General features: G+C 45.0%; 3 protein-coding genes and 1 non-coding gene across 13 annotated transcripts; 3 read left to right on the forward strand and 1 right to left on the reverse strand.

Moving 5' to 3' along the window:
• Window positions 1-20,858: 20,858 nt before the first annotated feature.
• On the forward strand, window positions 20,859-47,815 carry OVOL2 (ovo like zinc finger 2). 5 transcript variants are annotated; one of them, XM_014856078.3, is made up of 4 exons: window positions 22,034-22,557; window positions 23,224-23,453; window positions 35,458-35,647; window positions 47,162-47,815. In XM_014856078.3, the coding sequence occupies exons 1-4, from the start codon at window positions 22,458-22,460 to the stop codon at window positions 47,473-47,475; spliced, it is 834 nt and encodes a 277-aa protein (XP_014711564.1). In that variant the 5' UTR covers window positions 22,034-22,457; the 3' UTR covers window positions 47,476-47,815. The 5 variants fall into 5 exon arrangements, with proteins under 5 accessions (XP_014711574.1, XP_014711564.1, XP_014711583.1 ...); XM_014856088.3 differs by lacking the exons at window positions 22,034-22,557; window positions 23,224-23,453 and adding an exon at window positions 20,859-21,016; XM_014856097.3 differs by lacking the exons at window positions 22,034-22,557; window positions 23,224-23,453 and adding an exon at window positions 23,467-23,869.
• Window positions 47,816-65,223: 17,408 nt separating this feature from the next.
• Window positions 65,224-81,260, reverse strand: MGME1 (mitochondrial genome maintenance exonuclease 1). 4 transcript variants are annotated; one of them, XM_070485527.1, is made up of 6 exons: window positions 80,960-81,078; window positions 79,117-79,423; window positions 78,846-78,939; window positions 75,188-75,407; window positions 66,809-66,941; window positions 65,236-66,412 (listed from the first exon to the last, which is right to left on the reverse strand). In XM_070485527.1, the coding sequence occupies exons 2-6, from the start codon at window positions 79,357-79,359 to the stop codon at window positions 66,251-66,253; spliced, it is 852 nt and encodes a 283-aa protein (XP_070341628.1). In that variant the 5' UTR covers window positions 79,360-79,423; window positions 80,960-81,078; the 3' UTR covers window positions 65,236-66,250. The 4 variants fall into 4 exon arrangements, with proteins under 4 accessions (XP_044604776.1, XP_044604777.1, XP_044604778.1 ...); XM_044748841.2 differs by having other exon boundaries at window positions 65,224-66,412; window positions 78,846-79,423; window positions 80,960-81,091; XM_044748842.2 differs by lacking the exon at window positions 80,960-81,078 and adding an exon at window positions 81,122-81,260 and having other exon boundaries at window positions 65,235-66,412; window positions 78,846-79,423.
• SNX5 (sorting nexin 5) lies at window positions 81,234-106,247 on the forward strand. 3 transcript variants are annotated; one of them, XM_014838943.3, is made up of 14 exons: window positions 81,234-81,374; window positions 81,613-81,695; window positions 91,812-91,916; window positions 93,182-93,292; window positions 94,211-94,332; window positions 95,794-95,917; window positions 96,615-96,710; window positions 97,891-97,996; window positions 98,082-98,157; window positions 98,430-98,469; window positions 98,557-98,643; window positions 100,409-100,568; window positions 103,993-104,078; window positions 105,456-106,247. In XM_014838943.3, the coding sequence occupies exons 2-14, from the start codon at window positions 81,645-81,647 to the stop codon at window positions 105,504-105,506; spliced, it is 1,215 nt and encodes a 404-aa protein (XP_014694429.1). In that variant the 5' UTR covers window positions 81,234-81,374; window positions 81,613-81,644; the 3' UTR covers window positions 105,507-106,247. The 3 variants fall into 3 exon arrangements, with proteins under 3 accessions (XP_014694429.1, XP_070341626.1, XP_070341627.1); XM_070485525.1 differs by lacking the exons at window positions 81,234-81,374; window positions 81,613-81,695 and adding an exon at window positions 81,888-82,156; XM_070485526.1 differs by lacking the exons at window positions 81,234-81,374; window positions 81,613-81,695 and adding an exon at window positions 90,272-90,653.
• Window positions 86,814-87,050, forward strand: LOC123277490 (small nucleolar RNA SNORD17). Its single transcript, XR_006514441.1, has one exon. It is a non-coding gene; the product is annotated as a small nucleolar RNA SNORD17 (small nucleolar RNA).
• Window positions 106,248-142,413: the final 36,166 nt, after the last annotated feature.

Below are 142,413 nucleotides of genomic sequence, written 5' to 3' on the forward strand. Positions count from 1 at the left end.
TCTTCATTCCCGGGGCTGGGCAGGAGGAGCTGGTGGACAGCATGGGACAGAGGTGAGGCCCCAGGGTTCTAATTGTCTCTTCCTTATATGGATATCCATGTACTATGCCTCACTTTTTAACCCTGTGGCAAATTATATTTTCCAAAATGGCTGCACCAATACATGTCCCACCTACAAGCACTTTTTACAAACTGATGTTGACACATCTTCATTGAGAGGTAGGGGTCTAAGTTCCCTCCTTTTGAATCTGGGTAGAACTTTGTAACTGCCTAGACCAATAGAATGCAGCAAAGTGATGCTCTGTGACTTCCAAACTAGGTCATATAAGGTAATATGACTTCATCCTGGCCCTTCTCTCTTGGGACGCTCACCATGGAACCTAGCTGAGAGGAAGCCCAGGCAACGTGGTGATGCCACACATGGGTATTCTGCTCAACAGCCCCAGCTAAGGTCCCAGCCAACAGCCAGCTTTGACTACCAGACATGTGAATGAATGAACCTTCAGATAACTCCAGCCCCACCTTTGAGTCTTTCAGCTGAGCCTCAGACACTATGGAGCAGACTAGCTGTCCTCAAAATGCCGTGTGTGAATTCCTGACCTACAGGAACCATGAAAATAGTAATGATTATATGTGTTTTAAGCCACTAAGATTTGGCGTAAATTGTTACTCAGCCATAGATAACTAATACACTCCTCTCTTCAACAGTCTCTTATACTTCTAATTTGTGAGCTTTTTCAGTGTTCTGTTGCAAAAGTTAGCTTCCCTCTTTTTCACCCCTCTGCCTTGCCCCATAACCCTGCCCCTCATTGCAACATTTGGTTTCTCCTTTCTTTGCTCTACTAAGTCCATCCCTGCTTGTCCATCTACTTTCTATCCTTCAAAACTGTTGATATCTCTTGTCTGCATGTTGTTGCCTCTCCTGTTCTCTGTGCCCTACTAGGGTTTGCTTGTATTTTTAACCCCTATGTGATTATTTTAGTGAATTCAGGGATGAGTGGGGATAACTACATGTGTTCAATCCACATGTTTAATTCATGGTCTCCCCTTTCTAATCAGGTTGAACCCAAGATGGTTTAATTCTTTCCTGAACCCTTGGAACATCCTCTGATTTAATTTTGTGGCAAGAAAGAAATGAACTCCAGCTATATTATACAGAAATATATGAAACATTATGAAGTTTTCAAATAGTTGAAGGAAGAGTTGAATGACCAAGACAAGGGGAGGGAAGAAGGTAGAAAATCTTCCCAGAGTGTTCACAGATCTCTCTTTTGTCCAAAGTCGTGCTGGCCAAGAGACAGAACATGAGCCTCAAATGTCGTTTTATATTTTCTAGTGCCACATCAAAAAAAAGAAAAGAAAACATGTGGAATTAATTTTCATTTATTTTGTTTGACTCAGTATATCCAAAATAGTTTCCCTTCAACATGTAATCAATTTAAAAATTTATTAATGAGATATTTTACATTCTGGTTTTTGTACTAAGTCTTTAAAATCTGGTAATTTACTAGCTAGCCCTGATGGCCTAGTGGTTAAATTTCGGTGTGCTCCGCTTCAGTGGTTGAGTTCCTAAGCTCAGAACCACACCACTCATCTGTCAGCCATACTGTGGTGGTGGCTCACATAGAAGAACTAGAATGACTTACAACTAGAATATACAACTATGCACTGGGGCTTTGGGGAAGGAAAAAAATCAGGTAATTTACGCTTACAGTATATCTCAATTCAGACTAACCACATTTTAAGTGCTCAATAGCCACACGTGGCTAGTGGCTACCATATTGGACAGTCAGGTATGGAAAATAATTGTAATTTCCCTTCAAGGAACTCAGCTCCAGAAATTTTTTTGCTTGTGTCTCTATGTTTCAAGTATTAGGTTTTCAGGAGAGAGAATCTCATGGATCTATCTTGGGTCTACTCTGGACCAATCAGCCAGGGCCAGTGGCCATCAAGTAATATTGAAGACCTGGCCACTGGGGGCCATTTTGGGTATCAGAGAAGGTGGAGCTGCAAGTCAGGCATCCTCCTAAGAGGGAGAAAATACACTCTTCTCTTAATATTTAATCGTGTCACATGCAATATTGTAGGAATCATTTTTATTTTCTGTATTTCCTTATGCTTTGACATCTTAGGGCCCTGCTGAACCTAGAGATACTGTCCCCCCAACCCCCATGCTAGCCAGTTCCTAGAGATAGTAAAGGACTCATCTGCAAGTGTGCCTTTAAATGCAAACCACCAGTCCAGAATCCATACCCCAACCATCTCCTTTATGAGGCTCTCACACTCAGGCCAGGTACCAGAAAACTAGGGACAGCCCCTAAGCCCCAGAGCCCACTGAAATGATCAAACCAGTCAATCTTAAGCCTGCTTACCCTACCTTCCCCGTTCCTTCCCTTGGAAACCACCGTACAGGCTCTTGCCTACAGTTTCCTCTTCTCTCCCTCTGCCTCCTAACCAACCCTGGAGCTTCCTCAACTGGCTCTGTGTGCTGTGCCTCCTGTTTCTAGAGAACGGTGAGCTTAAATTTCTTCCTTCATGACAATCATTTCTGTGTGTCTTACCGTACCTGATTAAAACAAATCCTGGGTATATTTCAAAACAAGTATTGTACATTTCATAGGGTTTCCAAGTATGAGATGGTACTCATTGAAAACTCTCCTTCCTGTTTGCCCATTCTCCTCATGCCCCAGGATAAACTCTGTCTTAGTTTTTCATGAATCTTTCCAGAGTTTAAGTACCTGTAAGCAAATACAAATATTTTCCCTCCTCTTACCAAAAAGGCAGCATAATAAACCCATTGTGATTTCTTTTAATCATCTCATGTCTACCAGCGTCACTTCTGCTCTTGAAGTCCTTGTAGGAATTTTAAAAAATTCTTAGATAGTCATGTGTAGTTTATTTAATTTTTGTGTTATTATTATTTAGTTTGCCACATCTGTAGATCTCTTCACTCCCGTAATTTTAAACTCCTGGAGGCAAAAGCTGTGTCGCATTTATCTTTGACAGTGCTTCACCTAGCACAGTGCTTCCCACATGGTCAGTAAAAGTGAGTTAAACCGAAAAAGATGATGAACAGATCTTTCTGAAATAAATGAGTTGTATTAGGAAAATGCATGCAACACCTATCCTTTTCCAGTAGTAACTAGTTTAATAAACACTGTACATTTAGAATAATTTAAAAATATGTAGTTGTCTTGATTTCTTTCTGTTTGAAGCAACAACATGCAGACAAGAGATATCAACAGTTTTGAAGGATAGAAAGTAGATGGACAAGCAATTTTTTGCATTTTAAGGATGGGCTGATGGCATCTTGGGAGCTTGGAAAAAGACGAGTGTAAACACCATGGCAGAACGTCATTCGAACCTACCATGTGTAAATAATAACCTCCTCAAATAAACGAGTTAAAGTTTAGTATCTTTCCTACAAGGAAGAGACTTACATTTTGTTTGGAAATGTTTCGTGAGGAGCATGAAGGCATAAGACAAAGCAAGCATAATTCACACCAACAGGAGACAAGAAGAAAGAGCAATGTTCCCAGGAAGCACTATGAGAAGCTAAATGGCCCACAGCCCCCTGCTCCTCTGACCGTCCTGGTGTGAAGGCCAATCGCGCATTTTCACAGCCACGGCGAGTTTTTCCGTCAGAAGTGGTCTGTAGTAAGATCGGTCTAACCCCCTCCCAACCCCAGGGAGGTATTGCAGGGAGGTATTTAAAACCTTTTCCTCTTGAGGAAAATGGTCATTTGTTCTCATGCAGCTGCATTTCACTAAGCAGGACAAAACATAATCCTGAATTTTGTGCATTCCAGATATCATCATCCCCTTTGTTATTAACAGCAAATATTTATTGAGGGCAGGGACCATGACTTTGCTCTCGTGTCGCCAGAGCCTAACACAGTGCCCTGTTTGTGTCTGTTGAGGGGAGATAAGCCTGCTCTCAAGGCACCAGTAGTCGACAGTGACATTTAGCACCTTGTACAATGCCATCTAGACATAGACACATCAGATTAAAGTAATTTAAGTTTTTTAAGCATTGTAAAACACTGACGTATTACTACTTATACGAGTAAAGGCACAGATCCTAAGTATACAGCTTAATGAGCTTTTACACGTGAATACGTTCATGAAGCCACCACCCAGATCGAGACAGAGCACATTTCTAGCACCCCAGAAGCCTCCTTCACGTCCCCCTCCAGTCACGATCCTGATTTGTATCATCTTAGATTAATTTTGCCTGGTTTTGAACATTATATAAATGGAATCATTCAATGTGTTCTCTTTTGTGTCTGGCCTCTTTCGCTTAATACCCCGTGAGATCCGTCCATGCCGTTGCACGGACCAGTAGTTCTTTTTCAGTACTGGGTAGTGTTTTCCAGTACGAACACAGCACAATTTACACACCCATTCTCCTGAAAGGACATCTGGGAGGTCCCAGTTTAGGCTGTCATAAATGAAGTGTTATGAACACTCTTACACATATCTTTTTTTAAAAAAAATGCTTCTTATTTGTTGACTTTGTCTGGTGTAGCATTTTACGAATTTTAACATGTGTGTAGAATTACGTAACCACCAAACAATCGAGACGCAGTCCCGTCACCCCGAGGAGCTCCTTGCTCTCCCTCGCCCCTTGTCCCTGACAGCCACCGATCTAGTCTCCACCACAGCGGTTTTGTCGTTTGGAGAATGTCATAGAGATGGAATCATATAGTATGTAACCTCTGGGGACTGGCTTCTTCAGCTCAGATAATTCCTTTGATAGCCATCAATAGTACGTTCCATCTTATTGTTGACATTATTACACATCTTTTGATGGACATAAGCACTCACTTATGATATATTTGCAGGAGTGGAATTGCTTGATCATAGTTTCTTCATGTGTTTAACCTTACTAGCTATAGCCAAATATTTGTCCAAAGCAGTTGAGCCAGCAACGTAAGAGAGTTCCAATTGCTTCCTGTCTTCACCAGCGTTTGGGAAACATTCTGGTCAGTTGTGTATGTAACGTTTTAGTCATTCTTATAAATGTGTATGTAGTAGATTTTAAGGTTTGTCATAAATCGTGGAAAGAATTAGTCATCTTCTGTTGCAGATGCTGTTGGTGCCCTGCTAGATCCCCTGGGATCCCTTTTACTGTCCACAGCTGCTGCAGGTGCTGCTGCTAACGGCTCACACCTGCAACTTGATCCAGCGCTTGCCCGTGGGCCATTAGAGCTGCCACACAGTTTTCATCCCCCCTGCCCCAAACACACACACACACTGGGGTGGTCGCAGCCAATGTCTGACTATTATGGGGTACAAAAGCCCAGTTCCCTTGCCTCAAGGCAGACAGAGTCACGACGTTGCAATTTATACTTCAGAGCTCCCCATGGGATCAGGCTGAGACTGACTTCACCTGAAACCACATCCGTGTTTGGCTTTTCCACCTGCCCGGTCCTGCTCCCCTCACTCCCTTCCAAGGTTTTCCTGTGAGCACCCCTCAAAAGAACATGTGGGCAACAACCCCCATTTTCAGCACTGCTTCTAGAGAACGTGACCCAAGACAGCTTTGCAGCATCCATTTCTCCATCCTCTGCCCCCAAAGACTCAGCTCTCTGTGTATGCTGTCTACTTAGAACAACTAGACATTTGTCTGCAACTAACAGAAAAACTGATAAGCAGCTTAACCAAACAAGTGTTTGTTTTCTCAAGCAACCTTACCTCCATGTGACAAGCGCTAGTTAAGTTGCAGGCTTCCAGGCAGAACTATGAGATAAATGAAATTACCTTTGACCACCCACTTGCTCTTCAGGGCCCTTCTGCTTCTGTTGGTCCCCTTCCACTGGCTTCCCCCATGTGTCCCAGTGATCTCTGAATGCTCACTCCAGTCATTTTCACACAGTACCCCCTGGGAATTCTCAGGTTCTTGGGGTGCTTCAAAGAGTCTGCACACATGAATTGATATTTTATGCTAAATAATAAAAATCTTGAAATCTTGAGATTTTTGTCACTAGGCAAATTAATAACTAGGCAGTTAATTTCATTAAACTTTTTAAGACATCCCTCCAGTTACTTCTCATCATAGGAGGTGATCAAATAAACTCATCTGTGCTCAGGTGTTAATGACAGTCATTAATTCTTTGGTTCAATTAGTGTTTATAGAGGGCCTGACCCAGGCTCTGAATTAGGTGTAGGAGATAAAAATATAAATAATATATTAGTCTCTCTTTTAAAGCCCTCTTTGTACACATGTCATTGCATTTTTCACTCTGTCATACTTGTCAGTTTGCTGGTTTATCTTGTCTATTAGATTGTAAACTTCTTGAGATCAAGAACTATATTTTATCTCTGTGCTCCTACAACTAGAACAGTGACTGGATCATCCAATACGCGTTTGTGGAAAGCAGAATGGCGGAGAGGGACGTGGAAGGATAGAGAAAGAGACGCAGGAGGGGAAGAAAGTAGGGTAGACTAAAGATGGCCACCTTATATGCACCCCTAAGTTCATTGCAGCAATATTCCCAACAGCAAGACATGGAAGCAACCCAAATGCCCATCAACAGATGAATGAACGGGTAAAGAAGATGGGGTATATATATACAATGGAATACTACTCAGCCATAAAAAAGACAAAATTGTGCCATTTGTGGCAACATGGATGGACCTTGAGGGTACCATGCTAAGCAAAATAAGCCAGACAGAGAAAGATAAACACTGTATTATTTCACTCATATGTGGAAGACAAACAAACACAGGAGGACAGATTAGTGGCTACCAGAGGGGAAGGGGTTTGGGGGAGGGCAAAAGGGGTAAAGGGGCACGTACGTATACATATGTATGGTGATGGATAAAAACTGGACTGTTGGTAGTGAACACGACGCAGTCTATACAGAAACTGAAATATAGTGATGACACTTGAAATTTAAATAATGTTATAAGCCAATATGACCCCAATAAAATAATTAAAATTCTTTGCAGTTTTTCCTCCTGAGAGGCAGTCTATTTCTGTTCCCCTTGAATCCCTTTTCTATACAGGGTGACCTTGTGACTTGCTTTGACCAATAGAATGCAGCAGCTGTGATGCAATTCCAGGCCCAGGCCTTAAGAAGATCTGGCAGCTTCTGCTTTTGCTCCCTGGGGGAAGCCAGCCCGCTGTGAGCAGTCCAACTATCCTGAGAGATCACCTGGAGAGGCCAAGCAGAGGAGAACTGAGGAACCCAGCCAACACCAAGGACTGAAGCCTAGATATATGACCCCACTTGAATTGTTCCAACCAGACCTCAGCTTTTTGAGCCATTCCAGCTGAGGGCCCAGACATCACAGAACAGAGATGAGCTATTCCCACCATGCTCTGATCAAGTTACTGACCCACAAAGCCATGTTCCAATGAAATGCTGTTTTAAGCCACTAAGTTGTGGGATAGTTTGTTGCACAGCAAAAGATACCTGAAACAGGAGATATTCACCACGAAAATGACAATTCCTTTCATCATTCTCAGTTTTTATTCTCCTTAAAATATGCCTGTGGGAAGAAAACAACTCTTAATACAAGGTAAAAGTCGTAATAGAGGAGATATTTGGGGGCAGAGAAAATATTTCTGACACATTCCTCATATCCTACCAAGGGTATGGTATGTCTGGGTTGGTCATGTCGGATGCCTTGATCGGGACTAGGGGGATGGTGGGAATCGGGGACAGGCAACCACTAGCCCTCGACTCCGGTCAATAAGACTCACGAGGGAATATGGGCCCTGTGTTGCTAGATCTTCTGTTTTTTTCCAGAGGCAAAATAGCCAGATTTTTGTAGGAAATCTCCAGATTTTATACCTAGACTATAAAATTTGTTGGGCTGCCAATTCAGCTCTCTGTTCCAGTGAATGAGAGCACTGGACGAGCTGTCATATTCACATATTGCACAATGTGTCTCTCCGGGCACCCTGTGGCTTTTGAAAATGAAAGTTGGTCCGCCCATGTGCTTTCCAACAAAGTCCTCTAAGCATTTACCTGATTCTCTAAGGCCCACCTTAAGCCAAATCCAGCCACGCCCACTCATGTACATATAATCTACAGCCGCTTTGGCACAACAATGGTGGAGCTGAGTCATTGCCGTGGACACTATATGGCTCACAGAGCCTAAAATATTTACTATCTGACCCTTGGCAGAAAAAGTTTACTGACCCCTCTAAGCCAGTGGTTCCCAAACTTGAGTGCATTAGAATCCCTGGAGGGCTTGCTAACACACACACACACACACACACACACACACACACACTGCTAAGCCCCATCCCCCGAGTCTCTGAGTCATTCCATCCGGGGTGGGACCCAATAATTTGCATTTCTAACCAGCTCCCATGAGACTGATGCTGCGGTTCTGGGGGGCACGCTCTGAGAAGTGCTCCTCTAACCTTAGTATATCAATACTTACCATAATGCCATTTCTTTCAATGCTCCATCCTACAGTTATGGCTGCAAAGGCCCCAGACTACATGGCAATTCTGACTGACTTCAGCCCATTAGGTAATTCCACAGCTGCAGCCCATGGGCCCCAATTCCTGCTGCTCGTGGGTGTATGATGACAGCTGCGCTGTGAAACGTCTGGGAAATGGCAGAGGCTTAGCTGTTGTAGCAAAAGGACCCCAAAATATAGCAGTTTCTATAAGAGCGAGGTTTGTTTCTCTCATGCCAACATCCCAGCTGATCCAGGATGACAGGGTGATTCTGGGTCACATGGGCATTCAGGGACCTGTTTTCTTTCCATTTTGTGTCTCTGTTTTCAGTTCCCTAGGATGTTATTCTTGTCTGCATGGTCATAGACTGGTCCTTGCCACCTCCACCTTCAAGCACCTGAGAAAGGGTAAAAGCACAAGTGTGTGACAAGGGGCTCATCATCAGTTGGAGATAACCAGAAAGCCGCTCATTTCACTCACTTCTGCCTGCTGCCCATTGGCCCTATGTGAGAGGCTGGAACATGCTGCTTCTTGTTAGGCAGCCCTGGACCAGGAAGATGGAGAAGAGATTTGAGATGAAAGCAGTCTGTCCCTTGAAGATGACTTCAGGGGAACATTCTGTTTCTCAAAAATAAGAATTTGGGGCAAAATGATTTTCTTATTTTTGAGAAACAGAATGTTCCCTGAGTCTCCGTCTCCCCTCTGGTCAGTCTGAAAGTCTATGCTGGGCACTCTCAGGCTCCCAGTTCTGAGTCCTTTAGCCTCTGTGGCTGAGCCCCTCCCTCTAGGTTCCTTACCTCGCCCCCTACCCGCTCTCTACAGAATCTGCTCTCTGTGAAATTCTGTAATAAATTCCTCTCACTATGGTATTAAAATCTGATAACAGCTAATAGCGCCACCTCTCCCAGCGGCATTTGTATTTTGACTTGGGACAGTACTTGGTGGGGGGGGGGGGTATTGGAGCATTGTGTCCTAGCATTGGCACAGGGCAATCGGTGGGTGGGTGTTTTTGGAGTAAGGGAAAGCTTCCTGTTCCCCTGAAGTCACCTTCAAGGGATAGAGGGCTTTCGTGTAAATCCTGATCTATTTTGGCCTCAGATATTCTTGGAAGATAAGTAGAGATCTGCTGCCTTTTAACCCCACCTGGATTGAGATTGCGGTGTGCTCATTGGGAGCGGCTGGCAGCTGGTTCGATTCTGGATTCAGAGTGCCCTCAAGGAGTAGCCCTGGGGCACCTACTGGCATCCTCCTTCCCCTGGACTAACCCCCTGGGCTAGGGTGCCTGGCCCCTTAAGGCCCAGAGCAGCCCATGTGGGTTTTCTCCCCTATGGAAGCAGAGAACGATTCCCACCCTGGCTCTCTGCACACACCTGCTAATGGCATGGAGCCAAGGTAGGCAAATCTCTCTCTCTGTCTCTCAGAAAGGAGACCCCAGGGAAGGCCTTTTCCATTCCCATCTTGGATCCATTAGAAATCTTAGTTGCAACTCAAACTGGGTTTAAACTAAACGGGGAATTCCTGGCTCATTTACCCGAAAACTCTAGGAATAATTCCGGCTTGAAGCACAGTCTTATTCAGGGGCTCAGACACCACTGGGGGCCTGGTCTATCTCTCAACATCTAGCAGCCCTTCTCTGTTGGCTCCACTTTCAGACAGGCTGGCAAGATGGCGGCAGCAAAGCCGACCTTCATCCATGTATTAGTCAGGGTTCTCAGAGAGTCAGAACCAATACCAGTATATGGAGCGCGAGAGAGACTTATTCTGGAATTGGCTCACGTGGTTATGGTATTGGCGAATGTCCAGTGCAGGGCACTGGACAAGAAGAGCAATGGAGCCAAGAGAATCTCAAAGTGTCCCACTGTAAAAATGACCCTTCCAGAATAAAGCATTTGTCTTACTTTTTCTATAAACTGTAGCTCAGGGATAAGTTGTTGACAAGGGGAAGTTTCTCTTTATACAATATTCCAGCTAATAAAGAAGGAGTGGTAGATGAGAGCATCACCCATCTCTAAGTCCCTAATGAAGTAATGGATATTGGCAATGCTCATTAATTGCTGCTAAAACCAAAAAAAAAGGGACAAGACATTTTGTGCCTCTTGATGGAAGAACTCAACACCACCTGATGTATCCTTGCCAAAAAATCAACCCTGAGTATGATCAGGCTTCTGGATCCAACAACCAATTTACAGAACACGTTAGCACCAGGGGGAGAGAATCAGTAAAACCAGACTGTGGGAACTTCTACCAGATAAACAGCTTGGTTTCTTCAACAAATTAATTGCAAGGGAAAAAAGGAGATGGGGAGGGAACCTAGAAGAGATTTAAGAGACACATCAACAATAATGATATTGTAGTTATGTACTTTAGGTGTCCCCATAGTTTAGGAATACATACTGAAATATTAACAGGTGAAATTGCACATCTGGGATGTATTTCAAAATAATCCCAGTGGCGGGGGCATAAATGAAAGAAGAGGGGGCCATCTGATGATTAGTGTAGCTGGCGATGGGTACCTGGAGCTTCATTATACTATTCTTTCTACTTTATGAACATTTGAAATTTTGCATAATGAAAGGTTAAATAAAATAACCTTTCCTACCCTGGATACTCTTTCTGGATATGAAGCTGCCTCTCTCCTTCCTTTTATAGCCAAGCTTCTTGAAGGAATGGTCTCTGCTCTTTCTCCACATCCTTACTTTCTGCTTGTGCCTCTAACTGTGCAGTCTGGCATCCACCCATGTTCCTTTTCCACACCTGCTCAGGATAACATCCCCAGGACCTCCACAGTCAGGAACTACTTTTCTGCCCTCAACTCCCTTGACACTGTGGGCTACATCCTCCCTTCAAACTCCCTCCAAACCAGGATCACTGGAGTCAGACAACAAGGGCTCACATCCAGGCCGGCCACATCTTGGCAGGGTCTTGCTGGAGAATCGCTCTCATTCTCCATCTCCCCATCTCTAAAATGACAATAATAATAGTTTCTACCTGTCCCAGGTACTTATTACTATGTAACCATCCACCCCAAAATTGAGAAGCTTGAAACACTATTATATACTGTGGTTCTAAGGGTTGATGGTCTCAGCTGGGCGGCTGTTGCTTGGGGTCCCCCAAGAGGTTGCAGTCAGACGTGCCCAGGGTGAAGGCTGCCTTCACTCAGATGCCTGGCTCTAGACTGAGATGCTGGTTGAGCATCTCTCTCTCTCCATGTGGCCTCTCCCCACAGGTAGCTCAGGCTTCCTCTCGGGATACTTGGGCTTCTTACATGGCAGCTGGCTTCCCCCAGAGCAAGCATTCAACGAGACAGGAAGTGTAAACTTCTGATCTCCACAGCTTGGAGGCTGGCACATCACTTCCACTATATTCTATTGGTCAAAGTTGTCACAGAGCCTGCCAGGATTCCAAAGGAGGGGACTTAGTGAAGTACCAGGGAGAAAGTCTCAGTCATTCAGCCGTGAAATAAACCCTACTCTCTATTATAAAAGCAACCTCGCCACCAGTCTCTCTTTCTTCCTCCTCTACAACATCTTCTAAATCAGAATTTCTCAAGATATTAATGTGTTAGGTGCTCCTTTGACTGCAAGAAATATCAGTGACTTAAACAGTAGAGGGCATTTTTCTCTCATTACAAAGAATATGGAAATGGACGGTTGCAGGCATTGCTTTAACTGCTCAAGGGTGCCTTCAAAGGCCCACACTCCTTCTCTCTGCTCTGCCAACCTTGGCATATGGGCTTTCATCATCATTCTGGTATCCTCATGGTCACAAGATGGCAGCCACACCTCCAGACATCAAAGCTGAGCAGAGTTCTGCTTAGGACTAATTGAATGAAACTATATCACATGGCCATAACTGGCTGAAAGGGAAGCAGGGAAAGAGAGAATCGGTATATTACTATGCCACATAAAATTGGAAGTCTATTATCAAGGAAAAGGTGGGGAATCGACATTTAATAGGAAAAAACTGTTTGCCACATTATGTTAGCCACATTTATGTATGCAGCTCATTGCTCAGTACTCAGTAAGTAGTAAATATACACCTATGTTTGATAGATGGTGGCCATCGTGGATTGAGAAGTCAGGATTCCAGGTCACCTTCTGTAAGGGAGATTCCCTACCCCTCATCCTGTGACAACATCAGCCTCCCCCACTTGAAAGGCCGCCTTCCTCTAGAACAGTATCGCCCCCAAATCATTCTTTCTGACATCACCTGCAGGATTTTAGCTCTATGTATGCACCACTCATGCTACCACTTGGTGGCCATGAGAATGTGTCTCTCACGTAACTCACTGCAGGCAGCGTGATTGGCCCTGCGCCTGGGCGGCTGCCCTCTGAGGTCCATCACTGCGTTGTGGGTGAGACCTTGCTTCACATGGGTTGCTCCAGCCAGTGACTCAGCACAGCAGGGACACTGAGGCAGCCCTGCCCTGGGAGACAGGGGACTCCTCTGCCAGGTGACTTCAGCTGAGGACTCCCTGAAGGCCTTGCTGAATCTTCCTCGGAACTGCCCGGCACTCTAAGACGCTTCCACCCAACCTCCCTCCCTTCCTTCCTGCTCTGCTTCACTGGGGTCAAATGTTTATCCTGGTCGGACAGCTCTCCGAACCTCTTCCGGTTCCCCTCCATTGTCTCTCAGGCATAGCCCCTAATAAATTCCTGGCACGTTTAATCCCATTTTGGTATCTGCTTCTCGGACAATCTAGACTAACGTATATTACCTGCCTAGTACTTATCTTTAAATAAGTCGTCATTAAATAAATGCACTTAAAAAGGAAATTTTTGAGCCGGCCCTGATGGCCAAGTGGTTAAAGTTTGTCACGCTCCTCTTTGTTGGCCTGGGTTCAGTTCCAAGTTTCAGAACCACACCACTCATTTGTCAGTAGCTGTGCTGTGGTGGCGGCTCACAAAGAAGAACTAAAAGGACTTACAACTAGAATATACAGCTATGTACTGGGGCTTTGGAGAGGGGAAAAAAATTTAGCAACAGATGGTAGATCAGGGTGAATCTTTCCCAGCAAAAAAAAAGAAAAAAACCTGCTTGGATGATTCCAACAACAACAACAAAAATGAAATTTTACATTTTACATCACTACCAGAAATAGAAAGCCAACATCACTTGCCATAAGCAGAGAGAAAGCTGAAAATACAGACAGCAATATAGATCAACAAAGCGATGTTATTAAATGTTAGCCAGGTACCCATTGCTTGCCTGCCAGAGGATCAAAGTCTGAGGTTGGCTTGTTCATTAAAGAGATCCTAGCCAGTGCTAAAAAGGTATTAAAGACCTATTAGCACCAAGCTAAGACTTTCTCCTGGACTTAATCAGAAGTATCAAAAGAGAACCAAAAAGAAAATAACTTTCTCAGTTGGGGCCCTCATGCTAACATTTACCATAGGCCAGTGAATACCCCTCAGACAGTCACAGAGCCTTGGTTGTTTACAGGCAACAATGTTGAGTTCATTGTTGGGAAGGCTTTTAGCAGGAAAAGATTGAGATATTAATTTGTGTTTTGTTCTACCATAATTTTTCCTCCATCAGTACCCATCAGGTAGATGGTCCTTCATGCTTTCCAGTCTTTGGGGAGGTCTGTGTTTTGAAAAAGCAAAGTCTTTTGAAGGCATCTCTCTTGTGGTCTTTAAAGAAAGCCTAGGGGCTGGCCCCACGGCCGAGTGGTTAAGTTTGTGCACTCTGCTTTGGTGACCCAGAGTTTTGAGGGTTCAGATCCTGGGCGCCGACCTAGCACCGCTCATCAAGCCATGCTGAGGCAGCATCCCACATAGAAGAGCCAGGACCTACAACTGGAATATACAACTGTGGACTGGGGGGTTTTGATGAGAATAAGAAGGGGAAAAAAATGATTGGCAAAAAGGGAAAAAAAAGAAAGCCTAGGGGCCAGCCCTGTGGCTGAGTGGTTAAGTTCACGTGCTCTGCTTCGCCCGGTTCAGATCTCAGGCGCAGACCTATGCACCGCTCAGCAAGCCATGCTTTGGCAGCATCCCACGTAGAGGAAGTGGAATGACCTACAGCTAGGATATACAAGTATGCACTTGGGCTTTGGGGAGAAAAAAAGAGGAAGATTGGCAACACATGTTAGCTTATGGCCAATCTCCTCACCAAAAAAAAAAAAATCTATCTCTACATTAAAAAAAAAGAAAGCCTAAACTCGTGAGTGGGGAAGAGAGATGTGGACTCAAGAGTGTGGGGGGAGAGCAGGGAGGTTGCTCAGGCTGGGGAGGGGGACAGAGGCCCAGGATCCAGAAGCAGTGAGGGCGTTCATGCCCCTAACTGGGGGCAGGATCTAGAGGGGAGAGGAAAGAAGGTGGCTTCATGGCAAACCCATCACATGGGGATGGGACCACAGAGTCCGGTTAAAGAGAACAAAATTATGTGATATCCACACACCAGAGTTTGTGGATCTGGATTCATGTATACCTATAAGCATCTTAAGAAGATCAAATCAGTAACTCATAATGATAATCAACTCATTCCCAAGCCATCTACCTATTTACATTGATATTTTTATGATACCCCAAAGAATGGAGATCTGTTGTTTCACATGTAGGTCCTTAAATTACAGAACCATACCCTCTGTCTCATAGGAGTAAGCCAAAAAGTAATTGTCGTCTGGTGGCCTTTGCAGAACCAGCTTATAGTTCATTGGGAAAGGACACAGTGTCTTTTCCATGAGTCACGGGAGAGCAGAGAAGTGAGCAAGTGTCATTTTAATAGCTATTTAGTTGAAACTGTTGGTAGCAAGTGAGAAAGCACAACTCCAACTGCCTTAAGCAAGAAAGAGAGAGAGAATTTATTTGACCAATCCAGGGGTAGACGTGCTTCAGGCAGGGCTAGATGGAGTACTGTCATTAGGACTCAGTCTTGCTCTTTCTATCTCTAGGCTTTGCTCTCCTCTGTCTTGGCATCATTCTCGGGCAGCTGCTGGTGGCAAAGGTGGCTGCCTGCCCCAGGCTTGCATCACATCCTCCCTCAACAGCAGGGGAAAGGGAAACTCAGCAACAGATCCTCTCGGGTGCAGGTTCAGTTTGGATCTCACTTCTGCCCTTGAAGCAATTGCTGTGGCCAAGTTGAAGGCTCTAATTAGCCAGGTTAAATGCCCACCTCCCAGGAGGGGTGGAGTCAGCCTGTCCAGAACTGCAGGTTCAGTTACAGGAAGATGGGGGAATAGATGCCGGAGGGCAGGTGAAAACACCAGGTGTCCTCCACAGGTAGACTCTTCCCTTCCCCAGACACAGGTGCTCCCAGGAGGAGGGAGAACTTGTTAGTGTGGAGCAGACACCTAAATCTGTTCTTGGAAAATTCTGAATGCGTTTGTAGACTGAGTAACCGTCAGGCGAGGGGGTCCCCACACAGGCATCGCAGGCAGACTGGGGGCCCTGTTGAACACTGCTGGTTTCTGCTGAGGTCACGATACTCATTCTCAGCATTGTGGTGCATCCCTAATGAGGAGCTTAAGAACAGGGGTTCTTGACCTTTTTAAGCCTTAGTTTTCTTACTTGTGAAATGGGAATAAAAAGAGTATTTCTCTCCCACAAACGGTTGCTTAGTCAAACAATGTGTCTAGGGCAGCGTCCAGATCATAGAAGGCGTTTGATTAACGTTGGTCACTGTTATTTGAACATTAGGAAAATGCTTCCTACAAGCACATTCACAAAAATGATTCCATTTGATTCTTGAAGTAACCCTGTGAAGTAGATAAGAGACACATTATTGTCCCATTTTACGGTTGGAGACACAGAAGCTCAGAGAACTTAAATGATTTTGCTGTGTTCCTAGAGCTTGTAAATGGCAGAGCTGGGTTTCAAAGCCAAGTCATTGGCCTCCCGATGCCATCTCCCTGTCACCCCCCCAAATCACAATGCTGACCGTGAAAATGTTGGGATGCCTAAGGACAGTCTTGCAGAACAACACAGGCTCTTCATGTCAACCATGAATAGTCTAGACCAACACTGTCCAATAGAAATACGATGCAAACCACAAACGTAACGTTAAATTTTCCAGTAGTTGTATAAAAAAGCAAAAAAAGGGCTGGCCCCGTGGTGAAGTGGTTAAGTTCGCACGTTCTGCTTCGGTGGCCCAGGGTTTCGCCGGTTCAGATCCTGGGCGCGGACATGGCACTGCTCACCAAGCTATGCTGAGGTGGCGTCCCACATGCCACAGCCAGAAGGACTCACAACTAAAAATGCACAACTTGTACCGAGGGGCTTTGGGGAGAAAAAGGAAAAATAAAATCTTTAAAAAAGCAAAAAAAAAAAAACCCTGAAATTGATTTTAATATTATATTTTATTTAACCTAATATATCCAAAATATTATCATTTCAACATGTAAATCAATATACAAAACTAAGAAGTATTTTATAGTCTTTTTTTCATAGTAAGTCTTCCAAATCTGGTATGTATCTTACGCTTATAGCACACCTCAGTTCAGACCAGCCACCTTTCAAGTGCTCAACAGCCACGTAAGACCAACTGGCAGGCTTCTTTTGGACAGTGCAGGACTAGAGGCGGGTTAAGCATACATTTAGGGCTCCAGAAAAGCAGGAGCGTGAAATAGAGGGGCAGAGGGAAGAGAGAGAGAGAGATTTTGCTTCAATGAATTTAACCAGAACCTTGCAAATTAGTCAAGAAAGAAGAAATTTAAATTAAGTGTACATATTCTGTGGTTTAGTATTGCTTTTATTTTGAATTACAGTAGGGTGGGGATGAGACACTCTAATCTTGTCCTTGATTAGAAGACAGCTGAAGTCTTAATGCGGTCCTGGGGACAACGCCAATTGCAGAATAGATGACCTGAGATGCGGCAACAGTACCCACTCGAGCTTGTTTAATCAGAAAAGGAATTTATTAAAGGATTTTAGGGAGCTCATGGAATCTCCAGGAGACCAGAGGAGCCAGCCACCCTAAACGTTGCGCAAATTGCAGTTTTAGGCTTTCCAATAGGGGCTCTGTTGCAGCCATGTCTGGACCAGGGCACCTCCGAGACTACCATCCTGGCTGACCACAAGGACGCTGACCACTGCCTTGTTCCTAAATGGAGTGTGTGGCTATGTCCTAGCCATAGAACCTGGGTCACACAGCAGCAAGGGAGTCTAGGAGAGCAATTTTCTGGCTCCTTTGCCAGGAGGTGAGACTCACAAGGGGAAATTGCCTCAAAGTAAAGGTGTGCAAATGGGTTTCCTCAAGCATGGTACGTATCCCCTACAATAAGTTTAGTTAACATCCATCACCACACATGCTTACAGTTGTTTTGGTAATGAGAAGTTTTAAGGTTTTCCCTCTTAGCAACTTTCAATGTTTGTTTGGTTTGTATTAAACTAATTTTGAGATTATGTAGATTCATGTGTGCCATTCATCCAGTTTCCCCCATTGGTAAATTTTGCAGAACTAGAGAACAGTATCACCAGCAGGATACTGACATTGAGACAGTCCACAGGTCTCATTCAGATTTACCCAGTTTTACTTGTGCTCCATGGTGTGTGTGTCGGGGGGGGGGGGCGGTATTTAGTTCTATACAATTTTATCACATGTGTAGGTTCATGTATCAACTACTACAGTTACTGAGCAGTTCCACCACCACAAGGATTTCTCATGTTGTCCTTACAAATTCCTAAGTCCTGATAACCACTAATCTTTTCTCCGTTTTTATGATTTAGTCCTTTCAGGAACGTTACATAAATGGAATCATATAATACACAACTTTTGGGATTGCTTTTCTTACTCGGCATAGTTCTCTAGAGATTCTTCCAACTTGTTGCTTGCTTACCTAATGGTTTTAACATAAGGGTTTGCATTCTTCAAAAAAATATTACTTTTATCTGTTTTTAAAAATAATGTGAGTCTTATAGTACAATTCTTCTGTAACTTGCTTTTTGCACACAACAATAAGTTTTTGAGATTTCCCTTTGTTAATGTGTGTGGCTGTGGCACTTATCATTGTATGTTAACCCCATCAGTTATTGATGGGCATTCGGGTTGTGTTCAGGTTTTTATTTTTTGAGTATGATGAATGATGCTACTATGAATATCCTTGCCTGTGACTCTTGGTGCCAAAGTTCTAGACATTTTCTAGATTACAAAACTTGGAGCAGAATTTCTGGCTCATTTAATATGTGTATGTTCAATTTTACTAGATAAAGTCAAATTCTTTTCCAAAATGTTTGAATGAATCTACATGCCCGTTAGCAATGTACAAACAGTCTCATTGTTCCATATCTTCAACAACACTTAATATTGTCAAACTTGTAAATTTTGCTAGTCCGGTAAACATGAAATAGTATTTCATTGTCATTTTAATTTGCATTTTCCTGTTTACTAATGAGATTGAGCATCCTGTTAAGTGTTGATAGGCCATTCTTGTTTCCTCTTCTGGGAAACACCTCTTCATGTTTTTTGCCACTTTTTTTTTTGTTTCTCTTTTTCTTTTTCATTCATAAGAGTTCTTTATATATTCTGGATTCTAATCATTTGTAAGATAAATGTGTTTCAAAATGTTCTCTCAGTTTGTTGTTTGGCTCATCATTCCCCTTAACGTGTCTTTTTAATGTCTTCCAACAAAAGTTTTCTAATTTTATCTGCAAAGACTTTGAACAATATTTTAAAAAATTTATTTAAAGGCACCTTCTGTTTTGGTTGCTGTTCTGTTTTTTCATTAGACTGCTATAATTTTTCTGTTACTGATATGTAGAAACACAACTGACACACACACCCACCCACCCACTCACAGACATTTTCTACAAAACAATCTTGCTGTTTTATTAATTCTTTAATTAATCTGTAGATTCTCTTGAGTTTTCCACATAGACAATCATTCTGACTACAAATAATGATAGTTTTGTTTTTTCCTTTATAGTCCTTATACTTTTATTTCTTCTTTTTTGTCTTATGTACCCGCAAGGAAGCCTGTCTAAAGTTGAATGGAGTGTGAGAGCAGGCAGCTTTGTCTTGTTCTGGAGGGCTGTCTCCACAGGTGAATTCAGTTTGTCAGAGTTTATCTAGCTGGGTACTTATGATTTGTGCATTTGTTTCCAACACTATATTATACTTCAGTGAAAAGTACAAAAAAAAGATTTTTTAAAAGGACTATTTCCCCAACATCCTAACCTCTCCTTGTAACTATATGCTGTGAAGATGCCACTGAGCAGGTTTGTACCCGTCTATTTTCAACTGACTATACATTACTGGAGAAAAGAAGTCCTATGCGAGAACACCAATGGCTCTTTTCATGCATTTGAAGAACCACTGGGGAGAGGGGGTGCAGGCAGTGTCAGCAGCCCCAGAGGGCAGAATGTGGACGCGAGAAGGGATGCAGGGAAACAGATTTCCATAAAGCAGAAGGAAAAGCTTCCTAACATCATGGTTGTTTAACCAGAGAATAGGCAGCTTTCTGAAAAAGTGAGCTCCCCAGCACTGGAAGTAGTCAAGCAGGGCTGGGTACACACTTACCAAAGACGCAATGCAGGGCCACCCTCCCCGTAATATGGGGTGGGGTGTGGACCATATCCTGTCTTCTGTCTCTTCCGACTCTTTAAGCTTTGAGATTTTTAAAGAATTGGGGTCATTTCTTATCCTACTTTTAGAGAAGCTCTATCAACTCCTCTCATAATCCTTAGAAAATTGACCTCACAATAGAGAAAAATCAACAAAGGTAAAACTAATTCTTTGAAGTTATTAATAATATTGATAAACCTCTCTCAAGTCTGATGAAGAGAAAAAGAAACATAACAGATTAGAATTCCTTTCTCCCAAAGAAATATCCATCCAATATCACAGCAGGCGTGCATCTAACAGTCACTGAACAGCAGCGTGTCCCTTCTGGCTCTCCCCCTCCACCCCACCCCACCCCCGCCCCGAAACGGTTGCGTTGCCTTTTGCAGTTTCTAGCCATAAATCCTATCATTCTGTAACTTTTTCAGATAATCGACAAAGTGGTCCAGGCACGCACTGATTTGAAATCCAGTGAAAGAAAGAAAGAAAAAAGCTCCGTTAATGGAGTAGACTGCCTTTTTGGTAAAATAAGGAATTTTGAATGAAGTTTGAAAGAGTTTTATGAGATGGGGATAATAATTCTGTGATTTCATAGTTTGACTTTATTTTTACTTTCATTCAACCAAGCTCCTTCTCTCTGGGAAATCTCCAGTTTGTTGGGAGATAAAAATACCTTCGCAGAATCTCCCAAGAGCTGCGCCATCAGCCTCACAGATCAGAAACAAGGCTCGTTTGCCTGTGCCGCGATGAAAATGTCTTCCTCCTGCTCCTGCCCAGGCTCACTTGGCTCCAAGTCTTTTTCATTCTTACTTGGTTGTCCTCAGGGAAAATCTGGAGCCCTGACAAGGTTGAGCCCAGAGAGGGTGACCCCTTGAGGGCAGGCCGGGAGGCACTACGCGTCTGTTCCCTCCGGAGTCCCGGCAGAGCTGCGCCCCCTCTCCGTGCGCCGGGAGAGTACTCCAGCCAAGCCGCGAAATCCGTTACCAGGCTGCCGTGTCCCCAAGGGCCATTCGAAGGCGGAAGAGGACGGGGAAAACCGCTGTGTTGATTCCCCGGGCTTGTGGGCTGGGCGCGCAGCCGGTCAGGTTACAGACAGGTGAGTCTGGCTGATCAGCGAGCTGCTGAAGCCAACGCACCCCTGGCCAGACGCGGCCTCGCAGCCCCCGGAGCTGGCGCACGTCTCATCACCCCCCGAAGGCGGGTGCCCGCCGCGGCCCTGGAGCTAGTGCTGTGCGTCCCTAGGCGCAAGCGAGCAGGGGCCGTGGAGGGGCAGCGCGCCCCCCAACGCGGGCACAGCCGCTCTTAGAAATTTGGCGTCTTTCTTTTACCGTCTCCCCTTCTTTCCCTCCCTCCCTCCTCCGGGTATAAAGGTAGATAGGAAAAACCAAAACACAAATAAATACAAAGTTCTCCAGCCACCTCCCCAGCAGGGGCAGCAAGGGGATGTAGCCCATCTTCACTTTACTGGCTTCCTGGAAAGGTATTTCCCAGTCTCAGAATTTGGGGAGCGGGCGGTTAGAGGAGGCAATAATGGGAGTGGCGAGGATAAAAAATGTGTTTCGAAGCTGCGTTTGCTAACATGCGCTTGGCTTTTGTTTCCATTGTGTGTTTATTTGCGGTGAGGGTGCTCTTGGGGTGCAAGGTCTTGGGGTGGGAGCTGGTTTGGCGGAGCAAGCTGACGTTTTTCTTAGATTGTATGGCACAAATCAGTAAAATAACGTCTTCTAAAGATGCTGAATTTTTAAATTTATTATTACTATGTTTATTTGGGGGACTGTTGTAGATGATGGGGGCCCCCAAGTTCCCCTTTTCCAGAGTCCTGAAGAATCTCCCCGCCGCCTCCCCCTCCGCTCGCCGAGATTTCAACGAGCCGCGGGAATGATCCACAAGGTGCAGAGGAACTGAGCCATTTTCAGGCTTGCTTGTCGGAGACAAATCCACTGGGGGGGGGGGGAGGGCGGGGGCAGCTCTCAGGAGGCCCCAACTCTTGAGAGGGATGCCCTGGGAAGCGGTCCTGGGGTTTACCTAAAAGAGTTCGCCCTGAGGTGCCTGTGATGGGGGAATGGGGAAAGGGGGTTGATTAAAAAACGTTCTTCCCTTTTTAAAAAGGGGAGGGGGGGAGAATCAGACGTTAAATTCTTTTGCAAACATTCATGCCTAAGGAAGGGCTGGAACAGGCAGCCCCGGCCGCCGGAACCGGTCGGACAGGTAGCGAGCTTGTTGACACCGTTATGTTGCAGGGCGCATGCTCACTCCCAAGTTTCCTGGTGCCTTTTCTATTCCACCTTATGAAACTTTTTCCTCGGCGTGGTCTCACCCGCGATTTAAGGCATAGGTGTCGCCGAGCAGGGCGGCTGGGAGTCGCCGGGCGTGTGGGGGAGAGGCCTGGGCCGCGCCGCGGCGGGGGGCGGAGGGAGAGGGCAGGCGAGGCGGGAAGGTGGGCTCTGGCCGCCTGGAGCCGGAGACCGAGCCACTGCCGCCGTCCCTAGCGGGGAGCAGCCAAGAGGAGGGGGCCGAAGTCGGGGAGGGGTCCCACCATGCCCAAAGTCTTCCTGGTGAAGAGGAGGAGCCTGGGGGTCTCGGTCCGCAGCTGGGATGAGCTCCCGGATGAGGAAAGGGCAGACACCTACATCCCAGGTGAGCGCCGCGCGGGGGCCGGGCCTGGGCGCGGGGCTCCCAAGGTGGGGGCAGGGCTGGCCAGGTCCCCTCTGCTCATCGGCAGGGGCTGGACTCCCCACCCCCTTCAGCGGGGAGGAGAAGGTCTCTGAGGTGCGAGAGGATCGAGACTAAGAGGCTGGGAAACCAGGGACGCCCTGCGCCCCCTTCCCCCTAGTGGGCGCCTCTAATTGCCCGGCGGCGGGACCGTTGGCTCAGCGCGGGCCGAGGTGGCCCAGGAGGGGTTGGGGGGGATTGAAGGCCATTAGGGGCTACCAGCAGTCCCATGTCCTCACAGGGTTGCACAAGGATCCGTCAACCCCTTTGGGGTTAGGTGGATAGAGGTCAGACCCTCCTACCCCCATTCCAGGGAGAGGAAACTTGGCGCGCGTGGTCTCCCGCCGCTCATGGCCTTCGGTTCCTCGTGGCCGCGAGAACTGGGACCAAGGAGCGGCCCCCAGAACCCTGAGCTGGTTCGGGAGGCCAAGCCGGGGGCTTGCTTGCCCACCCCCGCGGCTTTGCCCACTTGGCGAAGTGCCCAGGTCCGGGGCGGGGCGGCTGCGGCACCGCCCGCAGGTCAAACTGCCGCGGGCGCCGGAGCCTGACGCCGCGTGTCTGTGTGTCGGGGCGCGGCCCCTCCCTCCGCAGTGGGCCTGGGCAGTCTGGTCCACGACCCCCCGGAGGACTGCCGCAGCGACGGCGGTAGCAGCAGCGGCGGCGGCAGCAGCAGCAGCAGCAGCGCGGGGGAGCCCGGAGGCACCGAGAGCAGCTTGTCCCCGCGCGCCCCCGAGCGCGAAACCCCCGAACCCGGCGACGCCGACGGCCCAGGTGGACACCTGGCGGCGAAGCAGCGCCCGGTCGCCAGGTCGAAAATCAAGGTACAGTGTCGACTCTGCCCTCGCCGCCACCTGCACCACGCCCTGGCGTCGGGCTCCGGGTGTCCGCGCCCCTCCCTGCCGCGCCCGCCCGCGCGCCGGGCACCAGTGCACGGAGCGCGCCCGCCGCGCAGCTCCTGCACCTGCCCCTGGGCGGCGGCCAGGGCGCCTCCGCGCGTCCTCCCGCCTGCCGGGTAGCCAGACGCCCGCGCCCCTGCGCCCCGAGGCCGGCTTCTCGAGCGGGCGTAGTCTTCCGAGGTGGCTTCAGGAACTGCCTAAAAGACTCAGGAGCAGCTTCCTCCCTCCAGCAGCTCATTCTGTGCTCAAGGCCCAAGGAATAACCAGGCCGTCGGGCTTCCCAGTTCAGAAAGGAGGGACCCAGGTTCCCAGCTTCCACCTTCGGGGTGCGTTTCCTAGCGGTATGTGAATTCTGAGAGTTTCACACCCTTCCTTGCATTCTGGAAACGGTGGTGGTAGTTAGCACACAGTAGGCCTCTCACAACAACAGCTATTCCCAGTGCCAATTATGGCGTGCGTATCCGTTAGACAGGAGGTCTGTGCTGGGCGCTTTAAATCTGTCATGTCTCTCAAGTCTTCTTGAATTAAATTGATGGACAAACGGGTTCAACTGCATATTGCCTCAGTGACCTGCCCCCAGTCGGTTGGAGTGTTTGTGCTCCTCCATCACGGCGCTTCACACGCCCACCGCCACCCCGTCTTCTAGAGCTGTAAGAGACCGATTATCGGGACGCCCATCTGCCCTGTCCTGGTAGAACTTCCATGATTGCTCAAAAGTATCCGTTGCCCGCTCAGATTGAGGAATCCCATTCCACCGACTCCCAGCCAGCTGGGACCTGGGAGTGGCGGTTTAGGAGTCACCTGACCCCAGTTGCGAGCCGGCTGGGCCACAGTGTGACGCTTTGCGGGCTCCAGGTCCTCAGTGTAGGTAATAATTCTTGGGCGCCCCGGGACGGTCCCGCAGCCCCGCTATCCAGGCCGGTGGGGGCGATGGGGAGGAGGAACCCAGCGTTTGCTGTGGAGTGGCAAAGCCCCCGTTAGTTTTCCTGGGAGAGGCCATCCCTCCCCTCTGCATATTCCTGGCTCCCGGGGCTTGGCTCGGGGGTGGGCTGAGGTGCATTTGGTTATGAATTGAGGCTGGAGGCTTGAGCTGGAATCCTTAGGAAAGATAGCTTCACTAGGGGCCGGCCTGCTGCTTGGTGTTAAGATCAGCGGCCTGGGGCCTTTCTGGGCCACAAGGGGTTAAGTGGGAGGGCAGTTTGCCTGTGACTGGTGGCTCTGCCCTTCAGGAAATTCTACAAAGTGTCTCACTTGCATATTTATCACCAGGCTGTAAAGACAATTGCAATGTTGTTTTGGGATTGACTGTAGCCAGTTTGCCCCTCTGTCCCCCAATTGCCCAGGTGACCCTGGAGAGAAAAGTGGCAGAGGAAAAATATCCAATCCCTTGACCAACATTTTAGGAGATGTCTGTTTGCTGCTCCGGGCAAAACAGTGCCATTGGAGCCCTGGATTAAGGAGATGAATAAACCAATCTTGTTTCGATGATCATTGCCTAAATACTGCCCCCAGGGGTGGGGGTGGGGCACAGAATTTGCTCCTCGACCGTTAATTTAGCTTCCAGGATGTTCAGGTTCCTTCTCTCTCTCAGCTCCTCACAGATAGGGGACATCTTGGTGTTAAGACGCTCCAGGCCTCCCGAATTATCGGCCATGGTGTTGGCCGTTTTCAAGTGGCTGGCTGAATTGTTGTGTGTGTAACTCTGGAATTTTGTGCAAAGCTGCTGAACTCTAGGAATTAGTTTCTTATCCAGAAGAAGAGGGAAGCCGCTCAAGGATGAGGCACAAACATGATGCATTGTTTTAATGACAGTTTGAATGACTTGAAGACACTCCCCAGGCAGTTGGCTTTTAGGACCAGAGGAAGGGCAGGTTTCAGCCAGTGCCCTACAGAGAGAGGCCACATCCCGTTTAACTTGTGGAGTGCCTGCCGTGGAGGAGGCAGCCAGCAAATAAAACTGTTCCCATCTTTGTTTCAGAATCATCTGATAGTCACAGTTAAGCCTCTAGGCTCCAACATTGTTAGTTCTTCCTTGTGTGACCTTGGGCAAGTTGCTTATCCCTCTGAACCTCAGTTTGCTTGTCTGTAAAATGGAGGTAATAATGATACTCACCTCATAGAATTATGAGGATAAATGCGTTAAGAGTAGGAAACAGTAGGTGCCCAGTAACTCCAGCTGTAATTATTTGGATTGGTGGACAGACACAAATATTAATTATTAACTCTATTATAGGAAAGTGAACGCTAAACCAGAAGCACAAGCAAAGATGTGATCAATTCTGGGCGGGGGAAGGTTTCTCAGTGTGGATTTGAGGGCTGTGGAGGAGGGCGAGAGGCCGGCTTTAGGGTGGTATAAGCTGAGCCCAGAGCTTCAGTGAGGAAAGGACTAGCGCTGTGGTGGCTGGAGAATGGGAAAACGGGCCTGCAGGAGTCAGGGGGAGGGGGAGATTCTGAGCTGGAATCGTAGCCGGGACAGGCGAGATGGTAAAGGGGCCAAGCCAAGAAGTGTGGATGCTCCTCGGTGGTCAGAGGAGGGGCTCTGGAAGGTTTGTGAGAAGGAAAAACCTCGATTGGGTCTGTCTGACCAGCTGTGGTTGGGGATATGTTATCTCTTCTGAGCCTCAGTTCCCTGATCTGTAAAATGGAGAAAAAATAGAACGGGCCTCTCAGAAGTGTAGATTAAATGAGATAATGATGGCAAATGGTTAGCACTTTTGTGCGCATGTAAACTGCCCGAGAGGGCATTAGTTTTGTCACCGTCCAATATTTTGTTGCCCACGGTCGGGACAAGCGATTTGCCAGCCTGCTTGTGCTGAGAAGCGGCTCTTGAAAGGAGTCAGAGGTCTGGGTTAGGAAGTGTCGCCTTTCCCAGCCTATCTGCCTTTTGACTGTGTGTCTCAGGTCTCTACTACTGAGGAGGCCAATTGATAGAACAGATCGGGCTAGGGAGATGATGTGCATCTGGGAAAGTGTTCATGCCGGAGGTCCAGGCCACTTTACCTCCCTTTGTGCTGGACCCGTTTGCAGGTCTCCAGCTGTGGGGTAGAGGTGATGTTATTCATTCCTGACTCAGTGGCTGGTATGGACTAGCAAGTGAATTTGTCTTCTCAGCTCATCTCATTCTTTTCTCTCTTCCTTTGGCCTCTCCCAAGGATTCTTCGAAAGGAATTGGGTTTAGAATTCTGTCAGATGTATTCCTGGCCTTTTACCTGGCTCTGTAGTCCGAGTCTCCAGTAGTGACAGATTTGTGAATATGGAGTAGTCTTTTTTTTCCTCATTTTTTATTATGGAGAGTTTCAAAGGCACAGCACCTGTCACCTGGCCCCAACAACCGTGAGCCCAGGACCAGTCCTGCTCATCCCTCCCCTGACACAATTTTGAGGCAGATCTTAGACATTATACTATTTCTTCTCTTTCTTTCTTTCTTTTTTTGTGAGGAAGAGTGGCCCTGAGCTAACATCTGTTTCTAATCCTCCTCTTTTTGCTTGAGGAAGATTATCCCTGACCTAACATCTGTGACAATCTTCCTCTACTTTGTATGTGGGACGCCACCTCAGCATGGCTTGATGAGCAGTCTACACCCCGGATCCAAACCTGCAAACCCCAGGCCACCGAAGTGGAGTGCTCCAACTCGACCGCCACACCACAGGGCTGGCACCTGACATTGTACTGTTTCAACCATAAATCCTTCAGAATGTGCCTCTAATAGATAAAGATAAGAATACATTGTCACACCCACGTTTACAATGGTGTTTACATTGCTAATTGTCTCATACATTCATCCTTTTTTTTCTTTCACTTTGCTGAATCGGATCCATATAATGTCCATACATTATAATTGATTGACATGTCTTTCAAATCTCTTTTAATTTATACATTTTCCCTTGATTTCTTTTTCATGTTACAAGTCAATTGTTGAAGAGCTGGGTAATGTGTTTTGTAGAGTTTCCAGCAATCTGGATTTTGCAGAATGTGTCACCATGATGTCTGATGTTCCTTTGTCCCCTGTGTTTTCTCTGAATGGGTAGGTGGATCTGCAGCTGCACTGTGGTAGCCATAGTCACATGTGACTTTAAATTTAAATTAAGAGGGGCCAGCCTGGTGGCTGAGTGGTTAAGTCCACGCACTCTGCTTCGGTAGCCCAAGGTTGCGCTGGTTTGGATCCTGGGAGCAGACATGGCACTGATCATCATGTGTCCCACAGAGCAGAACCAGAAGGACCTACAGCTAGAATATACACCTATGTACTGGGGGGCTTTGGGGAGAAGAATAAAAAAAGAAAGAAGATTGGCAGCAGATGTTAGCTCAGGCACCAATCTTTAAAAAGAAAAAATTTAAATTAAGTAAAAGTAAAAATTAATTTCCTCAGTTGCATGAGCCACATTTCAAGTGCTCAATAGCCATGTGTGACTAGGGGCTACTGTATTGGATGGGACAGATTAGAACATTTCTATCATTGTATTGTTGCAAAAAATTCCATTGGATAACATTGGCCTAGATGCTTGATCAGGTTTATTTTATATTAGCTAAAATCTGTCACAGTAAGGGTTGTCTGTTTCCATCAAGAGACGCATGACGTTTGCTTGTCTCTTTGTGATGTTAGCAGCCATTGATGCTCACGGTCTGAATACTTCAGGGTACCAGGGGTTGCAGAACAGTGATCTTCTATTTCCATCCTTCATTTATTAGCTGACATTCTTCTGTAGAGAAACTCTTCCCCTCATCTGCTATTTGGTTTCCCAGTGAGGCAGTTCATTTAGGAAAGGCAGAATGAGATTCCTGTTATTTACCAGTTTTCAAGGTAATCAATTGGCTTACCAGAATTCTCTAGTGATGGTCAGTTAGTTTATTTTTAAGTATTGTTGTGAATCATAGATTTAAGTAGTTTTAAAAAAAACCTATCCATTTGATATTTGGGAACATAGCTCCATTCCTACCTCCTTGCCTATTGTCTTCTGTCTCCTGAGACAGAATAGGATGTCCGTCTCCCCGGCCTCCATTGTAAGTCACTGACCATCTCCTTGGCCGCACCTTTGGCTAACCAGACTCCTCGACTCTAGATCGACCAGAGGCAGGGAACACTTCCTACTGGGCTTGTGTCCCCAGCACCCTGTACAGTAATGCCTGACTCATAAGAGGACATAAGTCAACATAGAACAGAGATATGGGTAGGGAAGAAGGAGTCAGCAGTCCCTAGACAGAAATGAAAGCATTTGGAGGAAAACACAGGAAGTGAGAAGAAAAGAGAGATCTAGGAAAATGCTTGGAATGGATGCTTGAAAAAGGTTAATAAGTTAATTAAAAGAGAAAAGAGAAGGAATAGGAGAACGATATAAATGTTAGCTATACCAGCTTTTAATTTGAATATAGGCTAAGTGGGATTTTATTGTTAGAAGGGACTGCATGGGTTTCCTTGCAGACAACAGAATCCACTGTAGGTAGCTTAAGCAGAGAATGGTTAACTATAGGGTACTAAATGGACTAAAGAAAGACCAGGCTGAGCTCCCAGAGCCACACTGCAGACTGGGCCACCTAGGGAGCTGCAGCTGCTGCCTCTTTGGCTCCTGCTTGTGCATCATGATACTTCTACAAATGCAGAGTGTAAAATAATTGCCGTGCATCTGCATCTGCTCAGGCCTGAGTTCAAATCTCTTGATAGTGCATGTCATTGATAGAACCCAACTCACAGCTGAAAATCTTAGCTGAAAGGGAAATGTAGTTTCTAGCATTCTAGCCTCTGCAGTACAGGAAGGCCCACCAGAAGGAGACGGAATAGATGCTGAGCATGTCCATCCGTAGGATCTACTACAGGGCCCCTAAAATATTATGTGGTCCAGTCTCCTCATTTTCAAGGGGAGAAAGGTAGACCTCAGAGAGGTTTTGTTGAATTCCTCTCGGCTGTTAGTGGCAAAGCCCAAACCAGGGATCCTTACTCTTTTAGCATTCTTGTATTGCATTGTGGAAGGTATCGTTGACACTTTAGCCATTACTCTTGACAGTCCCACGTGAAAGGAATCTGAAGCTCTTTCTCACCATGATATGAGACAAGCAACAAGGTTCATCCTCTCCGTCTCCCCCACATCACGTGCAGACCCATGGACCTGTCTGGGTGGGAGTATAGGCACAAACTTTGCAGACAACAAGCAATACTCAAAATCTCAGTGTGGGCCCCTGCAAGTCATGTGGGCATGAGCAGCTTACAGTTCTCTGAGCGTCAGTTTCTTCTGGATTATTAGGATGTATTCCCTTCATCATCCCTGCATTTGAGAAAGTTCTCCGTCCTGCCATTTAGGGGAGTTGTGAAGCCTAAGGAAATGGTACTGGGACCAAGAGGAAAATTTTTGTACCAAGGAATTAGGGGAATATGCTTAGCATGTTTTGAGCACTCAAGGATAGCAAATTTGTCAGTGGAAATCTTGTCCAAATGGCCACCAGAAGGTAGCCTGGACTCACAGTACCCACCCACAGGAACAAGGACCATTAATTTAAAGAACTTATCTGGTGGAAGCATCACAGAAAATAAAGAACTTTTTTTTTTGTCCTTCAGAAATTTGACAGGTAAGTGACCTCAGCTAGCTTTGAGGTTGATCAGAGGGCCAGCCAACATCCCTGCCTCTCTGGAGGCTCCGAAGTGTCAGCAGCACTGATACAATGATCAGTTTGTTTCTGCTGCAGAGGCCTGTTTTTCACAAGAGCTAGAGGGGAACTTTGTGTTTTTTTTTAACTTGAAAGCCGAGATCCTGCAGAAAACAGGACGGCAAGCAAGAAAGCACCAAGCTGTGGGGTTGGAGAATAACTCAAGTCTCTCTTCATCTCTCCTGCCCAGAGTTAATCTCCAGACTGAGGTCATCTCCCACCCTCCACAGTAGCTTCCTCACTTCATTAACAAGCGTTTTGCAGAGTGTTAATTTTGGATTAAGGGTGAGACTATGAAGCGTTTTCAGAAGGTAGCATGGTATAAATACCACCCCCCCCCCCAGGTCTGGAGCAGTACTCTGTAATTAAAACGTTAATAATTTCCATATCAAAACGTGAATGTTGACAGCAAACAGGGTGAAGTCTGCACAGCTTCATGCCTGCGTGGGGCGGTTCTTACTGCCAAGGGAGATAGGAGGGAACATTGGGTTTCAGAGCTTTGTGGATTTCAGAGTTGTGGAGGAAAGACTAGAGGCTGGGGGTTCACACTGAAGGTTAGTTCCCTTTTTCTTCCATCAGAAAGAGAGAAATTTTAAAGCCAAATGGAGAAACAAGGGGTTTTGACTAATTAACTTTTATTTAGGATCACGGGATTTTGGAGCTGTCAAACTCTAAGAGGTAGGACTCATTGAACACCAGCTCCTTTTTAAGTTGCTTTTCTTATTTAATTCCTTAACAATCCCAAGAGGCAAATATCGTTATTATCCCATTTTACAGGTGATGAAATTAAGGCTTGGAGAGGTTGAGTAACTAGCCTACGTCCCAAAGACGTGGAGCAGAATTTGAACTCAGGAAAAGAGAACTTCTAATACCATTTTATCGTTTACATCTGGGAAAGTGTGGCCCAGGGATGTTCGATGACATCACATAGCTGGCCAGGGCTAGGTTTTTATTTGATCCTTAGCATTTCTTGACTCTACATTCCACTTTGATTTTGTAACTAAGATGACTAAGATGTAACTAGTTGTGGTCAACTACCTGCAGAGAAGAGTAACAAGGTAAGATTGGTTAACCCTATTTTGAACTTTTAGGAGGTAGAGTGTTACATGTAAACCTGTGTGAGCGTAATAAAGATGGTCCCATGAGCAGACACGTGACCCAGGGAGGGACTGCCAGTCCTCTGGCGCGTGGGACATCATTGCAGGAAACCAGGTGTGTCTTCTGCATCGTGTGGCTCATCCTGGGAGAGAACACTGAGAAACGTGGCATATCTGGTGTTCTGAAGGGACTATGACACAACTATTACTGTTTTAGTTAATCTATTGCTGCTTCACAAATAACCACAGATTTAGGAGCTTAAAACAATTTACTGTTATGTCTTCTAGTTCTCTGGAATGACTGGGCTCAGCTGGGCGGTTCTTGCCTGGGGTTCCTCTTATAGTTGCAGTCATGTGACAGTAAGGTCCTGAGTCTTCTGTGGGCTTGACTGGGCTGCTGGACATTCTAGAAGGCTCATTCATGTGGCTGGCAGTTGACCTCTTTCCTTATTTTAGCTACTTTAATTATATGGTTCTACCATCTTTTTTTAACAAGTCTCTGTTGACGACGTGTAGGTCGTTTCCAGTCTTTTGCTATTACCAAATTTCAAAGCACATGACATGTGAAATACACTATCACGTTTAGGAATTTATCCCACAAATATCCTTTCCTTTCTGGGAAGTGGAATAGTCTGGCAGAAGCTCGCTCCATCAGCCATGGTCCTTTGCCGGTTAATTCACCTGACATCTTCTTTCAGCAAGCCTCTCTTACGGCTTCAGATATAAGCTGCTAACGTCTAGGGGCTGGATTGGTCATAGACATATATAGGTGGCAAGCAGCACTTCATGGACTGGAGGGTGCACTTTAGGAGAATTCCCTGAATGAATCAGTTTGTGCTGGCTCAGTTTTCCATGCTGGGAAATGGGAGTGTACATAAAGGTGGAGAAATGGAAAAATTGCCTTTGCTGAGGCACAGTTGGAGAACTTCTGTTTTTGCTCTAAGGAAGCAGCAGGCACCTTCCCCCTGGAAACGTGGTGCTCTAAGTATCCAATTCCTTCCCCCACTCTAATTTTCTCCCCTGTGTTAAAAAGCTTTCTGTATCTTGATCGGATGATCCATGGCCCTGTACTCCCTTAAATTGTCACTAATCTCCCTTCCCTCTGCCCTTCAAAATTTTATTCTTTTCAAACAAAATAATTCCAGTGATTTGAGATTTTCATCCTGGATTGTAATAGATCGAAGGTATCCATATTACATGCAGAACATTTTAAAAATAGGAATTTGCCAAAAGGATTAAAGTAAAGAAGATTTCGGGTATGACCTATAGTTGGCAAGTCCTTGGCACATTCTGCAGGACTTTCCTTTTCTTTTTCTTTTTTGCTGGGGAAGATTCACCCTGAGCTAACATCTGTTGCCAATCTTCCTCTTCTTTTTTTTCCTCCCCAAGCCTCAGTACATGGTTGTATATTCTAGTTGTAGGTCCTTCTAGTTCTTCTATGTGAGCCGCTGCCACAGCATGGCTACTGACAGATGAGTGGTTTGGTTCTGTAACCGGGACTGTACTCGGGCCACCGAAGTGGTGAGATCACCAAACTTTTAACCACTAGGCCATCAGGGCTGGCTCTCTGCAGGACTTTCAAAAGACAGTTCTAGCTTTCTACACAATTTTGATTGGAATTACCAGGGTCATTTGTCTATGTTCTATTTTGGTAGTCCCTCACTACCTCTCAGATGACCTTTATCCTGTGTAGACTTGGCCTTGAGAAACTCAAAGAACTCAGTTTGCCAATACTTGGGCCATATTTAGTCTTTTCTCATCCCTTCAAGGGAGGCAATGGCCAGAATGGGAACTGCTGTACAAGGAGGAGACCATGACCTGTCCTGATGGTAGGAATAGGAAAGCCTTCGGCACAGCTGAGTCTCCCTCTGCATGAGTGCCAGTCCCTAGCCTCTTTGCGGGACACAGGGCAGCGGTGGGGTCTGAGGTAGTCCGGGACCCAGGACGGCCATCCAATTGGGTCATCAAACTCACCCCCTGCGGATGTCCTCCTGTATCTTCCAACAGCCCCCCCCTTGTCCTCTGAATAGAGTTGAGATACTTTAGGGCCCCCAAGGTCGAGACTTTCTCTGCTACCACAGCTCTGCTCATTAACTGCTTTCCTGGGGCTCAGGCTGGCCATGCGGGACCACGCACAATTCCTCCATTTCCCGCCACCCTCTCCTGGAATATTCTTTGCTTTCCCCATCTCTTCCTCCTCGTCTGTGCCTGGCTGAGGAGCTCACTTCCTCTGGAAGCACCTTCCCTCACACTCCACGTCTGGGGTAGGCGCCCCTCTGAGGTGCCCATTGCACCCGGGGCTCCCCAGAGGTCAGTGGCCTCTTGACTGCTCTGCTCCCCCACTAGACTGGCAGCTTCTTGGGGGCAAGCAGTCCTTGTACCTCCTCCAGCTCTGGGCACAGGGCTTCTTCCAGATCAGGCTTGCATCACTGTCAGCTGAGGCTAATCAAGCTCCAAGCAGATGAGACCGAACCGGTGGAGGAGGCTGACTGGAAAACTCTGTTCTGGGGTCTTGCGGCTCCCTCGAGTCTTTCTGCATCCTGCCACCTGTGTTCCACTGCCCAACAACACTTTGAGACAGTGCAGTGGCCTGAGTGTGGGCTTGGGGCCTGGGGGCAGGAATGTGCACAAGCACTTCCACAGGGCATTTAGTTGAGAAAACTAGATGAACTCTGAGAAAGCATTTGTGTGTAATGAAACCCTCTGGAATGAGATGGAGTAAAGTACTGAGCTGTGTGAGGGCCACTGCTCCGCGTCACATCTCAAGGGTGGTCCATGGACCGCCTCAGTGGTGTCTCCCAGGCGCTGGTTAGAAATGCAGCATCTAGACCCCACCTGACTTTCTGAGTCAGAACCTGCATTTAACAAGACCCCCAGGGGCTTCGTGTGCACACTGGGGTTTGAGAGGTGCTGGTCTGGGGGTGCAGAGAACGGTTGAGCTGGCCTCAGTGGAGGGCAGTACCAGGGTGGATGAGAGGCGGAGGGTATTTGAGGCTAGGATGGTGTTGAGCCAGGAGAGGACCAGCTCTTCTGGCTAATTATATTTCTCTGAAAATGTTTTTTAGGACCTTTTCTGAATAGAATTTTGGCAGAGCAAGTGGATCAATCTTCTGAAAGGTCTGATTTGGTAACTAGGAAACCTTTGAGGACTGTATCAGCTCTGGTGTTTTTCCATCACATAGTTAGAGACTCCGTTGTCTCCCTTAGAGGCAGTGTTGGAAGAACACTGGTCCAGGAGGCCAGAGCCTGCGATTCGGTTATGGTTTTGCTGATAATGAAGCTGTGGGATCCTGACCAAGTCACTTTCCAAAATGATCATTTTATTTGTTCACGATTTTGTGGGTCAGGAACTAGGGCACGGCTGGGCTAGGTGGTTCTCCTCTGGCAGCGTTGGCTAGGTCACTCACTCAGCTAGTGGCACCCATGGGCTGGGATGGAAGATCTGCTGAGGCGTTATTCATATCTGGCACCTCAGTGCTCCACCATGTGGCCTCTCTCTCCCTCCACGTGGCTGCTTGAGCTTCCTTACAGCATGGTGGTCTTGGACTTCTTATGTGGCAGCTGGTTTCCAAGAGGGAGGACGTGGAAGCTGCAAGGTCTCCTAAAGATCTGGAATTGATGCAGGCCCTGCCCAAATCCAAGGGGAGAGGCAATGGTCTTCATCTCCTGATGGATGGAGCAATATGCAGGCACAGGGAGGAAGGAATTGATTGTGGCTGTCTTTGGGGACTCTGTATGATAGGCTCCATGACATCAACAGGACCTAGACTCCTCCTTTCTTTCTGCTCTTCCATTCTCAGCACTGGCTTCCCTCTCACAGAGCTGTTGAGCTCTAGCCAGCAGGAGGGAGTAAAGGAGGAAGAGGGCACCATCCTTCCCCCTTAGGGAGGGTGTATTGCATCAGCCAAGTAGTCCCATGGCTGTGACTTGCTGTAAGGCTGGGAAAGAGAGATGTTTAGCTGGGGCCGTGTGCCCAGCAAAAAATCAGAGGTCTGTTCTAAGGAGGAAGGGGAGAATGACTGTAGGAAGGAGCTGCCAGTTGTTTCACCTTCCCCAAAACCAAAACCTGCTAGAAAATTTTAGGGGCAGAAGCTGCCACCAGGCCAAGCGTAGAGACCCAGGGAGGTGCCCTCCTGGAGTAAGTGCACTGGACACGCCCACCTGCACTGGGTCCTCACGGCCTCTCTCTGTCCCAGTTCACCACAGGCACGTGCAGCGACTCGGCGGTTCACAGCTGTGACCTGTGCGGCAAGGGCTTCCGCCTGCAGCGCATGCTCAACCGGCACCTCAAGTGCCACAACCAGGTGAAGAGGCACCTGTGCACCTTCTGCGGCAAGGGCTTCAACGACACCTTCGACCTGAAGAGGCACGTCCGCACGCATACAGGTGAGGAAGGGGGCATGTGCTTCGATTTTGGTTTTGTTTTTCTGGCCAAGAGTTCTGTTCATTTCCCACCAAAGAAACAAGTCAAGAGCATGGAGCAGTGTTATATTTCTGGAAAGATCACAGGATGGGGCATTTGGGGCCAGACTGGGTTTACCTCCTTGCTCTGCCACCTGCCGACTGTGTCACCTTGGGCCAGGCAAGCCCCGTCTCTTAGCCTGTTTTCGCCCCTGTGAGATGGGGATAATGATGCACATTCTAGTACAGCTCAAGAGAAATCTGGCTGCAAGTCTCCTGAGAATGGATGCCTGACACAGTGCTGCGGGAGATCATGTTCAGCCCTCGGTCCCGGCTGACTGCTGGAATGTGGTTCCTGTGGTCCCACCGGTGGTGTTTTAAGCTCATTTCTTGGGAAGTAAGCCTGTCTCAGAATAGCATCATGTTCCTCCGGAGAGCTCAAAAAGGGACGAAGATGCTCAGCTCACTTAGAGCTCACCGAGCCTCCTACTTGAGGGTGGCAGGCAAGTGTCTTCATCCGTTGGGCCTTCCTCAGTTTCTCTCCTTATGAAGGGTACATCTGGGTCCTCACTAGCTCATTTCACACAGACTCCTGGGGGTGCCCACTGACCTCTCTTCCAGCTCTTCTGATTGGTTCCGGCCTCATTAGTTTTATCTTAGAAACATCTGGCCTCTAGGCTTTTTGAGGTCCACAGTCCACACCTTTGCCAGAGAGATCCCTCGAGGAGAATTCTAAGGATGCCACTGCCCTGCTAAAAAAGCTCCCCCAACTCTGGGCAGGGTGAAATCCAGACTCCCCAACCTGATGGGCTTCATGTACAGTTCCTCACAATCTGGGTCCCGTCTTCACCTCCCCCTCCCATCCCATCCCATCCTGTCTCTTTACATCTCACCACATTTCATCTCATTTAAATCCATCCCATCCTAACCATTTAACCCCATCCTGGTCGCCACCCACTCTTCTGACTGCCTCATAGAATATACTATATATGCTCTCCCTGATCCCTGAAGCCCTTCCAGGGTTTAGGGTTTCCCCTGGCATTTTGGTGGGGATGGCAAGATGTCCACTCCTCCCTCCAGATGGGGCTCCCAGCCCCTCATGCCCCACACAGGGCCCTCCTCAGAGCCTCTGTATTCAGATTTCTTTTATGGCCCTTATCACACTTTTTTGTTCTTAGAATCTTGGGCATGATGCCTTCCTGGGCTGCGAGGCATCCTCCTTAGAGTGGGCTGGCACACTAAAAGGTTTCTTTTCTTTTTTGCTTTTTAAAAACTTTTTCTGAAGGGAGTTTTTCATTTAAATGTAACATACATCCAGAAAAGCACACAAGACATAAATGCATAGTTCAACAAATTTAGAAATTCTTACAAAGTGAACACACCTGCATAGCTAGCACCCAGACCAAGGAACAGACTATTTCCAGCCCCTAGAAGTCACTGCCCCCTCCCTGTCACTAACTCCTTCCCTCCAACAGGAGCCACCATCTCGACTTCTAACGGCATAAATTCCTGTTGCCTGGTTTTAAACGTGGTTGAAATGGAATCCTATGGTGTGTACTCTTTTGGTCTGGCTATGTGGCTTTTTTAGTCCATAGCACCAGTGAATCAGTCAAAGGTTGAGCTCTGTGTGGCCAGGCTGGCACCTTAGGTTGGGGTGGGGAGAATGCTTAGGGAGTGGCAGAGTGGGGGAGGGTCCTGGGGAATGGTGGGGGGTCCTGTAGCTGGGGGAGGGTCCTAAGGCTCATAGACAACTGACCCAAGGGGCTGGGGGAAATTGGGGACCACTTCTTCAGTCATTTGTTGTTGGTTGTCTTGGAGAGTTTCTCAGCTTTTCATCTCGATCTGAGGATGTCCCTTGCCTGGTAGGCTCTGTGGTCACTTTCTCACCCTGGCCTTTAAGAGTACAGGGGGATCAGGGAGCATTGCTGGCTCTTGGTACCTTCAGTTGAGTAAACACTGAGCTGCTGGAGCTGCCTCGTCTGTGACTGAGTTAATTCTCCATTGACGGAGAGGGAGTGTTAGGGACTGACTTCTTCTCGGGGAAGAGTGTGCAGGTTGAGTCGGTGGTGTAGTAGTTAAGAACTCTGATCTGAGTTAGCTGACTGTGTAAGCAGTGTATCTGGGATGTGATCCCAGGAGGTAGGGGGAGGTGAGAAAGAGAGGAGAAGACGCCAGTGAGAGCGAGCTAATGAGTGGCTTACCACTGTGGGCAACTGGGCTCAACTCCACTGGGGTCCCTCTGAAGAAAGATACAGAATGCAGCCTAGAATTGCTCAGCTCCCATCTTTGCTTGCTTGGGGGTCCATCCTGGGACCCTCAACTCCTCAGCAAACCCCCCAGCCCCATTTAGGCCCATCCTATTTGCTGGGGAACCTTTCCGGGCAGGAGAGGCAGGAAGCTGCTGGCCATACGGGAACTCTCTGAGAGGACCTGGTGGTGGGCTGAGGGGATTGGGGCTGGGGCTTGATGGTGTTGGCCCCAGAGAGGAAGAGGGTTAGCAAGTGAGGGCGTGGCTCACAGAGAATGGGAGGCCCTTCAGAGAGTTAACGCAGCCTCTTCAGACGGCAGCAAGCTACAACTGGTCACTGTCCTCCATGCCAGGCCCATGGTGTTTATTCTGTTATCTCAGGCAAGCCCGAGGAGTCGGTGCTGGTGTTACCCTCGTTTAACAGAGGAGTCGGCCCAGCTCCAGAGGTCAGACAACCGAAGGTGGGGGAGCTGGGAACCACGATCGACTGCTCCTGCAGCTCGCAATCTTCTCTTTTCTCTAGAGCCCCCTTCTCTGCCCCCTTTGCCTCCTGTTGCCTCCTCAGCATTCTCCCTGAGGCTGGGGCCTCGCCAGCCTGCCCCCCTTCAGTTTCTAGAAGCCTGCTTGCTCTGCAAGGTGAGATAAAGGGAAACTCAGGCCTGGCACAAACTGCACACTCCACCCTGGGGTTTAGCAGGTTGTGGAGGAGCCTGAATGTGTGTGTTCAGTGGGGCCAAGGTGGCCTCTCACCACAGAGTGAGCAAGAAAGGGGCTGGCCTGCATCCCCCTCCCCCCCGCCGACCCCTGACCCCTGCGCTCCTCCATCTCCTGCTTCTCAAAGGTCACACTTAGAGCGACTCTTATAGGAGGGGCTGAAAATCACTGTAGTTGTGAATAAGAATGCCTTCCACCTGCGCTTGCCCAGAGTTCCCTCTGTCCGGTGGGGAGGCTCACGCTCAGGAGACGTCGGGGGAAGCCTGCGCCACTCGGGCTGCGTGTGGCTGCCGAGCCCCCGCCATGGGGCAGGTCTGATTGAGGTGTGTTGTAAGTCCACAACAGACACTGGATTTTGAAAACTTAATGCAAAAAAAGAGTAGAAAATATCTTAATTTTTAATGTTGATTTCATGTTGAAATGTTAATATTTTGAATATATTGGGTTAAAAAAACCATTAAAATTAATTTCATCTGTTTCTTTTTACTTATTTTAATGAGGCTACGAGACATTTTTACATTACAAAATGACTTGTATTTTCATTTCTATTGGACAGCACTGACTGAGATTGTTGAATCTGCAGATAACCATTTAAAATTTTTCTAATCATAATTTTGACTCCTAAAGTGATCAACAGAATTATGGAGATGTCTTGAGCCTGCTTTCCCTGCCCTGGCTATTTCCTGATGGAGACGTGCCTCCAGGAAATAATGAGCTGGGAAGAGGAGCTCAGGGCTCACTGACCCATTGGCTGCTTGCAAACTTCAGAAGGAGCCCCAGCCCTGGACACACTGCCAGGAGGCTCAGGAGCAGGCCTGGCCGCATGGCGTGAGAGGCCCCTCTCCATCTCTTGAGCTCTGTGCAAAAGGGGTAATCAGCAAAAAGAGCAAAAATGGGGGTTCTCAGACATTTGTTAAGTTCTTGTGAACAACATCACTGGCTCCAAAAGATGTCACTAGAATCCTGCAAATTCAGTCTTGCCTTTGATTGAGACGTGAGTGTTGGATTTTTGCCATTGACTATTACAAGTAAATGTTGTATTTATACCAGAAGCAAAGGTATGACACTGTTCACACAAATCCAGTAGACAGTGAATGAAGGTATGTTTGCTTACAGTCCGATTAGACCAGGCCATGACCAATTTAAAGACTCATCTGGGACCTCAGGACCCTTCTTCTGAGAGTTGTAGCCACAGTATTAATGAGGTGGACGAGGACAGTGGCCGAGAAAATCGGGATTAATCCCTTGCCCCATATCTCCTCCTGTCCTCTGCAACCTCTGAGAGAACAGGGCGTCTAAGGAAAGACTCAAAACACAAGAAAACATCTTGGAAAAGGTCCAGGGAAACGAGAGCCTGAAAATGTCTGACCGTAATATCCAAGCAGATGAAAGAAAAGATTAAGATGTCTTCTTTGGATATGACTTCGCCAAGAAAAGAGTAAATCCGAGGTGTATGTGAGATGGGGAAGGAGAATGCTAGTCAAATGACATCTGGTTCAAGATTAGAAGAGAGAAACTGGTGCAGAAGAACTCCTTAACACTTTGGGAAAATATATCAGCAAACAAGTGGCTATTTTCAATCCAAATTGTATTAGGTCAGGTTCCATAGAAGCACATTCTGAGATGGTGATTCTTACAAAATGATTTATTGAGGGAGAGCGCTCAGGAGAAACCTGTAAGGGTGGCAGGGAGCCCGACAGGGTAGAGGAAGGAGCTGACCAGGGATGTGGCCTCGGCTGGAGTCTGGCCCCAGCCTGATCCCACAGGGGCTCTGAAGTGTGAATGGCACCACTGCGTTGTCCTGTCCACAGGCAAGTGGGGGACACTTCTATGCACATGTCACTCAGACATTGGCTAAGGGCTGCCTCTCTCCTGGGCAGGGAGGTCAATTGCCCAGTGCCCATTCCTTGGAGAAGGGGACAGCCGGGAGCTGTTAGTTGCCAACACACATGCCAGCTGGGGAACGAAGCACTGGCCCAGAATAGGGGGGATCTGGATGAGGGACTGACAGCATCCACTACACACATAATAGAAGGAATGGCCCTATTTAGGTGGAGCTGACTGGATCACTGAGGCCAACATGGGAAATCATGGCTGTTGACCCACCTCAGGTCAAAATAGAGAGGTGGGGGCCTGAGCTTTAAAGAAACAAATATATATTGAGTTCACAGCCTGTGAAAAACATCACGGGCCTGTTTTTAGAGAATACTCTTTTGGGTTCATTTAAGTGTTTAGGTTGAACCAGCTGGGATGCATCCTAAGAATGGCCATCCGTGGAAGGAAATGGTTTGCTTTTGGTGGGGGGAGACCTGTGTATTGGAGTGAAAGATAATAACCAGCACTTGCATGAGCCAGACTCAGCACTAAGTGTCTCCACCCTCGCTACTCTGGACCAGCAGCAGCAGCACCTGGGAGCGTGTTGGAAATGCAGAATCCCATTTACTGGGGGCTGCAATGTGTCAGGTGTGGTCCGGGCATTGTTTACCAGGGTGACCAGATGTCCAGGCTCTTCAGGCACGCACAGCAGTTATTGCAAGTATTTTATTTTTCTCATTTGTAAAATGACTCCTTATTCTGTAAAAGACTTCAGCCAATATAAGCTCTAGAGAAGGAAGTGTAAGCCACTATAAACTGCTGAAAAGGGCACACAGGTCTGTGGGGTCCCCAGCTCAGTCTTTGTGGGCAGGTGCCAGGGGTGTAACCCCTGTTGCTTGTAACTTTACAACTCTGACTAGAATAAAGGAGTCAGTTCAAGGTGCCTGCCGTTCCTGTGGAAGCTTCTGAGTTCCACAGAGCGAAGCTGAGGAATCCAGATTTGAGGTCAGGGAAGTGGGGAGGGGGCACTGGCCGGAGCTGCAGTGTCTGCCCCGCCCCTAGGACGCCCTCCGGCTTATCTTCCATCGGGGCCACATTGAGAGGGACAGAAGGCAAACAGATCCCATCTTGAGCGAAGAAGAGGAAACAATGGTGTCTTTGTTTGGAGCCTAAAGGGAAGGATTGACTGGATTGGGGAGAATGCAGATTGGGAGAAGTTGGGAGAGGGGCGGATGGGGAAGGAATAAAGGCACCGGCGCCTGCCAAGCTGCTGCGTCTTGTGGAGTTGCCTGCTTCACTCGCCCAACTGTCTCTCCTCTGTTTTATTTTTTATTTGCATTTCGACTTACTTTTTAGCTAAACAAGTAATAGGAAGGGGAAAAAATGAAAGAAAGAAAAACAAAGTGAGCCTCCCTCTCCGCGCCAAGCCTCCGGTCCTGTCCTGGAAGCCAACCACCATTTAATTTTCTTTCCCCGATGTTGTTAATAGACATTGCTTGTTTCGTGTGATAGGTATCTTAGAGATGGTTTCCTATTTGCACAGGTAGACGCCCCTCACCCTTTTTAACATTTGTTAGAGTATTTCTTAATATGGAGTTGTGACATAATTTCAAATATGGAGGCATCATCATTTTCCTTTGCCCCAGTTGATGACACTCATTTCTATTTTCAGGGTTTTTTTCTTTTGTTTAACATTTCAGACAGTACTACCATGAATATTCTTGTATCACTTTGCCTACCTTTCTGAAGATGATTTCCCTGAGGTGAGCCCGAGGGCAGACACGTGATGACTTTTTATGCGCTTTGCCGCATGGCCTTCCAAGGGAGTTGCTCTAAATATCTGCTCCCACAAGGAGGCCTGTCAAAAGCTTGTTGAAGTTCACGTTTGGATAAAGTTCAATAAAGGAGCACTTAGCGACAGCAAGGAGCGCAAGCAGAAAGCACCAAGAGGGAAGAATTTTCTTCAGGAAGGTGTCATATGAAGCTTGATTTTGGGAGAAGGAACAGAAAGTTGAAAAGAAGAAACCCTTTTTGATAACCCAACACACAATATTTTTGGACTAGGTAATGCTGGCCTGGGCAGGACATTCGGAAGGGCGGACCGTGCAGAAGTCTCTTCCCTCCTTCCTCCACCAGACACCTAGTGACCACGTTTTTAAAAATGAACCTTTTTTAATTGTAAAATAAGTAATACATCCAAAAGTGCATACAGATACAAAAAGTGTACCCAGAGGCACAGTTTAAAGACAAATACTAAATACGCTTCCACCAGCCAGCTTCCGAGTGGAGTATCTGCACTCTGCTGGGCTGGAGTGCAGCTCTGGAAGCTGGGTCCCTGGGCACTCAGTGTGTGCTGGGCCCTGTGCCTGTGAAGCCTTGGTTAGTCCTCAGCAGCCTTACATGGGGGTATGAATATCATCCCCACTGTACAGGTGAGGAAACTGAGGCTGGAGGGGTTCAGCAGTCAGACCGCAGACTCAGTTAATGAGTGGCAGATGTGTGATGCCTGGGTTTTCAGTGGCCTTGGACTGTTTCAGTGTTGGTGTCAGTGGGTTAATGATGTCTGCAGGGATGGCGTTTTCGGTTCCGGTATCCCACTCCACACGCGGACAAGACTGGCCTTTGCTCGAGAGCACTGAGGCGGGTGAGGCCCTGGTGTCGGGGAGGACTTGGCATGAGTCTCCCTCGTCTAGGGCTCCTCTCTGGCCACCTTCATCCCCCCAGTGCGTGGGGGATGGGGGACTCCAGGAGGGAGGGACTTGTTTCCAAGCCCAGAAAGGGTCACCAAGGGGCTGCTGGTGACAATGCTGCCTGCACCCATAGGTGAGGGATGAATGTGGTGTTTACAAAGTGAGGAGGGGAGCAGGTTTGCAACAGTCAGTATTGCCATCACCAGGGCTCTCAGGGCCTGCTGTCTTCTCCTTTCCATCTCTGTGAGCGCAGGTCACCCATCCTCCAAGCCAGGCTCAAATCCCACCCCTCCCTGGGGGTAAAAAAAGACCCATGTAGGGGTCATCCCCATTCTCTCCATCGTGCATACGATGCAGGGCTCTGAAATTCTGGCCTTTGCTGTCTAGGCCTTGCTGGGTGCTCTGCTCGTGGAAGAGGCCCAGCTGACCTGCTAAAGGAAGAGACGAAGGAGACGCGGTCCTGGGCATCCTGGACTCGGTCCTGACACGCTCGCCTCTCCCAGGGGCAGGGATCCCAGGGCAAAGCAGTGCATCCACTTCCAGATCACCTTTCAGGTCACCGCTGGGGGTGGGGACCTCCATGAGTAGGACATCCAGGAGTTCGCTGCATCCAAGTTAAAGCCTGGTCTAAGTGCTGGTTTCCCCACAGGTTTAGTTCGGATGTTTTAAAATAGTAGCGGGCTATTTCCAATAACTGTTGAAAGGAGCAACAGGTCTCTGGGTGAATTTCTGTTCTTATCAGCCATGGGTTTGAAATCACGTGTGTTGCTTGATCTGCTGGAGAGGTGGGGAGCCAGCCAGAGCCCAGAAGGCCTGGAGAAACACAAAGCCCACTATGGTGCACACGTGACACATAAGTGAGCATATTCCTTAAATTTGTAGAAAACTAGCCCCAAAGATGTGGCCTCTCTCCCCAGGCCAGTAGGGTTCATTCATTCATTCATTTAAAAACTATTTATTAAACACCTATTGTGTGCCAAGTGCTGAGGATTATAGAGGAGTTTCTTAACTTTTGGCAGTTTTTCTAGAATGTGTGAATATAACGTAGGCCCACGTTCTGCTTGAGTAGGCTGGAGTAACATCTCACCAAAACACTGATCCTGCAGTTTTTTCCCCTGAGTGATACAGGAGATGATGTGTGCCCTGGATTGGACCAGAAAAAAAGTGAAAGTGATTTGATTTGTTCAGGTGGTTGGATGAAGTGGGAAGGATATTTTCTTTCCATTTTGACTTCTTTATCATCTTTGTACTTAAAAAAGCTTCATGAACAGAGTGGCTCTCCTGGCCCCCCTCCACGAGCCACCATTAAGGAACTGGGGACATTTAACCTTGAGGAGAAGACATGGCCACCTTCAGATACCTGGAGAGCTGTCCTGACTCTTAATTTGGCATTGCTGTAGACCTGTGACTCTCAAAGAGGTCCTGGTGCAAGCTGCCTCAGCGTCACCTGGGAACTTGTTAGAAATGCAGAGTCTCAGCCCCAGCCCAGAACCTGAACTGCCAAGGGGTGGGGCCAGGACTCTGTGTTGGCAACTCAGATTGCATCCCCTGGGAGCCTGTTGGAAATGCAGAGTCTCAGGCCCAACCCCAGACCTACAGAATCGAATATGGAAGCAGTGGTTCTCAAACCTAGGGGGCTTGCCAACACAGAGTCCTGGCCCCACCCCTTGGCGGTTCAGGTTCTGGGCTGGGGCTGAGACTCTGCACGGAGTTTTAATACACCTACTTTTCAAATTTTCAATATTTTTTAAACAACTAGAACATTCTGGGGGAAAAAAAATAACGCTTAAAAAAATACATGAGGGGCTGGCCCGGTGGCTCAGCAGTTAAGTGGGCACGTTGCACTTCTCGGTGGCCTGGGGTTCGCCGGTTCGGAGCCCAAGTGCAGACATGGCGCCGCTTGGCACGCCATGCTGTGGTAGGCGTCCCACGCATAAAGTGGAGGAAGATGGGCACAGATGTTAGCTCAGGGCCAGGCTTCCTCAGGAAAAAGAGGAGGATTGGCAGCAAATGTTAGCTCAGGGCTAATCTTCCTCAAAAAAAAAAAAATACATGAAGGGGCGAGCCTGGTGGTGTAGTGGTTAAGTTTGTGCACTCCACTTCAGTGGCCTTGGGTTCGTGGGTTTGGATCTTGGGCGCAGACCCACCCACCCGCTCATCAAGCCATGCTGTGGCAGCATCCCATATATAAAATAGAGGAAGATTGGCAAAGATGTTAGCTCAGGGACAATCTTCCTCACACACACACACACAAAATTTTGATAACTTGTTCATCATGGATTTTTTTTTGTATTTATTTCCACTTTTAAAATATTATTTTTCTTGATTTGATGAGTTTTTGGCATACCGTTAAATTTTGTGCCTGAGGCTTTGGGGATTCCAGGCGGTGGCCCTCCTGGCCTCTGGGCTCTGAGATGGTCTGACTGTGGTCGCAGCCCCCTCTCTGCTCCACGTACTCCCAACATGATACTCACCCTCTCCCAGGTTTCCAGGCTTCTGTGACACTGTGCTTCCTTCACAGCCAGGATCCCCTCCTTTAGAGCCTAAGGTAGACCTTACTTATATCTCTTTATTGACATTCTGACCTTACACAGTTGAGATGAGTACTGATGGTGGAAATAGGAATCACTGTGCTTTGATAAGGTTGAGCTCCCTGGTACATATGGCACATGTGAACTCTCCATTTAGAAGGCCAGCCCCACCAATATCAGTCCAGTTCTAAAGCCAGCACGAAATCTAGTTTGGATATGCACTATATATGCTGATATAACTGTAGCAGATGCCGTCAGTGTCCTGCCCACACCCCCAACCCCTGCCATTGCTGGGTACATCCATCCACATTACACCTGCCCACACCTGCAACCCTGCCTGAGGGTGTCCCTGTCTCACTTCTTCACTGCCCTCCAGGGCTTCCTGGGTCACCTCCCAGATAACTCCTCGTACTGGAATCTTTGTTGCAGGGTCTGTTTCCAGGGAAACCCAAACCAAAATAAAAACATGGTTTACTTTGCCCACTATAAAATCAAAACATAAAGACATACAGGTGGGAAGAATAAAGCTCCTCCTCCCAAAGCCAGGTGGTGTGTTTTGGCTATGTTTGCATCCATTTTTGTTATGTTTGTTTGTGTGGATGTTGTGAACCTTTGTGAGCAGTTTCGTCTCCTGCCTTAATCATTTTCCTCAATTTGAACCTTTGGTGGTGATGATTTTTTCACCCTATATTCCCTACCTCTCAGCCCCTGGTAACCATTTCTCTACTCTATGTCTGTGAGCTTGACGTTTCCACATGTAAGTGATACCATGCAGTGTTTGTCTTTCTGTGTCTGATTTATTTCACTTAGCACAATGCCCTTGAGGTCCATCCGTATTGTCGTAAATGGAAGGATTTCCTTCTTTCTCGTGGCTGAATAATATTCCATTGTGTATATATCCATATATCACATCTTTTTTATCCATTCATTCGTTGATGGACACGTAGGTTGTTTCCATGTCTTGGCTATTGTGAATAATGCTGCAATGAACATGGGAGTGCAAATATCTCTTTGAGATCCTGTTTTCATTTCCTTTGGATATGAAATACATATCCTAGATGTGGGATCGCTGGATCATGTGGTAGTCCCATTTTTAACTTTTTGAGAAACCTCCATACTGGTTTCTATAATGGCTATATCAATTTACATTCCCACCAACAGTGCACAAGCGATCTCTTTCTCCACTTCCTCTCCAACACTTGTTCTCTCTTATCTTTTTGATGCTAGTCATTCTAACAGGTGTGACTCATTGCAGTCTCATTGCAGCTGTGACTTGCATTTTCCCGATGATTAGTGGTGTTGAGCACCTTTTCATAGACCTGTTGGCCATCTGTATGTCTTCTTTGGAAAAATGTCTATCCAGTTCCTCTGCCCGTTTTTGGGTCTGGTGGTTTGTTTTTTGCTATTGGGTTGTGCATGATGATTTTTAATGGCTTCGTAGTTGAGAGGCTCTGGCTTGGCTGTGACCGACTGGTGATGTGTCTGCCCCTCGCCCTTGCAGGCATTCGTCCCTACAAGTGTGATGTCTGCAACAAGGCCTTCACCCAGCGCTGCTCCTTGGAGTCCCACCTGAAGAAAATCCACGGGGTGCAGCAGCAGTACGCCTACAAGCAACGCCGGGACAAGCTGTACGTCTGCGAGGACTGCGGCTACACCGGCCCCACCCAGGAGGACCTGTACCTGCACGTGAACAGTGCCCACCCGGGCAGCGCGTTTCTCAAAAAGACCTCCAAAAAATTGGCGGCCCTTTTGCAAAACAAGCTGACGTCCACACTCCAGGGGAATGCCAACCTGAGCGAGGAGGAGGAGAAGTGAGGAGGGGGTGGGGAGAGACGCCAGCACTGCCACGTTTACACAGATTTGGGGTTTCGAGGCTATCCCGCCCCACTGGCTCTTTCTAATTACAAGTGTTCTGTTCATCTCTCTGTCCTTTTGGGGCCTCAGCAAGAGGATCTGTTCCAACGCTGTCAGTTATAATAGTGGCGTCAGGCCCCTGTACCCCATGTCCTATTGAACAGTCACAGTTAACGAGTTTGTGGATGGCCGTGATGACCGTGGGGGATTTTTTTTAGGGTTTTCACACATGGAGGCAGAGGTGTTCTTAGAGAGACTACCATTTTATGGTGCCTTGAAATAAAAGTACTTCCACTTGAAATGCTGCTCAAGCAAGGAAAATGAATTTTATTTTTCAGAAAGAGTTTATGGGAATTACTTTAATAAATGAAATGTTCTCGTGAAACTTTCCTTATGAAAACAACACAGGAGAGCATTGAGCCATCTACCTCCCTGGTTAGAGCTTATTGTGTGCCTTTCGCCGTCAGGTTATTTGGAGGTTGAGTATTTGTGTTGGTGGGTGGGTTTGAAGAAGCAGATCTTGAGCGTTAGGAGGAGGACAGATGGCTGATGAAAAGACAGCACTGAACAACCGGCCCCGCGGCTGATGGGCAGGGACGCCTGGAGTTGACTCAGCAGGGGACTAGGGAACACTGTGGTCCTTTTTTGTGGCCGTGGGGTGACTGCAGAGATGCCTCTGGCTTTCTGGGCCTGGGACTCGCTGGCGGAAGGCACTTCTCCCTCCCTTGAGGCTGGCACTGGGGCCAACGTGTGGCAAACGCCGGAGCCTGAGCGTGAGGAATGCTCGCCGGCGCAGAGAGCAGTTGCAGGAGGAACAGCAGTGTCAGCAGCGTCCTTCAGGCATGTGACTGCCTAGCGCAGTGACCTTTGGCCACCCGCATCTCCTTACCTGGGAGGCCTGGGAGGTTAACAATAAAGCCGACTTGAGACCGAGATAGGGCAAAAGGGAGGCAGTGGGCCATGGGAGAGGGGGTGGTGAGGTGGTTTCCAGGGTCCTTCCATGATGGACCGCGATGGACATGAGGGGCAGCAGAAAGGGCCCAGAGCCTTCAGGGAACCATGGTGCCAGGAGAGAGGGTTCCCCTGGTCCCGTGATGCTCCCTGAACTGAGTGAAGTGCTGACCCTGTACCACACTGTCCCTTCGCTGCCTGCCCCTTGTGTCCTGGGCATTACCTGGGCTGCATGTCTCAGGTTCATTTCCACCTGGAAGATCAAGATAATCTTGCTTTGGGACTGGGCCACTCCTTGGTGTAGGGAAACGTGGATGGTGAGGCCATTTTCTTATTTCCTCCCTCTTCCATCATCCACCCCCCACCTCCACCCCGCCCCGCCTTCCGTCTTCTCTCCCACACTGTGGGCCAGGCATTATGGCAAGATCTGGGCCGTTTAAGTGGCAAATCCTGTAACTTGAGTTAACATTTCTCTCCTCACTCAGCGCCTTTCTTTCAGAAGGAAGGAAACAAACCCTTTTGTTGAGTACCTGTGACATTTGGGGCACTGAGCGAGGCCCCCGTCTCTGCACAGCCGTCTCTGGAACAACCCTCAGAGCATTCCTGGGGAGGAATTCCTGGGACTGCAGAGGCTGGCGGCTGGCGGCAGAGAAAGCAGCCAGGAATCCTAAACCTGCTCACAACCCCCTTTCTCTCTCCCCTCTCTCTTCAAAAAGGAAAGGAAAGACTTTAAGCTCGGCTTGGACACACAAGAGGCAGCCGTGAGGCTGGGGCAGGCGTGGGGGTCCTCACCCTTCTGGCTTCTCTGACTGGCAAGACTGCCTCATCTGAAGCTCTGGGTGCTTGGGCTAAGGCTGCGGCACCACATGGCCTGAGTTATGGTCACATTCGAGCATCAGCAGTGGTGAGAGTTGTACTTGGGACCCACAGTGGGATGTTGTGGCTGCATGGTGCAGCCTCCTGGGACAGAGCCAGCGCTGAGGACCTGGCCCTGGCTCCAGTGGGCTAATTGCTGATGTCTGTTGTGTCTCCTAGCACTTGATACAGAGGAGAGAGAGTCTAGAAGACAGCTGATTTGCTTTCCTCAGTTACTTGGGTAATTCAGACAGAAACAAACATTCCTATAAGAGAATATCTAAATGACTGGCCGGGGCAGCTGGCCTGTTGCCTGTTTTGCATTGGGATTTATGAATTCTCTTTAGGGTCAGATTTTTATTAAACTGAACTTTTTTCACTGCAAGTAACAGAAACGCAGTTTAAAATGACTTTAACAGAAGGGGGAATATATTAGCTGAGAAGTCTAGAGTTGTTCCAGCTTCAAGGGTAGCAAGATCTAGGTGCTTAAACCATGTGACATCGCTCATCTTTCTCTCTTTTAACTCGGTTTTCCCCCGAGTGGCTTCTTTCTTAGGAGGCTCAAGTGGAGGCCAGAGGACCACCCTCCACTCTGGACTTCTATCCCACAGTGCAGCAGCCCACCAGGAGCGTTTGTCTTTCAGCCGAGATCTTGGGCTGACGCTTCTTGTCTCTGATTGGCCTGATTTGGCTCTCGAGCCTGCCTTTGAGCCAATCACCGTGCTCTGGGCAGTTCTCTTCCATGCCATCACTCAGGGACCCAGACTTCTTTCCTTTGTTGCTCTGCCATGCCCTACAGCATTGTCAGCAGGTGCATGGTTGAAGTTGGATCTCTATGTGGTTCAGCCTGTAGGAGTGTTGTCTTGGTTTGGGTTCCTCCAGAAGCTGATTCTGAGGCAAGAGTTTAAGTTCAAGTCGATTGCTTAGGAAGTGATCCCAAGAAGCATCTGTAGGGGAGTGGGGAAGTGTGACAGGAAAAAGAAGACAGCTAACAAAGGGAATATAATCAAGGAGGTTACTGCTGTGGACAACTGGAGCTTAATCCCACCTAGGAGTTCCGGGAGACAGTACAGGCGTGCCTCGGGGTTACCCCACTAGAAGGGCATAGGAAACCATTTGTCCACTAACTCCCCACCCATCACTGGGTGAGGGTGCCGGCGTTGGCAGCATTCATTTCTAGGCCTTCCAACTTGCCCTGTGCACTGGCCAAGCAGGCTTCCTGTGCTAGGAGAAGCCCTCAGGCAGAGTTTCAGGGTGGCCATAAGCAGACTTCAGCACATAGAGCCGAATGCTGAGGAACCCTGGGGGGCACCAGGTCTGGTACAGGTGTGGAAGGGTTACGCCCACTCTCTGAAGCTGCTGGCCTGAATGTGGCATATAGCCCTTCCACCTACATTCTGGGGGGTGGGGGGCGAATTGGGGACGGGAAAATGCAGCCTTCTCAAACAAAACACTCTTGTATGCCAGAATGGGGGAATGGATTATGGTGGACAACTTGCCGTCTCTGCCATGGCAGGCAAACCCAACGATGTCCACCCCAGCCTCTGACCCCTCCTCCTCCCAGCCCTGTTTGCCTGGCCTGCTCTCAGCCAATCGTCAGGAAATCCAGCTACAGTCCTGGGGGTCATGATTTAGAGCACTGGTTCTCAGGCTGGCAGCCCTGGAACCTTAGGTCCACAGATGATGGGAATGGAGATGGATGAGCTATTGTCAGTGTTTTATATCCCTCATCGGAAATCATTTATTAACCTGGACAGAGTCCACCCAGCAGTATCTTTGCTTTTGGCTGGTGTTAGGTCAGCACAGTGTGGAAACATGCTCATGCTCATCAGCAGTGCCTACTGATGGTTCATTTTGGAGAAGGAGGTCTGTTATGAATCAGTGTGGTTTATTTGGTTGCTGCCTTTGTTGAATTTCTAGAAGCAGAGTCTGAGACAGGGATTCTGGGCTAAGTGATTTATTGAGAGAGGCTCTCAGGAGAAACCAATAAGGAGGTGAGGGAAGCAAGGTACAACAGGAAGAAACCAGGCAAACCTGGAGTCTAGCCTCAGCCTGATCCCAGGAGAAGTGCTAGAGTGTGAATGGCACCATGGATGTTACCCCACCTTGAGGCAAGGGGCCCAGTCATTGGCTGCGGGTTATCTCTTGGGCGGTGCAGCTGGGGGCTGGTTCACTCAGAGGTTTCCAAGGTGAAGAAAAGAAAAATCACAGGAATGGATACTTGGAGGTGAAAAGGATTGAGGGCCATAGGCTCTGGCTACTTCTCCATGGAATATTTACATTTTGAGAAGGGATCTCTTTTGGAGCTAAAGGAGTGAATTACTTATTGCAAATTATGTGGTGTTTGGGGGAAAACGAAAAAATATATTAAAATGTGTGCATGGAAAAGTCCTCTCTCCAAATCTGTTTCTTGTCTGCCGAGCCCCTCCTCTACCATGCTAGTCAACCACTGTTAGCTTCTTGTGTAACTTTCTTGAGTTTCTTTACTCATATATAAGCAAATATGAATATGTATATTCTTGTTCTCCACTGTTTTCTTTTTTAATTAGCAGATAGCATTATGCGTACTGTTTGGAACCTTGCATTTTTCTTTTAATAATACATCTAGTAGCTCTTTCCATAATAATACAAAAGAATGTTCTCTTCTTTACAGCTATCTAGCATTGTGTTGTATGGACGTACCATAATTTAGGTCATCCATCTTCTACTGAGGGACATTTATGTTGTTTCCAATGTTTTGCTACTATGAAGAATGCTATAATGAATAACTTTATCCATATGTCATTTCACATATGTGCAAACATATCTGTGAAAGAAATTTACAGAAATGCAATTGTTAGGGCTGAGAGTATACGCACAGTAACGTTGATTAATATGGCCCAACTCCCCGGCACAGAGATGTACCAACTTGCAATTGCACCAGTAGTCTGTCAGATTGCCTCTCTCCTCACCATCCTGCCCACGTTGTAGTGGCCCAGTTTGGGATGTGGGCCAATCTGATAGGGGAGAAATAGTTTCTCAGTATAGTTTTATTTTACATTTCTCTTATTATGTGTGAGAGAAAGACGTGGAATGTCTTTTCCCATGATTAAGGGCCCTTGGTAGTTCCTTTTTCTGTGAACTGCCTGAATGCCCATGTTTCTACTGGGTTGTTGGCTTTTTTTCCCTGCCCAACTTCTAGGACTTTGTTTGCTTAAATATATCAGGAAGTTTAGCTCTTTGTGATGAAAGCTACTGATTTTCCTCCCAGATTGTCATTTATATTTCAGTTTTGCTCATGCTGGTTTTTCTTGGCCAAGCAGAAGTTTTGTGATTTTTGTGTAGTTTGAATTGATCCATCTTTCTCTTTTATGGCTGCTGGAGATTGAATCGTAGTTAGGAAGGCCTTCCCACTCCAAGATTATATTGGAATTCTGTCATGCTTTTTTCTAGGACTTTAATGGTTTCATTTTATCACGTATAAATCTTTGATCCGTTTGGACTATTTCCTGGCGTATAGTGGGAGGTATGGATCCAACTTTATCATTTTCCAGATGGTTGACAAGAGATATTTTTTAACAGGGAGCTGGTCCAAAACACACCAGAGAACACTTTCTTCAGGAAAAGGTCGCGTGCCTCAGCAGAAGGTGTTGCAAATTATAGTAAGGAGCAGTTTTCTTTAATTAGCAAAGATTCATTTGTTCAACGAATATTTACTGAGTGCCCACTGTGTGCCTGGTACTTTTCTAGATCCTGAGGCTAGGAAAAAATAGACACAAGCCCCTGTCCTCCGGGAGCTCCCATTCTCTCGGGGGGATAGGCAAGAAATAAGCAAGGAAATCTATACTGTGTTGGCTACTATAGTGAGAAATCAAACTTGGTGCCCAAGTTACTATGACTGTGACAAATTGAGCCAAAACTTAGGGGTTCTGCAGGTCAGGAAGTTGGACAGGGCAGAGCAGAGGGCCAAGGGGACAGCTTTTCTCTTCTCTCCGATGCCTGGGGCCTCAGCTGGAACACTTGAAGGCTGGGGTCTGCTAGCCATCTGAAAGCTTGTTCACTCGTGCATCTGGTGTAATGCTGGCTGTAGGCTGGGGCTCAATTCCTCCCCACATGGGCCTCCCCTTATGGTCTCTCTGTGGGGGCTAGTTTGGGCTTCCTCTGATCTGGTGGGTTCCAAGAGAGAGTGTCCTGAGAGAGAGAGAGGTGGAGGCTGTATCACCTATGAAGGGCCTGCCTCAGGAATTCTGCAGTGTCACTTCTGCCACATTTTATGTTAGAAGCCAGTTCCTAAGGCTGGTCCATATTGAAGGGAAGGGGAGTAAGACTCCCTTTTGATGGGAGGAGTGGTTCTAGGAAAACTTGTAGGACCGTACATGTTGCTATGGTCATTTTTAGAAAATAGAATCTGCCGTGTAAGGCAAGGAGGGCTGGGATGAGGATGGATAGGTGATGTTGGTATTTTATATAGTGCGGTCAGGGACGTGTGGCCTGAAAGCAGTGAGGGAATAAGCCCTGTGGTTATCTGGGGAAGTGTACCAGGCAGAGGGAATCGCAAAGGCCGAGACCAGGAAGCAGGAGTGCGCTTGCCTTGTTTGGAGAGCAGAAGGAGCAGCGCAGCTTCAGCTGGGTGAGAAGAGGTGGGGAGAGTGGAGACAAGGGCAGAGAGGCTTGGGGAGCAGGTCACCATTGCAGCTATTGTAAAGACTTCAGCTTTTCTTCTGAATGAGTTGGGAAACCATTGAGCATTTCAAGCAGAGGAGTAACATGATCTCACCTATTTTTTAAAAATTTTATTGACATGACATTGGTTTATAACATTATGTAAAATTCAGGTGTACATCATTATATTTTGGCTACTGTATACACTGCATCATGTTTACCACCAAAAGTCTAGTTTCCATCCGTCACGATAAATATGTGCCCCTTTACCTCTTCCCCCCTCCCCCCACCTCCTTCCCCTCTGCTGATCACCAATCTGTTCTCTGTATCTATGTGTTTGTGTGTTTGTTTTCCACATATGAATGAAATCATATGGTGTTTGTCTTTCTCTGTCTGACTTATTTTGCTTAGCATAATACCCTCAAGGTCCATCCATGTTGTCGCAAATGGCAAGATTTAATCTTTTTTCTGGCTGAGTAGTATTCCATTGAATATATATACCACATCTTTATCCAGTCATCTGTTGATGGACACTTAGGTTGTTTCCAAGTCTTGGCTATTGTGAATAATGCTTTAATGAACATAAGGGTGCATATATCTTTTCAAATTAATTGTTTTCACATTCTTTCGATAAACACCCAGAAGTGGAATAGCTGGATCATATGGTATTTCTATTTTTAATTTTTTGAGAAACCTCCATACTGTTTTTCATAGTGGCTGCACCAGTTTGCATTCCCACCAGCCGTGTATGAGGGTTCCCTTTTCTCCTCAACCTTCCCAATGGCCAGATGCTGGATATGTTTTTTAGAATAGAGCTAACTGGCTTTGTTGATGAACTGGATATGGGTTAATGGACAGACATCCTTATTCTTCTGGGACAGTTCCAGCTTATATAATGAATGACATGGTCACCCTGGTTATGAGAAAAAGAGAGGAGTCTAGAATGGCTCCAAAGTTTTTGGCCTGAGCAACTGGAAGAATCAAGGTGCCATTTAATGAGATGGGAGGGACTGTGAGGAACAGGTGAGGGGAGGCGTGGAATCAGGAGTTCTGGTTTGGATCTTTTCAGGTTGCTTAAGAGACATTCAAGTGTCTGGTAAGCACAAGCACAAGTGGAGTAGGTGGTGGGAGTCCAGGACGAGGTCTGAGGCAGAGATGGGAATTCGAGTGTTGCTAGACCAGAGGAAGCATGAAGCCAGAGGCCGGATGCAGTCACATCCCAGCAATGAGAAGACCCCTGGGCACGCTCAAGTAGAAGCTGGGGACTGAAGAGGAGCCGACCACAGAGAACATGAAGGAGCTACTGTAGGAGAGTAGAGGCCATGGTGAGGGGGGTGGGGGGCACAGTGGAGAGGTGTTTTCTGTCGCCGGGTGGGAGCCTGCTCTTTGCTTTAATGAAAATCTTTCTTAGATATGTGTACGTCCTCATCTTAAACAGAGGATAGTGAACGCGATATGATCTGTTAAAGAGACTTGGTCACATTATAAATGTCACCTGTTGTCAGATGCTGTTTGTAGGCATGGTTCCTGGCCACTGCTGCCCGCAGGCCTGCAGCCCCACTGCTCTGCCACGCATTTCCGTTTGCATTCTGAGTTTTCTGCCCTCCCCTCCTGGCAGCTGTCACTCTCCTTGTCCTGTCACAGCCCCTCATCCTTAAGTCCAGGGCTTTCCAGGCTACAATTGTCCAATAACCAGCTTTTTGAGCACACTAGAGTTGTGGGTGAAGTGAGGGGCTCTCCTTTGACCTTTAGTTACTATTTAGGCTGCTCTGAAGGCGTTTTCTCTTTCTTCTTCATTTCCCTGGATAAATGCTTACTGGAAGGTGACTTTTGGGTAAGCAGAGTGGAACTATAAAAGTTACTTTGTTGCCAAATTAATTCAGTCATTTGGTATTTACTAGGTCCCCTCTCCCCATGTGTTCCAAACGTTGTTTTAGACCAGCTGGGGCCTCAGAGTGACCGATCAGTTCATTCACACAACACGTATTAGTTGTGGGCCTGCAGACCAACCAGACAAAACCCCCTGCCTGTTGTGAGTTTACATTCCCGAGGGGGAAGGTGGACAACAGATAAGATAAATTAGTAAAATACCGAGTTGGAGTTGGTGCTCAGTGCTTGTGGGGAAGTCATCAAGCAGCAAAGGCGCATGGAGACTGCCAGGGAGAGGAGCCAGCGGTGTCTAAACAGGGTGACCCTGGGGGCCCTTAATGAGAAGATGAGGGGGGTCTCAACCCAGATGCTGAGATCTAGTGTCCAGACAGCATCGAGATCTAGTGGCATGGCCAGAGCTTCCCATTACACTAAGAATAACTCCCAAATCTCTTCCCATGCCTGCAGCACTGAGGGCGTCTGGCCCCTGGCTGCCTCCTGACCTCCTCACTCACTGCTCAGCTCCAGCCTCAATGGAGTCTGCTTTCCTCACACAACCAAGCACAGTCTTGTCTCAGGGCCTTTGCACACCCTCTTATTGCTGCATGTCTCACTCCTCCACTTTATTCTGGTTTCTGCTCCAATGTCACACAATGAGGCTTTCTAGGTAGCTGGCCCCCAATGAACCCTGCCTCCCGGTGCTCACTGTCTTGGGCAGTCCCTCCCATAATGAATCTGAGTTGGCCCTGTGATTCGCTTTAATCAACAGAATGTGTCAGAAATGATGCTGTGCCAACTCCAAGCCTAAGCCTTAAGACAGCCTGGCAGCTTCTGCTTTCGAATTTGAGGAGCCCTGGCTACCCCACTGGAAAGGCTACGTGAGAGGCCACCCGGACGGGCCACTGGAGAGGGAGAGCCTACATGGAGAGAGGGGCCCAGCCGTTCCAACATCCCAGCAGAGCCCAGCCTTCTCACTGACGCTGCCAAGACACCAGACGTGAATGAGTCATCCCGGCCACTCTGCAGATGACTGCAGCCCCAGTGAAAATCCATGGGGAGCAGAAGAAGCACCTCGCGGAGCCCAGCCAGCACACACAGTCTGGAGAGAGAATAAAGTGACTGTTGTTTTGATCACTTAGTTGTGAGGTGGAGTGTCACGCAGCATGGGTAACTGGACACACTCCCTGACCACCCACTCAAGGTGCAGCCTATGTCTCTCTTTCCTTTCTTCTGCTTTGTGTTTCTTCACAGCACTTAGAATTTCCTGACCTTCTTACATACATTGTTTACTATCTGTCTCTCCCACTGGACGATAATCCCCATGAGGTGAGGAATTCCGTTTGTTCTGCTCACTGCTTTATTCCTGGAGCTTAAGACCCTGCCTGCTCATAGTAGGCACTCAGTAAATACCTCCTGAATGAGTAAATATGTAAGTATCCACTATTCTGAGATCAAAATACCCTTGGTTTTAGAATGACCCTTTTCCTCTGAGAAAAAACATCCACCCCCCAGCTCATCAAGGCACATACTGTTCTGTGAGGTACATCCTCCAACTGACCTTAGGCATGAAAATCCACACATTTTTGTTGAACTCTGCTACATGGAAGACTGACTGGGAAACTAACAGAGAAACATTTAAAAATAAAGAGTAACTTTAAGCAAATCCAGTTCTGTGTTTGGGGAATCCCTGTGTTCCTAAAGAGGGGCAAGAAGCAGGAACTGATGCAAAGCTAGCTGGGAGAAGGGGCAAAGAACACCAAGTCCCAGGGAGGTGAAGGCAGGGCCCTGTCCCAGCTACTCGTGACTCCCAGGGCCTGTCCTGCACCCTCGCGACCTAACAGTTCCCCTAGAGAGGCCTCCTGGGCTCCAGGAGTCCTGCCTTCTATGCAAAGGGGCAGATTTGTGTGGCCACCACCACAGTCCACACAATTGCTATTTCAGTCCATCAGCCTGACGTTTTCTCAACCGATTCCAAGCCTAGCACACCATTTTAGCTGACGTGGGTGAGTGTTTCATGGGAACAGCAGATGGATGGGATGACAAATAGCAGGATGGTGGGGACAGCTGAGAAGTGCTTTTTCCTGTGCCAGAGCTGTTAGCTGTACACGTGCTCCAACGTAGTCTAGACACGCTGCGGAAGCAGCAGCATGTGCTAGGGGACATTGGACAAGCTGGCTTCCATTTCTTTCTTTGCTGCTAAGCATCCTCATCCATATATCCAATCATCCAACTCACCAACTGTACCAGAAGCAGACCCTGAGACAGGAGTTAATTTAACCCCGGGGGTGTGATGTGGTCCTGGGGAAGTGAACCAGGGAAGAGAAGGGAGCCAGCACAGGGCATGCTGGTGAGCAGGTTCTTGCTGGGGCAGCTGGGCCTCCAGCCAGCTGGGGAGCTCTAGGGGGCCACGTAGAACAGGCCCCAGAGTTGTCACCCTCCGAGGACTGAGGAAGCTGGGCTGTTCATCCACCAACTCCTGTGTTTCGGTGGCTAAGGGTCGCCCCTAGGAGAGTCAACTCCGGGAACTTTAGCCTGCCCTGCAGCCAGACAAAGCCTTCAGGCAGTGCTCAGGTTCTTCTAAGAAGCCATCTGTCTCAGTCAGTTGGGGCTGCTGTAACAAAGGGCCATCGACTGGGTAGTTTACAAACAACAGAAATTTATTTCTCACAGTTCTGGAGGCTAGAAGTCTGAGAGCAGAGTGCCAGCATGGCCGAGTTCTAGTGAGGGTCCTCTTCCGGGCTGCAGACTGCCACTGACTTCTCGTATCCTCACTTGGTGGAAAGAGGGAGCTAGCTCTCTGGCTTCTTCCTATAAGGGCACTGATCCCATTCATGAGGGCTCCATCCTCATGACCTAATCACCTCCCAAAGCTCCCCCTCCAAATACCATCACATTGGGATTAGGGCTTCCACATAGGAACTGGGGTGGGGGGCACAGGCATTCAGTCCATTGCACCATCGTTTGGAACGGCGAGTGCTGAGGGAATACGGACAGGGCAAGCCCTCACTTGCTACACTAACCAGCACTGCCAGTGCATCTGCCACAGGTCAGGCACTGAGCTAGCACTGGAGGCAGAGGAAATATCAAACCGATCCTTGCTCATAGCCCAGCCGGGGAGATGCATATACAAGCAGCTGTGGTGAATGCTAATGTAGAGGCCTGTGTCCAATGCTGTGGGGGGCAGATCACCACTGAGGGTACCAGGAAGCTTTGCAGAGCAGGAACGTGAGCTGGGTCTTGAGAGCCAGGCACGAGTTCAGGGTTACATACATGTAGCTAACAGTTCACACAGCTTCTGCACTGATGCTGGTGCCTTCTGATGTTGGACGGCTGGAATTCCTAACTCTGTTCATGTCCCCCAGGCATTCAGACCAGGAAGCGATACCAGAAAGAGGTGGAGGCCTCACAGTCAATTCCATGTAAAACGTGAGCACAGTTCTTAGCTCACAGGCTGTACAAAATGGGCGGCAGGTGGATTCGGTCCACGGGCCATGGTTGGCTGACCCCTGATCTAGACTACTGCAATAGCCATCTGACCCTTCTCTGCTTCCTGCCCCCGCATTCTGCTCTCCAAGCAAGACTGATCTTTTTGAAAGGGAATCAGATGACGTTATTCCCCTGCTTATCCTGCCTTTCCCTCTTACTTAGAACAAAATCCAAAGGCCTTTCATGGCCTGTTGAGTTTGACATGACCTGGCTCCGCCCCTGGGCCCTTGAGTCTGCAATTCCTTCCCTTTCCTCACTGCTTTCTTTTTTTTTTTTTTAAAGATTTTATTTTTTCCTTTTTCTCCCCAAAGTCCCCCAGTACATAGTTGTATATCCTTCATTGTGGGTTCTTCTAGTTGTGGCATGTGGGACGCCGCCTCAGTGTGGTTTGATGAGCAGTGCCATGTCCGTGCCCAGGATTCAAACCAACGAAAGACTGGGCCACCTGCAGCGGAGCGCGCAAACTTAACCACTCGGCCACGGGGCCAGCCCCTCCTCACTGCTTTCTGACCAGCCCTGTCTTCTTCCAGTTTCCTCTCCTCTGTAAACTCTCCTTCCTACCTCTAGGCCTCCCTGATCCTTCTGCTGGGAGGCTCTTCCTGTGGCTCTACATTGCTGGCCACCTTTCATCTTTCAGGTTCCATCTTATGCGCCAGCCCTGAGGAGCCTGCCCTGACCACCCAACCCAAACTTGCCATGCCCCTCGCAGGCTCAGAGTCTCTGTTTCTTCACGGTGCCTCTCAATCTGTAATTTCCTTACTACCTTTTTCACTTGTTAGTTGTTTGCCTCTCTTCTAGACTGTAAACTCCACGTCTGTCCGTAGCCTCAGTGTCTTGTACAAGCTGGCACAAAACAGACACTCAATAAACATTTGTTGGGCGAAGGGGTGAATTAACCTCTCCCTTAGAACCCCGTGCTTTTTGCACCATCCTGTCCTCCTCTGTATTGCCTCACAAGCCCCATTTACAAGTCTTGATTTACTGTCTGACTCCTCTAGTTCTACCTATGCCTTTCCAATCACTGAGCTTACAAGTGAACCCACAGCCTCTTAGCAAAGGGCTGACCAGATGTCTCTAACCATAACGTCTCTGGTGGGCCATTCTGATCCCCAGCTCTTTTTCTGCTGTTCTGGGGCAGAGCGGTTTCCCCTTTGTTGTTTGTTTTGTCCCTTCTCTTCTCTCTTAAAACTGTTTTGTGTGGCTTCTGTCTACTTCTTTAACTTTCTTGATTTTGAATTCAAGATGCACTGAATCCTCTCATCTTGGGACCACCTATACCTTGTATTGTGTTCTGTAGTTATTACCCAAGTCTTGGATTTAAAAGAACCCCATACCTTATGTGTAACTACTGATCACGGTAATGGAAAAGGAAGCATCCACATGTGGGACAGTTCAAGCAGTATATATGTATTGAATGCTTCACATTTGTTCAGCACTGGACAGACAATATACACATGTCCCATGAGCTAGGGAGAAGATACACATCTGAAATGGATAAGCAACAGAAAAAGGTAGAATACAAATAAGAATCAACGTGGGCGGTAAAAAACGGCACCATAGGAGTTCCGTGAAGGGTGGAATCATCATGTGCTGATTGCAGTGAGCTCCGAGGAGGAGGAACTCATATTTGCCCAGTGCCTATTCCATTTCCAGCACTGGAACACATTGCCCCATGTTAATTTTTCTGACATCACCGGGGTCAGTGCTATCCCCAAATTACTGGTGTGGAAACAAACCAGCCTCGGGAATGGAAGTGACTCACCCAACATCCCAGGGCTGGGATTGAACCCGTGTCTGCCTGATTCTGAGGCTCCTGCTGTCTGCACTACGCCGTCTCATTTCCTGTGGAGAAGGTAAGACTTGAGCTGGGCATCAGGTAGGATTGGGGTTCAGGTCCAAGCACTTGGAAAATTAAGATGAGGCTGAACAAAGGGATGCAGGGGAGTTATTTTAGGCGATGGCATAGGCACAAACAGCTTAGAAATGGGCGTGAGCCTGGTGCTGCGGGACAGTCTAGGTTGGCCTGAATGGATGCTTCTATCACACCTGACCTTTGTTTGTTGTTTAGACTTTATTCTCTTTTTTTAGTTTTTAATATCCTATTAATTTAGTGACAGTACTTATTTAAAGACACTAACATTTCAGCAACATTGCTTCTTCTACACTCTTATCTTTCATGTACAGATCTTTTAAAATGTATCTGTCTTTGATGATTAATATCTAACATTTTCATGCACTCTTTTTTTTTTTTTAAAGATTTTATTTTTCCTTTTTCTCCCCAAAGCCCCCTGGTACATAGTTGCATATTTTTAGTTGTGGGTCCTTCTAGTTGTGGCATGTGGGATGCTGCCTCAGCATGGCTTGATGAGCGGTGCCATGTACACGCCCAGGATCCAAAGCGACAAAACCCTGGGCTGCTGAAGCAGAGGGCGCGAATTTAACCACTCGGCAACGGGGCTGGCCCCTCATGCACTCTTAAATCGTGTTAGACCATAGTTTTAGAAGTCTCTGCAGCAGAGAGTCCAAGCCCCTGATTTGGAAAGAAGTTAGCCAGCCCTCTGCGGTGGTTGGAGGGAATGGCCCCGATGCGTGCACTTGACCATCTCTCCACTGGAGGGTTAGGATCGCTTAAGGAAAGCCTGCCCTGCTTGGAGCCGCGCTGCCAGTTTGTAAATAGCCTCATTCCTAATTTATCTCACTCCTCTTTTTCTCTTTTCTGAGCCAGTGACCCAGATTCATTTGGCTGTAAGAGACCACACAAGGCTGTGCAGACAAGTCTCCATGTAGCTGTACTGCAAAAAGCGAGGAGAAAGTCACAGCTACCTAAACATGGGGAGACAAGAATAGAATTCTCACCCAGTTGCTTTAATTCAAACCAGACCTGGGTCAGTGACTAAAATGCCCCAATTCCCCTGAGGTACATGTAGGCCCACCCACATTTGGCTTCTGCCCCATAAGTGCAGTCTACTTCTCCCACCACTAGATGGCAATCCCGTTTTAAAGCAGATTTTATTCAAGCTTTATTTATTAAGCAGATTTATTTTGCTGTTCAAAGAAGCAAATATTAACTGTTTTCACCCTGTATTGGCCCAAAAAAAAAAAAAGTCTTAAAACTCTTGTGTGAATGAATATGTGGGAAAGCAGAAAATTTCAGAAACCACTGGTGGGAGCGCAAGTTGCTATCACCTTTTGGGAGAGGAATTTGGCAGTAACGTTTGGGCTGTGCATATGCTGTGACCCAGCAGACACGTCTGGGTTTGATCATTTTATAATGATGATGATGGCTAACATCTATTTTCTTCCTACCACATGTCAGGTACTGCTCTAAGCGCTTACTTCATTTAATCCTCACAACTCTAACAAGTGGGTGCTGTTATTTCCCCCCAATTTACAAAGGAGGAAATCAGGCACAGAAAGGTCAGGTAACTTGCTCGAGCTTTGAGAGCTAGTAAGTGGCAGCGCCACGTCCACATCCCGCTTCCACTGCACTGCATGTGCCTCGCGTGTGCTGGGAAACACACACAGGGTGTTTATCACTGCAGCATTGTCTGTAGTAGCAAAACACCGTTAGCCTACCAGTCCAACGGCAAGACAAGCCTGAGGGAGTCCTGCACAGCAGTTAAATGCCATGCGCTACATCTAGAAGTGGTCACCCTGGAGAGATCTCAAAAACAAATATTCAGACCAAGTGAAAACCAAAACACAGAAGCAAAACTGTATATCCTTCATGGAGACCAGCACAGGTGGTCAAACTATAAAAGGATACACTAGAAAGATACACAAATTTATGATGGTTTGTCTCAGAGGAGAGAAAAATGGGATTCTAAGTAAAGTGTTCTATTTTTTTCCCCCTCTACCCATCTCTTGAGCAAAAAGGAAAAAACTTAAATCTCACTCTAACGCAGAATATCATTTTATGATGCGATCTTCACAAATTCATCACTCAAACCTGACAACTACTATGGTCAAGGCTCGATCAGGGGCTCGTCCCCAGAGACTCTCTCAAGCTCCCTTCTATAGTGTAAATAACCCGAGAGGGTCCGTAGGTTAGACTCCCAGCAGCAGCATGTCTCTGCCTAACCTGTGGGCCTCTGAGGCGGCGGGCCAGGGAGGCAGGTCAGGTCAGGTCAGGTCTGCCTTTTCCTTAGTAATTGATTGGTTTGCTTTAAGACAATGTTCCTCTTCAGGGCACCAGCTCCAAACAGCTGAAGTGTTTCTTTAAAAATAAAAGCTCCAACTAGTCCCTTCTTCACTTTTTTCGTGTGTGGGGTGGGGGAGGTTATAATGAAATGTTTAATTGCTCAGGTGGAAAGACACGGTGATTAAAACAAATTCCCCCTCTCCAACTCCTGTCAAAGCCGACAGGCAAACTGGTTCCCTAGAAACACTTCTGATGAACCCTCTTCCTGTGTTTACCAGGGTCCACACATATGAAACAAGAGGTCACAGGTTGACAAGCTTTCCTAGAACTGTAATAGGTTTATAGATGTTAATGTCCTCAGATTAACAGGGGCTAATGGCTCTAAGAGGCCAGATCTGAGGGGGAAAAAAAGGCTTAAAGTTTTTGGAAACAATTAAAAATTGGTTTTTAGTGCCAGCAGGGAGCTTTTGTCGGCTGCTTAATGCATGAAGAACGTGTGGAATCGCAGAAGAAAAGGACATGCAGCTAGCTTTCAGTTTAATGGAGTCTCAAAGCTCCAGACGGGAAGGCTCCCTTCTGCACTTTTGTGCAGAAGCCTCCTCAGAAGAGCAATTATACCTCTTTTAAAAAATATTTTAAGCCAGCCCCGATGGCCTAGAGGTTAAAGTTCGGTGCGCTACACTTTGGTGGCCCAGGGTTTGGTTCACAGGCACAGAACCACACCACTCGCCTGTCAGCAGCCATGCTGTGGTGGCGGCTCACAAAAAACTAGAGGGACTTACAACTAGAATCTACGACTACATACTGAGGCTCTGGGGAGGAAAAAAAGAGAGAGGAAAGAGCGGCAACAGATGCTAGCTCAGAGCTAATGTTTTCCAGAAAAAAAAAAATATATATATATGTTTTAATTACTACCCTTAATTAGAGAATCTCTCCTGACAAATCCTGTTTCATTTCACTGGAGTTTATTACACCATATAGCACACAGGGGAACAGGTGGTTTCCAAAAATTACTAAGATTGATGTTAATTCTTGAAAAGTTGTGACTCATTTAGAAACTCAAATTTGGCTCTCTCCTCTTAAGGCTTAGCAGTGAAGATAACTCAACCAGAGGATTGAGACCTCTTTAATTGGTGAGATTTAAGGAGTATCAGGACTGCAGTGAGAAACTGGTATTCCCCTGTGTGATTCAGGGAAGCCTGAACCAGGCTTTCACCTGGGATTTACCTTCATTGTCCACACACCACCTCTTCATGGTCAGACTCTGAGGGACTTCCACGGAACTCGTCACGGCACCATCAGCTTGGGAGACTCAGCACAAAGTGAAATGTCCAAGGCACATTTACATTAACCCAAGAGAACTGTATTAAAATGAAGTCTTGCTGGGTCTAGTCTTCTAAATTCTAAGGTGAGGCTTATCAGAGCAGTGTAGCAAAATCTGCTGGTACAACTTTTAATTACCTCACTTAACTTCCAGCTTCGGAAATTACAGGCTACAGGAATATATGCTACTTGAAAAAAAATGCGGAAGTGTATAAAGTCAATAAAAGGTCTCCCTCAATCCTCCTCCCTCCCATCTGAATCTTCCTTTCCTTGCCAGGTGACCATGGTTGAGGACACCTCCTTCATGTATCTATTTACAAAGAACACATACCAACGCTACTGGGCCAGTGGTAAACTTCTAAATCTAAAAACAAAATCTAAACAATTCTCAGGTTTATGAAATTATTCTATAAACACAGAACTTTAAATAAAAGAAACAAAACCAAAGCCTTATTACTTTACTCACATCTTATATTTTATTTCTTATAATGGCTAATGAAAGAAAAAAGTAATTGCAGCACCCAACTTTTTTAAGACAGCAACTGTAACTAAAATGCTAACCTACTCCATAAAACAGGGACTCCCCCCACATGGCCATGGTAGGTATTTAAGTTTTCCAAACCCAGTAACAACTAATAATTTTTATTACTTATCAAACGTACAAAAAATTATTAGATTTTGTTGTCTTCCATAGTTGAAAAAGTCTACAAATGATACATTTTCTCTAGGTACATGATTCATTGACTCAAGCCAGAATATGGCTACTAAGATACGTACAATTACGATTCTCAGATTGGAGTCTGGCTACTTCTGGGGGTTATTTGGTGGTGTGCCATGGGATACTGCCAATGACATGGTAAATAGGCTCCATCTTTCCAGACAGCAATGTTTACTTGAGTCTAAGGAATCACACACTTATTTTTCAAAAATGTTAAATGAAATTTTTTTCCCCAAATGAAGTAGATAGAAAGCCCCAATATATAAAACAAGTTTTATGAAACTGCACTGGCAGTAATATTGGCTGATGGGAGTTCTCCCTCCACATACACCCTGGGGGTGCATGGCCCCTTCCCTCCTGGCATACCCTGGGGAAATGCTTGGCACACCAAGCCTCACTGCCCTCCAATCTCAATCAGACACTGGGCGTCCTGCCCAGGACCCAGAAAAGTCTACAGGGAAGTCCAAGAGCCACCAACACTGTGCTAATCCTGCTTGCTCTTTCTTCAGGTAAATAACAGTCAGAGGTAACACAGTTGGTCTTTTATGTGCTGAAGTCCAGCTCTTTAAATCTAAACTTCTTTGGCTTTTCAGTCCTTTTGGATGCAAGAAATTTCAACAAATTAATACTTCTGCTTATGTTAATGTAGCGCTCAGATCCTGTAGCATGTCCATTTTTAGATCACAGTAAACAGTGATATACCTTCCCAAACTGTAGGAAAGGGCTGAATGTTCTCAAACAGCATCCTGACCCTAATCTGGTTTCTGACTATTCTGCTTCTTTTCCTTCTTTGTATATTCTTCTAGTCGAAGAAGCCACTTTGCCCAGTACTGGGAACAGAGCTCAGCATCCATGAAATGTGGGTGGGCAGGGGATCCATCTTTGTAGGCCACTACAATTAAGCCACACTGAACCTAGGAAGAAACACAGGGCAATTACAGTATTTCTACAGTAAGACCAGAGTTCAGATTCATTTTCTTCTTACTCCAGGGCAAACTCAGAACAAAACAATCTATAGTAAAATCTCCTAACTCAGTTTATACGATAGGTTGATGAAAGATGGCACTAGGGCACATAAGAACACAAAGACGACAATTAAGACATTGAAGAATGGACTGTGATCACTAAGGAACTATTAACAACAACAAGAAGCCCAGGAAGAGGAGGGGGGAAGGACTTTTTAAAGTGGTAGAAGGAGAAGGAACAGATTAAGCAGTAGGATACAAACAGAGCAGAAGTTATAAGGAGTTAAGTAGCTATAAAAAATCATTCAGCAAAGCTTTAAGTAAGTAGAGGCTCAGTGTCCTGACCTGAAAGCTATAGTTGGCATCATGGTTTATGGCACCAACGTATGCCACAACTTGCAGTGGGTTGTCAAATGTATTTCGGATAAAAGGTTTTGGTTTCTCTGATGTCTTCCAATCAATCACACACAGCTTGCCCCTAAAGAGAAACCAAAGGAAGTCTTTGTACATAATAATTCAAACTGAGGTTAACCCTATTCTTACATGGTTTACTACCTGTCACCCAATGACTGTTGCTTCTATTCTCCACGATCCAAAAACACAGCTCCCCTGAGCTTTACTCCTTAGGACTAGAAAGGTGTGATGTTCTCTTTCCTGTGAGCCCTTTAGTCAGGTCAGTAATGAGCCTGTCAGGGGTGTGACAGAAAATGTTTCCTGAAGTGCACTGATGAGAGCTTCAGGTGCAGGCACACATGGGAGTGCTGGGAAACAACTTTTCCGAAGTTCAAGTTTCTAAACTTTGTCGAAATTCCTTTGGCTCTCCACAGCCTCCTTTCCTTTAACAGCTGACAGGGGAACAGAAACTACATTTCTCATTATCTTAGTTGATTTTGCTTCAAATGTCTATCAGAATGAACCACAACAGACGAGTAGCAAAGTTCCTATCATGAAGGACTATACATCATGGAGCCTCAGAAATTCTCTTGCTCAGAAACCAAAGCTGGGGTTCACATCCATCAGCATTTAATAGTCATCACCTATATGCAGAAATACAAATAAGGAGACCTGGTGCATGCCCTAAAAGTTTACACACAGGGTAGGGAGTCTTACTGTTAGGGATATTGGGAAAATAAAATTCCTGCCACTTTTTTAAGTCAAATTACCAGTGCATTCCTTCCCACTCCCCCCATCCTGGTGGGATTTTATACTTCCCAACTGCAGATATCAAAACGATCATAGGGCGAGTGGACTAATAACTAGTGACTCTCAAAGGGCTCTATCTATTCAATCTGCTTTTCATGACTTCAATTTCAAAATTAGCAGTTTAGAGGGAGATTTTGTACAAAGTATGTAAGTTACCTACCTGTCACCATAACTTTAGAGTTACAACTTATGCAAGTGAATATCAGTCTAGAGTAGCACTGTCTAAAAGAAATAAAATGCGAGCTACATGTAATTTTAAATTTCTAGTAGCCACATCAAAAAAAAAAATGAAAAAGAAACAGGTGAAGTTTTAATATTTTATTTAGCCCAACACATCCAAAATATTATCACTTCAACATATAATCAATATAAAAACGTATTTAAAGGGATATTTTATGTTCTTTTTTTGTACTAAGTCCTTGAAATCTACTTTGTATATTTACAGCATACCTCAGTTTGGACTGGCCACATTCAAGTGCTTAATGGCTGTATGTGACTAGTCGCTACTCTACTGGACAGTGCAGATCTAGAGGTAATTTTTTTATAATTGTTTTGTAATATCACAAAGTTTGACAATCTATGCAAATGAAGAGAGGGCTTGAGTAACCCCAGGGACTAGCATTCCCAGTTCTCTTCCTTGAATAAATCAAAATAAACATTTCTAAAATAAAGAGTTCTGCCATGGACCACTGTTTCTAGCAACACACTAGTAACTTGTAGAACTTAATAATGTGAAAAAAAATCTTAATAGTATAAACCCAAATTAAAACTGCAAAAGGACTGTTCACAATTAGCTCTTAAACAAATGAGAAGATGCTCAACCTAATTTACATGAAATGCAGACTGGAATTACAACATACAATGTTATTAAAATTATTAAATTGTGTTATTAAAGGTGTGCAAAAATAAGGACACTCATATCTGTGATAATTTAAAATGTACATACTCTTTGATCCCACAATTTCCCTTTTAGGTATGTAGCAGAGAGCAATGGTTTGATATCCTAGGTTCAAGTGACAAGCGCCTGGAAATTTAAGAAGTATTCATGTCTAGACCTACTTCAGATCAATTGAATTTATCCAAACTGCGTGTCACCCACCAAAACAAACAAATGAACCTGGGCACCTGCCTAGAGAAACTCTCACAATAGTGTACAAAGAGACATGTTCATTGCTACAGTTCGTAACTGTGAAAAACTAGAAATCTGTCTATTACAGAAATCTAGAGTCTATTTAGGGCTTGGATGGTAAATTGTGGTTAATTTTGTTCAATATTAGCTCTTAGCATGGTAGCAGCTACGCACATATTCCTGGAGCAGCTTACACACAGCTTATGGCAGTCAGAATGGACAAAAAGCATCCAGTCCTCCAAATATCAGGGATCTGTGCTCTATCACTGTTTCTGACCACAGAGGTGTAGACAAAGAGGAGGATGGCCATTTTTGTTGCCTCTCCCCCTACTGTTGCAAGCCCTTCTTCCTCTGGCTGAAGTGACTTCCAGGGGATTTAAAAGGCTGGCACCATTTCACCCCCCTGCCCCTACTTCATTTTTCTCTTTTGGAAGTCAAACACTAAAGACTATCACATCCAAAAGCAACTGCACATTTGGAGAGAATGAGAAAATGACTGTGCATGTCCAGGGAAAGGCACTGGCTCAGAAAAGAGCTGAGAAGATCTTAAGTTTACACCTTAGGGTTGACTTCTGGCACAGAGATAGCCTACAATAAAAATCCCAAAACAATATACAAAACCCAGCAAACCTCGGGGGTACAGAGAGACGATGATTTCCAGTGTTACCACAATATCAGATTCAAATGTCCAGTTTTCAACAAAAAATCACAAGGCATACAAAGAAACAGGAAAGCATGGCTCATTCAAAGGAAAAAAGTAAATCAACAGAAACTGTCCCTGAAAACGTGATAGCATATGTCCTAGACAAAGGCTTTTTTAGTTTTAAAGATGCTCAACAATCTCAATAAAGGTAAATACATGGGCAATTATAAAAGCTAGTATTATTGGAACAATGGTTTGTAACTCCACTTTTTTGTTCCTATGTGATTTAAAAGAGTAATACTTTTAAAAAGTTAGTCTAAAAGCTAGTATTAATGTAACTTTGGTTTGTATTTCCATTTGTTTTCTACGTAATTTAAGAAACTAATGCATCTAAAAAATCATTAGTTTATGTTTTGGGGCACATAATATATAAACACATAATTTTGTGACATCAACAACTGAAAGGGATGGGGACGGAGCTATCGAAGGAGCAGAGTTCGTGAATGTTATTGAAGTTAAGCTGGTATAAATTCAAATTAGAGTGTTACAACTAGCATGTTAAATGTAATTCTTGTGGTCATCACAAGAAAAATAGCTATAGAATATACAAAAAAAATGAGGAAGGAATTGAAACATTTCACTACAAAAAAATGAACAAAACACTGTAAAATGCAGGAAATGCGAGAGAAAAAATCTATAAGGCATACAGAAAACAAAGAGAAAAATGACAGAAGTCCCTTCTTATATCAGTAATTACTTTAAATGTAAATGGGTTAAACTTGCCAATCAAAAGACAGAGACTGGCAGAATGCATAAAAATACATGATCCAACCATAAGCTCTCCACAAGAGACTCACTGTATATCCAAAGATGCAAATAGATTGAAGGTGAAAGGATATAAATAGATATTCCACGCAAACAGTAACCAAAAGAGAGTAGGGGTGGCTCTAATAGCAGACAAATTAGACTTTAAATCAAAAAAGGTGACAAGAGACAAAGAAAGACATCCTATATTAATAAAAGTTTCAACACAGCAAGAAGATAGAACAATCATGAACATTTATGCACCAAATAACAGATCGCAAGATATATGAAGCAAAAATTGACAAAATTGATGGGGGAAATATAGTTCTACAATAATAGTTGGAGACTTTAATACACCATTCTCAGTAATGGATAGAACAACCAGACAGAAGTAAGGAAACAGAAGACTTCAAACAACGCCATAAACTAACTAGATCTACTAGACATATACAGAACACTACCCAATAACAGGATGCAGACCTTCTCAAGCGCACATAGGACATTTTCCAGGACAAACCATACGTTAGGCCACAAATTAAAAAGATGGATATCATACAAAGTATCTTCTCTGCATAATGGGATGAAATTAGAAATCAATAACAGAAGTAAAACTGGAAAATAACAAAACTGTGGAAATCACATTCTTAAACAACCAAAACAGAAATCACAAGGGAAATTAGAAAATACTTAGAGACAAATGAAAAGAAACACACAATGTACCAAAACTTATGGGACACAGTGAAAGCAGTGTTAAGGAGGAAATTTATAGCTATAAACGCTTACACTAAAAAACAAGAAAGAATCAAATCAATAACATAACCTTATAACTTAAGGAACTAGAAAATGAAGACGCAAAGCCAAAGATTGCAGAAGGAAGAAAATAAAAAAAATTAGAGCAGAGACAAAATAAATAGAAAACAGAAAAGCCAATGAAACCAAAAGTTGGTTCTCTGAAAAGATCAACAAAATTGACAAACCTTTAGCTGGACTGACTTAGAAAAAAGAGGGAAGATTCAAATTATGAAAATCAGAAACGAATTTGGAACAAACTACTGATTCTACTGAAGAAAAAACAAAAGGTATGGGGTTGGGGGGTACCCAGCCCCATGGTCAAGTGGTTAAGTTTGCGTGCTCCGCTTGGGCAGCCCGGGGTTTTGCCGGTTTGGATCCTAGGCATGGACCTAGCACTGCTCATCAGACCATGCTGGGGCAGTGTCCCACATGCCACAACTAGAAGGACCCACAACTAAAAATATACAACTATGTACCAGGGGGCTTTGGGGAGAAGAAAGAAAAATAAAATCTTTAAAAAAAAGAGGGTAAGAGAATATCATGAAAAATTGTATGCCAAAAAGGTGGATAACGTAGATGAAATGGACAAATTCCTAGAAACACAAAACCTACCAGGACTAAACCAGGAATAAATAGAATATCTGACTACATCCATAATTAGCAAGGAAATTGAATCAGTAATCAAATGAAAGCCCTGAACCTGATGGCTTTACTGGTGAATTCTATCAAACATTCAAAGAAGAACTATTATCAACTCCTCTAAAACTTTTCCAAAAAGGGCATAAAATAAGGAACTCTTCCTAACTCATTCTATGAATCCAGCATTACCTTGATACCAAAGTCAGACAAAGACACTACAAGAAAATAAAACCACAGAGCAACATCCCTTATGAACACTGATGCAAAAATCCTCAACAAAATATTAGCAAGCCAAATTCAGCAGCATATTAAAAGGATTATACACTATGACCAAGTGGGATTTATTCCTGGAATGCAAGGATGGTTCAACACACAAAAATCAATCAATGTAATATACTATATTAATAGAATGAAGAAAACTACATAATTATCTCAATTGATGCAGAGAAAGCATTCAACAAAATTAAATACCCTTTAATGATAAAAACACTCAACAAACTAGGAAGAGAAAGAAACTACCTCAACAAAATAAAAGCCATATATGAAAAACCCACAGTGAACATCAGTCTCAATAGTGAAAGAGTGGAAGGTTTTCTTCTAAGATCAGCAACAAGGCAAGGCTGTCTGCTTTCAAAGCCACTTCTATTCAACAGAGTACCAGATGTTCTAGCCAGAGCAATTGGGCAAGAGAAAGAAATAAAACACATGCAAATTGGAAAGGAAGAAGTAAAATTATCTCTGTTCACGCATGATATGATTTTACATGTTGAAAACCCGAAAGAATAAAAAAAAAACTGGTAGAACTAATAAATGAATCCAGAAAAGTAGCAAGATATAAAGTCAACACATGAAAATCAACTTCATTTCTATACATGAATATCAAGCAACCTGAAAAGGAAATTACAAAAACAATTTCATTTATAATTCCATCAAAATAATAAAATACTTGAGAATTAACTTAAGCAAGGAAGTGAAAGACACCTACAATGAAAACTACAAATCACTGTTGAAAGAAATTAAAGACATAAATAAATGGAAATGGAAACACATTCCATGTACATAAATTGGAAGATTTAACTGTTGCAATGTTCATACTACCCAAAGCAATCTATAAATTTAATGCAATCACTATGACAATCCCAGTGACATTTTCTGCAAAAACAGAAAAACCCATCCTAAAATCCATATGGAATCTCAAGGAACTCCAAATAGCCAAAACAATCTTAAAAAAGAACAAAGCTGGAGGATTCACACTTGCTGATTTCAAAACTTACTACAAAGCTACAGTAATTAAAATAGTGTGATAGTAGCATAAAGACAGACATATAGACCAATGAAACAAAATAGAGAGCCCTGAAGTAAACCCTCGTGTTGAAGCAGAGTGCGCCAACTTGACCACTGGCCATAGGGCCAGCCCCACGAAAAGGCAGTCTTTCCAACAAATGGCCAATAAGCACATGAAATGATGCTCAACACCACTAATCATTAGGGAAATGCAAATCAAAACTACAATGAGATATCACTTCACACCCATTAGGATGGCTACTATCAAAGCAACAGAAAATAACAAGTGTTAAAAAGGAGTGGCCGAGTGGTTAAGTTTGCGTGCTCTGCTTCAGGGCCCAGGGTTTCGCTGGTTCGGATCCTGGGCATGGCATGGCACCACTCATCAAGCCATGCTGAGGCGGCGTCCTGCACACCACAACTACAAGGATTCACAACTAAAAATACACAACTATGTACCAAGGGACTTTGGGGAGAAAAAGGAAAAATAAAATCTTAAAAAAAAAAAAAAAGATGTGGAAAAATTGGAACCCTTGTACACCATTGGTGGGAATATAAAATGGTATAGCTCCTGTGGAATATAGTATGGCAGTTCCTAAACAACTTAAAAATAGAATTACCATATGAACCAGCCATTCCACTTTTGACTATACATCCAAAAAAACTGAAAGCAAGAGCCTGAAGAGGTATTTGTATACCCAGGTTTATAATAGCATTATTCATGACTAAAACATGAAAACAATCCAAGTGGCCATTGACGGATGAATAGATAAGCAAAATTCAGTACATACATATGATGGAATATTAATGAGCCTAAAAAAAATTCTGACATATGCTACAACATAGATGAAGCTTGAGGACATTATGCTGAATGAAATAGGACAGTGACAAAAAGACAAATACTGTATCATTCCACTTATATGAAGTACTTAAGAGTAGTCAAATTCATAGAAACAGAAAGTAGAATGAAAGGTTGCCAGGCGCTGGAAGTAGGGGGGAATAGAAGGGGTTCCTAGTTCATGGGTACAGAGTTTCAGTTTTATAAGATGAAAAGTGTCCTGGAGATGGATAGTGATGCTTAGACAACATTATGAATGTATTTAATACCACTGAACTGTATACTTAAAAATGGTGAATTTTATGGTAAATTTTACGTCATGTGTATTTCACCACATTAAAAATATATTTTTTTTAAAGAGTAGGGGTGGGAGATTTACTTCTAGTAGCTTAAATTAACCAAGTCTATATATTACCCATTAAAAACTCTTTTTAAATTTCTAAAACCTTAGTTTCAAAAATGTGCAATGTTCATATTCTCAATGTTAATGCTCTTAACCTAAAGAGCAAAAAAACCAAATAAACAGCAGTACTGTGGACATATTTTATAATCCCTATGAAAAGTGTTGGGTGTCAGTAACTTCTTGTAGGCCTTAGGTATAAGTGATTGTATGTCTCCCTTGGATAATCTAAAGTGGAGCCAAAAATAGAAATTTCTAGGCACACATGGCTCTTCTTGGATATGAGGTACCTATGGCAGAAAACTGTTAGGTAGTCTAAACACAGTTTCCAGACTAATAAATATTCTGTCAATTTTTTAAAAATTTAAATTTTAACTAGAGTTCCAAGGGTTAAACTCACAGACTTTCCCCCTAATTCTGTTGTATTGCTCACATTCTCTTTTTGGAATAGGGGTATCTACAGGTTATATCTACCCTTGGAATTTGGAGTAAGTGGGAAAAACAGTAACACAGCAGCAATTAGAAAACTGTAGGAAGCTTTGGTAAGCTTAAAGTTCCTATCCATATCAAACACTGCCTGGAAGCCAGGAAAAGAATGGATTTTCAGGGCTAACATATCAAGATGCTATTTTTAGGGCAACAGGAAAGAAAGCGCAGGAATTAAATTGGGTCTTATGGCTGGTACCTTGCTTTGAGAAGAAACATGTTGGAAAACAGGCTATCCTAGAGATATTGAAAAATTCTACCTTTTCTCCACCAAACACTGTGATTTTGGAACACAGATTTACAAGGATTACGTGACTCTTCACCCTGTATCTGTCCTTACCTCCAGCCCCGTTCCCAATTCTGTTACTTATCACATAGGTTTTGACCTTTCAGAGGCTGCACCTTGAAGCAGGAGTTAAGAGGAAAAGTAGTGTTTGACAGGCACCATCTGTCCCACCCTGCATTCACTCACTTCTACACTTTGATGGAAACAATCTAATACTTACTGATACTCAGCCACACAGTCCAGCAGACCTACATACTTCAAGGTCTCATGATGAACAGCGCTTTCAACAGCTCGCACTCCACTGACATCTTTCAGAATATGCTGGACACTTTCGATGTAGCCAGACTCAAGGAGATTCTCATCACTCTCTTTTAAGTTTCCCTGGGGTGAAAGTATGCTTTCCAAGGCTTTATGGAATCGTTTTCCTTGTAAAAATATGTCTGAAAGGAAAATCATGGGAAAAGGAAAACCAAACAAAACCAAAGCTAGCACTAAAAAACAAATACTCTAAAAAACTCTGAACAGTAAAACTAAAAATTACATAAAAGTTACCTTTAAGTATCAACCCCTAACACACCACATTTCAAACTCTTGTGAAACCTTGGAATGCACTTTGAAAACCAAAGGGACTAGAATAGTTTAGAAAATAAAAGGGATTAAAATAAAGTATTTCTGGTAGAATTAGGCCAAAACCAGAACTGAAGATCCGGGTGCGATAGAATCCCACCTAGTTTATGGTACAGTGAATTTAAGTATCCATTTTAGTAAGTTAACTGGTTCTAAGAAAGAAATTTAGGGAATTGCACTTTTGTTTATACTTCTTTTTACAACCAAAACTTAACGATGAACATAGGTGGGGGAATCCTTTTACTAAGAGGCCTAGTGACTGGCAAGAAATGAAAATCGAGGCACCTACAAATTAAAAACAAGAAATTAGATCTTGTGGGACTTGAGCACAGGGAACTTGTGATATTCTTCCCCTGCACTATTTTTTAGGGCTAAAACAGCCTAAGACAGTTGCTCTGTTCTGAATTTATCTGCTCATACACTTTTTGAGGGCTAGACAGTGCTGTTAATTTGCCCAAAAGCAAAAAGTTGGGCAGGCAGCCTGGCACACAGTCTATGTTCATTCCACTCTACCACACAGCAGAGTGAGGGGGGCAAACTCAGGGACCATTATTTAGATACACAGAGAAAAAGAGTAGGGGGGTCAGCCCCGTGGCCGAGTGGTTAAGTTCATGTGCTCCACTTCGGCGGCTGAGGGTGTCGCAGGTTCGGATCCTGGGAGCGGACATGGCACTGCCCCTTAGGCCAGGCTGAGGCGGCGTCCCACATACCACAACTAGAATATACAACTATGTACTGGGGGGATTTGGGGAGAAAAAGAAGAAGAAAAAAAAGACTGGCAACAGTTGTTAGCTCAGGTGCCAACCTTTAAAAAAAACAAAAAGGAAAAGAAACAGAGTAGGAAATCTATTTGTTTGGAGACAGACCTACAGAAAACGAGGAAAAGAATCTCATCGAATGAGGTAGTATCAAACCATATTACTACCAAGCAAACAGACAACTCATCTCCCACTGCAGACTTAACTCCTGGGTGGATTCTTCATGTATAAGAGGCAATGACATGGGGATCTAGATTACAGGATCCTTTAGATTGTAAGGCTCAGAACATTAAAAATGATTCAATTTGTCAAAATAAATTTAAAAAGATTCAAGATTTGCAGATACCATCAAGTCAGAGTATTCACTCAATAAATTAAAGGAATGAAAGGTAAAATGTTTTCAAGTCCCAGTATATAACGTCCATTAAAAAAAATCACGAATCTCCAATATTCTGACTGACAGAACTGATAGGATGGATAATATTTTAGGATTTAAAAATCAGTGTAGCAAAAAACTGCAAAAATAAACCCCAGCCCTTTCCACTATGATCAACACTTTCTTATCCTCAGCAATATCCAAGAGGTAAACTGATGCTTGGGAAGCTGACCGAGTGTTTGAGAATGCCAGCACTGGGCACATCTCTATGCCCTGGACTTTGGCAAGACCAGGCAGAAAAAAAATCTATCAGTCTAGTATTTTTAAAACTGCCACTCCTGACTCATTAATCAATTTTGTAGGTTATGAAACGCTCTTTGTCTTTCTTTCTTCTCCTTCCTTTTTTTGGGCCACAACACTAATCTGTAGGTGAGTGCCCCCTTACGGAAAAAAAAACCAAACCATGATTCTGCCTGTTTCTTAAGGTTGATCCTGAGTTAACTGCGAAACACATCAGAGTAGTAATCTAGATCAACAGTTGACTCTGGAAAACAACCATAGTTTTCTCTCTGCCTGGGATAGTGGGGCTAATTCATATTCCAAACAGAAACTCCTCTCCTTTATCAAAGGGGCCACCATTTCTTTATTTTGGGTGAAGAGCTACAGACCTAGGTTCCCACATGTGCCAACAGGTTTCTGCCTTTACGTTTCTTAGAGTCCCACAAGCTGTGACATTCCTGGTTTAAGGAAAATCAAAAGAATTTCTCATGGGGAAATAATGTCCATTCTAAAATCTAGTTGTACAGAGAAAAAACTTAAGCTGTCATTAAAAGATTTTTTTTCATGTTGCTTGTTTAGAAAACAGAATAGTTTGGTGGTTGTCACTAATTAACTATCTTAAGAAGGCAGTTAGACCCCTGCATATACTCCTTGCCCCAAACAGCTGAGGAATGTTATAAGGGGCTAGGGCCTTGACCATTTTTGCCATATCCAGATGCCCTGCCACCTATACAGTTTTTTTCTTTAAAACACATGTGACCAGGTTTAATGTGTTATGCACACACATACAGTTTTTCTAAAGATACTTCAAAATAAGTACATTACTCTTAAAATTAAAAATAAAAGTGCTTGTGTACCACTAGGGGTACAGACACTGCTCTCTGGGAGGCACAGGTTAAGGGATGATCACAGCAAAACAACTTTAACAAAAGACAACTATATAATCCTGATAGGGACGAGCTAATTCACCAACGCCAATGTTTTTCTGTCATCTTGTTTTTGAATGAATCTGTTTTTTTTTTAAATTTTATTTTTTTTCCTTTTTCTCCCCAAAACCCCCCAGTACATAGTTGTATATTCTTCGTTGTGGATCCTTCTAGTTGTGGCATGTGGGACGTTGCCTCAATGTGGTTTGATGAGCAGTGCCATGTCCTCGCCCAGGATTCGAACACAACGAAACACTGGGCCGCCTGCAGCGGAGCGCACGAACTTAACCACTCGGCCACGGGGCCTGCCCCTGAATGAATCTGTTTTAAGGAAGTTATTCTCACTTGTCTAAGAAGTTAGTAAGTTAGGAGTTGAAGGCTAAAGTTTATTTATTCCCAGTTCCTAATCAAGAGCATTTGATTATCTCAATTTACCAAGATCTAGATACAGATCATGTGTTCTGGTTTCTTGTTTACAAGTCAGTCTATGCTGATCAGTAGAGCAAGGCAGTATTTACTAGATTCTGAACAGAATGCTTAGCAAACAACTAGAATTCTATCATCTGGCTATTGACTCTTTTCCATAATCAAAGAAAACAGGCAATTCTAATACTTAAGTTTGTAGTTACAAAATAAATGAATCTTATACATCATTTAGTCAGAGAACTTGATCTCTGTGCTTCAGTTTCATCTGTGAAAGGGGGATGATAGCATCCATGCTTCATGAGGTTGTCATGAGGATTAAGTGACTTAATACACATAAAGTGCTGTTTAATGCTAATTATTGTCATTCGAAAGTAGTTCCTCACTAGTTAAAAGTTAAAAAAAACCCAAAACTCATTCTTTTGACACTGGTGTTCTATACTCTAGAAAACATAGTAAATCATATGGAACCAGGATTGAGGTAATTACTTGAAGTATATTCTGCAAAGCCATCCTCTCCCAGTTCCAGAATCATCCGCTGTTTCCACCTCTCCAAATAGAACAGCTGTTCCGACGTCATGGTCTGCTGAAGGATGCGGGTCACACTTGGAATCACAGTCCTTTGCAGAGGGATTTTCAAAGGGATTGCAGGATCACTTGCGGCGTGTGGGCTCAGCCCCCTCTCCGGACTGAAGAGAGGAAACCAGCTCTGCGGCGCTCCCGCTTCCCCACCGCGCTCTGGGGGCTTCCCCTTACTCACAGGCCCGTAGAGGAGAGCGTCTTCCTCGAACAAGGATTCCGGAGTCTGCGCGCGAGCTCTGGACGACAAGACGGACTGCACTAAATCAGAGTACTTCCCTTGGTCCACGTTTCCGTAAGGATTCACTGTTTTCTTCCGGCCCCACGAGCACGAGGAAGCGGAGAAGGCCGCGCTCGGGGCTGGCTCTGCAGGAGACCCGGGCGAGCGGCTCAGCCGCCTGCAGAGGCTCTGAAAGGCCTTCATCTCCAGATGCTTTTCACTTCCCTCTAGCCCACTTCAGCGCCGAGGGTCTTTTTAATTCGTGTCCCTAGAAAGAGAAAAGTGGTGTTAGATCCCAAACGTGTTGCACCCGCGAATCGTAGAGGTGAAGGCCGCACACGAAGACCGTATGCAGTAAGCTTTCCCGACATGTCCGGGCAAAGCGCTTTCAAAGACAGCCTCTGGGCAATACCAGAAGGACCGCGCTTATTGTTTTTTAAGATCGGCTCTGAGCTAACATCTACCGCCAAACTCTTTCTTTTCTTCTCCCCAAGGCGCCCCCCCCCCCCGCCCCCACAGTTGTATATTCTAGCTGTGGGTCCTTCTGATGAGGATTATTTTAGGCTGGTTACTTTTAAAAAAATGCAGATGAGGAGGCTCTGAGGAGTGGAATTTGCTTGCCCTCTGATGAGACATTTGCATTTGTGAAGGAAGTCTCCCTCTGTGGGGGGGTGTCGCACTCTCTGCACCAGGAGGAAAGGGGGATGACCTTATCTCTGGAAACGCTTCCTGGGGAAGGCAAGGACTTAAGTTGTTTACTGTCTGGTAACCTCAAGTAAGTGACCCCCCCTCAACATTCTCCTTTGTCTTTAGCTGAAGATAATATTTAAGGTGGTGTCTTCTGCCATTTACTTAATCCGGTTTGATTCTTATCTAAAAGTTATAAGACCACCTAATAACAAGACCCCACCTGCACTGATACCATTTTAATGACTTTTTTACATATTCTTTCCTTTGTCTTGTAAAGAGATAACTCACACACCTACACCTTAAATTTAGCCCTACTCTCAACCCGTGTTTGCAGGGGCAGCAGCAGCTCCTCCTGCCAGTGGGTCCTGTCCCCATGCAGCAGCAGCAGCAGCTCTGACTGCCCATGGGTCCTGTCCCCGTGCTATTCCACACTATTCTCTAAATAAAAGAGCACTACTGCCAGACCTTGAGAGTCCAAGAAATCTTTCTTTCGACTCTTCAGCTCACCGACCCGCATCATTTCTAGTTGTAGCATGTGGGACGCCACCACAGCCGGGCCTGACGAGTGGCGCCATGTCCGATCCCGGGATCCCAACCGGGAAACCCGGGGCCCCGCAGCCAAGCGCGCGAACCCAACCACGCGGGCCCTGGACTGGCGCTTAACTGACGAAGAGCAGACAACTTGGGGCAGGCGCCGCAACACTCAACGTGCAGGACAGGACGCATCGGGAGGGAGACAGGGAACAAACGGAAAGCGCGCGCACAGCGGCCATTACGGGCAGTCACCCGTTACCCGCCGACCCCTGAACGCCGGGTTCCGTGCAGGGCATCCCGTGCGGAGACCTCTCCTGCAACCCGCACGCTCTCCGGTGGGTACTACTGTGACCCCATGTAACAGCCGGCGGACCCGAGCTTCGGAAGGGTCACGTCAGGCCCAAGCCAATAAGCGGCGGTCGGCAGGGCCCACCGCCGTGATCCCCAGAAGGCAGCCTCGCGGGCCGCCATGCGTGTGGAACCAAGGTGAGGACAGGACGGCTGTGGCCCCTCGGGTGGGAGTCAGGATTAAGGAAGCGACGGTTTAAAGAGAAGCCCGGCCAACGGCAGGGGTAGGTACCTCAGAAGCCACCACGCTTCGCTTAACTTCCAGAACGACAACACCCTCCCTGGACCTTACTTTCCTTAGTCCCGCGCTTTGGGCTCGTGTTAGGCCCCGCCCCAGAACGGCGGTCCCAGCACGCACTGCGGCGCTCACGCCCCACCCCTAGCTTCTGATCACCTTCATAGACTGGCGATCCTTGGGGAGTCCCTCCCCTCGGGCGGAAGCGCGGGAACTTTCAAATCGCGCCCTTTCGCTCTCGCGAGATCCTATTACGTCACAGATCGCCGCCATCTTGGATTCTGGCTGAGCAATAAATTCCCCCACGCTACCGCGTAGTCTTTCTTGAAACGCTCCTCGCTGGCAGTGTTCGTAGCTCCGCGTCGCCGTGGTGCCCCTGCGGTCGGCGGTTTCCGCGTGGCCCGGAGCGAGGGTAGGCCCCGCGTAGCTTCTTTGCCCGGCTCCAAGATGACGGCCGCGGGGACGGGGGAGGCCGCTCTGGGGGAGCACGTGGCGTGCCGCTCGCCTTTCCCGGGGCTGCTGGGATGGTGGCGGAGTCCCGAGGCCTCCCACCGCCGTCGGGCAGGGAGGCTAGCGGAGGCGGGGCCGCAGCCGCCCCTGACAGGCGCCCTGACGGCGGCCGCGGCCCAGCCTCTTCTTTCCTCGCGCAGCCAGACGGCCCCCGCTCGAGGCCCGCGTCGCCATGGCCGCGGTTCCCGAGTTGCTGCAGCAGCAGGAGGAGGACCGCAGCAAGGTGAGGCCCTCCCCGCCCTCAGGCTCCAGGACAGGCGGTCCCGCACCCCCCATTCCTTCCGCGACCCCGGGGGCTCTGGGGCTGCTCGTGCACCCGCCGGACCCCGAGCGCAGCGAGCTGCCCCCGGGCTCCCCGAGGAGAGCCGCGGACGCGGGGCCCAGCACCGAGCGGCCGCGTGGCGAGCCTCCGGCGCTCGTCTCAGGAGACCTGAGACTGTTCTTGGAAAAAGTTACCAAAACTTCGCTTGGATTCGTGCAGACTGGACGGTGAACGGGAAGTTCACGTAAATGCAACAAACGGCCGAGTTTGGTTTTGTTGCCTTCAAACTGTCCCTTCCCCCCTTTGAGAAAAAACTTTTTGGCCCAAATACTGGGGAAGTTCCATCAAGTCAGCATCTGAAGCACGATCCTTACAACCTTATTAACGCTAAATGCGTCACTGCTCGAGTTCTGCAGCTTTTAGTAGGTGCTCAAATATTTGTTGGACTTGGTTTTTACTTTTAAAAGTTGCATATTTATGTAAATTATCCTCGTGTTGATTAAACCTTGAGATCTAGAAGGTAACTCATGCAGTAAATTCAGGTCACCGTAGCCAATTAAAGATTTAGAGACAAGTCTACGCTCTTTTATTGGTCCTTTACGTTTAAATTGCTTTCACAGTTTACGCGTAGAGGTGGTGTGAGCCACAACGTTGTGTGCGGAATCTTCAACAGGAAAGTTTTTCTGACGGGAAATGGAAAAGAAATATAATGTAAAAATACAAGGCGCGCCCAAATTTAAGTAACCTGGAAGTCATCTTAAAAAGTTAAATCTATTTAAAAGTCAAAGGTGCCTTTCATCCACAGTGCCTTTCAGGACACTTTTTCATCCAGTAAGTAGTGAAGTTCACACCCAGCCGCTGGATTGTTGCAACAAGGGTGTTATTGCTGTCTTAGTTACCAGAAAGCCATGTTGTGCGTGAAGGTGTGGTCTTAGTTGGGGTATTCTTTGAAAGTTGAAAGAAGTAAATTGTTTTTTTTTTTTTTTTTAACTAAAACTGAAAGTGGGAACTCAAGACTACTATTCTTTCTAGAACATTCCCCAGGTAGTTTTCTCTAGAAGTTTAAATGAATAGGAATTTTGATAGCAGTTAAAAATTTGTTTTTCTTGGTACCTTCTTTGCTTGATCCAGAATCTGTTTTAGACAGCTATTTAGAAGGACTTAACTGCTTTAACCGACCTTCCTATTTGTTAGTACGGTACATCGTTGCTGCTTTTTAAAGTAAGTTGCGTAACACTCGGATCCTTCAGCAAAACCTGAGTAGGATTGTGAAGGCTATTTCCTGCCTCCTGGCTTTAGTGGCTACAGGAAAGGATTATATATAATTATTTTCCTTCTGATTTTTTAATTACAAAAATAAGGAAATAATAAAAATTAAGTATTACCTTAGTGCATGGTTGCATTTTGCTTGCTGGTCTCTGATACTACTGTGCTGTGGATCAGCTCTAGGTGGTTTTTACTTTTCACCAAAAGGAAGTTTGAGACGAGTGAAATCACAGGAGGCCAGATCTTGGGCAAACTATTCTTTCTGTAGTACAGCTTTGTTAGTCAACTGAAATATTTTACATTTTTACCAAAATGTCTTAAGTTTAAACTTTGATTATTTGCTTTGGAATTTCCATGAGGATAGGCGTTCCTGGGGCTTTGACTCACTAATAAAGTAGGGGACGTACTTGATTCTTGAGGATTTTGAATCCTTGTACAGTACTTATTTTGGGCTAGTTGAGCAAAACTGGAAGGAGCATTAGCCTGTATCTGGCAGCCTGACACTGCATTTAGTTTCATCCTTTAGTTGAGGGTGTTGGGATTTGTCCCTTTTCCCAAAAAGCAGTTTAGGGGAAGAGTTGCGCGATTAACTTGATTTTTAACTAGTCTTCTACTGATAGGAAAGATTGTATTTTGATCTTTAAATTTAGAAAAGTATGGTTTTACCAAAGCTGGCTCCTGAAAAGGTTAACTGAAGTATTAGCAACATTAGGCCTCATCTTCATGATAAAGTAGTACTGTTAGCGCCCTCTGCCCCCAATAGATGAAAGTTGTCCGGTGTCTAGAGTTTTCAGTAGGTTGAGGGAAATAATTGGAGATTGTGCAGAACCTTGTTCCCATAAAAATTAAGAGTTACTCTGGTCTTCAGTCATTTTGCGCCTTCTAGGTCTCAGGCCTTCTGTTTTACCAAAAAGTCATTTAAATAGCTGGGCATTGTGGATAGGTTCCCACTCACAGATTCAGTGTGTATCTTAATGTGGTGATGTGTCTCGTTCCCGTTAGTCTGGCAAACCTATGGCAAATTGAACGTGGCTCGTGATTGCCTCCCAAGACTTTTTATGATTTTTAATTGCTAATGAACTGAAATAAGTTGAGCAGCTAGGAAAAGCTTTGCGTAGGCTAGATGATGGCCCTTACAGCCTGGTGCTATTACACTTTGGCCTTAAGTTTGACTAGGTGGTTACACAGGCTTTGGGTGGATGGTTTCTCTTCGCAGAGCCAGTCATTAGTGCTCTGGTTTGCAGGTAGCTTTTTGTTAACTCGTGTGGAAGTTGTCTCTAAGGATACTGTACTCTTCACTAGCTTGGATAGAAGTGTCCTACAGTTTGTTAGTATAGAAGCAATCCTGAACTTTGCCCACTACTGCAGCAAGTCCAAATTCACTAATTTTTATGGACTATAAAGTTTTCTGTTACACTTAATTGCTTGGGTTCATTTTTCTTTTTTGAACTCAGGAGGCATGACTTATCAGAGCTGCCCAAGCCTTAGTTCTGGATCAGTAACTTGCACACAGTGTCTTAAGATCCCCATTTGTGAATACTACTTAAGCAGGTCACGATCTGCTCACTTTTTTTTTTTTTTTTTTGACTGTAGGAAGAAATGGCCAAGGGAGGCTATTATAGAATTTTCTAGATTCTGAGATCTAAATTCTCGTTTGGTGTGAGATCTAGTAAGTGACTAACATCTAGTGTAGTCTTTAGTTTAACCAGGATTACTCAGCCTGCACACTGTTGGCGTTTTGGGCTTGGTAATTTTTTGTTGTGGGGAATTGTCGTGTGCAGTGTCTAGTGTTTAGCAAGATACCTGGTCTCTACTGGGTGGCAGTAGCTCCTTTCCCTTCAGTAGTGACAGTCAAAAATACATGCAGACGTTCTCAAATGTCCCTTGGTTGAGAATCACTGGTTTAAACTCTTCTAAAAAGGTGTGATGTTATGGGTGACACAGAACGTATGACAGGCTAATCTTGTGTGCCAGTTTGTCTCAAGTTTTTTCAGGTCTGCGATTGATAAATTCTAAGAAAATAGCGTGCTGTATAGAACATAAGCATAATTGACTGTCTTTGGTCAATTATTGGGAATTAGCTTCCCCCCTAATACTGAGGAACCCTATCAAAAAGTGGTTGTCCTCAGCGGGTTCTCAGCAGTTGAGGGTTACAGTGAGACAGCCAGGCGGCTCCTATGTTAGAGTTCATGCCCACTTTGGACAAGGGAAACCTGGAGCCCTGATGCCACAGCACCCGCAAAGCATTGTGGCCCAGAGTTGAAGCTCACTGAGAAATGTGCTGCAGGGTAAAATTTGGCTTAAAATCCTCCTTTTGGAACAATTTGCTTTCTGTGTTGTCAGGGCCTCATTGCTTGAGAAAGTTAGGCAAGATACGTCCCGTAGGTTAGTACCCTGAATGCTCCAGATAACCAGTGGGAAAGGCACATGCAATGAAGTTAGGTAGTATTTAGGGAAACAACGTAACTTTTACTGAACCCAGTTATTTTGAGGAAAGTATTCCAGAGCTTTGCAAGTTCTGTCTTTTTGAAACAGTGAAGGAAGATGGCTATAGGATGTCGTGTCTCACATGAATGTGGCAAACTTATTTTTTAAAGTATAAATTGAGAAGTTTCTCTGCGTGATCTAGCTTCCAAAAAGCTGCTACTTCACCTCCAACACTTAGTTACTTGCTGGTTGGCCATTGACTTACTCTTAAGAAGACATCCCTCCTAAAAGAGGGACATGGAATTTGTCAACTGTTTCATGACCATAAATACCCAGGGAGGAGTGTGTAAGTTGCAGTTTGAGAGGTAGAGGAAGGACTGAACTGAACTCGGTGGAGAAATTGGGTCCTTGGCTTGACACTCCCCCTTTTGTTTCTTTTTGCAAATTTGATGTAACTTTTTCAGGCGCTGCTATGTGGTCTGGAGAGAAAAGTATAATTTTCTCTGAAATAGCTGCTTATGGTAATCTGTGGTATGCATCTTCTGTCTGAAGAGTTTACAGTTTACTTGTTTAGGCAGACCCTTAAGCCTTCATTCGCATCAGTGTAAATGGTGAGGAGTACAAATGCAGCTATCACCAGCTTTTCAGCTTTCTCTTGGTCTTTCATGAAGAGCAGTACAAAGCTGGAACATTGTCCTAGTGGCTGTCAGATATCTGAGTGATAAAATGAGGTAGTGGAATATTTACGTCTGAATGGTCTGGGAAATGTATAGTACCTCCCACTCAAAGTGGAAGAAATCCCACCACGAAGCAGGCGTCCTTTTCTCTTTCATGCCAATTGTGTCTCAAACACATGACACAGGCTTAAGCTCAGACAGCTCTATCCATCCTGCTGAGTCATCTTTGTTGGTGGTGAAGGTAAATTGTTTTTTATTCTCAAACCTGTTTCTGTTTCATCTTGGGTAGATCATAAAGGTCAGGCAGTGAATGTTCTTAAATAACCCTCATCAACAATGAGTAATGTGTGACATGTCAAGTTTGTAGCAGAGTGCTGTGAACTTAATACCCCGGGGAACTTTTGGGAGGGATGCTTGGTGGAAGTGGGCAGTAAGTGAAGGACTTCAGCCTTGAATGTAAGAAATTAGTTTTTCATTTGTTGTAGCTGCTTCCTCTAACAGTGACGTGTTGACTCCAGTAGAATTTCTGTGCTAGGAGATCTTACATCCGAATAATTCAACTCTTGCTTTGTTAATTCATTTGAAGATAATCCAAGTATCTAGTAACTAGATGGATTTTTTGCATTGAGTGTTATTTAAACCAGTAATTTAGTTTAAACTTCTTTCTGGTTCCGTGTTGGGATTTGACTAGTAATGGGCTTGCAGCCTTGTGAAATGATGATTCAGTTTATCCATTCGCTGAGTGCGCTGCACTGATCTTCTTCCAAGCCTCGGTTCCTGTTCTAGGAACTCGGGGTTACGTAGCCTCCAAACACCCGGCAGTCTGTGGTGTTCTACTGTGGACAGCTTGTGTGTTGGTGGACTACTGGTAAGAATGGTTGGTGTCAGCAGGGATGGGTCCCTTGGGGTCTCATCTCACCAAGATGAGTGGTGGAAATCTGATCACTTGCTGCAGCTCTTTATCTAATTTTTCAAGCTTATGACTAACTTCCATAGCTGTTACCTATGTTAGTAGACTGAGATTTTCTAGAAGTCTTTGGTTCTGTTGTCCTTGTGGACTAAGATATTTATTGGCAGGCCTAAATTATAGGAAGGGGAGAACCGCGTTGGGGGAGTGGGACAGGAGATGAGAACAAATAGCTGTGAAATCAGAGCTCCTATATTGCTTATAGTCGATTCAGTTGTTTTTCATGCACCAGTGCCACTATGAAAAGCTGGGATAGAATATAGATAAACAGGTTTTAGTTACCTTCAGGATGGAAGAAAACTAACAATTCAAGTACAATAAAGGGATTTGGAGAAAGGATATGGCTTTAAAGTTTCTTGTAGAGCACTTTCCTGTTGAGTTGAAACAGTAACAAAGTAATACATGTTGTTTCATAAGTATGTATCCAGTGAGTCTTGTTTTTTGAAATTAATGCATACATAGAGTGTGTAGCGTAACATTTTTGGATTTATTTCCTCATTAGTGAGTATTGGACTAGGCAAGGTATGCGTACCTTTCTAGCTGAAATATACCCTGTTTCTTGCTTCCTGTGACCAAAAAAAGGCAAGCTTCTTGCCTCTGTTTTGGCTCCATGCTGCCAACTTACCATTCATGGATGACTTGTCATGTTGGCCCTCTTCCTGGTGTAGGGGTCTTAGTTCTTTGGGCGGTGGGGTAAAGGATAACAAAGCGAAATCCTTAGAGAGGCGAAAGAAACAATTTGAAGGGAAGACACACTAATGCAGCTTGTGTGGCTAAGTGCATTTCTGCTTTGGGAAGGGACACTAGGAAGTAATTTAAATGTATACAAGTAGTCTTTATTTTTTTTTCCTGTTTATAGTAGTTTCCTTGCAGCCGAGTTAAGTTGACAATGTGGGGACTGGCATATTTGACTATTTAATATTGTGTACAAAACTGGTTCGATTTAAATTGCTGTTCAGCTAGCTCCCATTCTGGCAGATCAGTGAGTGTGGAGATGATTTCTTCCCATTGTGTCTTGTCACATTGGCCGTATGGCTCTAGTGTAAACTCAGGTCTGTAGTCACCGTAACAACATTTTTTTCCTTCTGTATATGTCTTCTCTGTTCCCACCTTGGGTTTGCATTTCAGAATCTAGCCTTCTGTGTTGTCCAGTCACATAGATGCCCTTTGCCATCTGTGAGCCATGAAACCCCTTGAAGAGGGAGTTTTGCAGATTGTGTTCAGTCTTGTAGCAAAGTGAGTCATAGTGAGATTCGGACCAAAAGTGGTCCTTAGCAGGGAGAGCGCCTGTGGAGTTGTGTGGCAGCCAGTGTCAGCTGCCCCAGCTGGGAGGCTTATGAGCAGGTGAGGAAATGCACAGAAATTTTTCTATCAGTTTTTTTCCTTTTTAGACTCTCTTACCAAGCTTTCGGATTTCTTAAAAACAGTTAAAAATTTGCTTTCCAAATGAAGCAATGCTTGTTTACCCGTTTGTTTTCTTCTGTCCTTACTATAAGGATTAATCTGGAGGAGGGAAGTACGTTGGGGACTGAAACTCCATCTAAAACTTTGGGTATGTGATGCAGTGGCTTCAGTAGGAATCTATGAAAAGTCAGTTTTAAAACTTAACATTCCATCCTTTGAGAGCAGGTATGTTTTAAATTTGGTTCTCAGAAGTGACCTAAGAGAACTGGGAAATGGAAAACTCAGCTTACATACATAAGGTTGGGCTTGGTTCTGAATCCCCACTGATTTAAACAGCCATTCTAGCAAGGCATTTTGACATCTGTAGCCCAAGTCAGACTCACCCTTGTCCAGTAGGACAAGGTAGTACTCTAGGTGCTTATTTAGGATAGGGGATAAAGGTGGCTATGAGAGAAGTATATGGTGGGGTGCCACCCACTCCTTCCCTTCCATCCTGGTGATTTATTTAGCAAGTACCAAATATATGAATATAAATATAAATACTAAGTAGCATGGGGCTCTGGGATGTTGGTTTTATTGACTAAGCAGGAGGAATGCTGAGCTTTTAATCATACTTGGTGCTTCCGGAGTGAGGATACAGCACTGACTTTGAAGCTTTCAACATTTCACAACTTTTTACTCCTTGATGATTTATCTGCTTCATTGTCTGGAGGTTTGTATGCTACAATGTGAGGAAGTTCAGTTAACTTGTGAATGGGGACCACTGAGTTGGTCATGGCCTGAATGCTCAGAATTTTGCCAAGATCTTTTCAGACAATTCTTTAAGGCCCAAATGCAGACTTTTCCATGTTGTCTATATTTTGTGTTGTGTTGTTTTGGTTTTGGGTGGTTAGGGCTATCGTGTCATGTGGTTGGATTTTTGTTTGAGTTGACTCTTCCTCTGGTGATAGTTCCAGGCAAAAATGCTTACTGCTGGAGAAGCTTGAGTGCTTGATTATCCTGTTGTAGGGCAGTCTTTCAAAACCTCCATCAGCTTTCATTATTTTTTGTCCTCATTGCACTCTTATACCGAAAAACTATTTCTGTGCTGACAAGGAAGGAAGATAGTTGTATAGTAAATAGTCTGGACTGTTACCTCAATACAGTTGGGAGTATGGGGAAAGAAGTGAAACCAGAAGATAATTGTTCACTGGAACGAAAAGCAGCTGGTAAAGACCTTTGTAGCTTTGACTGGTGCTTTAACGAATGCCATTTACTAGATTACGTTCCCCTTGGATCCTCCAACCCTGATTCCAAAGGTGGTCCTTGTGGAGCTCTCAGGCTCACTGATTTTGCTTGGCTTGTAGTGAACCAAAATGGATTTGTCAGCATGTTCAGAAACTGAGAGATGGCTAGAAACCAGGACTTGTGACTTCTTTAGGAAACGGAGTCTCAGGAAACATGGTGTTGTTGCTGAGCTCAGGGAAATGCACCTTAGATTTGTCCCTTGGGCTGCCGTATCTTTCCACCCGTGTCTGTTGCCCCTTTTATACCTGCCCTGCTTTATTCTTGTACTGACTCTGACAGCTGTCGACATAAGATAGGTGGGGTGGTGAATATTCTCTACAATCAGATTTTAGTGTATATTTTGAGGTCTTTTTGAACTGTATTTGCCCAGTGGTAAATTATCAGAAGGAAGGAAGCTTTTATCAGAAATAAGTCAGAGCTAGAGTCACAGTTGTGATAAAATGAAGTATCCTTGACCTTGAAGCTTTATCTTTGTTTGCAGAGATCTCATAAATGGACATGTGGAAATTAAGCCAAATAAGCAAATAGTTCATAGAAGTCATCAAGTATTCATTTGAAAGAAGTATTTAGGTTGGGATGGGAGGGACTGTTACATTGTGATCTTGACCAACATCTGATGTTAAAATCATGTTCTGGTGACAGAACTTGAAGCTTATCTCCTAGAGGAAAGCCATTGTTGTAGGGTTAACTGTGGTTTTTGCAATTAAAAACTTTTTTGTGTGTGAGGAAGTTTGGCCCTGAGCTAACATCTGTGCCAGTCTTCCGCTGTCTCATGTGGGATGCCGCCACAGCATGGCTTGACGAGCGGTGCTGGGTCTGCGCCTGGGATCGGAACCTGCGAACCTCTGGCTGCTGAAGTGGAATGCACGAACTTCACCACCACACCATCAGGCCAGCCTCTGTTTAATCTTTTTATATACCTGATTCAACTAGTTTTTCTAGTTTCACAAGTTTAAGTTCATCAGTCCTTCGTCTTGAACTTTTTATTTTGAAGAAAAGAATCCAAAGGGATTTAGAGGGAAATACCTCAGTATTGCCTCGTCTCTCATCCTTTTAATTCCAGCCTTCACTGGGCATTTGCCCTGTGTTCAGTAGTCTACAGTGTTGTGACAGCTTTACTTTAGTACTAGCGTACAGTTTAAGAGGAGAGGCCAGGAGGACGTGAGATGCTTAGCCCATGAAGTTTCTTATGCCTCATCTGTGGCAGGTCCTCAGATTGACCGTCAGCTTTATCTGCTTTAAGAATTAGGGAATTTATCATACTTTAAATTTAGTGGGAAAACCATTTTTAGTCACTTGTTCAGAACGTTCCAGTTCTCCCCAAAATTCTTTTTTAAACTGTCAAAAATGGAGTTGGGTGTTATTTTCTTCTGAATTTCCAACTCACAAAATCAGTTACTTTTGCTTCCAGGACAGTGTTCACACTTGTCACTTATGTGTAATCACGGTGGGATTCTGCTAATTAAGATCTTTGTTAGTTTTTACAATTCACCTCTTGTGTCTAGATTTTTCATCTCTTTGAAAACAGTCCCTGAATATAAATAGGTCCACTCTTGAGCTGGATTTTTCTTACCTTTCCACCCAGGATCCCATACCACATGACTGTTCTCTGTGCCTTCTTTGCGTTTTCCTGGTCTCTAAACTTCTTTCAGATAGATCTACACTCTGATCAATGTCTCTTGAAGGTTCTTGGTTTGGGCATTTATGTAGGAAGTTCAAGATTTCATTCTATCTAGTTCAGGCCTTAGTCCAGTTTAAGTATTTGATTAAATGTATTTTTCATGTAGACAGAAAATGTAACGGACCTGATAGTGGAATCATATAGTTACTTCATTCTGATTACAGGAATACTTGGGATCCATCTGTGCATTTAAGAGCAGGTTTCCCCACAGTTTCAAATAAACTTAGAATATGTCTCAACTGGCTTGGTTCTAAATGATCTTGTAGACACTGCTTTTTAATTACTAGCTCCCACTTTTGGAAGAATACTTTTTTTTAGGAATAAAACGAGTTTGAGACTAATAGTCCCCCCCAAAAATTGTATTTCAGCTGAGATCTGTATCTGTGGACCTGAATATTGATCCCTCGCTTCAGATTGATATACCTGATGCACTCAGTGAGAGAGATAAGGTCAAATTTACAGTGCACACCAAGGTAAGTGACAGAATGACTTCAGTCATAAAAACAATGCTGGGTTACAGCCTTGTTATTCACAGTGGATGTGAAAGGAGACACCCTGAACCGAAATGGTTGCTATTTGATTGCAGTGTAGCACTGCTGCCAAGTGAGAACTTCCCTTATCTTGCTTGTAGTGAGCATCAGATGAGTGCTCTTGCTTCAGCATTTTCCACTATGGTGGAGCCCTAGGGCTGTGGGCATTGCTGATGTAATTGTGGCTTGAACTCTACTCCATGAGGAAGCAAACCATGCAAAGTGATGTGTGTGGAGCCACCTGTCAGCACAGCTCGAATCTTCCACTTTTGTTTTTAATTTGCATGCCTAGGAAGTACTTGCTTTTCCCATGTTTACTAAGTTTCTGGCCTTCACCCCAGCTAATTTTTTTGCTGAGGAATATTAGCCCTGAGCTAACATCTGTGCCAGTCTTCCTCCATTTTATATGTGGGTTGCCACCACAGCATGGCTGATGAGTGGTGTAGGTCTGCACCCGGGATCTGAACCTGCAAATCCCGGCTGCCAAAGTGGAAGGTGCCGAGCTTGACTGCTATGCCATGGGGCTGGCTCCATCCCCCTATTTCTTGTGATGCAAAAGACTTTTTTCCTCCAAATTTTTAATTTGACAAAAGCAATATGCCAATCTGAAAAACATGGAAAGTTTTAATTTCTCAGAGTCGGTCCTTCCAGGGATGTTTTCAGCCTCCTTTATCTTCCACACTAGTTTAAAAAAAAATACATTGAATGCTCTGTAACAGCCTTATGATGGTATTCCATTATCCCCATTTTACAAGTGAGGAAACCGTGGCCCACAGTTAAATAAAGGACGTGGCTACCGCACAATTTGAATCAGGCAGTTTGATGCTAGAGCTCTTGGTGTATGCCACCTCCAGCATAGATCCGTGCTGTCTATAAGGTCCTTCCCCACGTGATTTTCTCTTACTACATTGGTGGCTTGCTTAGCATACCTCAGTTACTCAGGAGGCAGCGTGAAGACTACACGATTATATCTGTTTGAGTTGGCCTGAAAGGTGGAGTTTTGTGAAAAGAATTCCTTAAAAGAAAAAACTTGTGGAATCTTTCGTGATGACTTTCCTAGTGGCAGGGAGATTATGTGTTGCTGCTTTTTTATTTGCTGGATCTCAATGTGATGTTTTATTCAGAGTTTCCTCATAGTGCAGCCGGGGAAACCCACTCCACTTATCTAAAAGTGGTTAGCAGTTAACTCCTCACTCCTTTCTCTACAGACCACGCTGCCCGCGTTTCAGAGCCCGGAGTTTTCTGTTACGAGGCAACATGAAGACTTTGTGTGGCTACATGACACTCTTATTGAAACTACAGACTATGCTGGGCTTATTGTAAGTGCATTTTGGAAAATCAAATAATTACTGAAGCTGTTTCTTCTACTTTGCTGTTCCTTTTGCTTAAAGAGACTTTTATCTAGTTTTTATAATGGATTGTGAAAACAGTGATTTCATCTGCCAACTAGACTATGTACTGTTTCTGGTAAAGTCTAAAATACATAAGAATAGTGTTAGCAGCTATGAGATGCAGCAGAGTCTTACATTCTGTACAACATACGAGGATAAACCTTTTCATGATTTGAGTCTTATACTTTTGAGTTTGTTGTTTCTCTGGCATTTTCTTTTAGGCATCAAGTAGAATTGATTTCTAGGAAAACCTCAGTATTGGCGATGGTATGCAATAGGTTTATCAAAAGTGTTGTACTTGACTTAAGGAGTGATGAGGCACTTGTCTTTGTGCTCAGCCTTTGAGAGCTGATGTGTGGCTATGGGATGAGACTTAGCCAGTTTTAAAGAATTAAGTATGGCTTATCCTGCCAGACAGACTGAAGAATCCGGCCAAATAATTAAACAAAATTAGTGCTGATGCTTGTGTTGAAGAATGTTCTGTTCATTCAAAATTAGAATCTTTTGATTATCCTCTGGAATTAAAAATTCCTCTTGAAGGCTAGAGCCTATATGATCTTGATGGTATTTCATCAGCTTCATTTTAGCATTGATTGTAATATATGTGTTTTAAACTGACGTTAAAGCAGGATAAACGCTTTTGTACCCTACCAATTGTCTGTAATGGGTAAACTGAACAAATGATATCAAAGTTAGCGCCCAGTTGTGGGGAGGACACTTTTAGATGGCCAAAGGAATATGGTTAAGAGAGGAGCTGCTGGACTAGCTGCCTGCTGTGCATAGGCACCGACTAGAACAGCAACTGCTGGGACAAGGATGCTCATGAGTTTCCTGCCTCTGCTGCAGATTCCACCTGCTCCTACAAAGCCTGACTTTGATGGCCCTCGAGAGAAGATGCAGAAACTGGGAGAGGGTGAAGGGTCTATGACCAAAGAAGAATTTGCCAAGATGAAGCAAGAGTTGGAAGCGTAAGTGGGTTTTCTTAATGGGGCTTAAATCTTCTGAGGAGAAGAAAAGTGGTGATGTACAGAAATGAAAAGAACCTGATAACTAACTTTGTAAAAGTATAGCAGTTAATTAGTTGCCTAGTGCTGTCTTCTAAAACTGCATCTTGTGGAATGTGGAGCGTGGTCTTTGTACTTTAGACGTTGACTCCCTGAGACTAGTGGCGCTGGGTAGACTAGTTGTTCTCCCTGGGTTGGTGGTACTTGTTATGGAATCCTGGTCTGGCATAGTGAAGAAGTAAATAAACCTTCCTATCTTTACCAATCCTTTTTGTTAGTGTTTTGTTTTCTTTTCTTCTCCCCAAAGCCCCCCAGTACATAGTTGCGTATTCTAGTTGTAGGTCCTTCTGGCTGTGCTGTGTGGGACGCCGCCTCAGCATGGCCTGATGAGCGTTGCTAGGTCTGCACCCAGGATCCAAACTGGTGAAACCCTGGGCTGCCAAAGCACAGCGTGCAATCTTAACCACCCGGCCACAGGGCCGGCCCCTTCCCATATAAGTAATTCTTCAGGCTTTGGATAGTATACGAAGCTTTCATCCCTGAAGTTTGGTTACTAAAAGTATATTTGAAACTAGATTGCAGTGAATGCAGTTACGAAGAAAGTCTAAATAATAACCACATTCATGGTTTGAAAGAAGTGCAGGCCCACAGGAAGCGTATCTTCTATCTGTTGTGATTTAATTATTTCAAATAAAAAAGGATTCTTTATTCTGTATCATAGTTGGGGGTTGCGTTGAAGTTTGTTCTGAAACCATCTTTGGACTTGTTTACCTTGGCTCCCGCCCCTCTTCCACCATCAGTGTGTTGGAATTCCGGTGCCCATTTCAGCAGGTCTCTTCAGGGCTCTGTCCCAAGCCCATATTATGTAGGGCTGGCGGTCACACGCCTCCAGGTACTGAATCATTCAGCACGCACTTGAGTGTCTGTAATGCTCAGCTCTGAGGATAAAGCATCAGCACCACGGGCTCAAGTTCCTATCACTGGGTTGTTTAGAGTGATCTTTAGTCTCTAGATTGAGTTAAAGTCACTTTATAATTTCTGATAATTCCAAGCCTTGTTAGACTCAATGCTGCGTCCATGGCTGCCAATTTAAAGGGTGTTCATTGTTTTAAAGACACTAGCGGTCTTTGGCTGCTAGATACAGGGATTGTGTCTAGCAGGAATTGCATGTAGGTTTGGGGCTTCACAGACTTGTTCTGTCAACTCATTACAATACCACGTTTCCCTTTGGTTAGCTCATTCCACAGATTGCAAAATTTTCAGCTTGCCTTTTTACCTAATTAGATAGAAAGTTGTGCTAAAAATGTTTTGGTCCACTTCAGCTATTTTGCTTAGTGTCATGAGCATAATGATGAGATAACTGGGGTCGGGATCGGTCAGTTAGTTGAGAGGTGCCAAGTGAATGCCCGTGCACTTCTCTTTCAGTGAATATCTTGCTGTCTTTAAGAAGACTGTGTCCTCCCACGAAGTCTTTCTTCAGCGGCTCTCTTCGCACCCTATTCTCAGTAAAGATCGCAACTTCCATGTTTTCCTGGAATATGATCAGGATGTAAGGCACTTTTGTTCCCTTTCAATGATTGAGTTAAAATGTACAAAGCTATACTTAAAAGTATACTTTTTAAAGATCTGACTTCCTTACCAACACAATGGAAACCCTTTTTAGATGCCACTGTCCCCTCCACATAGATCCATAGTGTAGGGATTTTCATAAAACATTGCTTAAAGATTTTGAACTTTCTCCCCTTGTAAAAACTCGTTTTCTCCTCCAGTTAAGTTTGGGATTGTTAGAGGGAACTTCAGTTGATCCACATTTGTTTTCTTCTTGGCTTTTTGTTGAAAGGAGACTTCTATGCTTTTTTAAAAAATAAATATGTTTCTTGTTACTTAATATGTATGAGGGTAAGACCTGACTTAGAAATTTCCTCAACGTCCTCTAACCAGTGAAGTTTGATAAACAGCATAGACAGGACAATAATTCTACAAGGATTTAAAAGCCCCTGAGTCTTGGTGCCTAGATAGTTGTTCAAAATACCTCTTAAGCCACACTTCTAGAATTATGCCCTGCGTTTAGGTTTAGCTCTTTATTCAGTATTTTAGATCTGGTGGTTAAGATGGACTCAAAGTTAGCTTATGTGTATGCCTGTACTAGTAAACAGTATTACTTGGAATATACTCAGGATGTCTTTAAAAGAACCTAGAAAAATATACATACCATAAACTCTTATTTTGGAATTCTCTCTCTTCAGCTAAGTGTTAGGCGGAAAAATACCAAAGAGATGTTTGGTGGCTTTTTCAAAAGTGTAGTGAAAAGTGCTGATGAAGTCCTTTTTTCTGGAGTTAAGGTAAGTGGCTTTCAGTGTTTTAGAAAATTCTTAATGTGAATAGATGGCCTTTTATTTCTTCAGAAGAGAGATTTGTGAAACAAGTAGTATTAACCTCAGAAATGTAAATAAATTTGAGAAGTTTTCATCTACTCATTGGATTTTCACTTACTTTCCCAAAATACCCTGTTCACTCCCAGGAGAAAGGGATAAGAACCTCCCCACTCTTAAGTCTTTGTTTTCTCCTTTTCTGTAAGGAGAGAGATTACTCCATTATTTTTTTAAAAGTAGAAAAACAAGCTACAAGATCAGTATTTCATGCCATTCTCCATAACTACACTGTCCATTTTGGTATATCCCCAGTAACATGTGGCAGTTGATATGTAGATAGCTGGTGCGATTAAGGGATTAAATTTTTAATTTTATTTACCTACTAGATTTCAAAGATACCAAGAGAAGAATGTAAAATATCTCACTAGTGTTTTGTGTTTTGGATATACTGAATTAAGTAGAATATTAAAAGTAATTTCACCTGTTTCTTTGTATAATGTGACTACTAGAAAATTTTTAAATGGCACGTGTGGTTCACATATTTGAATTGGATAGTGCTGTTCTAGCAAATGAAATCAATATACAATCTCCTATTACCTTCACAGGTGCTATTTATTTCTTCACTCCTCAGCCACACTTCCCTCCCCCTTAAAACTAAATTACCTTAACAGTTACTATCTGGTGTCTGCCTTTGCCACTTGAGGGTTTGAGTAAGGTGCCCAGAATATAGGTGCTGAGTAGAGAGGGCATTGTCAGAAATTTGGAAACTCTTGGACTATCTCATTGGTGTAAAGTGTACAAGACTATCCTGTTCTTGTGCATTGCAAAATGTTTGGCATCCCTGGCCATGCCAACCAGGTGCCAGCATTGCCTCCCAGTCTGGAACCAGCCACATCCTCCCCCACCCCCAGGTTTTCCTGGGCATTGCTAAATGGCTCTTTAAAATGGTTCTCTGTTGGCTTATCCTGCCAGCACTTGATTTTTGCTAATCTTGAATATGAAATGGTATCTTGTCAGTTTGTATTTCCTTGGTCTGTAAAGGTTATACTTGTTATGCATAAGCTTATTTCCTTAATGTTTCTTCTAATACAAAATACGTATAGTCTTAAAAGTTGTGCTGCTTAAATTTCTTTTTTTTCCTCCCTTTTAGGAGGTAGATGACTTCTTTGAGCAAGAGAAGAATTTCCTCATTAACTATTATAATAGGATCAAGGATTCGTGTGCAAAAGCTGACAAAATGACCAGATCTCATAAAAGTAAATAGAATTTGCCCACTAGCCACTTAGCTTTGCTAATGTACCAGCTGTGTTCCTCTAAAAAGGGCTGTCCTTGTTTCTGCAGATGTTGCAGATGACTATATCCACACTGCAGCCTGTCTGCATAGCCTGGCTTTAGAAGAGCCCACCGTCATCAAAAAGTAAGTTTGTGTTGGAAAAGCATTTCTCCTAATCCCTTAGTCGAAAACCACTGGGTGGTGTAATGAAAAGTCTAATGAGTAATGACTATATAGTTTCAGTTCCGCTCTTCAGTACAGGCTCATCAAGTGTAGTCGATAGTCTCCCGCACTCAAATCTTACACACCCTCTGAACGTAGCAGACACTTCTAGGACATTTGTCAGGGACTCAGCACTTCTATACCAAATGTGGTATCATCCTTTTGATAAACCAAAATCACGTGTTTATTTTCAGGTACCTCTTGAAGGTTGCTGAACTTTTTGAAAAACTTAGGGTAAGGACTTTTATGTTGGTCTTCATAGCACGTTTCATAATCTGTAGCATTCTGCCTAATGATGGTGACCTTTCCTTTTTTAAATAGAAAGTAGAGAGTCGTGTCTCCTCAGACGAAGATTTAAAGCTGACAGAACTCCTTCGATACTACATGCTCAACATAGAGGCTGCAAAGGTAAGGCAGGAGTTCTTTAACTCTCAGTACTGCGAGACCACCTTGCCGTGCCCCAGAAGAGGTCTTGTGTTAGTGATGTATTCTTTTTGTTAAAAATGAAGGAAGATAGGAATTTGTCGGGATTGTTTGTATAAGTGATATGTCAACCTAACGAGATAAGCTGAGGCAAGCTCAAGTTACAGAAATTGGGTTTATTCAGAAATAGCAGAGAAATTGTGATTCAGCAAACTTATGCTGTAGCAAGCTGCAGATGAGTCCGTTGTGGGCTTGTGGTGGGCTGTATTTGCGGTCCAGGAGCACACATGGTAGGAAGTTCAGCCTGAGTCCAAGCCGTAAGTTCATTGGTTCAGAGAGGAGTCTTGGTCTTCTGTAAATCAGGTGTTTTATGGGAAATCAGTCTCTCAGTTAAATTCCCCTCTGAGGGCACATGCATGAGATTCTCCATTTCCTATCCTCCAGTCCCGTTTTAGGTTGAAATTTTTTTTTTTTTTTAAGATTTTGTTTTTCCTTTTTCTCCCAAAGTCCCCCAGAACATAGTTGTGTGTTTTTAGTTGTGGGTCCTTCTAGTTGTGGCACGTGGGATGCTGCCTCAGCATGGCTTGACGGACGAGCAGTGCCATATACACGCCCAGGATCCAAACTGACGAAACCCTGTGCCACCGAAGCAGAGGGCGTGAACTTAACCACTTGGCCCCGGGGCCTGCCCCAGGTTGAAATCTTTTCATGGGGACATGCCTTTTTGTTGTATTGTGTCCTTTGTATTGCTTGGGATCAGGAGGGATGGTGCTGAGTAGACAGATAATAGTTTGAGGGATAATAGGTTATTACATGCGGGACATAACTAAACTCAAGCCCAAAGGGCCATTTCTGAGGCAGAAAATATTTTTCAGTTTGAGTTTTTCCTGAATTGCAGTTATCACCGCAGCCTTTGAGTCCTAAAGCATTATTTAGCAGAAGCAAGACTAAGTGATAAACAGGATGACCTTTGGGAGTGAAACATGCCTTCACTATCTGCGCTGCCCTGAACAAAAATGTTTCAATTATTTTCGTACATTATACTAAATCAGGCAACATAAAATTACACAGGCAAGTATCTAAGGAGAAAACATCAGGAAGTAGAAATTCATTATTTTCCCCATAGTTTGGTTTATTGTAGTTAATTTGTCCTTCATGTTTCCTTAGTCTTATATTTGGATATTTTTTTACCGTTTAGACTGTATCTGTTATAGTTCATCCTCTACTTTAATGGACTTGAGAGCGGACAAAAAACATAAGTTTTTTGAGTGTACACAACAGTAGACATAGTTGTGTATTGAACCTCATGTGTCTGTCATACCTCATTGCCCCCCTGTGCTCTAACGGCCTCACTTGACTTGCCCAGCAGTAACTGTACGTGTTCTGATACACAGTGGTTAACTTGCTGAAATTACTTAAAATAGTTGAATCAACTAGGAAAAAAAATCTTTTCGTCTTCACTGTTGGGGGTTTTTTCTTGATCCATATAAAGAAATCTGAAAAAGCTCTCGACGGTGCTGTAAGAGTTGCTGTTCACAGCCTAATCTTGAGATTAAAAATAATAAGAAGAATGGGGAGGGGTAGAGTTAGTTGGATTCTTGTGGTCCAACATTTCAGGCAGGGCACTGGCACTGTGGTACTTGGGCTATTTTTTGGAGTAGGTTAGATGTTTATTCTTCCTGTTTTGTTCTCTAGAGATTTTTTAGGATAGGTTTAACTACCATGTCCTGTCTGTTAATTTTCTTTTCAGGATCTCTTATACAGACGCACTAAAGCCCTCATTGACTATGAGAACTCAAACAAAGCCTTGGATAAGGCCCGGTTAAAAAGCAGAGACGTCAAGTTGGCTGAAGCACACCAGCAGGAATGCTGCCAGAAATTTGAACAGCTTTCTGAATCTGCAAAAGAAGGTTGAGCAGAGCTACTCTTTACTTTTTGCTTTTTATTTGAAAATAATTTCAAGCTTACAGAGAGAAGTGGCACAAATAATACGAGGAACACCCATATATCCTTGGAGTCTCCTAGCTGTCCGGTTTGCCCCTTTGTCACGTGCACGTGTGCTCCCACATGTGTGTGTTCATGCACACATCTGGCTTTTTGTTCTTGAACCATTTGAGGTTAAGGTGTACACACCGTGGTCCTTTTATCCCTAAAATTTTTGTTGTGTGTATCTCTTAGATCCCTACAGTACAGTTAGCAACTGTGGGGAACTTTGATACGATACAACCTACTGTCTGTATTCTCATTTTGTTGTCCCAGTAATGTCCTACAGATTAGGATTGTGTATAGATATCATAGCTCTTAAGTCTCCTTTAATTTAGAAGGAACCCTTTGCAGCCTTCTTTTTTTTTTTTTTCCAGTGACATTTGCCTTTTTGAAGACCGTAATAACAACTTCTTGCAAATAGAATGTTCCTCACTTTTCAGTTAGTCTGTTTCCTCATGGTTAGATTCTGATTATGCATTTCCAACAGAATGCTACATAAATAATCCATCTTCTTAGGGTATCGCATCTGTGGGTATGTTGTGTTCATCTTTCCTTTATTTGTGGTGTTAATTTTGATGACTCATTCAGTGTTGTCCAATTCTCTCCAGTGTGTACCTAATACTTTTTTTCCCGTGCCACTAATTAGTCTGAGGAGACAATTTAAGACCATGTATATATCCTACTCCTGATCACACTTCCTCCCCAAATTCAGCCTGTGTTGCTGATTCTTGCCTGAGCCAGCCTTTGCCCTGGTGGTTGCAGGAAGGTGGTTTTTGCCTCCTGCAGTTCTCTCTTTCACTTTCCAAGTTAGCACTTGGCATTATCCTTTAAGCACAAGCCTTCCCTTTCCCACATGTCCTTCTTTGTCATCTGTGTTAGAGTCACGGACTCCTATCTTTGAAAATAGTGTTAAAATTCATTGTACTAAGTTATTTTGGTGCTCAAATTGACCAGACTTAGCCAGTGGGAAGACCTTTAAGTTGGCATGTCCCTTTGGTGGTCCCTTTGTTTTGCGCAATTAGTTTTATGCTAATCTTACACCTTTCTCCTCTAGCCCTCGAAATCACCATTTCTTCCAAGTTCTTTTTACTTACAGAATAGTAACAAGATTTGGGTGCTAAGTGTGCTCATTGCTCCTGGGGTGTCTCTGCTTCTAGGCCCTTCAGCTGCCTTCCAGGAAAAGTAGGAGTATATGCACATACACATAGCTAAACACACACGCTTGAGGAATCAGGCGTCCATAATGATGATTCAGTTCCAGTCCCTATCCGCAGGGTTCTTTCTTGCCTTCCCCCATTCCAGAGTAGGAGGCTTTTTAATATAGCTTAAGTGTATTGGGAGATGGTGTGCCATTTCCATTAAATATCAGTGTGATATGTAGTCTTTTCCTTGGGGGAGCTCACTGCCCTCTAGTTCTCAGGGGCCATAGAACATGCCAGAGCATAAAGTGTAAAGACTCCTCCGGGGGGCGGCTCCGTGGCCGAGTGGTTAAGTTCGCGCGCTCCACTGCGGTATCCCAGGGTTCGGTTGCTGGGCGCGGACATGGCACCGCTCATCAGGCCACCTTGAGGCGGCATCTCACAACTAGAGGGACCTGCAACTAGGATATACAACTATGTACCGGGGTGGGGCGGGGTGGTGGGAAATAAAGCAGGAAAGAAAAAGGGGGAAAGATTGGCAACAGTTGTTAGCCCAGGTGCCAATCTTTAAAAAAAAAAAAAAAAGACTCCTCTGGAATGTGAATGTAATGGTAGGACGCTGTACTTGATTGACCCTCAGAATGTTCCTCCACCCCCTCAAAACTCAGTTTCCATGAGAAATCCTTATCTCATTTTAAGACTTTGTTTTCTCAGAACTCTGTAGTTCCGAAATGTAGGCATATCTGGAAATGTCCTGATAATAGCAGTGCACAGAGGTCTGTTCCTTTGTCTCAGCTCATTTCTGTTCAGGATTATCATGCCTTAACTGTAAGAGACAGCTTCTCTCTATGAAAACTTTGCAAATGGCATGCAGACATGCTCACGTGGCTGTCTTGGATTCTTTCAAAGAAAGCACCTCCTTGCTTCCATATTCTTAAAATCTTGCCCTTTTGTAACGCCTAATTTAAATTTATAAGGAAAACACAGTTCATAATTAACTGAGTGGAAATCTTAGGTTATTATGTAGGCCAGAGTTTAGTGGCTTTGACACTTTTAGAGGAGATTAAAGAAAAACCACAAAGCTTTAAAATGGTGCCAGTGTAGGCCTGCCTGTCCTTATTGCCTAAAGTTTGTTCCTGTGTTAGATTTTATCTTCTTTATTCAATATGTAAGCCTGGGTGTATGATATTTAAAAGTAGAGTATTCTGTAGAATGCTGAGATGAGTGAGTCTTAGCCTGTCTGCTGTTGGTCCAAATTCCTTCTAAGATTTGTGGCTGAACTGATTAATCAGTTGAATGAACATAGTACAAACAATGGTGTGGTTGGAGATAGGAGGGTTAGCATTGAGTCCTGGTCCTGAGGAACAAGGCCGAGAGGGAGGAGGCGAGTTTATCTTGACACCTGGGAAGACCTATTTAACCTCGTATATTCAAGGTATTGTCATTAACACGTTACTATAAAAATCTTTTGCAAGTTTTTACTTGTTAGTGTGGCTGCTTGTGTTATATTTCTGCTGGACAGTGCTGTGTACTTGTAATGATACAGGAGGGTGAGTTTGCTCCTGAGTACCTTGGAGTACCAGCTTGAACTAGGGAGGGTTGTGACCAAAGGAGTGATGTGATGGTGAAAGCTGCAAGGCAGAGAGCTTCAGTTCACCAAGTTTTGAAAGTGTAGAAGGGAGTAAGTACATACTTTTGGTTTACCCTAATTTCTAATAGGGTATTAATACTGAATTCTGACAGTGGCAGTAGGAAAGGAAAGGATAACTGTAAAGGTAGCATGTCCTACAGATTGTATCTACCAAAAAGCTGTCTGAACATGAGAGTAACAGTTTTCAAAGTTTAAAAATAATACATTAAAAAAACAAAACCAAAGAAGCCATTGGCGCAGGCACAGTGGTGCCATTGGTGGCTCACATCTCCCCAGCCCTCTCTCCAGGTGTTGATGCCTAGAGGTTAAGGGTGAGGCTGCCCAGTTCAGAATTCTCCAAGTAGTCAGTGGCCATTCTCCAAATTTCAGTGCTCACGTGAAGACAATGGCAAGCACATCACTGTGGTGTCCCCAAAACGTCTGGTATGTGTCCCAATTGCAGCGATAGTAAAAATATGGTGGTACATCAGAGCTTCAGAGATCATTTATTTGTAAGAATGGTATTTGGAAGTTAAAGATGAAAATTTTCAACTTTTCTTGGTAAACTTTCTTTTGTAGAACTAGTCAACTTCAAAAGAAAGAGAGTGGCAGCATTTAGAAAGAATCTAATTGAAATGTCTGAACTGGAAATAAAGCATGCCAGGGTAAGTGTTTTCTTCAAAGCAAGCCAACAGCTTTTTTGGGTTTTTTTCTAGTTATTTCCCAATTCACGATCCCAGTTTCATCAGGCAGGTGGGGTTTGCTTTGTGGTTTTAATCCCCTTTATTGTAGGTGAGAGCCATTTGTTGAAGTATTTTTTCCACTGCTAACTGAAAATCCATAATGTCTTGATGAAATACTGCTTTTGACAAGAACAGAGCTCTCTTGATGGTGGCTACCCTGCCTTCCTCAAAGTTCTTGTGGGCCACACTCTGGAGAACCTGTTCTAATAATTTGTGAACGCATCCATCATACCCTTTATAAGCTCTTCATTATGTGGAATTTTCATGGAAAACCTTTTTCAAAATAAATAGTTTGCTAAGTGTCTTCTGATACTAATTACTTTTTGGCTTAGAAAGGAAGAAAAACTTCCTTATGTAGTTAATATCTGTAATTTAATTTAGCGCAGAAAAGGTAGAGAACAGTGGTTCTCAATGTTGGGTGCACATTAGAATCTATTAGGGAGCTTTTAAAAGAATTTTGGAAGCCAGACCCATTCACTCAGAATTTCTGGGCATGGCCCTTTGGGTGGGTGGCTCCTGGGTGGAGCCAGGATTGTACTGCAGAGTGCCGTCTGGTCCAGGCAGCCAGGGTGGCCCTTTGGTCAGCAGGGAGCCGTTGGCGGCAGGAGCTGGCACTGGTCATAACGTTGGTTAAAGCAAGGAGGTCTCGAACATTTGTGTGTTTCGATTACAACGCAAGTGTGTTTATTCACTTGCCTCTGGATTAAGTCAGAGCCCTGCTGTGTGTGACCTTTCAAATTGGAATTTAAAGTATGATTTATACATAAATCGTACCCATACTGTTCTGGGTGTTGTAAGTTTTCTAAAAGTGAGAACTTTGTAAAGCAATTTGTTCAAAGTTCTATGTGAATATTTATCTTTTGTTAATCTCATCCATAACTAATTTTTAGCAACTTTTTATCCAGTCTTTCCAGGGCCTTTGATTTCACAGAACAACTCATTTATATAGCACGTAGGTTAAGTCATAGTAAGTGCAGTTGGCATGACTGTGTTGGGGACACACCTGGGGTGGGGGCGGCGGAGGTGCTGGAGGGGTGACCGCTGGCTCTTTAGCGGTGAGCCTCCCCCAGGCAGCACTCCCAGACCCTCTGAGGGAGAGGAGCTTGCCAATAGGAAATTGGGGCAAAAGGTTTACGTTTGTGACTCAGTTGTGATTGGATGAAGAAAAGCGTCAGCCCGCTTTAGTTGGCTTCAAATCACTTGTGAAAAGCTGAGTTGGTGAATTTAATTCTTACAGATGTATAGGAAGTCTTCGACTCCACGGCGATTCATTGCTCTGCTTTGTTGTTTTTCTTCCAGAACAATGTCTCCCTCTTGCAGAGCTGCATTGACCTGTTCAAGAACAACTGATCTCCTCTTCTCCGAATGAAGGACATGAATGTGAAGAAAGCCAGCATCACTTGCACTTAAATCATTGCCACGGAAGATTTATTACCTTCGACTTTAGTTTAAAATCATGTTGTGAATAAATATTTTGATTTCTAAAAATCTTAACTCTTAACCATGTTGGTTTAAAAATATTTGTATTGCATGCTATTTGGATATAACTAATCTTTTCCTTATACATTTAATACCTCAAAGTGGGCAGAATCTAAATACTGGATTCTCCTCTAATTTGTCTTTCATTGTTAAGAAACGGTGCAGGAAACATGTGCCTTCTGGAAACAAGTAGAAGCAAATTGCCTGGCATGCGTTGTCTTGCTGTTTGATGTGCCCATGTCCCTGCAAACCACTTGCTTTATTGCAGCCAGTAATTCAGCTTCTTACAGGTAACATAGACATTCCGTTCCTTAGTTAGATGATTTCGCCCCCTTCTTACTCGTGCTTCTCTAGTCACCTGAAGTGTTTGTACTATAACAAGAGAAGGAAAATCTCATTTATCTTTATATACCCTTTGCAGCTCCGTTTTTGTAGTTGGGATATAAATACTTGAGGGGAGAGGCGTATCTTAAGAGTATAAAAACAGTACGGGCTGCTTTAGAAGATCACCAGGTCTGCATTAAGATGTGAAGCCCCTCCCTAATGGTAGTGGGGGTATGAGTGTGTTTGGACGTTTTATAAAAATGTATAATAAAGTAATAAACCATGCTACCATATGGAGTGTTTTTGTGGGAAACAAGGCTAAGTGGGTCCCTGGGCTGCCATTGAGCTAAGCCTGGGCAGTGGTGAGAGCTTCAGTATCTGCCCAGACTTCTGGCCTCTTCTCGTCTTAACACTGTTGAGTCCTACAGGCCACTTGTTAGAAGGTCCCCAGCGCTGGGCTTGCCTGTCTGAGCATGGTTCTCTTAAGTGATGCTGTGTCTTCAGAAGGCATACCTGTGTCCTGTCATCGGTGATTACTGAGCACCTAACACTGGTGTCTGCCAGCTTTTCTCCTCTGAAGTTTCACGTCTTACCTTTGTAATTAACTACTGAGGAGATGCTTTGAGAAACATACCGCTGTTGGCCTCTGTTCTTGTTTTAATCGGTTGTGACTGGTATGAGGATTGCAAAACATTGGTGTTTGAACACCACAGGGAGTTTTTTCTTATATTGATGTGCTGCTGAGGTCTTGCCTCCCAGCCAGTTACAGGTGGCTGAAACTTAACTAAACAGGCCAGACATAGTTTCTACTCCCTTCGTGTTACGTACTTGGAAAGTATGCTGTGCAAAATGAGTGGATAATTTTTTTCTCTTTTTGAAGGCAGATTAGCCCTGAGCTAACATCCATACTTATCTTCTTCTACTTAATATGTGGGATGCCTGCTACGGCATGGCTTGACAAGTGGTGACATGTCCGCACCCAGGATCCGAACTGGTGAGCCCTGGGCCGCCAAAGCAAAACGTCACTGTATCACTGGGCAGGCCCCTAAGGATAATTTTTTAGTTAGAATTGTGTGTGATGGTCATTCATGGAATTCCACAGGGTCCTGAGTGGGTGAGGGATGTTTGTGGCCCTTTCCCTTTCCCACCCATGTCGAAGAAGCGATTGCTGGTGTTACGTGTGATCCTGTGCTCAGTGTTTGTGAGGAACAAGGTGAACCGCCTGAAGCGGCAGCCAGCATCCTGAACTGAGGATAAGGCTGTGGGACTGGATGCCGCCCGTGTCCTGCCTGCTGCCGAGCCTGTGGGGGTGGAGCACAGGCCAAAGGGGAGGGCTTCAGTGTGGGCCTCAGGGGGAGGGGAAGCCGGCAGGGCAGCCAGCTGCTGAGGGGCCTTCCTGGATTGCAGGTGGGCTTCAGCCAAACATTCTGAAAGGTTTCTTAAATCCCCAATGGGTGACTTGAGACAACTTAAGAGTGCTATGTGGGGAGGCTTTTTGGGGGTGTCTGAAAGCCTCAGCAGGAGTGCGGTTGGGTTGATGCTTTGAGAGGCTTGACAGCCAGTGATCCTAGGAGTTGATGGGTAAGGCATTCTCCCCAAAGGAGGAGCAGGGGATGCAGACCCCCTCTGGTATGTAAATCTTTGGTAGAAAGTCAAGGTCACTTGGTGCCTTTGTTGCTGTTAGTGGTGACAAAGCATAAGCAGTGGGCCAGCTACCTCATGTGTTTGCTTGTTCCACCCCCCATTTTTCTGGGTCTATTTTCTCAACATTTGCCATGCCCACCTTTTGGGGTTGGTTGCCAGGTTCATTTGAGGATGCCTAGACCCAGCTCTGTAAGGGGTGGGTTTCTGTTTGGAAGCTGTTTGCAGCAGTCAAGGAAGTAAAGCACCTTGCACCCTCAGCCTTCCACCTGTAGGTAGCAGAGGTGTCCAGGGCAGCCACGTGCCCACAATTTTGGGGCTTCTTCTCTGGGTACAGCTGGGGAGAAACCTCCTGTTCCTGAAGGGTTGCTCAAATGGTTATCTTGAGGCAGGAAGAGAAAAGTCATGGGATCCAAGATTTGAAGTTCTGTCCAACGGTCTTCTCAGACCAGCAGTCCTCTAGGATTTGTGTGGACCTCAGATTCCTGGGGACCCGAGACACACCTCTGTTGGCTGCAGCTCTTCCTCCTGTTCTGGGGACTCGCCTGGGCCTGGTGTCAAACAGCAGTGAGGTAGAGGCTCAGGGCTGGGCCATGCGCCCTGCCTGGGAAGATGTGACTGAAAGGAACAGCCAGCCAGGGGCTGAAAGGTCCAGGAGCGCCGCCCTCCCTCCCTCATCCCATCCCCTCAGCACACAGATACACAGGGCCCCCTTGCCTGGGTGGGCAGAGCAAAGGTTTGGTTTTTCGCTGTTCAAAGGCATTTACTTTTTGTTTTTCGTCTTTATTTGTGATTACAAAAGCAGTGCATACTTAAAGGAGTTCAAATAATACAAATGTATAAACGAGAAAGTAAGTCTTCTATTTTACCACATCCTATAGTCAGTTATTAAATATGTTTCTGATTTTTTCTTAATCCATGTATCTGGTGTATTTTGCAGAGAGTCAGGATGCCAGAGTTGGGTGGTTTCTGGAGGTTCCCAACTGCTAAGTGCCTGTCCCTTTGGAATGGTCTCCATGGTCCAGAGATCTGAACACCTCTTTTGCACCCTTGTCTTTCCACCACCTGTCCCAGCAGAAAGGGCAGGACTCCTTGGAGACGACCTCTCACCCTCGGCCCTCCAGCAAGCCTCCTGTGAAGGCTTCATTTGTTAGACTGTGACTGACTTACATGGTGTTTTAGGAGGATTGTAATTTTAATTGGGTCTTACTTTCATGCGCTACAAAACTCCTTTAAAGCTTGTGAAACCAGGGGGCCTATAATCTTCGAAACACTCAGGAAAAGGAGAGCCTATAATCCCAGCCCACAGACGTTTTTATTTCTGGTGGTTGCCCTCCAATTCTTGCCCACGTGCATTAATTAGTCTGGTGCACCCTCAGCTTTATAGTATCAGTCAAAGAGGGGAGAGATTTGGGGGGCCAGAGTGTAGGATTTCCGCTAAAGACTGCTGCAAAGATTTGGAAGGCTGGCCAGCTGCTTATGTTTTAGGAACTGTTTATTGCTGGACTTATTTTTTAGCTGCCACGTCACAGATGCTTTCCTGTCATTTTGGTGGAGTTTGGAGATGGAATGGGGATCATGTGTCTATTCTTTGTCATGTCGCCACCACACTGCAAAACACAGGAGGGGACTATTGGATGATCAACCTGAGGCAAGGCAAGATTTTGAAACAGCAAACAAAAACGATGCTGCAAGGGTATTAGGCTAGTGCCAACTACTGATTCAGGCCTGCTACACACGGTAATTCTTGGCATAGTTGATATTAGTCCCAATTCCCCACTGCCCCTGTGCTGCCAGGGTAAGGGAGGTTTCTGCAGAGCATTTGGGCAGTTTGCTCAAGTGTGGAAACTTCTAGCTAGAGTCAGCCTTCAAGATTCCAGCTGGGGCTCCCGAGGCCTCTCTGCTCCTCCGAGTTGTTGACTGTATCATGAGCCCATGATTCGGTGGTGGTGGGAGGCAGTGGCCGGGCATGTATTTGGGGCAGGAAAAGTGGCAGGAGGAGGAGGAATACAGGAAGAGGACTCTCAGGACGAGAGAAGAAGGAGCCAGGGAGCACACGCAAACAGGCAACAGATAAAGCCACATTCCTTCCGTCCGTGCTGCTGATCTTGGCCTGCTCGGCCAACGCCCCAGAAGACAGGAAATCCCGAGTCTGGGCGGCCGTGGGGGAAACTTGAAATGCCTGCTGGGAAGCCCTACAGAGCTTGCACAAAGTGTTTTTCTAAAGTTTGGTTTGTGTCTGTGGTGCTTTTGACCCCTTTTGCCCTGTCTGTTAAAGCACTTGTCAGACTACAGGGGGCAGGGGACATGAAACTGACTGGATGTGACTGGCCTCGGAGAGGAACCGGCGTGAGGAGCTATTGGAAGTGTCCTGTTGAGCTGAGAGGGAGGGGCAGGAGGCTGGGATTGCCATGGTGCTCCGGCAGCTCCAGGAGCCCGGGGGTCTGAGTTCAGCCCAGCCACATCCTAGATAAGCTCCCATCCCTCCCTTCGCCCCTTAGGTTTCATTTTAAAACCTAAGTCTGTTCATGATCTCTTTACAAAAACCTTTCTGTGACTCCCCGTTTGAGGCAACATAAAGGCCCAAGTCCTTCCTAGGACTGCAAGGCCCCGCCTTATTTGCTGCTCCCACTGAGAGGTTTTATTTTTCCAAAGGTGTTCACAACAATGTTCCGATCCCATGTGTTCTTCTGGAAGGTGACCTTCCCACTTCCCCGTCACAGGAATCTAATTCCCCTCCCCTAGAATCTGGGCTGGCTTTAGTGAGACGTTTGTAATCCATGAAATGGGACAGAAGTGACGCTGGGCGTTCACTTCCCAGTATGGACCAGAGGGAGCCTTGCTCTGGATGCTTGCTCCTTGCTCCCTCGGGTCTCTCTCTCTCAACCAGCTGCCATGCTGGGAGAAGCCAAGCCACACGTAGGAGAGGCCATGTGTCCCAGCTCAGCCCAGCCTTCAAGTCGTCCCGACCCGGGAACCAGCCCAGTGAGTGAAGTCTCTAGAGCAGCCGTTGATGGAAGGTTGTCCGTCAACCTTCTGCGTGATGGCAACGTTCTATATTCGTGTTGTCCAATACAGTTGCCATAATCATGTGTTAGCTAGGGCTTAGATAAAACACAGAAAAGCTTGTTAAATTTGAATCTGAGATAAACAATACTTCTTTAGCGTCAGGACGTCCCATGCAACATTTGGGATATACTTATACTAAAACGTTATTCGTTTATCTGAGATCCAAATTTACTGGGCATCCTGCATTTTTATTTGCTAAGTCTAGCATGTGGAATGTGGCTAGTGCAACTCAAGAAGTGACTTTTAAATTTTGTTTAATTTTAATTAATTTAAATTTAAATGGCCACATGTGCTTTGTGGCTCCTGTATTGGACAGCCCACTACAGAATTTCAGATCCAGTCATTCTTGTCACCTCAAGACAGTCACACCTCCCCGCTGAAGCCCCAGACATTGTGTAACAGAGGAAAGCCATTCCCACCAAACCCTGTCCGAACACTCGACCCGCAGAATTCCTCACTGTGATAAGATGGTGGTGGTTTCGTGCACTAAGTCTGTGGCGGCTCATCACTCAGCAGCAGCAGCAGCTGGAACTCCCCTGACCTCTCTGACCTTTGACCCCTCCCTCATTCCACGCCAGTGAAGCCCAGGCACACTTCTGCCTCAGGCCCTTTGCTCCTGCTGCTCCCTGGGCTGGAATAATCTCCCCTATATTGCTTTGGCTTGTTCCCTCAGCTGTTTCCTATGTTTGCTCAACTCCCACCTTGCCATGAGGCCTTCCCTGACCACCCTGTTTCATTCCTGATTCACTTTACCTTACTCTAAGATCTTTAAAAAATTTTTCTTCACAAACCTCCTCGCCTTTACTCTTTATATGTATAGCTTATTTTCCGTCTCTGCTGGACTTTAAGCTCCAGGAGGGCAGGCAGGACTCTTCGCCTCTGGTGTTCTCTGATGCACCCCAGGTGCCTAGAAGAGAGCCCGGCCATCACACATGGTACTCGGTAGATATTCCTGGAACGAGTGAACGAATGTGAAGTGGATGCCCCTCGAGTATGGCTGCCGCGGTTCACTGCCCCAGAGTCCCTGTAAGTTTAAGGTTCTGTTCTGTTAAAACATTCATTCAACCAACACTGTATGCCAGATCTGTCCCAGGCGCTGGGGATACAGAGGTGACTGTGACAGATGAGGGCCGTGTCCTCAAGTAGCCTCTATTCTGGAAGGATGAAGGTCTGGGAGGGCAACCCCGAGATGGGTGGTTTAACTTGGTGTTGGTGATGTGAACCAAGGGGTTGTAGCCACTTTCACAGGCACGGTCTAGTCTCCACCGGGCTGTCACTGTGTTAAGTGCTGTTGCCGGGGCCCACCCCCAAAGCTTCTGGGTGGTGGGGGGTACAGTCCACATGTGGGTCATTTACAAGATTCACCTGGCGGTTCTGCTGTACAGGTGGGATTAGAACCACTTGTTTAGGTGATTCCTGGTCATTGCCTGTGGCCAGGGATTCTCACCGGCCCCATTTTACAGGTGAGGAAAATGAGGCTCGGAGGCTCGGCCAGGTGCCCAGACTCAAGGGAGAGAAATGTGCATCTGGGGCTCCCTTGGGTCCTCCCCCTGCCGTGAGGGGATGGGGTCTGACCAGAAGGCAGAAGCTGGGGGAAGGGCCCCCTGGGCTTCGGAGGGGCCCTCCATCCCCCAGGAGGTAGATAACCACCCCCCAGGGCCTTCCTCCCTGCATGGGGCCTCTTACCATAGCTAATCAGGCTAATGAGAGGCTCTCGACCACCCACTTTTGCTCACAGCCCTTCTCTAATTTTATTGCCTCCCCAGCAGTTTCCCAAGACCTGGGGGCTCATTTCCAGTGGGAGCCCCCCTGCCCCCGCTTAATGAAAGGGGCTGCTTTCCTGCCGTCGGCTGACTCTCCTCTCCAGAGTCCGACAGCTTGTGGGAAAATCTGTGGGCAAATGTTTTAGGGTAGGAGGCAACAACCCCTTCCAGTCCCCTTCTCCACACTTTGTCAGATGCTTCTTTAGAAACTTCATGAACTAGTAGAGAGGAGGGGAAGGCCGCAGGAGGAGGAGCGAGCAGGACATCTGGGTGGTGCCCAAGGCCTGGCTCTAGGCTGTCGCCTCTCCTGTATTACCGCCTTGTTGGGGCTGAACTTCTCTTGCTCATTTTCCTCCTTTTTGGCCCCACTGGACCGTGGCTGCTGTGGGAAAGGACTTTGTGATGCTTTGGAATCATCCAGGCGTTGCCTGGCTTGGTTTGTGCTTCACTCCCCGCAGTGGGGACCGTGGACAGACTACTGAGGCTCGCTCCTTTCCACACCTGTGAAGTGGGGGATTTACTCTGAGCACCAAAACAGGGTCCAGTTGGTAAAGTTTCTGCCTGCCCTTACCTGACCTCTTCTGTCTAAGACGAGGATAATGGTTCAGACTAGCTCGAGGGGCTGTGTGGACCGAAGCGGGGGTTCATGCTAAGCCTTTAGAAGCACAGGGCCTAGAAGTAAGGCTTAATGAACGTGAAGTCGTGGTCACGTTCCAGGTCCCTGGCCGTCTCCTGGCTGCGGGCTGTGCACATGCAGACTCTTAGTCAGTGCTGTTGGAACCAGTGGTTTGGAGCCATTTACTTGGGGGATCATTCTAGGAATCCCATCTCTGCCAGAGAGTCCCTACCTCAGGGTCCACAGTGTAACCAGAGATGACAGGTGGTGGCTTGGCTGTGGCTGGGCAGACATTTCCTGCCATGGCCTGGGCCCTGCTCCCTCAGATCGTGGAGCTGCCCTCCGAAAGTGCTGCGTTCGCCCAGGTGTCTTTGTGGGCAAAGCCCCTCCTGCTCCTGGCCTGGGTCTTCTCTGCTGAAATACTGCCCCCGGAGCCATTCTTTGATCTCTGTCCCCTGGGTCACTGCAGGTACCTGGGTTAAACAACACTGTTATCAGTTTCCTCCAGGGCCCTGGCCCTGAGGCCCCCTGCAGCTCGTTCCTGCACACAGACTGGCCCTGCCTCAGGACCTGCGTCTCTGTCCCAGGCCTGCCTGCCTGCAGGGCCAGCCCTGCCAGCCTGGGAATGCCCGCAGTCAGTGCTCTGGGAGTGGCCCTCCCTAGCCAGGGGCCGGAGCTGGTGTGTCCTTGCTGGAGGTGGGCTCCACACAGTCCCTGCTCGATGACCCAGTCTCACCTCCACACCCCTGCCGGGCCTTCCTAGGGCCTCCTCTCAAATGAAATGCTTACACCCAGATCCTCCTCTTGGGTCGGCTCCTGGAGGAGCCTCAACTAAGGCCACCATTACTGAGCGGTCACCAGTGAACTCCAGAGACAGAAACAGCTTTCCTCCTGTTACCACGATTTTCCCTGGGGCATCCAGGAGGGAGGGAGAGAGGTCGAGGTGCAGGTAGGGGCAGCCCGGAGGCTGCAGGGGAGCCCCTTTCCTTGCCCCTCTTCCTTAGTCTCTCTCAAGCTCTGAGCCTGCCGGGGGCCCTGGCTGAGATCCAGCAGCCCCTGTTGCGTCCTTTTCCTTTGGTGGATTCATATTAAACGATGTTAAAATTCAACTTAATGAGGTGCTGGGCCCATGAGAGGCTTCTTACCGTGGGGAGGACTTTCCATCTCTCCATGTTAGGGACAGGCCAGGTTCCAGTGAGGGCTGGGAGGAGGGGAGAAGGTGGTGCCGGCCCTTATATCAGTTCCCCTATGTTAAACCCAGCATATATGACGTTAAAACCAAAGCACTCTTTCCCTGCTTACTCCCTGGCTCTAGAATCCACTATCCGTCATGGAGGCGGACAGCCAAGGTCTCCCACCTGCAAATTTTGTTATCATCCTCCTCTCTGCAAACAGTCTCCCAAGGCTGAACGCAGGCTGGTGGGAAAGCTCTGACCAGCCAGACCACTGACTCCCCCCGCCTCTCTACAGGCAGCCACATTCCTCACAAACCTTTAAAACTCCTGGTCTCCCCTCTTTGGGAAGAAGAGACAAAATGAGACAAATTTGAGGGCTCACTCTCGTCTGCCGGCTGATATCACCTGAAACAAAACCCTTTCCTTGCCATAAGCCTGGCGTTCGAGTTTTTTTTTTCTTTTTTAGGAAGATTAGCCCTGAGCTAACTGCTGCCAATCCTCCTCTTTTTGCTGAGGAAGACTGGCCCTGAGCTAAGATCCATGCCCATCTTCCTCTACTTTATATGTGGGACGCCTACCACAGCATGGCTTGCCAAGCGGTGCCATGTCCGCACCCAGGATCCGGGCTGGTGAACCTCTGGGCCACCAAAGCGGAACGTGCGCACTTAACCTCTGCACCAGTGGGCTGGCCCATGGTGTTCTAGTTTTTATTTGGCCCCTCTTGTGTGGCAGGTAAAGAACTTATGTTTGTAGGTGCTAACAAAAGCTCAGGGTGGGATCTCCTGGCTGGGGGGCCTGATGGGGCCCTGGGCACTAGCAGGAGGTACCTCTGTCCATTGGTCTGAGGTAGCTCTGGGCAGGATGTGCCTCAAAATACCCTAATTCCAAGCCACTCAGCCTCTGTTTTCTCATCTGAAAAATAGGGGTGGGAGTATCCCTACTGGCAAATGGAAGGAAGGGAGGATCGAATAGATGATGGTGGAAGTCGCTTTACACTCTAAAGGGATTATTCAAATGTGGGGGCCACTGTGACTCTGGGAATGAGGGCCCAGAGCAAGGTGGGCCAACGGGGGGAGCCCAGAGTAAATCTACGACGTGGTGGTCTGCGAGCAGCTGCATAGGAATCACTAGGGTGTGAAATGAGCTCATTCATTCATTCCACACAGCTGAGCCCTTGTAGGTCCTGGGCCCCAGGAGAACAGTAGACAACACAGACAACATCCTTGACTTCACGGAGCTTGCATTGTGCTGTGTGTGTTGGGGCAAGAGAGACGATAAACAAATCAGTCAATGTGTGAAGAGGTGAGTGATGATGAGTGCTATGGTGAGATAGGTATCAGGGAGCGTGAGCAGGAGTGGAGGTGTTATTTCATGTAGACCAGCCAGGGGTGGCCTCACTGAGCAGAGACCTGGGGCGAGGGGGGAGAAAGGCATGTGGACGTTAGCAGGAAGAGGGTTCCAAACTGAGAAACGGCAAGGGCAAGGGTCATGAGGTAGGGACATCTTTAGTGTGTATATTAGTCAACTATTGCTGCGTAACAAACCACCCCAACACTTAGTGGCTTAAAATAGCAGCTGTTGATTTTTTTTTTAAGATTTTGGTTTTTTCCTTTTTCTCCCCAAAGCCCCCTGTACATAGTTGTATATTTTTAGTTGTGGGTCCTTCTAGTTGTGGCATGTGGGATGCTGCCTCAGCATGGCTTGATAAGCGGTGCCATGTCCGTGCCCAGGATCTGAACTGGTGAAACCTGGGCTGCTGAAGCAGAACACGAGAACTTAACCACTCAGCCACGGGGCTGGCCCTGCAGCTGTTGATTTTTAATGGCTGGGCTCAGCTGGGCAGTTCTTCAGGTAGCTGGGCTCACTCAGTTGTCTGAGGTCAGCTGCCAAATGATCTGGGGCTGGTGGCTTAGAGTGGCCTCAGCTGGGGCTGGCCCTGTGGCATGGTGGTTAAGTCCAGTGTGCTCTGTTTCAGCAGCCTGGGTTCTTGGGTTTGGATTCCAAGTGTGACCCACACCTCTCATCAAGCTATGCTGTGGTGGTGACCCAGATACAAAATAGAGGAAGATTTGCACAGATGTTAGCTCAGGGCTAATCTTCCTCAAGCAAAAAAAGAGGAAGATTAACAACAGGTGTTAGCTCAGACTGAATCGTCCTCACCAAAAAAAAAAAAAAAAAAGGAATGGCCTCAGCTGGGATGGCTTGTCTCTGCTCCATGTGACCTCTCATCTCCCAGCCGGCTTTTGCTCATGGCAGCTGGGCTAGCTTCCAAGAAATCAGGTGGAAGCTGCAGGCCCTTGAGGCCCAGGCTTGGAACTGGCATGCCATCACTACTGCCACATTCTGTTAGCCAAAAAAACTCACAAGCCCAGTCTAGATTCAAGGGGAGGGAAAATCGACTCCATTTTTTTTGATAGGAGGAGCTGCAAAGATTGTGGCCACTTTTGCAATTTACTATAATCACCCACGTTGCAGAGGAGATAGCAGGGCTGAGAGACAAAGGCACAAGTCACTTTCCCACAAGTGCTGAGGCCAAGGCCACACAGCTGCTGAGATTCAAACCCATGCCTGTTTAACCTCGCGGTTGGTACCTCTTCTAATATAAACTGCATCTTGTCCAGTAAGTTTCTTAAACTGATTTTTTTAATTTCACCAAAATTACATGTTTAGGTAGAAAATACAGAAAAACAAATTAAGTCACTGCAATAGCAGGATCCAGAGGTGATATGCCAGAATATCCTTCCAGCCTTTTTTCCTGCACAGGCGAGTGTGGACCTCCACCCCCATTCCAAACGCACGTGCACACACACACACACTCTCTCTCTCTCTCTCAAATACTTTTTCAAAAGAAGTGGTAGCTTCTTTTTTTTTTTAAGACTTTATTTCTTTAGAGCAGTTTTAGATTCACAGCAAAAGTGAGGGGAAGGCTCAGAGGTTGCTGGTGTCTTCTTTATCCCACGCGAGAATAAAGTAGAAGAAAAGAGTGGCCACAAGTAGGTCCAATCTCTAGGAGTATTTACCTTTTTTATCATAAATAATCAGAACAGGCTATAGAATAATGATCAATTGCCAGTAATATTTTTGGGGGCAAGATTTAGATGAATCTTAAACACCAAGAGTGAAGATTCCAATGGCAGGTAATGGGGAGCCATTAAAGGTTTGAGTAGGGGAGTGGCCATGTATGATGAAGGTTAGGTGTCCATGGCTGGGCAGGCAGCCAGTGTGGGAGGGTTTGGAATTCTGGGCAGAAGAAGTGGGAGTGCTGGGCCCAGGGATACACTGATGTGAGGGAGTGGAGTTTGGGATGGTCAGCATCCTTTAATCAGGCAGACGAGAGGAGAGGTTGTTCTGGGTGACACCAGAAGGCAGACCCAGCTGTGATGGGTGGGAGAGACAGGGAGACAGGCTTGGACTCGATTCTGAAGAGCACTGATCATCAGAGCAGCCCTCCCAGTGGGTGAGCCCCTTATGATATCAGGAGAGGGGAAGTGGGCTGGGTGGACACGTGCTGGGTTACCCTGCTGCCCTCCGTCCTTGTGGCAGAGCCCCTCTGATTTTCCCGTGGGGAGCCTCTCCTCCATTCCCAGCCCCGTCCTCTGGTGGAGTTGACCCCTCTGCTTGCTGAGGTCTGGCCCGGAAGAGACTTCTTCCTCCCCGGCCACAGTGATTGGCCCACAGACAGGACATGACCCTATGGGCAGATAAGAGGCAGCCCTGGGACTTGGGCTGGGATGCTGGTTTGGGGCCAAGCTCCTAGTCTGTTAGAGCTGCCAGGTGGGAGTGCGGTGAGCGAGGCGCTACAGAGAGACTCCTGATGGCATCACTCCAGCACCTGTGTCCTCGTGCCAGCCCCATGCTGCTGTGGGGGTCCAAGTTTCGGTGATTAGTCATACTTCAGTGTGGCCAGTGCTGGGAGAGAAGGAGGCCCAGGGGCTGGGGGGCCCCAGGACAGGCAGGGCTCCTTCCCTGGACTGGAGATGGGGGTCAGGAAGGCTTCCTGTAGGAAAGGGTTAGACCCCACGGCCCAGAGGGGTTACACTTTGGGAAGGAGGGAGGGACGAGCATTCCCCGCCAAAGCCGAGGAAGCAGGTCTGACTGCTCCACTCGCAAGGCTGCGGAGAGGTGAAGTGGGAGCCAGAACCTGGGGCTCTCCTCCCTCCGTGTGGCCAGAGAGTTGCGCCCTCTCTCTGGGCCCCAGCTTCCTTTTCTATGATGTGGATCTAGCGGGCCTCACACCTGAACAGGCATCAGAATCACCAGGGACGGTGCTAAAAATGCACAGGCCTGGGCTTCATCCCTGAGGTCTGGAGGGGCTGATGTGGCGGTGGGTGGGGCACAGGAAGGTGCATTTCACCCAGCGCCCCAGGGACCTCTGATGAGAGCCCTGTGCCCGCACCTCGAGGAGCTCCTCCAGAGAACACCACAGGCCCTTTGGACCAGGGGATCTGCCGGGTACCCTGCCAGAGCAGGACCCATGTTTACCCAGGACCTACCAGCCCTGGAAATCATCAGATTGCGGGTGGCCCCTTTGAGCCACACCTTTGCCAAACACAAGCTGCTGAACCCCTGGTGTGGCTCACCATCCTGGCCACCTGACCCGGAGTCCCCCAGGGGCCTAAAGCATCAGCGGAAGGCGTCAAAGATTCTGTAACAGAGGCCTGTCCAAGGGCCCTGGGGTTTCCTCAGCGATCTCTTCAGGGGGTCCTTTCTAAGCCACGCCCCACCCTCCCCGGGCCCTCGGACAGCTGGTCTGGTGCTGCTCCTCACCTTTGTCAATATTTACTTCTTCCCTGGCCTTCAACAGCCTGGCATTTGCTTAAAGGGAGGAGCAGACACAGCAGACCTTGCCTCCTTGTCTTGCTCTCTGCTTCCTGGCCTTTCATGGGGGCTGCCTTGTTCTCTGCAAGTGGGCTCGCCAGGCAGCCCTGCCTCTGCCCTGGCTCCAGCATGGGGCCGAGGGCTTGCAAGAGCTTTCTCACTTCATTTTTGACTCCACTGCCCCTCAGAGACACCTTGACCCTGTCCTCTGCCTCCACACACACCGTGCCTGGCCTATAGGCCTAGAACTGAGGTCCTAGAACATTCTAAATGTACCAAAAATACTCGAGATTACAGCACTGGCTCCTGACCCAAATTCAACAAGTCACAAAGGGGTTGTGGCAAAAGGTTATGTAGTTTGAGACAGATGCGCCCATCATTTTCTATGAAATCAGATCCCAGTGTTGGGTGATGCCACGGCATGGGCCTGGGAGACCTGAACGGCGAACATGGCGCCACTAATCCTAATGATAAATATATGACTGGCCCTCGGACAGAAGCTGAACATTTTTTCTGCCAAATCTATTCAGATGAGCTCTTGGAATTTTTGCCTCCCTGAACCAAGGGGGGTGTTTCAGATAGACGACACCCCAGTCCTTACCTCCCCACTCCCACATTTCAAACTATTTTGAGATCCGTTGCTTCAGTTTTGAGCATTGCTCAAATCAAGTCAAATGTGGTGACTGTTCATTTTCTGATAAAGACGTTGCGGGCAAACTGGATGTTTGCTGCCGTTTCTTTAACTTTTTATTTTGAACTACATTTAGAAAATGGTAGTGGAAAGAAGTGGCAAACGCTGCTGGAATGGCATACCCTCCCCCAGCCTCCCAAACCACAGCCCAGGGATGCAACCCAGGACAGTGGCCTTGGTACTAACACCCGTCAGCAAACTAAAGACCCTGCGAGAACCCCCCATGCTTTCCACTGATGTCCTGCTTTTGTTCCAGGAACACATTCAGGACCCACATTTGCCTCTCGTTGTTTCTTCTTTCTGGGGTCCTGCCGTCTGCAATGGTTCCTTACTCAATCCTTGGACACCCACAAAGAGTATTGATCAGTTACTTTGCTGAATGTCCCTCAATTCAGGCCTTTGTGGGTCTTCTTGTGGTTGGGTAGAGGTCGTGCATCCTGGGCGAGGGGACCACAGATGTGGGGTGCAGTATACCGTGCCAGAGGGGTCATGGCATTGATTTCTGCAGCGATGACCTGGATCTCTGGTCAAGTGGTCTCCAGGGGGGCGTTTCCTCTGTAAGGTTATATTTACGCTCCCACTCCTTCCGCCTAGTCAACAAACTTCTCAGGAGAGATACCTTGAGGCTGTTCAAACCCTTTTCTCCTCAAACCTTCCACAGATTCTTGCATCTATCCGCAGATCTTGTCTGCAACAGTCGCCTCTGTGGTGTTTGCCCACTTCAGTTTCCCCTTCCTTCCCTCTCTCCTTCCATATTTGTCGATTGGATTTCCATTGCAAGAACGAGCTGTCACGTCTGCTCCATCGATTTATCTGATCAAGTAGTTACTGAGATCAGTAGGGACTCATGGACACTTTATTCTATGGGTAATAATCCCATACTATAAGTGCTTATTTCATTATTCGCGTTGTTCCAACCCTGGCCATTGGGAGTGCCTTCAGGGCTGCTGTGTTCTTTCAACAAACCGCCATCTTTGTCTGGTTCCACACAAAATTCCAAGATTTTCTGCTGGTCTTGCTCAGCTAACTGTTAGATATTTCCTTTGAGTTCTGCATAGATTGTGAGTTACTCAGGCCACAGGTCACATCTTCTGTTTGATATCAATTATGGGCCAAACTATGCTAAAAATATATTCCTTAGTTGATTGATGGGTTGACAGAATTGCTTCTTCGGAAGAAATTGAAATTTGGAGGTTGGAAGTTGTGATCGTTGTGTTGGGAGCAGCTAAAACCAGGCAGGACCCAGGTAGGCGCCAATTCAACTGTCTTTTACGGCTTATGTTCCTTCTGCCTAAGTCCCCACAGTGCACACATAGAGTTCAAGAGCCCGGGAATAGCCAGCTCGTGTTGACCTGTAGCTCCGTTTGCCTGGCATACAGAATAGTGACAAGATTTCATGATGATAACCTTGACCTCTGTCTGAGAGCTTCGCCTGATCTTACCAACAACTGAGAAAATTGGGAAGCTTCTTAGTTTGGGTTCTGCCAGAAGGTGACCTTGTTATAAGGATTCAAGTGCAAGTACTTTCTATGGCAGGTGATCTCAGTGGGGAGTGGGAAGGGAACGGAGGGCAGCCATTATTGGATTCTCGTGTTATCCAGCACATCATCACTATGTGCGCCTGGGGCTCAGTCCTGCTGGGGATGCCTGGGAGACCGTGTAGAAGACATACCCGAGACGTCTCCTGTCCCTCGGGAGCTGCGGTATTTGTGTATCAACCCCCGTTAGTGTGTGGCTGAGGGCCGCTCCTGGGCACGTTACTTCTCTAGCACCTCTCAGCATGCAGGCAGAGTGGGCTCTGCTGCTGGAGAACGTCCCCAGGCAAAGTTGGGCTCAGAAACGGTGAGGGTGGGGCACCAATAACACCCACTACAGGCATATTGCCATTTTACAGATGAAGAAATCGAGGTGCAGAGAAGCTAAGTACTTATCTGGGGTCTAGAAATGGTACTGAGAGCTGGTACCTGAAGCTGTGAATTTGCATAAGGATTGTCTTAGATGGTTCTTGTCTCCACTCAACTCTGAAATCTTCTGCCTTCTTGCCTCTGCTTCTCATGCCAGGTTCCTCCTCTGCTGCCTGCTTTCGATGAGGTGGACTGGCCTGGAAACGGCCTCCTGGGCCTGGCAGAGTGAGTATTTGCACAAAGGCACGCCCCCACAAGACGAGCAATGGTTTGGCCTGGTGTCTTGGGAGCTGCAAGTTCCTTGTTTAGTTGGATGGGGGCAAGCCCCTGTATTACTTCAGGAGGCTTGAGCTATGTCACTAGTAAGGTGTGAGTTACGTCACCAACAAAACACTAATAAGCAGTGTTAGGAGATCAGGCGAATAGATGGAAGAAACTTCTGGCTTCTTGTTTGCTTAGACTTTGGGCTGACAGAGAATCTGTTTGTCTCTGGTCCCAGCTTCCTATGACACCTCCGGAAGATAGAATTTCCCAGCCCTGAGCTGCGCTGTGGTGTGTCCCAGTTTCTCACTGTTCCCTTGTCCCCTCCTGACCTCTCAGATGTAGCTCTTAGTTCTTATTGTGACTACACCCCCCCCACCCCCCCCCCACCCCCCCGCCCCTCATATAGTCCCAGCCTGTTCTCCTGGTGAACTTTTGCACCTGGCCCATCCTTGTGAGTCTGGAAGGGGAAATCTGGGCCAGGAGACCTGGTCCTGCCAACAAGTGTACGTGTGTGGGGGGCTGAGGTGCAGCCCAGCCTCCATTTCTCACTGGCGGAACAGTAGCGTTGAAAGAGGAAGTCACCCTGCCCAGTCCACCTCCTAGGACTGCCTAGCAGACGAGGTCACAAAACGATTGTCACAACCCAGGGCCTGGCTGACTTCCTGGGTTCCAAGAAACGTCTAGACGACAATAAGCATAAACAAAGAAGCTCCACCTCAGTGGTATTCAGGAAGATGGAAACTGCAAGAAGATACTAGTGATGGAGGAGTCTGGCCCCTCTTGGGGGCAAGTTGACACTATCTATTAGGATAAAAAATGTCCATATCCTATAACCCAGAGAATCACTCCTTCAAATCTACAGCGGAGAGACCCTTGCACACGAACATAAGGAGGTAGGTTTGCATGAGGCTGTTCACAAAAGCAGCGCTTCTCAACAATTTCTAGGCAAGTTCTAGTCTTTGTTTCCAGTCTGTTATAACCCTGTACAGTTTTACTTTTACAGAAAAATGAATTACTAGAGAAATGAAATTTTAAAAACCAAAGACTTACAAAATACAAGCCCCCGATTTTTATTTGGGGATTCAACATTACATTACTCTGCCAAATTGCTATGAAAGTTCCTCAGTGCTTACCGCCAGTCTCTGTTCTTATTTCATCGTCGACTGCTGATAAACAGCTCATGGGCTGTGCTGGGCGCTGGACCACAGACTTCAAGCAGCATTGCTGTGCTCTGTTGCTTCCAAAAACAAAAAGAAAAAAAAACCCAAACTGGAAAGGACCTAAATACTTATCAATAAAAGAATAACTACATAAACATATTATGGCCATATCCTAAAATCCATGTAACAATAAAAAATAAAGATGGGAGATTTGTAAATCCTGACGTGGAAGGGTGTCTGAAACACATTTTTGAGTGAGAAGAAAAGAAAACCTGCAAAATGATACACAATTTTCTCATAAATTAAAGGTCAAAAAAGATCCACAATAAAACAACACCAGGGGGCCGGCCCTGTGCCTGAGTGGTTAAGTTCACGCGCTCTGCTTCGGTGGCCCAGGCTTTCACCAATTTGGATCCTGCTTGCGGACATGGCACTTCTCATCAGGCCACACTGAGGAGGCGTTCCACATGCCACAACTAGAAGGACCCACAACTAAAATATACAACTATGTACTGGGGGGGATTTGGGGAGGAAAAGCAGAAAAAAAAAAAAAAGATTGGCAGCAGTTGTTAGCTCAGGTGCCAATCTTTAGGAAACAAAACAAAACAAAACAGAACAACACCATATATTTCCTATGGGTACATGAGTATGTTTGAAAATATACAGAAAAGGGACTGGAAATGGATGCCTCTGGTATTAGGAATGGTGGGTAAAGGGTGAATCTTTTGTAATGGTTTAATTTTTATCAAAAGAACGCACTCAAATATTACTTGTGTAATTTCAGAAATCTAACATCTAGGCAAGGTTGATCTACGGCAGGCCGAAGCCCCTCCCCACCCCTTGAGTTATGCTGGAAACCGACTTTTCTGGATTCTTCCCTACCTCCCAACAGAGGGACCCACCACCCACTCTGCTATGTAGGTGGAACGTGGATTAAAGGGATGTAAGTATCAAGGACGAACTCACTGGAAAAGAAGGCACCCTGGCCCTGGGTGCAGCCTCAGAGGCTGGGACAGAGGTTGGCTGGTTGGCTAGCCCCATAGGAGCCTCTTGCAAGGTGGCCAGAGGTGGAAGAAAGAATTTGGGTTTTAGATTCAAATGTAGAGTAAAATTCTAGCCCCTGATTCCTGAGTTGAGGGTAGATTGAGCACAGACATTAGTCTCGGCTCCTCCTGAACCCTGGCTCAAGTGACAGAAAGGGAGACAAACCCACAAAGATGAGGAAAATGGAGCTGGAAGGTGGGTGGAGGAGTGGTCGGTGACTTAGCAGTGGTGAAATGCAAAGTTATGTGAATTACACCACAGAACCCCCCAAGGGCCCTTTTATTTTCTCCTCTCTGAGTTCTTTGACCCCAGACTCCGGACATTTCATGATGATTTTCCCTCATACAAATCTTTCAATATGGAAAACTACTTCTTTTCATTCCAGTAGTCTTATTATATAATATCCTTGATGATCTCCTCCCCCACTGTTTTCTCTGCTCTTTCTTTTTCAGGAATTCTTCTTAGCTGGAAGGCAGACTGCCTGGATTAACGCTGTATTTTTCTTACATTTTCTTTCCTATTTACTAGTTTATCATTTTTTGGTTGCTGTTCTACTTTTGGAAACTGTCATTGACTTTATCGTCTTATGTTTCTATCAGATTTTTTCAATTAGACTTTTCATTTTGAGATCATTGTAGGTATACATAGTTGAAAGAAATAATTCAGAGAGAACCTGTGTACCCTTTACCCCTCCCCCCAATGGTAACATCTTGCAAAACAATTGTAAACATCACAACCAGGAATTTGACATTGATACAGTCAAGATACAGAACACTCTGTCAGCACAAGGATCTCTCATTTGCCCTTGTATGGCCACACCTACTTACCTCCTGCAGCCATTCCCTCCTTAGTCCATTTCCATAACTCTGTCATTTCAACAAAGGAATCATAAATGGAATCACACAGTGTGTGACCTTTTGCGAATGGCTTTTTTTCACTCAGCAGAATTCTCTGGAGATTCATACAGGTTATTGCTTGTATCAATAGTCCATTCTTGTTTATTGCTGAGTAGTATTCCATGGTATGGATGTACTACCATTTCTTGAACTATTTGCTCCTTAAAGGAATTTGGTTTATTTCCAGTTTTGGCTATTAGGAATAAGGCTGCTATTAACTTTCGTGTACAAGTTTATGTCTGGACATAAATTCTCATTGCTCTGAGATAATTGCCCAGGTCTGCAACTGCTGTGTCATATCAGATTTGCATGTTTAGATTTTTTAAGACCCTGCCAAATTGTTTTCCAGGGTGGCTGTTCCATTTTACAGTATCACCAGTAACATATGAGAGATTCATTTTCTCTGCATCCTTGTCAGCATTTGGTGTTGTCACTGTTTTGTATTTTAGCCATGCCGATAAATGTGCTATCTCATAGGTTTCCATTTGCATTTTCCTGATGGCTGATAATGTTGAGCATTTTTTCATGTGCTTATGTGCTGTCTGTATGTCCTCTTCAGAAATGTCTCTTCATGTCTTTTGCCCATTTTCTAATTGGATTGTTTGTTTTCTTACTATTGAGTTTCGAGAGTTCTTTATATATCCTTGCTGCTAGTCCTTTGTTGGATAAGTGGTTTGCAAATGTTTTCTCTCAGTCTATAGCTTGTCTTTTTATCCTCTTAACAGGGTCTTTTATAAAGCAAAATATTTTAATTTTGTTGAATACAACTTACTGATTTATCCTTTGATGGACAGTGCTTTTGGTATCAAGTGTAAGTCCTAGAGCCCAGAGATTTTCTTGTATGCTTAATTCTGAAAGTTTCACAGTTTTCCATTTCATATTGAAGTCCATGATCCATTTGGAGTTACTTTTTGTATTAAGTGTGAGGTTTAGGTTGATGTTCATTTTTTGTGCCTATGGATGTCCAATCACTCCTGGACCACTTGTTGAAAAGGCTCTCCTTCCTTCATTGAATCACTTTGAAACCGTTGTCAGAAATCAGTTGGGTAAGTCTGCGTGCATCTATTTGTGAGTTCTCTGTTCTGTTCCGTTGATCTATATGTCTGTCCCTTCACCAATACCATAAAGCCTTGATTACTGTGGTGTTATAGTAGGCCTTGAAATCTGATAGATTGATTCCTCCCTCTTTAATTTTCTTCCTTAATTGTTTTAGCTATTCTAGTTCCTTCGCTGTTCAATGTACATTTTAAAATACTCTTGTATAGGTAAAAAAATCTACAAAAAAGTCTTGCTGGGATTTCGATAGAAGTTGCTTTAAACCTGTATATCAATTTGTGGAGAATTGACTGGTCTTCTAATCCATGAACATATTATATCTCTCCATTTATTTAGATCTGGTTTGATTTCTTTTATCAGCATTTTGTAGTTTCAGCAGACAGATCTTTTTTTTTTTTTTTTTTGAGGAAGTTTAGTCCTGAGCTAACATCTGCTGCCAATCCTCCTCTTTTTGCTGAGGAAGACTTGCCTTGAGCTAACATCCGTGCCCATCTTCTTCTACTTTATACGTGGGATGCCTGCCATGGCATGGCTTGCCAGGCAGTGCCATGTCTGGCTGCACCCAGGATCTGAACTGGCAAACCCCAGCCCACCGAAGCAGAACATGTGAGCTTAACCACTGCGGCACCGGGCCAGCCCCAGCATACAGATCTTGTATAAGTTTTGTTAGATGTACACCTATTTCTTTTTTTGGTGCAATTGTGAATGATATTGATTTTTAATTTTAGTGTCCACTATTCATTACTAGTATATGGAAATACAATTGATTTTTGTGTGTTTAACTTGTATTCTGAGACCTTGTTGAACTCACTTATTAGTTCTAGGATTCTTTTTTTTTTATTAGACTCCTTGGGATTTTCTAGAAAGACAATCATGTCATCTGCAAATAGGGACAGTTTTAATTTCTTCCTTTCTAGTCGTATGCCTTTTATCCCTTCTCACTCTTTTGTTTTGCTTTGTTTTGGTTTGTTTTTGCCCTATTGCACTGGCTACAACTTGGCTTGCCTTTTTCCTGATCTCATGGGGAAAACATTCAGTCTTCTGCCATTAAGGGTAAGATTAGTGGTAAATTTTTTGGTAGATACTCTTTATCAAGCTGAGAAAGTTTCCTTCTAATTCTATTTTTCTGAAAGTTTTTTTAAAATCATCAATGGATGTTGAATTTTGTCAAATGCTTTTTCTGCATTGATGTGATCATGTGATTTTCTTAAAATTGTTACTATGGCAAATTACCTTGACAGACTTTTTAAACGTTGAGCCAGCTTTGCATTCAAATATTTTATTGTTTGAAATAAACCTTACTTGGTCATTATGTATAATTCAATTTATATATTGCTGAATTTTCTTGTTATTTGTTTATTTATTTATTTTCCTTTTTCTCCCCAAAGCCCCCGGTACATAGTTGTATATTCTTCATTGTGGGTCCTTCTAGTTGTGGCATGTGGGACGCCATCTCAGTGTGGTTTGATGAGCAGTGCCATGTCTGCACCCAGGATTCGAACCAATGAAACACTGGGCCGCCTTCAGCCAAGCTCACGAACTTGACCACTCGGCCACGGGGCCAGCCCCTGACTTTTCTTGTTAACATTTGTTGAGTGTTGTTGCATCTACAGTCATTGCACTGTCATTGTCTGGTCTTGGTTTCAGGGTAATACTAGCTTCATAAAGTGAATTGGGAAGTGCTCCCTCCTATTCTATTTTCTGGAAGAGATTGTGTAGAATTGGTGTTAATTCTTCCTTAGATATTTCATAGAGTTCTCCAGTGAAACCATCTGGGCTTGGGATTTCTTTTTGGGGAATTTTTAAGTTACAAATTCAATTTCCTTAATAGTTACAAGGATTTTTAAATTATTTATATCATGTAGGGTGAGTTATGATTGTATTTTTTGAAGAGTTGATCCATTTCATCTAAGTTGTCAAATTTATGTGTGTGGAGCTGTTTGTAACACACCTTTTGTCCTTTTGATGTCTGCAGAATCTACAGTGATAGCCCCCGTTTCATTCCTAATATTGGTAGTTGGGGTCTTCTTTTCTTTTTTTGTCAGCCTTGGTAGAGGTTTGGCAATTTGGTTGATCTTCTCAAAGAATGAACTCTTTGTTTTATTGATTTTCTCTATAGATTCCTGTTTTCATTTTCATTGATTTCTGTTCTTTGTTATTTCCTTTATTCTACTTGATTTGAGTTTATTTTGCTCTTCTTTTTCTGAGTACTTTAGGTAGGAGCTTAGTGTGTTAATTTGAGACTTTTTCTCTTTTCTAATGTCTGCATTTTAGTGCTATAAATTTCCCTCTCACCACTGCTTTAGCTGTGTCCCAGAAGTTTTGATACGTTGTATTTTCATTTTCATTCAATGCAATATATTTTAAATTTCCCTTAGGACTTTCTCTTTGATTCGTGAATTATTTAGAAGTGTGTTGTTTCCAGGTGTTTTGGTATTTTCCTGTTAACTTTCTGTTATTGATTTCTATTTTGATTCCACTGTGGTCTGAGAACACACTTTGTATAATTTCAATTCCTTTAAATTTGTTAGTTTGTTTTATAGCCCAGGATATGGTCTATCTTGGCATATGTTCTGTGGTCACTTGAAAAGAATGTGTATTCTGCTGCTGTTGGGTGAAGTGTTCCATAAATGTGGATTAGATTCTGTCGTTTGATGGTGGCGTTATTTTATATCCTTGTGATCTTCTGTTTAGTTGTTCTATCAATTGTTGTAACTGCATCAGATAGTGTTGCAATTTTTGCTTCAACTATCAAATGTAATTTAGAAGGCTCAAGAGTAAACGGAGAGTCTATTGTATTTGTTCATACTTTTGCTTACTGTTTCTTTCTTCCTAACGTTTCAAGATTCCTCCCTTTATTGATTCTTTACTATTTAGAAAACTTCCTTTCGCCATTCTTTTAGTGTAGGTCTGCCGGTGACAAATTTTTAGATTCCCTTTGTCTGAGAATGTCATGATTCCTCTTTATTCCTGGAGGATATTTTTGCTGGATATAGGATTCTGGGTTGACAGTTCTTTCCTTTTGGCACTTGAAAAATGTTGTACCGCTTCCTTCTGGCCTCCATAGTTTTTGATGAGAAATCCATTGTCATTCAAATTTTCCCCTTATAGTAACACATCATTTCTCTCTGGCTGCTTTCAGGATCTTTTTTTCTTATCTTTAGTTTTCAGAAGTTTGATTATGATGTGTCTTGGTGTGGATTTCTTTGGACTTATCTTGTTTGGGGATTACAGAACTTCTTGAATCTACAGGTTTATGTCTTTTGCCAAATTTGAGAAGTTTTTAGCCATTATTTTTTTGAGCAACTTTTCAGTCCTGTGCTCTTTCTACTTTCCTTCCAGGATTCTGATGACACAAATGCTAGGTCTTTTGTTACAGTCCCATAGGTCTCTGAGGCTTTGTTCTCCTTTTTAAAGTCTATTTTCTCTCTGTTGTTCAGAATAGGTAATTTCTAGAGTTCTATCTTCCAATTTTTCTTGCAAGGCTGCTTTTCCCCCAAGCCTTTGGCTAAAGAACAGTGTTTTCTTGGTTTTTTTTGGCTGTGCCTGTTGGCATTTCTGGGTTCTGGACTTCTCAGGCACCTAACGGGATACATAAGGCAAAAAGAAAAACCAAGGAACTCATTACCATGTCATTCTTTGGGTTCCAAGGCCCCTAATCATGTGCCTTCTTCTCTAAACCTTTCAGAATCTTCTTATCTTTCTTTTATATATAATGTTCAGGGTTTTTAGTTGTATGCAAGAGGAAGTATAAGGAGAAGTATGTCTACTCCATCTTTCTGGTAGTGGAAGTACACTTCTATTGATTTAAAAAATTTTGGCTATCATATTTTTAATTTCCAAAGACTCTTGTTTCCTAATTGTTACTTTTCCCCCTGACATCTTATTCTTGTTTCTTGGATGTAATATTTTCTCATATCTCTCTGATACTTAATTTGTAATTATAATATTAGAGAAATTTTTTCTGCTCCTGATACTAGTTTGTTTCTTCCAGGTTAGTTTTTCCTCTGGTTTTTCCCCCCCTTTTAAATAGGCTTTATTTTTTTAAAGGTGGTGGCCACTGGGGCAAGGACAGAGGCAAGGGAGGGACATGGAAAGGGTTGGGAGTGTGAGGGTGCCTTGGTTATTGCGGGTCAGCTGGAGAAGATGGGTAGTTTGGGAGTGTGGGCAGGATGGTCTCAGGCCAGAGGCCCACTTGGTTCCTGGATCTGGAACCATTGGTCCCCAGCAGTCCAATGGTATTGTGTTTTTAATTTCAAATTCCACTTGTTCATGTCTGGTATATAAAAAAGTGATTGACTTTTACGTATTGACCTTGTGTCCTATAACTTTCTATAATTCCTTATTAGTTCCAGGGGTCTTTTTGTTGATTGTTTCAGATTTTCTACATAGACAATCATGTCATTTGTGAATAGTTTAGTTTTATTTCTTCCTTTCCAATAGATATACCTTTTACATCCTTTTCTTTGTCTTAGTGCATTAGCTGAAACCTCCTGTATGATGTTGAAAAGAAGTGGTGAGAGAGGACATCCTTGCCTGGTACCTGAGTTTAGTAAGAAAGCTTCAGGTTTTTCACCATTAAGTATGATATTAGCTGTAGGTTTTTTGTAGATATTCTTTTTCAGAATGAAGATTCCTCGTTTACTGAGTGAGTGTTTTTATCACGAATGGGTGTTGAATTTTGTCAAATGTTTTTTGTGCATCTATTAATACGATCATGTGATTTTTCTTTTTTAGCCTGTTGATGTAAGGATTACATTAATTGATTTTTGACTATTGACCAGCCTTGCATACCTGGGATAAATCCCACTTGGTCATGGTGTATAATTGTTCTTATACATTGTTAGATTCAATTCGCTAATATTTTGTTGAGAATTTCTGCGTCTATGTTCATGAGAGATATTGGTCTGTAGTTTTCTTTTCTTGTAATCTCTTGTCTGGTTTTGGAAGTAGGGTAATGCCGGCCTCATAGAATGAGTTAGGAAGTATTCTCTCTGCTTCTATACTTGGAAAGAGATTGTAAGAATTGGTATAATCTCATTCTTAAATGTTTGGTAGAATTCACCAGTGAAATCATTTGGGCTTTTACTTTCTGTTTTGGAAGGTTACTAATTATTTATTCAATTTCTTTAAAAGATATAGGCCATTCAGATGGTCTATTTTTCTTTGTGTGAGTTTTGGCATGTTATGTCTTTCGAGGAATTGGTCCATTTCATCTAGGTTATCAAATTTGTGAGCATAGAGTTGTTCATAGTATTCCTTTATTATTATTTATTAATGTTGATGAGATCTGTAGTGATGGCCCCTATTTCATTTCTGCTATTAGTAATTTGTGTCCTCTCCTTTTTTTTTCTTAATTAGACTAACTGGAGGCTTATCAATTTTAATGATCTTTTCAAAGAACAAGCTTTTCATTTCACTGATTTTCTCTATTCATTTCCTGTTTTCAATTTCATTGATTTCTGCTTTCTCATTATTTATTGTCTTCTGCTTACTTTGGATTTAATTTGTTGTTCTTTTTCCAGTTTCCTGAGGTGGAAACTTAGATTATTGATTTTAGATCTTTCCTCTTTTCTAACATATGCATTCAATTCTATAAGTTTCCCTGTAGGTACTGCTTTTACTGCATCCCACACATTTTAATAAGTTGTGTTTTCATTTTCATTTAGTTCAAAATGTTTTTGTTTTTGTTTTTTGGTGAGGAAGATTGGCCCTGAACTAACATCTGTTGTTAATCTTCCTCTTTTTGCTTGAGGAAGATTGTCCTTGAGCTAACATCCGTGCCCACCTTCCTCTATTTTGTATGTGGGATGCTGCCACAGCATGGCTTGATGAGTGGTATATAGGTCTGCACATGCCATCTGAACCCATGAACCCCACGCTGCCGAAGCAGAGTGTGTGAACTTAACCACTATGCCACTGGGCTGGCCCCTAGTTCAAAGAGTTTTTAAGTTTCTTTTGAGGTTTCTTCTTGTTATTTAGAAATGTTATTTCTAAATTGTTTATGGCCCATTGTTATTTAGAAATATGTTGTTTAATCTCCACATAACATGGGATTTTCCAGTTATCTTTCTGTTATTGACTTCTAGTTTAATTCCATTGTGGTCTGAGAGTAGACACTGTCTGATTTCTATTCTTTTAAATTTGTTAGGATGTGTTTTATGGCCTGGAGTGTGGTCTATCTTGGTGAATGTTCTTTGTGAGCTCAAGAGGAATGTGTGGTCTGCTGTTGTTGGATGAAGTAGTCTCCATAGATGCCAATTATATATATCCAGTTGATTGATGGTGCTGCTGAGTCAACTATGTCCTTACTGATTTGGACACACATACTGATATGTCCTCTTGGTCTGTTCATTTCCGATCGAGGAGTGTTGAAGTCTCCAACTATGATAGTGGGTTTATCTGTTTCTCTTTGCAATTCTATTAGCTTTTGCCTCATATAGTTTGATGCTCTGTTGTTAGGCATATGCACATTGAGGATTGTTACATCTTCTTGGAGAATTGTTCTCTTTACATTATGTAATATTCCTGTTTATACCTGATAACTTTCCTTGCTCTGAAGTCTGCTCATCTGATATTAATATAACTACTCATGATTTCTTTCGATTGGTTAGGATAGTATATTTTTCTCCATCCCTTTACTTTTAATCTATGTGTGTACTTCTATTTAAAGTGGGCTTCTTGTAGACAACATTTGGTTGGCTCTTGTTTTTTGATCCACTATGATAATCTTCTGTCTTTTAATTGATGCTTTTAGACTTTGATGTTCAAGGTGATTATTAATATAATTGGATTAATACCCACCATATTCATTACTGTTTTCTATCTGTTGCCCTTGTTCTTTGTTGATATTTTTCTCTTTTTTCTGCCTTTCGTGATTTCAATTGAGTGTTTTATATGATTCTGTATTCTCTCCTTTCTTGGCCTGTCAATTCCTTTTTTCTTTTTTTTTTTTTTTGCTTTTTTCAGTAATTGCTCTAGAGTTTGCAATATACATTTACAACTAACCCAAGTCCACTTTCAAATTACATTATACTGCTTCATGAGTAATGCAAGTATCTTATAATAACAAAGTGATCCTAATTCCTCCCTCTCATCCCTTGTATCATTTATGTCATTCATTTCATTTATAGATAAGCTACAATCATTGAATACATTGTCATTATTTTGAACAAATTGTTAACTGTTGGAGCAATTCAGGATAAGAGAAATAAAATTTTTTATTTTAGCTTCACTTGTTCCTTCTCTGATGCTCTTCCTTTCTTTATGTAGATCCTAGTTTCTGGCTATATAATTTTCTCTCTGAAAAACTTCCTTTAGCATTTATTTAAGGCAGATCTACTGGCAACAAATTCCCTCAATTTTTGTTTGCCTGAGAAAGTCTTTATTTCTCCTTGACTTTTTTTTTTTAAGTACTTGTGTAGCACTTCTTTTTTTTTTTTTAAGATTTTATTTTTCCTTTTTCTCCCAAAGCACCACCCCTCAATCCCCCTGGCACATAGTTGTATATTTTTAGTTGTGGGTCCTTCTAGTTGTGGCATGTGGGATGCTGTCTCAGCATGGCTTGATGAGTGGTGGCATGTCCACGCCCAGGATCCGAACTGGTAAAACCCTGGGCCGCCGAAGCAGAGTGCGCAAACTTAACCACTCGGCCATGGGGTGGCTGCTCTCCTTCACTTTTAAAGGATAAATTCACAGGATACAGGATTCTAGGTTGGTGCTTTTTTTTTTCCCCAACAGTTTAAATATTTCACTCCACTCTCTTCTTGCATTATGGTTTCTAAGGAGAAGTTGGATGTAATTTTTATCTTTGTTCTTCCATAGATAAATTGTTTTTTTCTCTGTCTACTTTCAAGATTTTTCTTTATCTTTGTTTTTCTGCAGTTTGAATGTGATATGCCTAGTTGTAGGTTTTTTGTTTGTTTGTTTGCATTGATCCTGCTACATTAATTTAGGAGAAATTCTCAGTCATTACTGTTTCAAATATTCTTCTGTTCCATTCTCTCTTTCTGGTATTCCTGTTATGCATGTGTTACCCTTTTTTTTTGTAGTTGTTCCATAGTTCTTAGATATTCTGTTCCATTTTTCAGTCTCTTTTTCTCTTTGCTGTGAGAAAAGAGATGGGGAGATTATATTGAATTCTCTGGGTGGACCCAGTGTAATCACAAGGGTCCTTAAAAGAGGGAGGCAGGAAAATCAGCATTAGGAGTGGGACCTGTGACAAGAGAAGCAAGAGGTGGAGTGATTGAAGGAGGGGCCGTGAACTAAGCTTGCAGGCAGCCTCCAGAAGCTGAAAAGGGCAAGGGATCTGCTTCTCTCTTGAAGGCTCCAGAAGGAACACAGCCCTGCTCACACTTTGATTTTAGACTTCTAACCTCCAGAACTGTAAGAGAATAAGTCTGTGTTGTTTCTCAGCCACCACATTTGCAGTAAATTGTTATAGCAGAATAGGAAACTAATACAATGACCAGTTAGTATTTAAGAAAAATATTGTTATAAACTCATGGATTTAAACATATTGATGGTTTTTCAATTTATTGCATAGAATATCTTTATTGAAATTGAAATTGCACTTGGTCAAATTCTTGATCGACCAGTCCATCCCTGTGTGGCTTGCTGAACTTGGTTTCCAGTCCACCCATGCATGTTTGCTAGCTTGCCTATGGCCTCACTAGCCCTCCTTAGGCCTCCTCAGTGTAGCCAGTTGACTTAATTTCTACTCCTACATTCGATAACATTCCAGGTACTTTTATTAAAGAGACATTTGTTCCTTCATGCTTAGGGACACAATGACAACAACAACAATAAAAATGGTTTCCATTCTACCTTCTGTCATGTGCCTGGCTCTCTATAATTTATCTTTGATCCTGTAAGCCAAGCAGCATTATTCCAATTTTACAATGAGAAAGTCAAAGAGGTTTAGAGTCCTTGAGTAATTTGTTCAGGCCTACACAGTTAGTAAGAATCGATTTGCCTCCAGCCTCCAAATTCTTCTATCCCGTTTAAAATCAGCTGTAGCCTGTGGGCTTGTTTTGAGATAGTCTTTTCAATTAGTACCTGGGTGATCCTCCATCTAACACAGAGGCTCTTGTTTACCTTCAGGGAGATGTACTCTTCCTTCCCTCACTTTTCTCTTCCTCAGTCATGTTTCTGGGAACTCCCTGCATCATGGGTTCTGGAAAATAAGGGAGTTTTCAACCGCAAAGGGTCTGTGGCTATTAGGTGGCAGTACAGCTTCCAGTGACTTTAAAAACACCATGAGATGCTCTGTCTTAACCTTGGGGCCATTACTGCGCTCACAGGAAAGTGAGCGCTACCGTTCTCTCCCTACCAGTTAAAACTGACTCATTCCTAATGTGTATATCTTGTGTGACCACAATCAGTTGTTTCCATTCAAACTCTACACTAACGAGATAAACTTTCCAACCCGGTTAGACTTTCCTCTGTCTACCCCAGCTACCCACCATTATGATTACACCCTGGACCAAGTCATCACTAGAAATCACACCAGTGCGGAAATCTTGTTTTCAAACATTTCTCTTCTGCGACAACTGTTTCTCCTTCCAGCTCACTTGCTGGAGGTCCTCCCACTGCCGGAATCCTTCCACATCCTCAAGAACTCTAATAACCCCTCAGCTTCTCACTATCCATCACTGCTTTCTTTCCTTCCCACTGTAGGTCTACCATTATAATTTCTGTATTAGTCTGCCTTTGCTGCAGTAACAAACAGCCCCCAAATCTCAGTGTTTTACACAATAAAGTCACCTCATAAGGGTTACACTCGGACAGGCACACTGTCACTTCTGCCGGCCTGATGGTCGGAACAAGTCAAATGGTCAAGCCCAAAGTCACTGGGCTGGGGAACTCTCTTCCATCCCTTAGGATGGGGGGAGGGTGGAGAGAGAAAATATTTGCTCAACAATGGTACCGTCTACTACACTTTACAAACTTCTTCAGTTCCCCGGCGTTGTAGAACCTAATCCTGGGTGAACACAGGTACTTACCTTCTCTCTATACATATCTGAGAAGCGGAACATTACCGGAGAAAATTGTGCAACTGAGCTGACTTGTATCTCTATAAATGAATTATCTCAACCCTCAGCTGGACACTAAACATGGCCTGCCTAACTTCTATTTATTTATTTAATTTTTGATTGTGATAAAAATGCATGATGTAAAATTACCTTCTTAACCATTTCTAATTGTACAGTTCAGTGGTTTTAAGTATCTTCACCTTATTGTGCAACCAATCCCCAGAACTTTTTCACCTTGCAAAACTGAAATTCCGTTAAACACAACTAAAATTCCATTAAACACAACTCCCTATTCCCCTCCCACCAACCGCTGGCAACCATCATTCTACTTTCTGTCTCCATGAATTTGACTACTCCAGGTACTTCATATAAGCGGAATCATACAGGATTTGAGTTTTTGTGACAGACTTATTTCACTCAGCATAATGTTCTCCAAGTTTATGCATGATGTAGCATATATTGGAATTTCCTTCCATTTTAAGGCTGAATAGCATGCCATTGTATGTATACACCACATCTTCTTTAATCCATTCATCCATACATGGACACGTGGGTTGCTTTCGCCTCTTGGCTATTGTGAATAATACTGCTATGAACATGAGTGTGTAGATGTGTCTTTGGGACTCTGCTTTCAATTCTTTTGGATATATACCCAGAAGCGGAATTGCTGGTTTGTATGATAATTCTCTGTTTAATCTTTTGAGGAACCTCCGTACTGTTTTCCATAGCAGCTGCACTATTTTACATTCCCACCAACAGTGCTGCCTAAATTTTTATATTTTTCTAGGAAGCCTACTTTGCCACTTCCACCAATGACCATGTCATACTGTAGTTTCTTCCACAAAACTCCCTCCTCCCGTCCCCAACTCTTACTCTCAGCTTCATCTGCTGAGTTTGTCTCATTTCACTGAGAAAGGAGAAGCCATCACATTCAAACTCATTCATCCTCCCTGCACCAGACTACGTTCATTCATTTACGCCATCTTTTCCTTCTCCTTCCTGTGTGCTACAAGCAAGGAGACATGTCCACTGCCGGCTGGGACAAGCCCCTTCATCTGATTCCACCCCACCCTCTCCACCACGCTCCCCCGCCAATTCAAAGACTTCATTGCCTCATTCATTTTCCCGCTTTCCTTCCATCATCCATCCCTAATCTACTGCATCATTTACATCAGCATTTACATAGGCTGAGTATTTTCCATCTTTAAAAAAACTGTCCTGAGAGAAATTCACGTCATCTATGTGGTATTCTTGCCAAAAATGTTTAACCTGAATCCAATCATGAGGAAACAACCAGACAAATGCAGAATGTGGGACATGCTACGTGACAGCTGGCTTGAACTCTTCAAGCATGTCAGTGCCAGGAAGGACGAAAGAAGACCACGGACTGTTTCAGATTAAAGCAGACGAGAGAGACATGGCAACCAAATGGAATGTGTGAACCTCGACTGGATCCCGGACCAGGAAAAAAGAACACAGCTATCCAGAGTGTTTCTGCACGGTTGGGGAAGTGTGAATATGGTCTGCTTATTAGAAGAAGTTCCCGATTCAATGTTAAATTTCTTTGGATGGGATATGTCATTGAGGAGAATGGCCTTGATATTAGGAAAAGCATGCTGAAGTATTTAGGAGTATCTGCAACTTTATTTCCAATAATTCACCCTAAAATGAATATTTATGGATGTGGGGGGCAGAAAACGCGGCAAAGTGTTAACAAATGATGAATTAAGGTAAACGTGAAGAGGTGTGCATTGTACCCTTCTTTCGATTTTCTGCAGGTTTGAAATTTTTCAAAATAAAAAGTTGAGCAGAAAAGAAGACGCTTCCCCTGATCCGTATCAGCCTATAGCTACAGCCAGGTGATGTGCCCTCCAGCTCAGCCACACTTCTGGACAGAGTCGTGGATGCTCACTTCTACCACTTCCTCCCTTCCTGTTCTTCCAGCCGTTCCGGCAGGCATCTGCCCCTGACGGCGCTGAAACGGCTCTTGTCAAGCTCCCGACAGCTCCCCACCTGCAGCGGTCCACACAGATGGCTGCTCCCTTGTTCTCCAAATACTTTGTCTCTCAGCCTCCAGGACATGTGCTTCTGGTTTTCCTTCCATGTCTCTGGTCTCTTCTCACTCTTTGGTGCTTGCTCCTTTTCTCTCTCAGCTTCAAAATTTGGGTTTGTCGAAGTTCAGACTCTTTCTTCTCACATGAGTTCATCGACTCCTATGGATTTAAAAACTGCATTTGTTCTAACGATGTCCAAACACTCACCTCCGGCCTGGATGTTTCCCACACTTGATGACTCGACAGCTCTCTTACTTGACGTCTCTCCTTGGGTATTTCACAGACATCTCAAGTTTAACTATTACTCTTTTGTTCATTAATTGAGCAAAACTGGGTGCCCACTATGTACTAGGTAACTGTCCTAAACACTGGGGACATGGAGAACAAACCAGTTTTGACTGTACCATTAAAGGACACCCTAGTTGGGAGAGACAGACGACATGCAAATAAAAAAGAATTTGATGGTGGTAAGGGCTATAAGAGAATAAATGAGAAAAGGGGATGTGTTATGGACTGCTTGGGTGGACCTATATTTTGGGTGATCAGAGGAGACCTCTCTGAGGAGGGGACATTTAAATTGAGATCAGGGTGAGAAGCAGGGGCCAGCCTGAGAAGATTTAGAGATGAGGATTCTAGGTGGACGGGACGGTTAGTTGAGATGCCCTCAGGTGGGAATGTGTTTGGCATGTTCCAGAACTGAGATGTGTCCTCAGAAGTAAAACCTTGATCCATTCTCTTTCTGGTTCGTATTTTTGAATTCCAGGGCATTTAAGACTTTCTCATGAACTCTCTCCAAAAAACCTTCCAATGACCTTGAATTCCTATTTTGGAATCTTCTTCAGATCAGGAATGGCTCCCTCTCTGGGGCTAGAAAGTACTTTGATTCTCATTTTGGCCATGAGTTGGATGTTAGGACAAGATGCCGGCATTTGTCAGTTTCCCGGTCCTCTTACCAGCCTCCACAGGCAAAGCCCAAATACCGCCTCCTCCATCTGCTTGAAGGGGGAGGGTTTCCATTGTCTGCTGGGTCCTGGCTCCACCCCGAGCCACGCCTCCATCCTCTGCAGCTGCCTTTACGTTCCTGGAGACCCGAGAGGAACAATGATGGAGGGGCCTTGGACTTACAGCTGACACATTGCTCCAAGTGTCCCTCCCAGTGAAGTGGAAAGGCTGACCTGACTCTTTTATAACCTTTCCGGGTAAAAATCGCAGCCAGTGATGATAAAAACCTCACCCCCCTCAGGGCTGGATCCCATTAGGCTTCGCTAATGAGGCAAAAATCCATCTTTTCCTAAAGGAGGTGGTGGGGGGGAACCATTCCTTAAGTAGATTAGAAACACACTTAGAACTTAAATGTTTTTTGAATGGGCAATGAATTCATATCTTTCTGAAATTAATAAAAACAAAATAAAAAAGTGTACCAAGAAACATCTTCCCTGCACTGCTGGCCCCAGCCTCCCAGTTCCCATTGGCCTCCATCCCCTCCCTCCAGTGGTATAACCACTATTTTCAGTTTCTTGCATGTCCTTGTGTGAGGACCCACGAGGAACCCAGAGTTGGTATTAAGATTAATTTAAGCTCAGACGTTTGAGATTCAACAGATGCAAAAAGAAGCCATCTCAGAGTTTCCCTTATCTGACTAAAAGCAGAAACTTCTGAGAAATAAGCGCTGCCGTAAATTCCCTCTTGCTGGCAGCTTCTACTTCCAGGAGAGAGACCAAGACGAAACGTCCCATAAAGGCCCTTGGGGGAGTTGCTTGGCATGAAGAGGATGGAAAGACCACCCGTATCTGCATAAACAGACATTATCATAAACCTTCTGTATCTCCGGTCTGTTCTCCTAAAAACCCATTTGTCTTTCCTAAAGAAACCTATTTGTTCTTCCCATAAAAGCCTTTTTTCTCCCCCTTCCTTTCTCCTACCAAGTTAGATACGTAAGTATGTAAGGCTCCAATTGTAATGAGCACGTTAAGTTACTCATTGTTGAGCGCTCCTCCATGTACGCGTGTTCTTTGTGTTAATAAGCTCTGTCTTTTCTCTTGCTAATCTGTCTTTTGTCAGTTTAATCTGCAGGCCCCCACTCACTAAACCTAAGACAGTAGAGGACACTTGCAACGACTTTTTGGGGGTATATATAAATAAACATAATCTTCTGAACCCTACTTATACACCTTTTATTTATTATTTTTTAATACAAACGTTGTTTTGGGTTTTTTTTCCTGAGGAAGATTAGCCCTAAGCTAACATCTGTGCCAATCTCCCTCCACTTTATATGGGGTCTCTGTCACAGCATGGCCAATGAGTGGGGTATGTCTGCACCTGGGATCCGAAACTATGAACCTGGGCCGCCGAAGCAGAGTGCGCCAAACTTCACCTCTATGCCACATGGCTGGCTCTGGGACAAGTGGTTTTATACTGTACAACTGTTGTGCATCTTCCTTCTTTCCCCTTGATAAGACATCTTGGAAAACTTTGGGGCCTGGCCCCATGGCTGAGTGGTTAAGTTCGCACGCTCTGCTTCAGCGGCCCAGGGTTTCACTGGTTAGGATCCTGGGTGCGGACATGACACTGCTCATCAGGCCATGCTGAGGTGGTGTCCCACATGCCACAACTAGAAGGACCCACAACTAAAATATGCAACTATGTACCGGGGGATTTGGGAAGAAAAAGCAGAAAAACAAAAAAAAGATATAATAAGATATCTTGGAAAACTTTCAATGTCTGTACATAGACAGCATCATCATTATTTTTTTGTACTTGAATAGTATTCATTGCTTGTGTGTGCCATACTTTAAAAAACACATATACTAAATAATAGACATAAACATAATAAATATTCAATATAAATAATTTAATAAATTTTAATATTTATTTAATGCCCCTATTGAGGGGCATTTGGGTTGTTTCTGAACAAATAGGGTCATAAGCAGCAAGGTGGTAAATAACCAGGTACATAGTTTCATGTGTGTACAAGTTTATCTGGAAAATAAATACCTCAAGGCAGAAGTGTAGGGTATGTGCATTTGTAATTTTGATAAATTGTGCCAAACTTCATCCCATGGAGCTTCTACCAATACATATTTCCACCTGCCACACAGGCAAGTGGAAAAGGCAGACTGGGTGGGCAGGCCAGGCTCGCCCCTGGGAACCTGAGGTGGGACAAGTCACCTAGTGCATTTAGCCTTCCTGGGGGCAAAGGGAAGGCGGCGGGGGCCTCGGGCATGCCTTGCCCGGGAGCAGCAGTTAAAATAACAATATCCATCCTTCCATAGGAAACAAGAACTGACACATGATGGATGTCAGGAAATCCAGGCGGCAGGGCGGGTTTTCCTGGGAATTCTTCTAGCAACCTCCCATGGGAGCCCACCCTCCTTCCCCCAGCTCCCTGGCAAAGCCGCTCGGCTTCGGGGCTCTCCCTGGCCCTTGGCCTCCGTTACCATTCCTCACCCCACAGCCGGCCCCACGCCCCAAGCTTCCAGGCCCCTCGGCTTTCTCTAGTCTCCGCTGTCTTTGTTCTCCTCCCAGCCTCTTACTTCCTTGACCCCCAGGGGAGCTCATTCCGACCACTGCCTGTGCCTCTCGCCCCTGGGCTCTTTCTTCTCATATACTTCTTCAGGGCCTCCACCCGGGTCCATTTCTCTTCTCATTGTAGCACTTCATTGTTTATTTTACCACTAAATCTCTCTCTTCTTTTTCAATTGAGATATAATTAAGATATAATATTACATTAGTTTTAGGTGAATAACCCCTGTTTTTTTCTTGGTTTTCTTTTTTGTTTTTTAAAATGCTTGTTCTCTTTTCTCTTTTGCTATTTTTGTTTTTTACACTTAAAAATTTTTTACTCTTTTAAAAATCAACTTTACTGAGTATAATTTGTATACAATAAAATTCATTCATACATTTTAAGCACTCGATTTGGTGACTTCTGACCAATACGTACACCTAACAAGATCCAGAACCTATCCATGGCCCCAGAAAGTTCCTTAGTCCTTCTCTGCAGTCCCTCAGTTCTGAGCCCCTGTACTCCTTTCTGTTACTGTACATCAGTTTTGCTTGTTTAAAAATTTTAGGGGCTGGCCCAGTGGCGTAGTGGTTAAGTCTGTGCACTCTGCTTTCACAGCCCGGGGTTCGCACGTTCAGATCCCGGGTTCAGACTTAGCACTGCTTGTCAAGCCATGCTGTGGCAGCATCCCACATAAAGTAGAGGAAGATGGGCACAGACGTTAGCTCAGTGACAATCTTCCTCAAGCAAAAAGAGGAAGATTGGCA

Source organism: Equus asinus, chromosome 15, assembly GCF_041296235.1.
Source record: "Equus asinus isolate D_3611 breed Donkey chromosome 15, EquAss-T2T_v2, whole genome shotgun sequence".
Lineage (NCBI taxonomy): Eukaryota > Metazoa > Chordata > Mammalia > Perissodactyla > Equidae > Equus > Equus asinus.

Coding starts and splice junctions, on each gene's coding strand:
- SNX5 (XM_070485525.1), top strand. CDS start 81,983: ATGCAACAAACGGCCGAGTTTGGTTTTGTTGCCTTCAAACTGTCCCTT. Junction 82,157..91,811: donor CTCGAGTTCTGCAGCTTTTA/GTAGGTGCTCAA, acceptor ATTGTATTTCAG/CTGAGATCTGTATCTGTGGA. Junction 100,569..103,992: donor TTCTGAATCTGCAAAAGAAG/GTTGAGCAGAGC, acceptor TTTCTTTTGTAG/AACTAGTCAACTTCAAAAGA.
- OVOL2 (XM_014856078.3), top strand. CDS start 22,458: ATGCCCAAAGTCTTCCTGGTGAAGAGGAGGAGCCTGGGGGTCTCGGTC. Junction 22,558..23,223: donor GGCAGACACCTACATCCCAG/GTGAGCGCCGCG, acceptor CTCCCTCCGCAG/TGGGCCTGGGCAGTCTGGTC. Junction 23,454..35,457: donor TCGCCAGGTCGAAAATCAAG/GTACAGTGTCGA, acceptor TCTCTGTCCCAG/TTCACCACAGGCACGTGCAG.
- MGME1 (XM_044748841.2), bottom strand. CDS start 79,359: ATGAAGGCCTTTCAGAGCCTCTGCAGGCGGCTGAGCCGCTCGCCCGGG. Junction 75,408..78,845: donor CTTTGCAGAATATACTTCAA/GTAATTACCTCA, acceptor TTTTCCTTTCAG/ACATATTTTTACAAGGAAAA. Junction 66,413..66,808: donor ATGCCAACTATAGCTTTCAG/GTCAGGACACTG, acceptor GTTTCTTCCTAG/GTTCAGTGTGGCTTAATTGT.